At 40.9% G+C, this 135,178-nt stretch overlaps 4 protein-coding genes across 8 annotated transcripts in view; 3 read left to right on the top strand and 1 right to left on the bottom strand.

The window, feature by feature from the left end:
* Positions 1-21,356: 21,356 nt before the first annotated feature.
* ARMC3 (armadillo repeat containing 3) lies at positions 21,357-86,082 on the top strand. 2 transcript variants are annotated; one of them, XM_033511532.1, is made up of 20 exons: positions 21,357-21,572; positions 28,102-28,145; positions 33,245-33,293; positions 40,597-40,714; positions 42,690-42,815; positions 43,884-43,952; positions 44,281-44,456; positions 45,783-45,977; positions 46,614-46,797; positions 51,983-52,135; positions 52,261-52,366; positions 64,805-65,054; positions 66,208-66,344; positions 69,670-69,838; positions 70,709-70,809; positions 74,884-74,952; positions 80,237-80,440; positions 82,843-83,005; positions 84,492-84,617; positions 85,945-86,082. In XM_033511532.1, the coding sequence occupies exons 3-20, from the start codon at positions 33,246-33,248 to the stop codon at positions 86,053-86,055; spliced, it is 2,505 nt and encodes an 834-aa protein (XP_033367423.1). In that variant the 5' UTR covers positions 21,357-21,572; positions 28,102-28,145; position 33,245; the 3' UTR covers positions 86,056-86,082. The 2 variants fall into 2 exon arrangements, with proteins under 2 accessions (XP_033367423.1, XP_015474849.1); XM_015619363.2 differs by lacking the exon at positions 85,945-86,082 and having other exon boundaries at positions 84,492-84,736.
* Positions 86,083-96,425: 10,343 nt separating this feature from the next.
* On the top strand, positions 96,426-108,038 carry MSRB2 (methionine sulfoxide reductase B2). 4 transcript variants are annotated; one of them, XM_015619367.2, is made up of 6 exons: positions 96,426-97,109; positions 97,240-97,403; positions 98,388-98,494; positions 99,453-99,529; positions 103,442-103,589; positions 105,730-106,058. In XM_015619367.2, the coding sequence occupies exons 1-6, from the start codon at positions 97,060-97,062 to the stop codon at positions 105,886-105,888; spliced, it is 705 nt and encodes a 234-aa protein (XP_015474853.1). In that variant the 5' UTR covers positions 96,426-97,059; the 3' UTR covers positions 105,889-106,058. The 4 variants fall into 4 exon arrangements, with proteins under 4 accessions (XP_015474853.1, XP_015474855.1, XP_015474854.1 ...); XM_015619369.2 differs by lacking the exon at positions 105,730-106,058 and adding an exon at positions 107,419-108,038 and having other exon boundaries at positions 96,430-97,109; XM_015619368.2 differs by lacking the exon at positions 105,730-106,058 and adding an exon at positions 106,065-106,968 and having other exon boundaries at positions 96,438-97,109.
* Positions 108,039-129,552: 21,514 nt separating this feature from the next.
* PTF1A (pancreas associated transcription factor 1a) lies at positions 129,553-130,925 on the top strand. The gene is made up of 2 exons (XM_015615550.3): positions 129,553-130,249; positions 130,365-130,925. Exons 1-2 carry the CDS (start codon positions 129,625-129,627, stop codon positions 130,565-130,567), a joined length of 828 nt encoding a protein of 275 aa, XP_015471036.1. The 5' UTR covers positions 129,553-129,624; the 3' UTR covers positions 130,568-130,925.
* A 27-nt stretch (positions 130,926-130,952) lies between these two features.
* The window catches only part of LOC107215534 (collagen alpha-1(I) chain-like), a 6,041-nt gene continuing 1,815 nt past the window's right edge, over positions 130,953-135,178 (bottom strand). The window contains exons 3-4 of the mRNA XM_015651759.1: positions 132,688-133,194; positions 130,953-131,876 (exon numbers count right to left, since the gene is read on the bottom strand). Coding sequence (XP_015507245.1) covers positions 130,953-131,876; positions 132,688-133,194 — 1,431 coding nt within the window. The remainder of the gene's footprint in view (positions 131,877-132,687; positions 133,195-135,178) is intronic.

Genomic DNA, 135,178 nt, shown 5'->3' with positions numbered 1-135,178 from the left:
TCTCCTCTCCTCTCCTCTCCTCTCCTCTCCGGCTATGAACAAGGATCAGTTTGCTTAAAAAAACCAAACCACACCAAAAAACACATGGGGAAAGATTTGTTTCTGATGAGGCAACCTAGAAAGAGCGAAAGAGCAACACTATTAGGCATCTGGCATTTAGCTCCTATTACAGGCAACAGTAAGGACAGGTCAGTGATACAAACAAGAGAAATTAATTTCCTCACAGGAAGTGTACTGGCTGTCTTTTTAATTACTTCTGTTCCAAATGCATTCCATAAATTCCATTTTATGACTTTGAAAATGTGCACTTTATTTTTATACTTCAGTGGGTGATCATGCGCCTCTCTAGATGGGTAACTAGAGTGTTATTGAGAGTGTTCTTTTCAAGGGTGAAAAAATCCCCAAAACCTCACAACATTTTGGAAAACTTATAATTTAATAGGCATTTTGGATCATATAAGCATTGTATGGAATAATCTATATTGTACAGAACTTCTAGGGCATCACCCCAACCCTATTTGCATCATTATATTGGAATGCAGCTGCTTTTATGTAGCCACCATCACTCTTCTTGTATCTAAGTCTGTCTCAAAGGTGCAGTAGATGCCTCAGCTAACCAGATATAACCTGAGAGAAAGAAGTCCTTGAGTAGAGAGAAGAGGCTCAAAAGTCATCCTGACTTTGAATGTTAATTGTAGGACTGAGTGAAGATTTTCTGAATATACTATTTTGTTGTGAAATACTTATTTTATTAAAGAAAAAATATTTTCAGGCATATTTGCACTACATTTGTAATGGTTTAGACTCCACCAGCCTCCCACTTGCCTCTTGGTTATTCCGTTGGATTTTTTTTGTTCATACTTTCCTATTCCACCGTGCTTTTCTGGCTCATTATCTTTGTCCACAGATGGGATTCATGCCTGGGAAATCATACTAGCACAGGGCAAGCTTGCAGTCACTCTACAAGTTCCCTAGTAAAATGCTCTCAGCTCTCAGTACTTCTTAACCCAGAACTACATGTGTTTCGTTATTTATTGTGGGTATCAATGGATTTCACATGGGAAAGCATCAGCTTCAAGTTCAGCTTCACTTCTTCCGAAGTATATCTCAATATAAAGAAAGTTCAGCCTTGTCTCTGAGTTCTCAGGTTGTAAAGATGTTCTTGTGAAGTCTTGGCAATCCTAGGAGCTATCAGACATGTGATTACCCTAAGGAAAGTGGAAACTGCACATTTTTCAAAGTGCAAATTTCTCTACTGAACATGAGCAATCTGTTTGTAAGAATTTACAAATCTTATAAGAAGGGAGAATTGACTGGCTGAGTCTTTTTAAGAAGGGAGAATTGACTGGCTGAGTCTTTTTTTTTTCTATGCAAGATGGACCTTTTTAGCCAAAATTGCTGGGGATGTGCAAAGCTACTAGTAATAGGGGAGAAAAAATCTATGACAGAAAAAAAATATCTGTAACAGAAAGTATCAGCTGACCATGACAACTGTGCTGCTCTGCCCTGCCTCACAGTCATCTGCTGACCTATAGGGCACAACAGTCATAGCACAATGAATTAGGTATTTGAAATGTTTTTTACACATTTGCTATAGACAAAACCAACATTGTACCACCATACTAGAAACACATATTACCCTACTTCCTTCTCTTAACACTGAGTGTTGGATATATGCAACAGCTTGACTTTCCCTGCCCTCCCCTGTGATCTCTGCTCTTTCTGCCCTAGTCACTTAAAGCTCAGGAATGATGTAAGTCTCATTCACTGGAGACTTCAAGCTCTTGCCCTGAGCTCATCCTTCAGCCTGAAATGTGGGAGGCATGCTCGAGTCTTAGATCTGGTCATAGCAGATTTTGTATCTTGGCCACTTTGGTTGATGTTTCATGCATGAGAGGCTGCATCTCACTCTGCATTCCTACAAAGTACCATTTGCTGAGCCTGGGGCTAATATGAAATCAGCCTTGAAAGCAAGGAGGAGCAGATCCAGCAATCTTCATCTCCATCAGGAGACACTTCATGTACTGCCAGTGTAGACCAGAAAAGTAGACAGGGGCAGAGTTCTGTATTGATGCTGATGCCATGAAGCAGCATAATATCTGGGAAAAGTATCACAGATTAAAAATTTTAATTTTAATAATACATTTTTGGTGAGGGGGGAGTTTCAATAATGGTTTTCATTACAGATTTTGCAATCTGTTCTTCTGGCATTTTGAAGAGCTTTTTTTGGGCACCACAGTGTAAAGCTATTAGAGAGTATTCAAAGGAGAGCCATGGTGAAGGGTCTGTAGGGAAGCTTTATGAGGAATGGCTGAGATCCCTTGGTCTGTTCAGCCTGGAGATGAGGAGACTGATGGGAGACATTGTGGTCTTCAACTTCCTCACAAGGAGAAGAGGAGGGCCAGACACTCATCTCTTCACTCTTTTGACCAGTGACAAAACGTGAGGGAGTGGCCTGAAGCTGAGTCAGGAGAGGTTTAGGTTGGATACCAGGAAATGTTCTTCACCCAGAGGGTGGCTGAGCACCGGAACAGCTCCCCAGGGAAGTGGTCACAGCACCAGCCTGACAGAGTTGCAGAAGTCTTTGGACATCGCTCTCAGGCCCATGGTGTGATACTTAGAGTGCCCTATGCAGGGCCAGAAGTTGGACTCAATAATTCTAATAGCTCTCGTCCAACCCAGCATATTCTATTATTCTGTGATTCTATGTTCTCATCTCTCACATCCCTGCAATATCTTAACCTTTTTGTAAGGCCTTGTCATTTCAACAAGGTCTACTTCCATGAGTATACCCCTTATTGCTCTTTATTGCAACATGCATATCAAAGCCAGGCAGCTAACAGAAAGAACACTGTACTTGCTTTTAGCCTTCCTCCTATACACACAATTGCATGGAGAGAAAAAATCATCTAAGGTGTCTACTTCTATAGAAGCATGTACAGCCAGCAAGTACACAGAAAGCTTTAAGCTATGTTAATGTCTCTGACAGTCTTCAGGATATGGTTATTACAATGGAAAATCAAAATATACTAAATTAATACCAGAGTGAAATACTGTTTTTCGTCCATGGTCTGATAATATTTTATTTCACTAAAAAAAAATAAAATAATAAAACCACACCAAAGATTAAGCCAAATTCACCCAGTAGCTCAGTGGATCTCAACTTCAAACTTACAATCACTGGTGTTCTACTGAGGTAGCATATGGCCCATAGCTTTAATCTTGTTTGGTATTAGCAGTTAGCTAATACAATTCTCCATATGAAAATATTTTTCTTACATTAATACAAATATGTTAAGTAAAGAGAAAGACAAATGGTGATGCAAGTAAGTTAGCAGAATTTGGTAAAAATATTAAGCAGAATATTTGTTCCTCAGATTTGGACAGTGATAACTTACCACATTTATGAATAACTCTTTACATTTTTTATCATTTTCTGCCCCAGCAGCTAAATTAGTTTTACAACTATTAATTGAATTGTCTAACTTCACTATGCACTGGGTGATAGAAAGGATTATTAGCTCTACTTTACAGATAAGGAAACTGAGACAGGGAGAGGAAACAATTAACTGGAGATCACACAGGGAATCAGTCAGATAAATCCCAGATCTCTCCATCCAATGCATTAAGCACCAAACATTGCTACTTCTCTGCACAAACAGCCATCAGAAATGAGACACATTTCAAAGAGAAACAATTAAAGCAACATTTCATCAAAGATAAAAGCTTCTGAGATTCATCCTATGCTGGTGATCCCAAATGTTGTTCTCTTTTGTCTCTGTCACATTGTTTTAAGTGCAGCTTATCCCCTCCTTCCTAGCTTTCTGCACCATCAGGCCAGGATGTGCAGCACATGCACTCCCATCTCTCCTGTAGCCCCCCTGCAAGTATCTGCCCTACCTACATACTGCACACTGCTGTGTATGCACATAAACACTATTTCTGCTGTACAAAAGCTGTTTCCAAGTACAAAAGCTGATAATTCCTTAGCACTCTGGTACATGAAACGCATCCACATCCCCAAAAAGACAGTCTCTATACAGACAGGACATTTTTTTTATTAAGATATTAATGGGCAAGTTTAAAAGCAAGTTGTGCCAGTTTAAATTCTCTGAGAGGCTGAGGAGTGAGGGGTAACAAACAAACAAACAAATAAATAAATATATACCTTATATGTCAGAGATTTGCTTGGCCTGACCTCACTCACACTCTGGGTGTCCAGGAGGGCTCTGGCATTGTGTAGCACTTGACAATTTCAGCTATCACTACTCTGAATAAGGTACTTGATTAAATTAATTAAAGTGGTGTTTATTAGCTGACAGACATTAATAAGCAAGCTGGTTAAACACTTGCCACAAAGTATCAATCAACAGATTAGAATTTTCTTTGTTTACTGTAAGACTACATGTCTTTGTTATAATTACCTTAGTACTTAGGTCTAATCCTGAAATTCCATAAATCAACAGATATGTTGTCATTAATTTACACAGGAAAAACACCTGGACCTCTATAAAAACTATTTATAAAGCACTGTATGTAAGCAAATCAGGTGTCTATATGGTTATGCTTTTGAAGAGCTTTAGTTTCTGGCTTTAGCATTTCTATGCATACTCTTGTCCCAAATTAATACTTTTGTACAAAAATTCTTTGCTCCATTTCCAACAGAGTGAATGCAGTATAATGACTTTCTTTTAATGGGTCAGGTCTACGCCACTAAAGAAGAAAACAGAATTATTACATAGCAAACATTAGGGCAGGTATGTAGATTTATATCAAACAAAACAAAATACTTCAAGAGATAGAATTAAGTATTCAAAAAATCTTGTTTGAGCTACAGCATTTTTGAAAACCATACTTAAGTTTTGTTGTGCAAGGTTGTAAAATAAAGCTTCCAAATAGCAGCACTGATCAAAAATCATTGTTTTTAAAACAGTTCTTAATGACTGCTAATTTAGTGTGGAAATAGCCTTCTAAAATGTTCAAAATTAAATAAAAGTATGTTTGTCTGGATTGGTTTCAGTGGAATCACTGTGAATATGATCTGATGAACAACTTTCTTAGTACTTGAAGATTAAGCTTCAAAAAACTATCTGGAAATAAAGAAAATGCAATTAGATAAAATTGGAATGATTTACTAATCCTTACTGACACTACAGCAGTTGTCTTTGCCTGTTGCTTCCCATAATTATAAATAGTTTTCTACTGGATTGTTCTAATGTCTCATACAAGGCCCAGAACATGAACACATTCTATTTTACCTTTGACATTACTTAGCTAAAAAGTATAATGAAAACATTTTAATATTTGGTCTAGATACATAAAAAAGTCTTTATTTTGCTTGTGAGGTGAGTATTACACTTATTGACTCATAATTATTCTTGGAACTGGTCATATTTTGTTGGAACAAACAATATGATGTGTAAAGAATGTGAGATGAATACTTAAAGCCAAAGTGAGTGTGGTTTATAAGACTTTTTCAGTCTATCTAGGAAAAAGAATTTGTACTTAAAGACTTTAAAGACCTTTGTCTTCTTCATAACAGCTATAATAGTTCTTATACTCAAAGCCACCTGTTTAGATTTCAGCTGTAGGCCATTACAGACCTGTGACCTTCTCTCACCAGGAGGTACTGACCCTGATCTTTCAGGGTAGAAGGGGCTCAGAAACCCAGGAAGTTCTTCTACTTCCATTTATTGTACAGAGGGAAAAATTCATGGTGTATGATCGCATTAAATGCCATGGGCATTTAGTGTCAAGGCACTGGCTTGTCATGTCTGGACACAGATTAATTTTCAAACCCATCTTCAAAAATCCTTCTCATACTTGCCTCCCAAGTCCCAGTACAGAGGCTTCATCTGCTTCAGTTCCATTTTAGATGCCAAGAAGAATTGAATGTTCTGCCACAAAATCCAGGCTACAGCTGCATCTCTATTAGTGCTGTGTTTTGAGGCATTTCAATTACTGCACACTGGTGTAGTTGACAGAACAGTGTTTACACTACCTCGGTTTCCTTTCTGGGATGTCTAACCTGATGGTGGTGCCCCATATGGCCACCAGCTTCACTTCAGCCCTGATGGGGATACTTGTAACAGTTCTTACTGCTCTAGAGCACGATGACATTGCAGTGAGTCAGTTCCATCACAAGTGTGTGTTTGAAGCAGATCTTCTGGCTGCCCCACTCTTTGACTGCACTACAGAGGAGTCTCAGAGAGACTAAATTGGATTCCTTGTAGGTGAAACTAAACTAGAGAATGTACCTCCGTTTCACCTAGGGCACTGCAGCTATTAATGGGCATTCAGTATATAAGATCAGATGAGATCGAATTTGAAATACACTCTCTGAAACATACAGACTGTGGTCCTCAGCACCAGCTACCTCCCTCTGCAGGCTTACTCTTCTTGCAGCACACAATCTGCTAACCTAAACACAGCCTCAGAGTTTCAAATCATCATGTGTGGTCATGATGATCGTGGGGGTTTGGCAGTCCAACTTCAAACTGCTGCACAGTAAAACCCCTGGTCTGCACATCATGTAGATGCACAGGCCTCAGAACTGTTGAACTCTTCCTTTTATTGCACCAAATTACTCGATGTGGACATCATAGAGAGCTCTTTGCCATTAGGCAGTAGCCTCTGTCATGCCAACCAGAGGACAGGTATTTTAGACCTGTGAAAAAAATATATGCAGTTTTATCACAATTTTTACACCTGAAAACTTACGCTTATCTCTCTGTTGCTTTAACTGTATGGCAGTACTGACAGTAAGGTTGCAAATAGGGAGAGGTGGGAGACCTGCCATCATAGAGACCTGAAACGGGTTGACGAGATTGGTTTTCATATCTCTGCTTAGTTAAGACTAAAATTCCATCATGCAGCTTTTACTGATGGTTTATTTAAATCCTGCAAATGTAGTTTTATTTTATTAATGTACTGTATATCAGATTAAATTTTGCATTTTTTTTTTTAGCTTTGTATAGAAAAGAATTAAGTATTTAAGAATTAAAAATAGGAGTCATTGAAATATAAATAAATACATAAGTGAAGTCAAATCCACCATAATTCTGCTGGTCTGATTCTGACTTTATGTTAGCATTAATCAGAACTAAAACAACTGAAAAAAAATTCAGAGTGATGTACTTCCAGAGCTGGTACTAGTGCACAGAATCACAGAATCAGAAGGTTGTCATCTAGCAATACAGCAACTTCTGCTGTTGCAGATTGCAAATACTAAACTAAGAAGGAAATCATGATGAAGCCTAAAATTAATCTGATGCAAAGCCCAAGAGAGATGCTCCATGATATTTGTCAAAAGGGAACATGAAAGATTCAACCAAGTATTATTGGTCAGTATTTAAAAAGTGGAAATGAAGGTTTCCACCTACCTCTGACTTCTGCCTTGTGATTTCATTCTCCAATAGAAACAATGTACAATAGAAAATAAATTCTGACAGAACTACAGATCAGACCAAGACCAAGGCTGCTTTTGATTAAGTTACATCAGGGACCTGCACCATCTGTTTTGTATTGAAAAAGAATAATATTTTAAGGCACATTTATTTCAATATACTAAGCATCTTAAGAGCTCACATAGTCCTTTAAAATATATATTGAAAATAAAGTCCAACAGTGGAAACTGAGTGTCCTCAGCACCTTTCAAGAGACATTCAACAATATCAGAATAGCACTGTAAATGGAAAACAAGCCTAATATATATGATTATTTCCTGAATCCTTTAAAAATAAACACCATTAGGTATACTGTGCTACTTACATATTTTACATTCATATCCTTTAAGTTACAAAGAATAATCTTCAGTCATAATATTTACAGATAAAGTTGTTATACCATTATATGGAGAACTTTATAAAACAAAATGGAACTACTGAATTTTCATACACTAAACTTCAGATAAACTGGATTTAAAATACATATGGATTCTTATTTTTTCACTGGATATGAAATTCACTGTTTTTGGTTTGTATAACTTCGCTCTTATTATTCCGATTTCACAATGTCCCTGCATTGTATGCCTTGGTGAATTCCCTAACTTCAGATTTTGCTAGCAAAAAAAATAAATTTATGAACCACCACATATTATCCTTGACCACTGCAGTTACAGATTCCTTTATACAATTTAGGCAACTCACCCATGCTAGGACAACTCTCTGCTGTCTTTTTAAATGAGTTATCCAACATCATGATAAATATCAAAAGGTCCTAATGGGATCTGGGGTATTTTTAATGGTTCTCAGAAACTGGAGTTACAAAGACCACTTCTCTGAAGCTTCCCTGTTTCCAGGCTCTGGCTGTCAGCGCAGCAGCAGTGCTGATGCCGTAGGGGCTGCATGAGCAGCAGCACGGCCACCTGGCTCACAGAATGGAGTGGGTTCCTCTGTTTGACATTTGTGTCCAGTTTTGGCAACCGCAGTACAAGAACAGCACAAGCATACTGGACCAAGTCCTGCAGACAGACACCATGATGTTTAAGGGACCAGAAACACAACATGCAAGAAGATGCTGAGGTATCTGCATTTTTTTCAGTCTTGAGGAGAGATGACTAAGTGGGAGTCCTGTTTCTGCTTTCAACTGCCTAACTGGGTTTACAGGAAAGATGAAACCAGACTCTTCTCAGAGCTGAGCAAGGAAAAGGCGTCATTCAGGTTGCAATAAAGGGAATTCTGAGTTTATACAGAAGAAAATTCCTCTGGGAGTGTGCTAAAGGACAGGAACAGGTTGCACAGAAAGAGCAGGAGTCCATCCTTGAAGATACCCAGACTTCAGCAGGACTATCCACTGCAGCTTGAAAGCCGATTCTTCTTTGAGCAAGGGGCTGTATGTGGTGACCTCCAGTAGTCCTCTCCAACTAAATTCTAAGCCTATGTGCATGGTTTGCTACTCCTACCACAGTAATACATCTCATATCTAGCTTCTATATCTGCATCTATACACTAAATCTGTCATCTAGATCCTCATAATCCTGCATCCTGATTAATTCAAAACTGCTGCTTTCAGACCATCTGTTATACATATTCCTTCCTTCCCCCCCTCCACTGAGTATAGACAAGATACAGTGGTTATGATATTCCCTAACCACAACTCTGACATTACTGTATTTTTGTGTCTCATCACAGCATTGCTTATCTCCCCCCACAGCACAGGAGATTTGCTTGCCCATTTGTCAGATTCTGCCACTGGGTTCTGCCTGTGCTGGCAGATCTGCATGGCAAATCGTAGGCTGTGACCAGTCCACTGAACTGGTGCATGAATGCCTTCCAGCCTTCCACATTCTTCTGCACAGAGTTCAATTACTGTGATTTTTTTGAGAAGCTGCCAGATGATGCATAACTAGAAGGGTCGCAGCATTTGCTAGTATCTTTCTTTAAAATGATGTGATACAGACCAGAAGATTAGGGAATATGCAGAATGTGCTATGTTAGAAATTAAATTCAATTAAATAATTACATGGTTCTAGATAATAATATAAATAATCACAGCAGTTTTTCAAAATATATGAGTTCCCACAGATATGGGTCCTGTTTGGCAAGAGTCTAGGTAACAACAATAAAAATACTGCAAAGGCTCTTAATTAATCTAACTTCATTTTCAGTCCAGTATTATTTAGGCATTTTGATGGCTGTGTTTTTAGAGAAGACTGTAGGATGTTGTGCTCTATATAAATACATAGTTCTGGAAAATAAAGTCCATCACAAAGGTCTGATCCACATACTTGTACATAGGCTCCTGGTGATCTCTGAGATGTCTTAGTGTCTTGCAAACCCACCATAGCCTCTGTCTGGGTACTATAGAGAGAGAACTAATCATACACTACATTTGGCAGCTACCTGAGGATTTCTGAGATCCTCTGGGATGTCTGAAAAGATATGGAGTACCTTCAAGTAAAGGTAACTAAATTGGAGGCCCTAGTCCCCAGTTTGTATGTAACTTGTAAAATAATAGAATAACAAAGGAAACAATTCTACAAAATACACTGAAATGATTAAAAAAAAATTGTAAGAACTCCAATGGAAAAAAAAAATCACCGTCAGGTATTCAGTTTCAAATGTATCAGCACTTAGCATGCTGGAATGGAAAGTACTTCCAGTGCTGGTGAGTCTGGTCCCTGCCGTCATTGACACAACCCATAATCCTCTCTAGACCTACAAGTTTTGTCCTTGAGCACGTATCACCTGCTCTGCCAACTAACAGCCAAAGCTGGTAATCAGTTATAAACCCTAGATATATGTGATACAAATAAGGCTTATATTTTCCTGGAAAGATCTACATTTTGATTGTTTCTCACACTCTTTCCATTCTTTTGGAGTGTGTTTAGACCATGATTATAAAGAACTGCCAAGATGGTTACCAAGCTGCAAGTTATAGAATACTTGTCTCCAACTATCTGGCTACAATGTTCTTAGAGAAAGTGGAAGTACTTGCTAGAAAACAGCCCTGCATTTTTCATGTCTTTAGGATAAAAACTACAAATAATAGTATCTCCTTTTGTACTGCCTTTGTCCATTTTGGACAGACAATCAGCTGTCTAAAAACGATGTTTGGTTTATATTATTCCATATAAAAAGAGAAGAAATAAATTCAGGACAGATCAACACAGAAAAACAAAATCCTCATTTTCAAAATGGTCTGACAAACAAGCTTCAGTAAGTAAAGATTAATAATGCAACTAATAAATTAGGATTTTACCAAACTCTCCGCCTAATGGGAAGTTAGAAATGTTTGTGGCTGTACCTCAAACTACACAATCAACAGAGCTCAAACTGGACTGGACAGTCCAGACTGAAGAGAGCACTGACTAGAACTGAGATGTGGATTTGATACTCTTCACTAAGGAAGGGAGCACTGCTAACTTCCCATATTTTTGGTCATGTTTTTTCTTGAAACTCTTCACTGGAAAGTTCAAAATAACATAGAGGAGGAGGACTACAAACAGCATTTCAAAAAATTAAAGGTAGTGTTCATCAAAACTATAGAAAGCCTTGTCCACTATGAGGTCCTAGACCATAAATTACTGCATGACTCTGTGAATATAACTACGGGAAAAATCTTTAATAGTACTATCTACACTGGTCAAAATATTTGCATAATAAATTCACCAAAGTACTCCTGAATGCATCCACATAATCATTTTTCAGCACAATATATTAATTACAGATTGAACTTTACAGCTATGACCAGTAACATAAGAGCATTCTGACATGAAGTGTAACCCCTCATTTTACTTATAGTAAAGGATTCTTTTCTGGATATAGGTAATTTGTTATAACAGTCTCTATCTTTTTTGGGGATATTATTAACATATTCTCTCCTTCCTTAGCAGAGAAATTGAAAATATCTGACGGTGGTAATTTTCTTGCTGTATGTTTCTTCTGGTATAATAAGCACAATGTGGCTACAGCCTTCTATCTCTTATCTAAAAGATATGAGTGAATGTACAAGATGCTAGACTGTGGTAATCACATCCATTACATAACTGAACTTAGACTTTAGACCTGCCAAGTATTTCACACTGCTTCCAGGGCTCCTGCAGTTGGCTCTTGCCTGGTCTTCTCTTGCAGCTGGGGATCCAACACACACATGTATTCAGCACTTACACAGATCCTTTGATTGGCTACATGAGATCATGGAGCAAGAATGAAGCTGTCGCAAGCCCATGCCATCTCAATGGAGACCTATTCACAGAGGTCCTGCTAGGGGATGTGCTCTCTGGGTGCATCCCACTTTTCCAGCTGCATGTTAGCCCATCACTCAGTGCTCCCTCTGTCCCCTGACCTCACACAGCATTCTCACAGGTACTGAAATAAGTAGGACTGAAAGCACCGATATCTGATACCATGCAGTGCACAGAACTTGCAGTTTATTATGAAGCAGACAGTGCAATAAATCCCTCTGTATTATATTTAGTAATGGTATCATTTGTGTCATTCAGGAAAGTGATCTGGATAGTTTTGTAAAACCCCATGGCTTTGAATAAATCACTTCCTGAGTGAAGTATTTGACTGATGAGACACTAACTGTCCTACAGCGAGAGAATTATTCAGGCTGGGAAGATGACAGGTTCAGAGCCCGAAAAACAATAAGCCACAGAGAGGCTGGAAAGAACAACATGTACAAAAGACCAAAGGGCAATTGTCACTATCCCTGAGTAATGACCATAACAACAGGTGCTAAAACATACAATACAACTATGTAGTACTAGCCAATTTCTAAACTGGCAGAGAGCTCAATAGCCAAGTGAAACCCTTTTATAAGCAAGAGAGTCTCATTACCACAATGAAAAGGACAAATAAAAATGACTATGTTTTGTCTGCAATATGCATTACCGTTGCCTGCAATGTGAAAGAGCTTCCTGTTTTCTGCTTATATTTGATCTCCCTAAGCCATAGCTAATATAATGGTTGCCAAATGGAGAACAAGTAGAATTTGTTGTTAAAATTGTCTATGACCTTAAAATGGTTATATTTTCCCCCCATCTTTCTTTCCAATGAGATCTCTGTCTTACCAAATACAATATATAACTATTCCAATTTTCCTTCTCAAAGATGTTTATTCTTTCTTATCTAGCCTGCCTGTCATATCTTATTATAATTTACAGAAATCTGAAATACACTGTTCTGATAAACCTGTCAGAATAATAACGGGAACACATATAGTTAATCATTGTAATAGGGTCTCCATATTATTTTGGGAAAGATAGAACTGAATATTATGAATAATGCTAAATGTAATTTATATGAATATATAAACGCTTACCAGTGGTTTCAATTTTCTAATAAGCTTGAAATTTATCATATAGTAATTGCTAATAAGCATGATTCATTATGATTTACTATCACAGATTTGCTATTTGTGACAGTGAAGTAAGACAACAGACATAGAGTATTCTTGAAAACTTAAAAAAAGTTGTAACTATCTATAAGTCTGCCTTATATAATAAAAAATACTTGTTCTAAAGGATGTCAGTATGTCTGTGTTGGCCGTCAGTAAATATGTTACTCTCAGCCTTTTTTTTAATATAGCATGCAACCAGGCTGAGGTAGCTGGAGATAAGGATTGGCATCAAGCTGTCATTTGGGGAAATATTGCATCTAGATTCTTCAGGTCCAGTCAGGGAGACCTGAAGGGAGATTTATCTTCTCCCGTAAATTGCTAATGACTTCAACATTGAATTCACGAGTTCTGGGAACAGAAAATATAAACCCCAGAGAATGACTTTTTTTGTTTGAAAGGCACATTAGCTGTAATCCTAAGCATATGACCCTGCCCCCTGCACAAATATAGGAAAATCCAACAGAACAAGCAAAACCATTCTTTGATTTATTTCTCTGACTGCTCATGCTCTAGCTTTGTCATCAAGCAATCCATTTCAGCCTCCTCTGTGCACCTCACATCTCTTCTCATTTTGCTGTTTTTCACTACAGCTCTTCTTGCTGCTACTCTATCCTAAGTCACACACAAATAGATTTAGTCATGAACATTTAATGGCAAAGGCCTTTGAAAATGATAGAACTAAATTCTTTTTGTCTAGTTGATAGCTTGCAGCACCAAACGAAACAGAATCATTAAATGGTTCAATGGACTAAGATCAAAGGGAAACACCTGTAAGCAAAATCCTCCATTATCCTTTCACTGTCAAAAGTAATTGTTGCTAATTGAACAAGTTTGTTTAATTGTAATATAGCTCAAGAGACCATATCCTGAGCTGCTGGAAACAGATCTGGTTCTGCTGAAGTCAGCTCTGCTGATCTATAGCAACAGAGGAACTGTCACAAGGAAACAGTTAACCCATTGCTTAACTGCATGGGCTGCATTTGCAACCAAAAATATCTCAAAAGTTGGGCTGAACAAAAAAAAAAATTACCACATTAATCTTTGCCTAATTTGATGTGAGAAGCTATTTAATACACACTGGTATCAGTAGAATAAAAAATGTCCAATAGAATTTTATGCAGGCCAAATTTAAGATATGCCAGCAGGTCTGCAAGCAGACATCAGCCATCATTTGGTAAATGCTTTTAAAATCTGATTTCTCTTTGCAAGCAAGCAAGCTTCTCTCCTACCTGCTCAGTTTAACACACTGCCACAATAAACCAGGAAGCAATGAAAAGCAGTGCTAGTGTACAGATTTAGAAGTTAAGAAAGCAAATATTCGTAAATCCAGCACATCTTCAAATCAGTTGTCTTTATAAAAAGAGCTCAAAAAAAAAATTAAAAAGGGGAATGCTTCTGAGTACCCTGGTTTGAGTGTGCTAGCTTCATGTGTCTTGTGTCAGGAACTAAAACCCACGAACTCTCTGACTTGCATCACTTCACTTCATCCCTTCTCCTGCTTTAATTCTGCAAGACAGTTCCTGAATGTGAATGGTGTAAAGAACAAGATTCTGGTACCACAAAGACAGACCTTGTTCCATCTGGGTACACTAATCATAAGGAAGTCAACAAAACACAATTAAATATCCAAAAGCCTTTTCCAATACCATTACTCTCTGCATTGGAAACCATATCTTCAAGACTGAACTTCCCAAGCTCTTCAGATAGTTTCTGCTCTGCTCTATAAATGAGCCACGTAAGGCAACTAACTTTGAATTATTGCTGTTCTGGACAACAGTGATTTTGCAAAACCACACAGCATTTAGCCCTAGTCCGATTTATGCATAGAAAAAGGTGCATTAATACGTATTTACTCAGAAATTAGGAATGGGGGAGTACAAAAACTGTAATTCCTCTTGAGTCAAAGGGAGTGTAAGATCCAATGACACCTAACTGAACACAGGAAAAGCAGAAGACAAAGGAGGGCTGTGTTGCACGAAATGTTACTTAGTATATTATTCAATATCCTAAACTAAATGCAGCTCTGAAACAATTCTAGAAATCCTACCAAAACTCCTAAATGCACCCTCTAACAAACACCTAAAATGACTGGGCTGATGACCAGTTCTTTAACATCCAGAAATATGGAGCATTTTGGTAGTCTGACAATATGCCAAGGTAATTTTCAACACAAATAATGCCAAACCAAGAACTGGATAGTAACCGACATGGGAAATGTGTGAAATTCAAATTAATTTTAAGTAGAAATAAAAGTCTCATTTATTTCTGCATGCAGTTCAAGGTCTCTGACTAAAGCACAGTTTATTTTGGTTTTTGTGCTCCACTTAGTCTAGCATTTTTAGGAGCAAAAATATAAGAAGATTGTGGCTGATAGATCTAAATGTATAACTAGATCTAACTGAAAATGTGAACGACTCTTTTCTGACAGTAAGGCCTGGCACTGCAACCAGGCCTCAGAAACAGCAGTGCTGGCTCCTTCCAAATTACCATGGGTTCGTTAAGCAGTTGGCTGGCGAGATGCTGGATTCTCATGTCTGGTGTGAGTGTGGCAAAAGCAATCCAAAACAAGCGTTTGTAGGGTGTGGAAACAAATAGGTGTGCTGAATCTTATGAAAGTTCCCCTAACTGACTGTGATGAGAAAAGGGAAGAAACAAGCTTGAAGATATTAAGATATCCCTAAATACATGTATCTGACTTTTTGCAATAATAACAGGCTATTGATGTACTCTCACAATTTAACATCAGAAAGGACAACAGAGAGACATATCCTAGCTAAAAGTAAAGAATGTAATAAATAATAATTAAAAGTAATATATACACTGACAACTTAAAATATTTTAAATAATATTGGGTTCATTTCTGAACCCATTTTCTAGACATAAAGGGAATTTCCAGTTAAAAAAACCAAAACAACACAACAGGACTTTCATCCAAACTAGGGTTTTTCTCAGGAAAATTTATTTTTATGACTCATGTGCATAAGCTCAAGCTTTAAAAAGTTTATTTCTTTTCTGTTTTGTCAAACTAAAAAAGCAAACCCTATACAGGGAATTTTCTCCCTCTCAGCTGCAGCAATATTTTGCCTTAAGATTTTAAAAGTTGCACAGTAAGGAAAAGTGAAGTGCAGCTGTAATTGTGTACTTTGTGCTGTTTTTTGAGTTTGAGAGAGTTATGTAAATTACAGAGTACATTAATAAGAGGAACTGAAGAAAAGTAAAAAAATTGCTCAATTTCCCCTATGAATCTGAAAGAAACAGGGAGAAAAAGAAAAGAGCCAAACTCTGAAATTCTGATATTCTATATCAATAATTATAAGAACAGACTTTGATAAAAAAAAAATTATTTTGAATGCTGCAGTATTGAATCAACTTAAAAATATTCATTAAACTATCTTCTATATTTTGTGACTCTAGCCTTCAAATGCAAGATAAGAACAGAGTCATCATTCCTTGCTGAAACATAGCCTTTGGCAAGGCTTCAGAGGATTGGTGCTGCTACAATAATGGAAACAATGCAGCACAATTTGTCCTGAGGACACCACAGAATATTTCTTCGTTGAAGAATGAAGCTGTACATTGGAATTTGGGCAAGAAAAGTCTTGGGTTTTTTAAGCACAGTCTGTATATTTCTTCATTGGCACAGGAGATTGTGGTCTCTGAGAACAGCTGATATCAAACAATCTGTCCAGGATGACACTTAACAGTATCCCTGAGAAATGATTCAGTTTAGCCTTTAAAAGGACCTGTGTCTTGGGAAAACAAGTGTAAAATATATTTGCTAAGAGATGTGAAAATATTTAGGCAGAATTATCTGATCTATGTTAGATATGAGGTCAAAATTTTCTTCAGTTTCTTCCCTTCCTTCAGTCATTCCTTGCAGTCATCCTGCAACATCTCTGATAATATCTACAGTTTTCAAATACCACTTTAGATAAAAACCATACTTATATATGTTCATTTATTTTAGCTGACAGTGGTCTCTGCTGTCCTACATTTTTTAAAAAAACAAAAAAAATGTGACAGTTATGGTGATATAAAACACAATCTCATTTTCTTGGGATACATATGCCCACAGAAACAAGTGTGCCACATATTGATTTCCCAGGTACTACTCAAGCATCCCCTTTCTGATTTTGTAATGTTTACATGCTGCAGCAACAATTTTTGAGGACCTTAATGAATTTAATCTCAAAACACTGTGTATGATGAGAACTTGAGAAGTCCCCAGTCTCATGGGCAGAAATTCACCCATAGAAATACTAAAGTATTTGGTAATTTCTGTTAAATAACTAAATTGGTTAGATTTTCTGCAGTTTATTCAGGATTACACAGAATGTGTCTGTATTGAGACTGCGATCTCAACTCCTGCAGTGAAGAGAAAGCTTAAAGCTTTCACTGCTGAACCACCTGTCCCCTTCTGAGAGTCTCAAGCTATTAAGTACACACATTCACAGGCACTGACATGATGTACCATGACCAGCACTAGGTACAAGCTGTGGCTGCAGGTCATCAGTTTCTAAATGATAGTGCTACTGTCCTTAGCTGATTGCTAAAAATGATAATTCATTAATTGCATTTTATTGTTTTATTGAAAAGAATACAAGTACATTGGGGGAACATTTTTCAATACCCCTATACCATACACTTGTTCTGGCAGAGTGCCTATGAAAATTGAAGACTTACAAATCTCACTTGCAAATCAAAAGAAGGAAAGGCTTGTTCTCCATTGTGATTTTTTTTTCCCTCTAGAGAAAGAGGTCCATTTACATTGAGTATTTTAATGTGTGAAATAATACAGAAAACTGAAATGCCAAGATGATGTGTTGTAAATTCATCACTCCTTAAGCCAGCTGCTTCTTGTCAGAAAAGAAAAGTTCCTTTTAAGTGTCTTTTGAGACTGATATAAAACAAGTTATATGACAACACTGTTTGTACTGTATGTCATCAGGTATTTCTTACAGCATAAATTACAAATTATATTTTTTTTAAAAAAAGAATTATTTCATACAAGCAATCCAGCAAATAGTAATTCTGCTTCTGATGTTTCAGGAAATGAGAAATTACTCCCCCAGTGGCACTTCCAGTAAAAGCAGAAAGATAATTTCCAACACTTCAACATGCAAATTTCCAACACTTAAATTCAACAAGTGCTTTGATTTGGCAGTAGCTTATTCATTTAAATCCCTTTTGAAATGAAATATTTAAAATGTTTTAAGATGTTGTTCCCCAAAATTCTTTCAAATATGTTTCTAATTCCTACTTGATTTTTTTTTAAAAAAAGCTTTAAATTAATAAAACTGATTGGTCTCTTCATAGGACAGCATACAAATTCTACAGTGGCTTTATCAACAGTTTAGTCACAAAATTTCATTAAATGGTGTAGTTAATTAGTTCTTGTAGTTATAAGTCCTTTTTCACTTTATTAGGTATTGAGTCTCTAGGAAGTTATTTTATTTCATAACCTCCTATCTTTAATACAATATGTATTATTTTGGTTTGTATATTTTTTAGTGTTAGAATAAATTATATTTCAATTAAACATTGAGTTCAAGAAGTTTTTGGACAATGCTCTTAGGCCCATGTTGTTTTTCTTGGGGCTGTCTTGTGCAGGGTCAAGAGTTGAACTTAATGATCCTTGTGAATCCCTTCCAACTCAGAATATTCCGTTATTCTGTGGATTCTGTCATTTCTGACCATTTGTCTGTTGTGAGTTTTCATGACATTTTGTAGCTGTTCTCATTTATTCTCTCCCTTTACTTCCTTATTGGTAAGCTGTCACTGACACTTCAGAATATTTTCACAAAATTAAATTAAAAAATATTTTTCTTGATATATTTGTATAATTTTGCCAAAATACAGGTAAAAACGCTGCAATTCTGTGTCTGTATTTGATTGCCAGTTCTTATGGCAAATACAGATGAAAGTAAAGAGTCTTCATTCTGTCTCTGCAGGCTCGACTTTCTCCTGGTCATCTGCTGTAGTCCATCTTCCTTTCTGTTTCACAAAACAGACTCACACCTTCACAAAATTTGTGAAAAGTCCTGGCTACAAGTCTGAGACTATCTATGTGTTTCCTACCTGTAGAAGACACTTTAGTCTTCAAGGACAACCGGGCCCATTGTTCCATATGAGTGTATTGAAATACAGGGTGAACACGTCCCTCTTCTTTTACATGGACTCTGCATCGTGTATCTTTTATGTGATCATTCATATGAAATAAGGAGAATATCTAACCAACTAGCAGTTGGCCAGAATTATGTTTGAAATAGCAGTAAGAACTACCATTATTGATGACAAAAATACAAGCTTTCCCATTAATGGATATTGTTGTGTTTGGGGTAAGGAGATTCCAAGCAGCAACTAAATGGGGTGCTTGATCACCGTATCTCGACACCCTCAGCAGGATGCAGGACAGAATTAGAAAAAGAGAAGTGAGAAAACAACAAATAGCTCAAGATAAAGACTGCTTAATAATAAAGAAAAAGTTTTAAAAAATCCCAATGATCTGCAAAGACTTAGCACCTCCCACCAGCAGGTAAGTGCCCAGCCAGTTCCCAAGCAACAACTACCTTGAGAAGACCACCCTCCAGCTTTACTGCTGAGCCTAATGTGATCAGGCATAAAATCATCCTTCGGTCAGTCGGGGTCAGCTCTCCCAGCTGTGTTCCTGTCCCAAACTCCTGTCCACCCCCTGCCTACCCCTGGCAGGGCAGCGTGAGAAACAGAGGTAGCCTTGACAAGCGCTGCCTAGCAAGAGTGTTATTAACACAGTTCTGGTTACAAACCTACAACATGGCAACATACAAGCTGCTATGAAGAAAAGTATCTGCAGCCCAGCCACACCCAGCACAGAGTTAAACCCAGATTTTTGACTTTATATTTACATTAATCTCTTACATTTATAGCACCTACCCGTCACTGTGGTGTCTGACTGTTTAAAGTCCATGAAGAAGTTAGGGAAGCTGGTGACTTTACCAAAAGTTTTGTCCTTCCTTTCCTGCCAAGGTGAGACTCTACTAACCATTGTAAACTTGAGAAATCCACTGGTCAGGCTTTATGGAAAGTCAGTCAGTCAGTCAGTCAGTCAGTCACAGAGTTTGTGAAAACAAACTGTGATTTCTTCTGTCTCCAGAGGTACCAATCAATATAAACTGTTCTTGACCTGTCATCGCAGTTGCTTTCCAGGGAAGATGATTATAAATCACCATGAATTTTCTATAGGAGTTGTGATGTTAAAAATGGAGGAAGATGCCTTCACATGTGTCTTACCTGTGGCTGAAAATGACGCACTGGCTCTTCTGTTACGATGGTATTCATTTGTTATAGTGTGAGGCCAGGACATGTTTCTGTCATGATCTCAACAGAATAATATGGCTTATAAAAATAGAATTAAATTCATACATGCAATGTAACATTGTGAGAAATCTGAGGAGATAGCAATGATATTTGTGATTAAAAGGAATCACAGAAGAGAGAAGATAGAAGCTGTTATTTCTTTACCTATTACTGCCTGACGTTGAGGCCCCAAAATGATTATATTTGCCTGTTTTCTGTTACTCCTGCATCTACTGATAGCAATTATGCTGCATTTCAAGTAGAAAATGTTATTTGATTTCAGAATTCACTTTAGGGTTCCTTCCAAAACAGCCCTGGCTGGCAAAAGAGAACATTGGAATGAATTATTATTCAGATGCTAATACAATTCTCCACACGGCACCTCTTCCTCCATCACCAGCCCAGAGCTGAGAAGAGAGGAGGTCTCTCCTTGGGCCCTGGTGTGCCTCTGTGCTGATGTTCTGTGCACAGGGCTCTGACAGAGGTTTGCCTGCACTGTGGAGAGGCATGGGAGAGGTTGTATCCATTTTACCCATTTCTCCTGAAAACTGTTGGCTTCCACTTTTTCGTTGTTGTTTTGTTTGGGTTTTTTGTTTTGTTGGGTTGTTTTTGTTTGTTTTTTTTCCCCATTAATGCTCTGAAAATAGTGAAACAGGATTGAGAAAAATCACAAAAGGAAGGTGTGAACATAGCAAGTTGCAATTTTCAGACAGACTGTACGCTTTTGTTAATTTTCAGAAATTGTGTCTTTGGGTGAGGAAGTAGCCTTTTCCTTTAGTCTGCAGAGGTAACTGATTCCTTTTCCCGTCATTATTACCCAGGGCCCATCAACATTAACCACTTGAAGTTTCCCTCAAAGCAGCGTCACCAGCACTTCGGGAGTCGGGATGCACTGAGAAGAAATGGATTATACGCATGTGTCACGGCGAAACGCTTCCCCGAAGACTTCTGGGAATTCACATGAAACGCTCGAAGCCGTTGCCCAGGGACAACTGGGAGAGGGGAGGGAAGGAGGCGCGGGGGCGGCGGGCGCGGCCTCCCTCAGGCGCGGCCTCCCTCAGGCGCGGCCGCCGTCGTCTCCCGGCAACGGCGAAACAGCGGCGCGGGCGGCGCTGCGCGATCGCCCCCGGGCGGCGCGGGGGCTGCGCTCCGCCTGCTGCGCGGCAAGGGCGGGGGGCGACGGCGGATCTGAGGGAAACTGGGCCCGGGGCACTGAGCACAAATCGCCGGGTACGGCCCCCGGGTCGCGGCGGTGCCGGGGCGGCATCGGCGGTATCGGGCGGGTGGTGCGTTAGCGGCCGGAGCCCTCAGGCCGTGCCCCGGCTCCCGGTGGGTCTGGCTCCTCGGCGCTTGTCAGCGAACTGAGGGCCACGTGTCTGTAGACTTTCAAAGTAAGTTAAAGTTTTAAAAGAATGGTTTTTTAAGCTGTATCGTCCTTCCACATACCAGAAGAGAACTTACAGAAAGCATGGAGCAAGACTATTTACGATGGCATATAGTGACAGGAGCAGGGGGAATGGGTTTCAATTGAAAGAGAGTAGGTTTAGATTAGATATTGGGGAAAAAAAATATACTGTGAGGGTGGTGAGGCACTGGCACAAGTTGCCCAAGGAAGTTGTGGATGCCCCATCCCTGGAGGTGTTCAAGGCCAGTTTGGATGGAGCTCTGAGAAACCTCGTCTAGTTGTATGGCAGCGGGGTTGGAGCTAGATGATCTTCAGGATCACCTTCCAACCATCATTCTAAGCTTCTATAATTTTCAAAGGCATACCTTGAAGATTCCTCCAACCACAACCAAAATGTCCACTAAAAAACTACTGTCTGTGTGGTATGGGTAGCTACCCCTTTAAGAAGAGCAGTGACAATCTCAAGATTTATATTAAAATTGTGTGTTAGTAACAGCTGAAGTGTATCACTATGAACTTAAATAAAATTTAAACGCAGACAGAGAATATCCTGCACTGAAGGGCTCCTCACACTATTTCATACTATAAACTGAGAGTTTAGGAATTGGTGTCAGCAATGGGTGAACATATTCAGCAGATAACTGTAACAGTATTTTTAGATGTAAACTGGGAAACAAGAAACTGCGGTAAGGAAAGACCTGCCATAAGGAAACTTAGATGGTAGAGAAAAAAGAATTTTATTTAAAAATCTAGATAGATAATATGGAAAAAGAAAAAAAGTTCACTTTGTTGAGATGTGGAATTTTTGTGTGACAGTAACATGAAAGGTATGAAATCTAAAATTCTATGGATTGGAGATAAGAATAAGAAGAAATCCAACTGGGAACAGAAGTTTTTTTTCTGACAGAACATTAACTAGTGATTAGGCTTTTAGGGGGAAAACCTTACCTTATTTTTTAATATTTCAAGGATTCTGAAACTTTTGTAGACAGGAATTTCAAAGCAAAATATAGATCAGCTGTTAGAGAAGCACTCTCTGTAGTACAGAACTCTTAAAATCTTTTTGGTTATCTGAAATTATCATCTATAAGAGCTAGTCTGATACTTATGCAAAGTAAAGCCTTCTGCTTTCTATTGTTCATTGACAGCAAGATCACTTTCACATTTATTGATGGAAGCAACATTTCTTTTTTTTAACTTCCTTTTACTTTTGTGATTTTTATCATGTTTCCATTTTCTGATTTTCTAATATTCCTCTAACACAATGAATGCCAACCTGGGCTTATTTGTCCACTGGTGTCCTTACGTTTGCAAATCTGCTACCTGCATATTTGTCTTAAACAGCAACAAATGTATTTTTTTTTTTACTTTTTTTTTTTACTGTTAGCATAATAAAACCTGGTAAATGAGTAGTTAAAATTAAACAATAGGCTACCCTTGCAGACATAATCATCAAAATCATGAACGTGATAGTAACACATCTGAGATATTTCCCGTGTTGACAAAGAAGAATGAATATAACTTTGTACAATACAGGAGAGGTTTCATCTGGGATGTTCAGCAGAGGTCATCCATGTTTTCAAAAGGATTTAAAAAACGCTTATGAGGATAATCTTTCTGAGGCAAAAATTCCGAAAAGGAAACAGCCAATACATTTCTTTGAAGAGAAAATTATTAATAGAAGCAGTTTTCATATTCTTATGTTCTTACCGGGTCTTGGAAAAGTAAGGGCTAAACTTAGAGTTTATCTCATTTCCTGGGATTCTACTTATGTTGTGGTGTTCTTTACTTATAATTCATGTGTGTGTGTGTGTTTTGTGGTTGCTGTCTTTTTTTGAAATTGAGTCCCCTTTACAGCCCGCAGAAACTCTTTTGTTGCCTTTGCTATGTTGCATCACAGCTGTTTTTCAGAACCTATTTATACTGTTCAAAATAACTTCATTTTCTGAAAAATACTTCATACTTTTCAACTATACTTTAGTTAGCCAGACGGTGACATATGGCCATGTCTTCTTGCTCTTTTGCTTGTATATGCATAAACTACATATTTGCAGTGGTAAACTTTTTTACCAAGAAAGGAAAGAACAAAGGATTTCAGTATGTGCAGTGTGAGAAATTCTTTGATTGAGGTTGCAGTTTTGCATCCTTACAATAGACAGAGACTATTATATATGTAATATAAATATATATGAAAAACATATTATTACAGATAATGTATTATATATATATATATATATCATGAATTGAAATAGATATGAGGCTAAACATCCATTTTGTGTTCCATTTAAGATTTTTATTTTCTTAAAAGCCTGACTATTCTATAAAATTTTACTATAAGATATAACAATTATAATGTTTTACAGTTTTTATTGAAACATTGTTCAATGAATAACATGCCTCTTTCTAAAGCAATATGAACACTTCAGTCAACAGCATGTGTCTTCAGAAAGTTTGCAAGTCCCCTTTTTTGAACATCTTTTTATGTAGATAAGTCTTTAAACATTCTGGTTGCATTTAGATACATATTTCTGTAGTTATTTAAATTAAAAAAGGCCCTGCAGAAAGATTGTGACTACTTAGAGGACTGGGTAATTAGCAGACATGTGAAATTTAACAAGGTCATGTGTCAGGGGTGGGACAACCCTGGATGTATGCACAGGAAGGGACCTGGGGGTCCTGCTCCTTGGCAAGTTGCACATGAGCCAGCAGTGCCCTGGCAGCCAGGAAGGCCAGCCCTGTCCTGGGGGTCATCAGGCACAGCATGGCCAGCCAGGCAAGGGAGGGGATTGTCCTGCTCTGCTCTGAGCTGGGATGGCCTCACCTCGAGTGCTGGGAGCCATTCTGGGTGCTACAATATAAAAAAGACATTAAACTGTTAGAGTGTCCAAAGGAGGGCCCTGAGGATGGTGAAGGGTCTGGAGTGGAAGCCATGTGAGAAGCAGCTGAGGTCACTGCTCTAGTTCAGCCTGAAGGAGACCAAGAGAAACACCACCCCAACCACCCCTGCCACGGAGAAGTGGAGGGTCAGACACTGATCTCTTCTCTGTGCTGACCAGTGACAGGACCTGAGGAAATGGCATCAAGGTGTGTCAAGGAAGACTTAGACTGGATATTAGGAAAAGTTTTGTCACCCAGAGGGTGGTTGGGCACTGGAACAGCTCCCCAGGGAAGTGGTCACAGCACCAAGCCTGATAGAGTTCAAGAAGCATTTGGACAACACTCTCAGGCACAGGATGCAACTTTTGGGGATGGTCCTGTGCAGGGCCAGGAGTTGGACTGAATGATCCTGATGGGTCCCTTCCAACTCAGAATATTCTGTGAGTCTATGTGGGAAATAAGGAATCATTTTCTGGAGGAAAGTAGAATTCTTTAGGCTGACAAATTGAAAACTGAGAGGGATATGTTTGTTTACCTTCAGATAGAGGAAGGGCATGATCAGAGGGCTGGAACACCTGTCCTATGCAATTAGGCTGAGAGAGTTGGTGGTTTTCAGCCTGGAGAAGAGAAGGCTCTGGGGAGACCTTAGAGAACTTTCCTGTACCTAAAATGGGCCCACAAGAGAGCTGGAGAGGGACTTTTTATGAGGGCATGGGGGGAATGGCTTTAAACTAGAAAAGGATTTATGTTTGACAGTCACTCAGAGAGTGGTGAGGCATTGGAAGAAGTTGTGGATCCATCACTGGAAGTGTTCAAGGCCTGGTTGGATGGGGGTTTGAGCAGCTTTGTGTAGTGGAAGGTGTCCTTGCCCATGGCAGTGGGGTTGGAATTAGATGATCTTTAAGGGCCCTTCCAACCAAACCATTCTAGGATTCTAAACGTACTCTGATTCTATATGTGTAAATATATGTGTATATATATATGTATATATATTCCATAAATATATGGAATTTATGTACTATACAGCATGTATAAAATATAGTAAATATATGTTGTATAGTATAAATATGTGCTATAAAGAGTGTTTTCATACATGCCAGCAAAGAAAGTAATTTAACTAATTGAACAACTTTTTTTTAAACAACTTTTTAATGAGAGAGGTGAAAAAAAAAGTCTGTGGTTTTTAAGATACATGTGATAGGTGGGATTAACATGATGCAGTGGCTGTGATGGGGAGGGGGATAAATCCCCTCATTCAGAATGTCCCTTTCCCCCTATGTCCCTGTGAAACTGACAGGAGGAAGCATTCATTTTAATTCATGTAGATTTTCACAGCTGGCTGCAATCTTAGGAGTGTCTTTAATTTTTTACTAGTACTTCTTCCTAAGTCAGACCATCTTTGCCTTCTGAATGGGAAGTGTCCTGCTATTATAGCTCAGATAATGGTTATGTAATTACTATCTCTCATTTGGTTTAGATTAAGTCAATTTTTCTTTAGTCTGTTTGTCATGGGAGAAGGGATTTCACTATGCATCTCAGACATTTAGAATCATACATGAAAACCTCCTCGATTCAGCTTGTCACAGTTTGGATTCTCCAAGGATAGATCTGGTCTCCAAGGTCTGATGTTATTTAATATGTTCATTATAATTTAGAAATTAGCAATAACGTAGAGAAATAAAATATTCTGGTGAGATCAAAATAATTTTGTTACAACCAAATAAAACGTGTAGAAATTTCTGAGAGCTCTTCTGGAGTTGGGTGAACAGGTAACACCATGACAAGTAAAATTCATTGTTGATGAAAGCATTATAATTTATACTGTCAGGGATACTTGGAACATTATACTCCTCAGTAGTAAATCTAAATTAATTGTGATCGACTGAGAAAATGAACTGTTTACCATATGTGGATAATTTAGCAAAAATCTTCACTGAGGAAACCGGGTAAAAATGAATACCCTGAAAGTTACAATGTCACTCGAGTAAGTCAGTGGTCTTCTAGAATTGATTACGGTATTTCTCGTTAGGTACGTTGTATCTGAGATGGGTTTAACAGTCACAGAGGGACTCTGAGACAGGAAACATACATGTCTGGAAAAGCTATATGGAAAAAGATAATTAAGATGGCTTAGAAAGGAGGTAAATCAGAATGTACAGTCACTTATAAAAGAAGGTGAAAAAGATCACATCAAGGCATCTGTTAACTAAAGTTGTAATATAAGAAAGAAGGATTATTGCATTGAATTGAATAACATATTTAAACTATTCACATATTTTTAAATCTAAAGAGTAATTCTTTATATAGTACACTTGACAATTGGACCTGTGCTGTAGCAGCCTGACTACAAATGAAGAGTAAAAGGATTAGGTGTTTACATGGACAGTAAAAATAGCTACTATTGTTAGGAAGAACATAAAAACTTTAGGAGATCTAAACCTTGGTACTTTAGGGAAATAGGGACCCTGTAACAGATGGAAGAAATCTGACTTTTGGGATTAGTTTCATGCATTTATCAGAAACATTTGTCTGTTGTCATTCTGGAGGCTGGACACTGATCAGCCACGTGGAAGACTGTTCTTATTCACAGAATCACAGAGTGGAACAGGTTGGAAGAGACCACAGTGGTCATCTGGTCCAACCTCCCTGCTCAAGCAGTGCCATCCCAGAGCACATGGTACAGGATTACATCCAGATGGTTCTTGAATCTCTCCAATGAGGGAGTCTCCTCCACACCCTCTCTGGACAATCTGTCCCAGTACTTGATCAGCTGCAGAGTAAAGAAGTTATTCAGGTGGAACTTCCTCATCATTTTTTTGACAAATATACACATGCACACAGATAAAACAGTGAGCAAATTCAAAGGCCTTGACTTAATTGGTCTCTCATATAATGTATTATTTTCATATGGCACATTTATCTGCATCTGTAGGAACTGAATATTAAATTGGACCTGCTATCTCATTTTAACTCTCTTATTATATGAAGCCAAGTTTTTTAATAGTGTAGTAAATAGTCACTGTCATGACAACACAGGGAAAGAGGAGTCTGTTGGTCCATATTTAAGGAGTTGAGCAGAAAAAAAGATGAAAGAAGAATTTAGGAGAATGAAAGGAGTTTCAAGACTCTTCCACATTGTTCTCTTAATTAAGATGAAGCTATCTGAGAATGATGAGGATATTTAAGCTGGTATACAGAGGACATATTGGTTTATGGACTCAAGAAAGGAGTGAGATTGTATGCTGATAATATGATTATCTTTTGATTCCATTGGAAGGCAGCAGTACTAGAATGTCCATACAAAAATCAATTGAAATAATCAATGATAATGACTGATTTATAGGCAATTTTCACTGTTATCACAAGAAAAAAATAGTTTCTCTGAGACAAAAATAAACAGCTAGACTTCACTTAAACTTGCTCAGCAAAATTGACATATGTAATTATCGCCTGTAAGGCAAAAAGAATCTCACTTGTGCATCATTTTTAGTAAGAACCTGAAAATCATGGCTAGGTTTAGTAACACGGATTGAGACTGTCTTAAAGCATTGGACTGTTAATTTGAAAAGTGGATCATGTAATAAAAAACTGGTTAGAAGCTATTTCTAAATCCTTCTCTTTGCACTGCTTTTCCACAGGGGTAATTGATCTCAGAAGAGACCTTTGATTCCTTGACTAAGAGGTAAGTTCCACAGCTGGCTGTGCCTTTGACTTAGTCCTGTTCTTCAGAGAGTCTCAGCTCTCGCAGTATGTGCAGGGTCCTAGCTTATTGCATCTTTTATTTAAGGATTTAGAAAACAGAAGATGCAAATGGAACAGGTAGTGTTTTCTAAATGCATTGTCTGATTTAAACCCAGGAAATACTATATTTTTTAAATGTATGCAATAGGACTCTAATAGGTTAAAGGAAGTATTTGTAAGACTTCACTGTTCCAAATAGAAGAACAATCAGAAAACTTTCCTCATATTTCAAAGTACGATTTACAGATTGTTTCTTTGTTAAAGCTCACTTGCTAGCCATCATCTCATTTTTTTTAAAAAAAGTGTAGTGACTAGAAATAAGTGGGTATCTCAGATTTGCAATCTAAGAAACTATTCACACTGAGGAAAGCAACTATTCACATTAAAGCATGACAGTAAAAAGAAATAAGTACAGGGATCAGGGCCATCATTATCTTATGATCTAGTACTTAGAGTCTGCTCCTCTGAGCAGGCATCTGCAGCAACTCTTTCAAAAACTAAATAAATTTCCCGTATTTTATTTGACATGGCAGAGATGGCAGTTCCTGATAAAATAGTTAAGAAGTTTGAGGCTTCCACTTTGAACCAAAAAATCCACATTTGTGACCTTGTGCAAAATAGTTTTCCACTCACAGGCAGAATGTTCTGGTCATAGAGATATTTATTACTGGAGATGTGCCTGTTCCTGCAACCATTGCAAAAAAGACAAAGTGGCTGTGTTTTTTTGTATGCTTGGTTCTCCTAGTTCAGTCTGCTATGACAGTGTCTGCCAGACCTATCCTGGCACATGGATTCATGTGGAGAAATGGGGTAATAAACTCAGCTCACAAAATTTGATATCAATGTAAATACATGAGCTAACAACTCCAGATTCTGGTCTTGGTCCAAGGAAAAAGTAGTTATTTTTAAGGTGCTCTTCCATCTAAGATACCTCCTTGTCCTGGGTTGATTATAATGTTAAATTGTATCCCCATTCGTCCACCTAACCCAGACACAGGTTTTGTATTCTTAAAATTCCATCTAAGAGTAAAAGTGAGTGGAAAAGAAGCACCGAGTTTGTTATCAGAGACTTTACTTGCTCCCCCCGCATCGTTTTGACTACAGCACAGACAGACAACAAGACACAGATCGCCTTGGCTTTCCAACTAGTCGGAGCAGAGAGGTCTTCCTGGACTGTTTTCTTTCCCCTTTTCTGAAACGAATTGAACCTGCTCTGGGCTGGGGACTCGGGGGAGCACCGGGAGCTTGCACCCGTGGGCTACCGGGAGCCCAGCCTGGGCAGCGGCATTTTCCAGCACCAGAGGGACTGATAACAGAGCGAACACCCACAGGAAAGAGACCCTCTGAAGTTTGTCATCTTTTCTGAACAGGGAGAGGTTTTGTAATTTGATATAGTTCATTTTTGTGCTGGGTAGTGCTGTGCCTGTGAAATAAACAGGTTTTTTCCACTTCTCTCAGAGAAATCTCTTCCTGAACCGGTTGAGGGGTGGGAGAAAAGGGCCACGTGGGTTTGCTTCCTGGGGGGAGCCCCACTGGAGGTTTTCTCCCAAATTTGCCCTAAACCAGGACACTCCTTTAGGATGAATCTGCCTTAAGAGCTATTGAATATGCTGACTAGATCTCCATCAATTATCAAGCAGAGTGATTAACTTTAGTGCTGATACTTACTTTAGTTTAATGGACACTACTCATAGATTCCGGATGTGGGTTTAATTTAGGATGCTCACACTAGAGTGGTTCTGGTCCTGTGGGAAAGCTGGAGGTCCTAATGAATTTCAGAGTGAAACAGGGAAGTGCCTACTGAGCTAAGGCACTAAGAATAGCCAGAGCAGAGGGAGAGCTTTGAGGATTGTGGTTTTGGAATGAGGATTTAGTTAGACATAATGACCGTCCTGCTGCTTGAGAGACAACACCTGATTGCACCACTGCACTAAAACTGGGTTGGAGGAAAGTAAAGCAGGCTAGTTTGTCTACCACTGAGGCAATAAATTCCAGATGAAGGACAGGAAGTAGCAAAGAATGATAACTTCATGGATTGCTTGGCTATGTATTGGCTACATCTGTTAGGTCAAAGTACTTTATTACCTCTACCTCTACATGATTTAAAACAATCAACCCTTTAATCTCAAAAAAACACATGTAGGAAAGGCATGCTCCTATGATTCTAGAAATGTGCAGGACTTGAAGTGGAGGATATTACTCAAATGAGAATATTATTTTGTCTTTAAGATTTAGAAACATAGAAGCATTTAGTTTGGAAAAGATCTTTAAGATCAACAAGTCCAACTGTTAACCTAACACTGCCCAGCCCACTACTAAGCCATGTCCCTAAGCACCAAATGTCTTAAATATCTCCAGGACTAGTGGCTTAAGCAGTTCCCTGGGAAGCCTATTCCAATGCTTGACAACCCTTTTGATGAAGAAATATTTCCTAATATCCAATCTAAACCTCCCCTGGCACAACTTGAGGCCATTTCCTCTTGCTGTATTGCTTGTTATGTGGAAGAAGAGACCAGACTCCACCTCGGTACACCCTCCTTTCAGGCAGTTGCAGAGAGCATTAAGGTCTCCCTGAGTCTCCTCCAGTCAAAGTGTTAACCCATCCATGCCATGAGCAGCCAGTTTGTCCAGGAATTAATTAATCTAATTATGTGTAATTACTGGTGAATAATTTTCATTTTTAATATAAGTTTTTCAGTTTGACATTAAGCCAGTATTTGATAGATACAAAAATCTAAGCCCTGCTACAATTGTTTTCCAAATTCTAAATATTTAGATTGGTGAACTAAGAATCAGAAAGGGGCATACTGTAAGCCTACTGAGAGAAAGACAGCATGCAGTTATCTGGGAGAGAAAGGGATTTGAATAAAGAAGCTCTTTTATGGGTCAGCAGCTTTTCAATACCTGTACACATTGATTATCTGTGATAATTACAGTTCAATGCAGAAGACGCATTTTTAATTATCTGTAAGCCAAAGAATTCCATGTTCATCGTTCCCTCAAGTCAGAGAATGACCACTGAATACAGAGAGCTTTATGGAAACAAAGGTTACACCAACATTTGATGGCAGAATGTTTTGAAATCTAGATTAGTAAGTGCAACAAAGAAATAAACTGAGGGGCATAATCCACGGTAAAGTAATTGACCTGATCTCTCTGCTTGTTGCTACAAGTCACGCTGCTTTTTTAATGAAATTTTTTAAGGAACCAAATATTTCTGAACAATTAGAAATATGTAAAAGTTTCTTAAAAATATGCTCAGAAGTTGGATGTATTTGTACCAAGTGAAGAAATATTTGCCATTAAAAAAAAGCCTTAGTTATTCTTGGTGATGAAATATATATAATTTGAATCTGAGAACATTAATTATATAACATTATAAATAATTTTACATTAATTAACTTTTAAAATTAGTTGGTTTAAACCTAATTAAACTCACTCAGAATTAAAATTGCCTTTTATGACTGCAGCTTAATTTATATCTGAAATGAATTGAGCTGAACTGAATGATTCTGAGTAAGTGTCTGTATCTCTGTACCAGGATTTAGCACAATTTAAATAATCCAGATTTCCTGAATGTCCGTCTAAATCTGATTCTTGCATGTGTGCATGATTCTTACTTTGTACAATGACTGAATAAATCAGAAGGTAGTATGTCCATCACACTTGTTGAATATACTGTCAGTAATTTGTCCTTATGCTTTTTCCTATATAAATTAATTTGTCTCTGGCCAAAGCTGTGCTTTCTGAAACACTGAATTTGTGTGTGTGAGATTCATATCTGTGTGTGTACAGATGCACAAGGGTAAAGCAGGTTGGAGCTGAAAAATCTTTGGCTGTATGGATCTTCCTCTCAAATCTGTAATTAGTGACCTGCCTATGAAGTTTTAAATTTCAAATCGGTTTTTGGGATGTGCTTATCAACTGCTTTCATTAGTGCTGTGTTACAATTTATTTGTAGAGATTGGTAGAGGAGCAGTACCTAGAAAATTCAAGAAAAGCTCCAAATTTTTGTGGAACACAACGAGCAAGAGCCTTGACTTTTGTAACCAGCCATGCTACAGCCCATGTTGCACTAGAAAATAATCTCTTAGACCAGAGGTAGGCTCTCAGTAAACTCTGGTTGAGGGTGAATGTGAGGTCTCCTTTTGAGAACTAACCAAGGAATTAACAAGAGGTCCTAAAAGTGCACATTTCAGTTTTACACAGTGTTAAAACAAACATAAGCTTGGCATAACTTGGGTTATGTTCTGTGCATAGCTACTGCTAGTGGCTCATGTTGCCCTTTACTTTTGTCTGTACCTTAACTGGAAGACTCTGCTGAAGTTTTGCAAGCCACATGAAATTAGGTCCACGTGAGGTATTATATCCATATGCTTCAGAAGCTGCTCTTAGATGCAGCTGAAGAGGTCTTCTTGGTTATGTGCATGTGTGCTAATATAAAAAAGAAAAAGTAGTAAGGCATGCTGGACTTTGTGTAAATGAATGTAACTTTTTCAAATCAATGGAATTTATACTGTGCAGAACTATTTCTTAATACTTGCAGACCTGAATTTGTCTCCTGTGAAATATGAACAGAGAATTCAAATTGTATTTGAACAATGTTTTCAAGGTAGAACTCATTTGTACATTCTGCAGTTGTATGGAATGTTTGCCAACATAGAACGTATAGGCAAACATAGGGAAATACCCTGAAAGGACTTTCAAGTTCATATATGATTTATAGATGCAGACAAAACTAATTTACAGAAAGATATGTATTTGTACCACATTACAATCTGAGCCTGTGATGTCTCAGACCATTTAGCTGTGTATGTTGTTGACATATGTATTTTACCAAATGTGTACAAATGTTAGAAAGAGGGACTACTTTCTGTATAGAATTCCCACATCAAAAGAAATTTTCAGACTGATTAGGTGGGTCAAATGAATAAGAAACTCTGCCTTACAAGCTTTGCTAAATCACTAGTAAACTGGTTCCTGAAAGAGAAGGGAGTTTGTTTGCCTGCTTTTATTTTTTGTTTGTTTGTTTGTTTTTAGAATGGGTAAAAAAGTAAAGAAGGAACCAGAGCCTCCACCCAAGGATGTGGTAAGTTTATAAACTGCTATGTGCTATAAAATAAACATTACACAATTGCAGGCCCAGCTCTACCGTCCTTACATAGTTCCTCATTCTCCTGGTTTACCCACATTATTCTAAAAATGGCTTTTAAAGATGACTCTGTTTCTGCTTTTCTTGGACAGCATACAAACCAGAGTGACTGGGCATGTGTAGTTCTTTGTGGAGATTGTTGTCTTTGGCAAGCATTGCAAACATTTATGTATGAAACAATCCAGGCTTCTTTTTATTTGAAGAACGGTGTTAGCTTTCTCTTCATAAAAATCAAAGGAGAAAGGAGAAGAACAACCTGAAATCTGCCTGTCTTTTCAACTATGAAGACATTCTCTTTCCTTGAAGAGTCAAAAGCCTAGATGGATCTGCAGTTTTTTACTGAATTCAAAATTTGACAAATATTTTGGATAGTACTACATACTCTGTCTCTTTTGCAAATATATACAGTCTTAAGAGGCAGTTTTGGTGTTTCTGTTGTCATTTGGAACTACAGTGAAAAGTACAAGAGCTGAAGCCAAATATAGAATAATGGTAATAGTGAGATTTTTTTTTTTCAAAAGTTGGAGGCTAAAGGTCTGACCCTAGCACACTTTTGAAGAATTTCTATAAATTCTCAAGATATGAAGAGGCCCCCCAAAAGATAATTGTTCAAAACTTCTTTAAAGTTTGTTTTCTTCAGAAAGAAGTAGAGGAAATACAGGAACATTGAAAAGAGTACAGTATAAATTCTGTGTCAAATAATAACCACGTTAATGAAAATGAAGACCTCAATGAGTCCCACAGAGGAACTCCCACTCCCTCAATGAGTCCCACTAAATTCAAAGTTCAGTACACTGTTTTAAATTGTGTGTAAAGAGTTGCAGTACTGCAAGAGCTTTTTCAAAGGTCACAGAAAAGTTATAAGCAAAAACTACATTGCAATTTCAATATTAAATAAGCATAAATAGTTTTGATTAAGACAGTAATATCCAATAGCCATGATGTCACTGAGACATAGCCGTTAATATCAGCTTTACCCAACTGTTCTGTGGAAAGATGAATATTACAAATATAATTCATAACCTTCAATCAATAATAAATTCTTATGAAAGGAAATTACAGAAACCCTCATCTTCTATCTGTATTAAATAACCTAGAAAACCAGGAGTCACAAAGAAGGTGTATGTGGATAAACCTAATTAAAACAGGCCTGAAGAATTAAAACTAAGTGTATTTGCAGCCTAAGGAAAAGTTTGAAAGGCATGACATCACATTTTAGTCATACAGATGAGCTTGAAGCAATAAAAGTTGACTTCTTCAGTAACTAGCTAGACAATCAGTTGATGCAGCACCACAATTTCAATTTCCAAAATATACAGTTAAACTTTCTAGAGAAAATGGTGGTACAGCGTACTAGGTACTACAGTAACCTGTGAATACACAGAAAATGTTAGTAAAACTATAAAAAAGAAAGAATTAGAAAGAGTGAATTCCAGATGGCATCTACAGCTTTTGGCTTAGTTTTTACCCTTATTGTGCTTCAGGCTAGCATTTCTATTCTGACAGTCATAGCAGGAGAAATGTTACATATCAAGACAGTATTAAACATGAAAATAGATCATTGTAACTATTAATGAAGAAAATCTTGCCATAATGAGAATTTTGTTAATAATGATTGTGTAAAGTCAAATCTGAAAACTTCACATTTCACCTGGGTATTTCAGATGGCAGGAAATGAGATGCAGACAAAATAAAAGATATATTAGCTATTATCTTGTGATTGATAATCTGTTTATGAAAATGTCAAGTCCAAGAAAAGAAGCCTTGAGATAATGTAGGCAGGGGTTATAAAAGAAGGCCTTTGTGCATGTGGAATGCTCTGAGAATATATGGTACTGCAGATGACCACTAATTTTTTATAGATTTCTAGGAACAGGTGGGAAACACATCTCTTAGCCTAGCAACTGCTTTTATGTTTCAGAAAGTATTCCTGAGGACTCTGTTTTCACTGCCTTTCATAATTTGTCTTTTACTATTCTCTATTCAGAGAACTAGTCTCCAAGAGGAAAAACCTTGCTTTGAGCTTCTATCTCTATATGAATGACCTAAGACAGTAATTCAGGCAGATAAAATATGCTAGCTTTGACATAGATTGATAGGAACTTTTCACATGATATCTACATTAAGTTTGGTCTAGACAATATTAGTATTTGATTATCAGCTAGGTCATGGACAATGAAAGGGGAGCCTAAGATTATCCCTAGAGAAAATACTGAAGTGTTATCACTTAAAGAAAGCTGTGGATACCTCAGTATTTTTGAAAATGGCTTCATTCACAAGTCTGATGTTAAAAAAAAAGTGTCATGTATGAATCGACACTGTCAGCTCCTGAAATCGTCTCCACATAAATACCTTCTTTTGATTAATGCCTATATATTAGTTTGACTTGACTTTAGTGAGGCTTTTAAAACTGCCTCTTGGAACATCCTCATAGGTAAACTGGTTAAGTACAGACAAGATAAACAGACAATGTAAATGAACCAAAAGGTAGCTGAACTGACAGGCTGAGAGGGTTGTGATCAGCAGCAGGAGATCCTGTTAGAGGTCAGACACTGGTGTTGTGTGTGCTCCAGGGGTTGATCCTGGAGCAGATACTGTTCAACCTCTTCCTCAGTGACCTGAATGATGGGACAGACTGTACCCCCAGCAAGTTTCCAGAAGATATGAAATTAAGAGGAGTGAATGACAGTCCAGATGGTTGTGCAGCCATTGAGGGGATCTCAACAATTTCCTTGAGAAATAGGAAATTGGGAATTTAATTAAGTTCAATAAAGGGAAATGGTGAAGTCCTGCACCTGGGGGAAGAATATCCGGTACAGACTAGGTGATGGCCAGCTGGAAAGCAGCTTTACAGGAAAGAACCTGGTGATTCTGGTGGATATGTACCAGCAATGTGAACTTGGGACACAGAAAGCTAACAAAATCCTGGGCATTAGGCAGAGTGTTGCCAGCAGCTTGAGAGAGGGGACTCTTTCTTTTCACACGGTGTTGGTGAGTGAGACCACACCTGGAGTGCAGTGTTCTGTTCTACGTTCTCTGGTGCAAGAGAGACAAGGCCTTACTGGAACAAAGTCTTGGGGCATTTGTCATTGGAGGAGAGACTGACAGTTGGGACTGCTCAGTCTTGAGAGAAGGCTTGGAGGGGTCTTAGCAGTGCAAAAATTGCTGATGGGAAGAAGTAAAGAAATCAGGCCAGGCTCTTCTCAGTGGTACTCCGTGAAAAAATGAGAGGCAGTTGGCACAAATGGAAGTGCGGGAGATTTCCATTTAAGCATAAGAAAAAGAAATCCTCTTTTACTGTAACAATGATGGAGCATGGCGTAGGTTGTCCAGGGAGCTTGTGGAGTCTCCATGCTTGGGGATACTCAAAATCAGACTGTGCTGTAGCCCTGAGCTCTAGATCACTCTGCTCTGAACAGAGAAGTTGGACTAGATCGTCTTTGGAGGTGCCTTCTAGTATCAACTATTTGTGATTCAGTGGAATATCTTGGGTTTTATTGTTAATAGAGGAGATCAGACGCTCACAGAACTGAAATAATTAGCATTTCCAGTTATCTACTAAATCTATTTTTCTAGCTAAAGTAAAAGGGATTAAGAATAGAAAAGATTAGGAAAAGCAAAGATATCTGTAGTCCTTCTGAAGATTCTATGAGAGATGAAAGATTAAAACTGACCTTAAATAAAATTTAAAGGATTAAAAAACCCCAGCATGATTAAACAATGGAATAATAGCAGATAAATGCATCCTTCAAAATGTGGGATTTTCATCCAAATGGGAAAAAAAAAAATGGTTCCACTCCTAAATGAGACTTAAAAGCACCATGCCACCTTGCATCAAAATATTTTGGGAGAGAACTAGCAAAAATAAAAAAACTACCAGTAAAGCTTTGTCAAATTGACTAGGTGCAAGAAGCTTCTTACGGGGGACAATATTAGGTGATTGCAAGCATGAAAGAAAAATAAAATTACTTATTTTTATGTCAAAAAACAAAGCAATGTGATAATCACTAAAATAAATGTGATAAAATTGCCCAAGTAGGAACAATGTTTGCCCAGGTCTTGTGCTAAATGGAAAATAGCTAACATCTGAAAATATGGTACTGGAAGAATAGATAGCAGAAAATTTCATTTTTGAAAGGAAATACAGCAATAATTACATGAAATTTATCTTCTGTGCTGTGTTAATTGATAGAAATAGTTCTTGAAAAAAACTGAATCAATCCCGTGGATAAATATGATAGTAATGGGGAAGAATCAATAGTGCCTGTATAGAGGGAAGTTTGGGCTATGAAACCTACTTAAGTTCTTTGGAGGAGTCAGTGAGCAAGTGGGTAGTGGTGTTCTGATTGATACAGTTACTTAGCTTTTTCAAAAGTTTTCAGAACAGGCTTTTCACTCATGTAAACATGAACAGGCAAAAAGAAATTCTTCTCCTAGCAATAATGTCTGGTTATAAAATAGGAAGCAAAGGTGAGAAAACAAGTTAGTGTTCAGATTTCATAATGGAGAGAAGTTGCCAGTCATGGGGTTTTTTTTCTGCATCCAGTGTATCAGAATTAATGTGGATATTTTAATAAAATGGCATCCAGTTCCTAAGCAGGAGAAAGTGAGTAAGTGAAAAATTTCAAATTCCAAAAATAAAAGACAAAACATCGTGTTACTAGCAAACGCTTTATACATGCATATGAATGCCATTAACAGTTCTGGTGTTTCCATCTCAAAAAGGTACAACTGAGCTATAGAAAGACAACAGAATGAACGAAGAATGAACTAAGAAAGACAGGAAGAACAGACAGGATGGCCTCTATTTTAGGAAAGATCAAAGGGAATAGATTCTTCATTCCCAGAAGGAATCACTGTGAAGAGGAATAGCATAGAAACTTACAAAATTATGAATATACAGGGAAGGCAAATGAGTGTAATTTATTTCACTTTTTCTTATAGTGGATGAACTGTGGAGGATAAATAAAATTATCAGGTGGTGTTCTTAAAACAAAGAAAAAGCACAGTTATTTTATGATTCTTTAACAGTGAGACTTGTGTCTCAGATTATTATGGGTGTTAAAATACAGATGGCTTCAAAAATTATGTAACAAATTTTTCTTGGACTTTTTGAACACAGAGATAAAATCACTAGTCTCTCCAGTTCTCTAGGTTGCAGAGCTGATATCTGAGAGCATAAGTAAAATTTTATGGGGTAAATACAATTACTTGCAAACATGAGAAATGCTGAAAATGGAGCAATGCAATTGTGACTTTGGTATTGCAACAATATATAAATAACTGAGATTTAAAACTCTTATTTTGTCTTTCATTTCTTATTGAACTTCATCTGTGATCAGTATTGGTGTTTATTTTTCTCTGAAGAACTACCAGCCTTTTCTAAAACTTGGAGATTTATCTCGTCACCAAGTGGATCAAACTCAGGAGCTATGTCTGTGTTTAAATAATAGCACTTACCTGAGGATCATGTTCTGTCCATGCAAAGACCCAAATGTGCAGAAGTAGAGAAGTGTGAAAAAGTTGAAGGGACTTTAAGTCACCTCTAAATTCTCCCATAGGTAAAATGAGCTGCAATGACCTGAATTGTTTTGCCTCATTACAATCCAAAAAGAAAATACCCATAAATAATTCCATAATTTTAGGCCCATCCTTAAGATGTAACTTGCACCTCTATACTATTATTTGATTTAATTCTTGTTGCGGAGTCATTGTTAGGCAAAATTACTTATGGTACAGTTACGTGATTGTATTTTTTTAGAAAGGGGCTTTGTTCCATAACTTGGCGCATGCCTCTGGTTTGTCACAGCAAGCATGAAATTGGACAGTTTCTTCAGATTTTAGACTTGATAGAAGCTAGGTACACCAGTTAAGCACATTAAGTTGGCTACTTCTTAATGGAACTTGTATGTTGGACTTGTTGCCTGCTAAATTGTGTGATCTCTCTCATGGAAGGTCACTTAGATTTAAAAACCTATAAAAAACATGAGTTTAAAAGTGTTATTACTAGTATCATATTTAGCCTTATTTTTGAGCAAGTCAGAGAAGGGAGAAGAAAAAAATCCTTCTCTGTGTTCATTTTTCTTCTAGCACACTCAATGTTTTTTAAGATTTGCTCCCCATAATTTTTTTGCTTGACAACTGATTTGTATGTATCTTCATACCTTGATAGTTACATGTCCCTGTGATGTAGCTATTAGAAGTTTCTTCAATGAAGTAAAACAAATAATTGACATTTGTAATTATGTATGTATATACATTGTAACAATTTTTCAATTAATTTGTATTGTTATCTTATAATTTGCTATATTTTAAAGATTAATATGTTTTTGAGAAACTGCATAACTCCAGTATGCAGTAGTTTCTGTATGTAACACAGATACTGTATAGGCCTGAAATGTGAGGATTTGAGACAGTTTTTCCATACTAACCAATTGCTTTAAATCCAAGGAAGCTTAAACCTTTTTAATGAGTAGAATTTTCAGAATACCTTGAGTCTTCTTAAGAAACAAAAGGCTATTTTAGAATATTCCCATGCTCAAGTGGTGTTAGTCCTAAGGAGTCTATTAAGAGGGTGAAAACTGTCTGATTTGTTGGAAGATTTCTTTCCACATGAAAGAGCTCAGAAATGGAAATGAAACCTTTGTATCATTTCTAGCTGGGTGAGCAAGAATTATATCTTGGAAATACTTCATCCAGTACAGGATCATGGTGAGCTGGTGACCTGAGTTGACAAAGACACAGAAAATGTTCTTTTATTTTTAAAGCAGCCACAAAGTGATATTGCCACAGAATAACCAAATCCTCTTCCTTGTGCACCCCCTGAGTCCATGGATTCTGTGTGCAACTGCTCAAAAGAAACTTCTCATGTCTGGTTCTGAAGTCTCAGAATGCTCTTACATGTATAACAACTACATAGTTTGTTACCTTCAAAAGTTTCTAGATTTGCAGGGAAGCATGAAGATTTTCTCAAAATCTTCGTATGTGATGAAATCATGGTTATATTTATTTGGAAGTCAATTATTCTTTCTAATTTTTAAACAAAGTCTCTAATTGTTATTAAAAAATTGGACTTTTACAAGGAAACAGCAATTCATTAATATTTCTAATTCAGTGTAGATATCAAACAAGATTTTATTTTATTTTTAATGAAATGTGGGAGTCTACTGTAGCTCACAGGAAGAGTCAGTATAAGTTAAACTTTTCTTTCCCTTTTTTTTTTTTTTTGTTATGTTTTTAGTTTGATCCTTTATTGATTGAAAGCAAAACACCAGCAACAGTTGTGCTAATGCTTAGTTCTCCTGAAAATGAAGTTTTGGCCAAAGCATGTGATGCTCTATATAAATTTGCATCAAAAGGTTAGTCCTTCTACAATGTTATATATAATATATATAATGTTTTGTATTGCTTAGATTTTGATGTTAGTCCACAATTCTTTAGTTTCCAAGCATTGAAATTTTATTTTCTCCTCAAAGGTGTCTGCTGAAGTTTTGGGGGATTTTCTGAAATATATGTCTAACCTGTACATGTAGTAATAAAGAAGTCTTGTAATTTGCATGAAGGAAACTTCTTCATTTTGTTGGAATTTTATATTCACTGTTTAATAGAGCTTGTTTTAATATAACATAGATAGGGTTTTTTATGAGCAACAGATCTACCATTGGGAAGGAATTCTTTTTTATGTCACAGTTTGAAACTTCTGTACCAGTGTAGTTACTTAAAGCTTCAGTTTTCGATGAAAAGAACTTCTTAGCTTTTTTCTGTTATTTTTATACAAAGTAGTTGTGTCGGTATTTCTGTGCAGGTGATTCATTGGAGACTGCTCAGCCTCCTTTATCAAGCTTATTTCTGTATGAGTCGGGAATCTAACAAGTCTCCAAGATTCCAAATCTTCCAAAAGTCTCTGTGTAATCTATAGCTAAACATCACGTTCAAGGTACTCAGGAGACAAGCAACTATGTAACAAAGGCTTGAATTTATGTAGCACATAATTTCCTAAGTTGTCTCCTACTTATTCCATGTTATTTGATATTAGTCACTCAAATTGGTATACACTTGTAGTATACTTGCTCTGATTAATCTAGTTTAATTTTAATTTCCATTTAATTTATGTTTTCTTTAAAAATGATGTATTTATATGCTGATTATTTTGCTGATGTAAATTACCACACTGCTGAAGTTGTGAGAGAAGAGCTGAAGTCTTTGATGGTTGGCTAGGGGTCACTGGGTTCTGAAAGATGTTTAGGTTCTGCTTAATATGGCAAGCTTGGCTGAGGGCATGGGATCAAACTCTGAATTTGTGAAGAGAGACTGTGGACTGTTGGGAGACAGCTATGAACCATAAACTGTTGCTGGCTCTTTCCCTCATGTCCACAGTAAAATAAAATAGAAAAATCCTCCACACTGTAGGAAGATAGATGTTTATGTCTTTTATGTTTATACTTAAAGAATAATCTTTTAAATTATTGCAGGTAGGTATTCCTGTAATCTTCCAGAAGACTAGACTGTAACTTTGCAGTATGGCATAAGAGGAGTTGTTTTCAGTTAATTAGTTGCAGTTAATCTATTTTTTTGAAGTGTTGCTAGTAAATTAAGTCCCATCCCTCAATAAAAAATACTTCCTCCATTTTAATAATGTCCTGGCCTGAAAATTAGCATAGATCTCCAGTTTCCTCTCACATAGCTCATTTTTAGCTGGGACGGGCAGGCATGGTTCATTAGAAAAAGAATTATAAAGCTGTTGTGGGAATGGGAGTAGGACTGGGGTTTTGTTGCTTGGGGTTTGTATTTGTTTTGTGTGGGCAGGAACAGAAGGCTGTAGTCACACTAAACTCCTCTGTTCTTTGCATGCCCAGCACCTATTCAGGAATCTCAGGTAGGAATTAATGATACAAATCCTGGTAGTTGCTCCCCTTGAGGGATAGTAAAGATCCACAGAATTAGTGGACTGTTAATTCTGAGGAAAATTAAATTGGGAGGCAAAAAAAGAGGAAAATAAAATCATTCACCTGATACTGTTCACCTATAATTTGCTAAGGAGAAAACATTCCTTTTTACCTCCACTGCAGTCTCCAACAAATGAGTGGAGTGTCCAACAGACAGATGTGTCCTTTGCTTTAAAAATGTAAATTAATCTGAGATACTATTAATCCTTGAAACTATTTGACACATATTTATTCAGGGTGTAAATTAGATGATCTCCTAAGGACCTGTCAGGCCTCTGCTCTTTGATTCTACTGTCCAATGAAAGATTGGTAGTGGTTTTACCTTGATTCATTAGAACTGTGATGTTGCTGGCCTTTTTCTTGGGCTTTTAACCCAGTTCCTTTCCAGGTGATGAAAACAAAGTGACACTTCTCGGTCTTGGAGCACTGGAACAGCTGTATAAACTCCTCTCACACGAAGATCCACTTGTACGCAGAAATGCTGTCATGGTATTTGGCATCATGGCTTCTAATCGTAAGAGTCTCAAGGTTTTACTATTTTTCAGTGTGTGGTCATCAAAACAAGAGGTTGATCATGTGAAAAAATCCTATATTAATGGCCCAGAATACAGAGTAAGTGATGTAAGGTTGAGTTTCAGTGGCTGTTATTTTATAGTGCTTTATAGACCTATACCTGATTAATGTAATTAAACTGGCCTTAATTTGGTGAATGCTTTACCCAGTTGTCTTCCATGAGGATATCCAAACCACACTAAGTCTTTTCATCAACTCCTACCTTCTTGTCATGCTGCACTGGACCTTACCCTCTTAGATTACTTTTAATTTGGCATTAGCATATCATCAGTGGTGCTGAACAAACATGGATTTGAATGAACAAATATCTCCCATTTATATTCATATTTAATTGGTTTTTTGTTTAAAAGTAAATTAAACTCATACCTTTTTTTCTTACATTTCAACATGTTGAATATGTTGACAGTAACAACGCAGCCCTGTAGGATTGCGTGAAGTCTGCCCAAAAGAATATTACTTGATTTTTCTATCCAAGGGTTGAGGTTTAGCTGGTTTGCCATTGACAACGTTAAAAATGCAATCTGAAGGTCTTTACTGTGATTTTAGTAAGACCTGTGTAATTCATGTTTTCCATTTGCTGTGTGGGCTGGCATTAGCATAAAATTGCAAAGCGATGGCTTGAAAACTAAATAACAGAAGGATTGCTTCTAATTTGATAATTTTAAACACAAATACTTTTAACTATTGGGGTATGACTTCTTTGGCAACTAAAATAGTGCAATATTTAATCAGAACCTGCTAAATGCAAGTATTTTTAATAAAGTTTCAATGAAATATAGAGAAACTTCTTATGTATCAAATGTCAAAGTCATCTGCTACTTGAAAGTCTCTGCTTTTTTTCTGGGCCCATTACGATCTTGGTCTAACTTTAGTTGTGTGTCTTTTCCAGTCATCTTTTTGTCACTCAGGGAGAAACCATAAGTACATTTTGCTTGGAGCAGATTCTGTTTCTTTACCAAACCAATAATGCCAAACAAAAGACTTCATATTTGTGTTTACTTCATTGTAGATGATGTCAAGAAATTACTGAGGGAGCTGGATGTCACAAATTCACTTATATCACATCTAGTGCCAGAAGGTACCTTACAGTATTCATTCCTTGTGCAAAAGTACAGTCAGAACTAATTTATAATTGCCATTTTATCAGACAATTTAATAAAATCTACCCTGTAATGTGTGATTTTTTCCTTGTGCATTTAAATAGGTAAATGATTTTATAGGTAGCTCTGTAGCTCATTGAGTAGTGTTTTATATTATACAGATGGAACAAGATGTTTATGGGCACATCCAGTATGGTTAACAGCTATTTTTTATTGACTTCAAATAATGCTTTAAACTACTGGATTAGTGAAAATATTCTGTGCTGAATAAAACTTATTCAAAATGTTTCTTCTTTTTCCCCACAGAAGATGTAGTTATCCATGAGTTTGCTACTCTTTGTCTAGCATATATGGCTGTTGAATATACTACTAAAGTAAAAATATTTGAGCAAGGTGGGTTAGAACCACTTATCAGACTGCTAGGTAGCCTTGATCCTGATGTTAAGAAGAATTCACTTGAGTGTATCTACCTTTTGGTACAGGTAAAGTTTGCTCTTGTTTGCTGTCTTAAATTACAGAGGCAGATAAGCATTTGCACCTCCACCCCTGACATTTTGTGTGGGGTTAGTAATTTTCAAATATTTGTTTAATTTACTCCACAGTGTTCATCTATGTTCTAGAAACATTGAGTCCTTGCATCTGAGTCCCTGAATGTTAAATTAGTTATGAATGTAGCTGTTTTTTAATTCTGTTGAACTTAATGCAGTGGTTTGTGCTGTACTGCAGTAAAAGTAAAATCAGTATGAGCTTCAGATTTCCAAAACTAAATAGTAATTTGCCTTCTTAGTTGAAAAATGTTAATCTTAGTAATGAGAGTTGTAATCTGTCTATCCAAAAGGTTGGAATTATCCTGTAAATTAAAGAACTAGCAATTGCATTGTTTCTTGTTTTGACCAGCAAGTCCATAGCACAATTTTGAACATCTTTTTAATGATAGGTGAATGCTGTCAACAGCTACTTTCCATACTGGGAGGAATAGATTTGTTGTTGGCTACTCTCACTAATGTCATCCATATGCTGCTTAGCAAAAGAATGGTGCATTTGTATGGCAGTTCTCTCCCATGGCTTAAGCGAATCAATTCAGTAATGAATTTAGTTTATAACTCTATCTCTTTTGGGGCATCAGAGCATGTCTATTCAGAATCACATTTTACTCTTTCTCCTTTTTTACTATCTCGCTGTCTTTGTTGCAGGGTATATCTGGATAACTGCACCTGGTGCTTGCTTATATTGATAAGGATAATTGCATGCTGCACATGTGCAATAGGCTATTTAAAAGCAAATTGTAATTTATTTATTTATTTTCTTTTTTAATATAATCAACTACTGTCTTTTTATTAAGCTTCACATTCACTGTTTAAAGTTGAAATTTTAAATTGTCATTTAATAATTACTAAAACAAAAGAAGATATAACCAGGCAACCAGAGCAGAGTGCAAAAAACTTGTTTTCCTCCCACTGATATAAATAAAAATGGTGAAACTAAATTTAAAGAACTTTCTCAAAGAAACACTTATGTTGAGGCAAACATGGTAAAATCAAGAGTGAATAGGCTTCTTTATACAGATTTTGTAGTGTGTACTTCAGTCATGCAAAAAATCCCTAGAATTTAAGGTTCCTGGGGCTTGATTATATTCAGTTAAATCCTTAGTTTAAAAGAAAGAAATCTGCAGAACTGGAAGCTCTGGAGTATTGACTAATTTTTTAATGTCTGAAATCTGTTTTTTGATGTTCTTTCACTGAAGTGAGAAATTGATATATTGTTATATTTTCTACCACTAGCATCTTTCTTCGAATATTTTACTGCAGGATTTTCAAAACCGTGCTGCAGTTTGTGAACTGAATATCATTCCACCCTTGCTGGGACTACTGGAATCTGAATATCCGGTCATTCAGTTGTTGGCCCTTCAAACCTTAGAAGTAATTAGCAAAGAGAGAGAAATCAGGATATTACTGGGAGAAAATAAGGGATTAGATTGCCTTCTGAAGATACTGGAAAACAATGTACGGTTTACTTGCCTTAAATTTTTTTTTGTTCTTGGTGCTGATATTTGTATGACTAATAAAAAATATTATTTATTTTATGGAAGAGACATGTAAGAACAAAGAGTTACTTGGAGGGAACTATGATAGAAATAGGATAAGCTAGGTTATCTAGCTTACTAAGGAAAGAAGCAAAGACATTTCCCAAAGTGTTTATTATTCAATTTTTGAATTGAGTTTACTTTATATAATGGCTTTAGACACAATTTCCTATTATTGTTTATGTTACTATGAGACTCAGTTTAGTGCTTCTTGAGTTCAAGTATCACAATGAGAAGTAGAATGCATAGAGATATCAGTGAAGTTTTTAAGTTTTAAGATCACAGGCCCTTTCTGAGTACCCGCCTAACCCACTTTGATGTAAATGAAAGACTTCTGGGGGTTTTACTATTTTTAATAAATTTTGTTGAATCTTAAGCCATCATCAAATAAATTATATGAAAATGTGAATTTGTAAATATGTACTTTGCAGTACAAATAAACTGTCCAAAAGAAAGTTACAACAATTATCCTACACACATAAAAGCCTAAGATTTATTAGTCCTGATTTCAAGATTGTTTTGGTTTTTTTGGCTTTTTTTTTTTAATTTTTATTAGGAACTCAGTGATCTACATGTTGAAACTCTTGCTGTGTTGGGAAATTGCCTCGAAGATGTGCATATTCTGCAACAGATTCAGCTGACAGGAGCCCTTAAAAAACTACTTTCATTTTTAGAAGTCTCTACTGTTCCTGATATTCAGAAGAATGCAGCAAAGGCAATTACCAAGGCAGCTTATGACTGTATGTGACTTTTCAATAATCCATGGCCATGTGTGATGGTTTTACCATGAAATTGTTTATGAAGTAAATTTTTATCCAGAATGAGGTCATCTCGGGTTGATGGTAGTACTTGTGCTGAGGAAAGCACTGGCAAGAATTAATTACAGTGATGAGTCTTGCCAATCAGAGCAGCAATTGGAGATTATATCTATATATTTGAAAATGTTACAGTTTTGCTTCAGTTTATTTTTAATTTATTTTTATTGTTTGAATATATTCTTGAAAAATGCTGTCCTCAAAGGAAAATGGACCTTTGAAAATATTATCCTTGTCTTTTGTTTAGTGATGCCAGCTGACTGCCATCTTAAGCCACCTTTGCTGGCACTGTTTCTGCCTCTATCTGTTAAGACTTCATTGCAAGCTGACTTCCTTTTGCATTCAACTGCTTGTCTAAATGTCAGGCAATTTCAAATACAAATTCCTTTAACAGAAGCATGAAAGGAAACCTTTCAAATGGCTTGCAGATTAATATTCCCAGGGGAGTTAAATAGTTTCATTGTAATCTTTTTATAATTATTCATCCTATAGTTCTTTTTTATATACTTCTTTTTTAATTCACCGAGGAATTCTGAATTAGGCAGAACATGCTCATCATTTATGCCCACAAGGATCCTCTTTTAATCAAACTACATTTGAAATTCCTTCCATATATTGGCTACTGAGTTGCAACATGTGCCAAGTAGTGTTGTGTAGCAAAATGCAATGTAACTAATAATGTACTTCTGACTATATATTTTTGTTCTGTCAAGGGATTTTTATGACAGTAGAATTTAAATATTTCATTCATAATTCTGGCACCTTGTGATTGAATTATGTGGTTGTGGCTTTATGTGTATTTTAAAAATATGTCATTTAATTTAATCCATGGGTAAAATAATCTCTCCTTTCTGTCATATTTCAGACATCCTTTCATCTCTCCCTGTGCTATCTTTCTGATTCTTTTCTCACCTAGTTTGATATTCTGAATATTTGTAATTATTTGGATTGAAAATGGTACACAGTGTCCGAGTATTCTGTGGGTTTTTCTGTGCTTTTGTCATTATTTGTTGGAAGCCTGGCAAGTCACTGAAAATTGTTTTCATTAATGTTCAGGTATCAAAGATAGGAAGGGACCTTCTTATGTCAGTATTTTCTTTCTGTATTTTCCTGTGTTGTTATTTTATTATGCTACTTAGGACTGTCAGTATCATTTTTATAGTCCTGTGACAGGCTTGTAAGTTGTATGCTAAGCAGATTTATATTTGCTCCTACTGCTTTCTACTGCATCTTACTCCTTTATCATATTTATTTTCAAATAAGCATAGCCTTCTTTTCCTCTTTCACACTTTTTTTCAGTTTTTGTGGCCTAATATTTTAGCAGCTGTTAGTAGAAGCATGTCTGATCACATTTTTAAAGCACGGTTGCAAGAACCGCACATAATATATTACAGTGCTGCTATGATCTTATATCATGGGATGTTACCGTCAGTGAAGATGCATCTTCTTGTCATGCTTCTTTACAAATGGAGTCAATGAGGTTTCATTATAAAGGTTTGCTCTCTTCTTCAGTCTATGACAGTTCGTATGGATGCAGCAAGCTGGGAAAATACATCAAAAGAAGATTTAAAATATTTGCTTTCAAGCTGTACAATTTTGGTGACACCCAGTTAGACAAAAGGAAACTTGTCCTGGTGCAGTAGAGAACACAGTCCAGTAAACTTGCTGCTCAATGTACCCCCAAAAGTACTGAATTTTTCAGCTACATAGAGATACTGGAATAAAGTCATCCTTGCAGTGTAAAGAAAAGGCCATTATAAGAAATAGCCCAAGTGCAAAAATAAAACAGAAATATTTTCAGTTTTTGTTTGTTTGATTAGATTTTGGTTGTAAGCATACTAAACAGCCTATCCAAAATGCAACACTAATGTATACTATACTAGTATTTGCCTTTATGTGAATCCAGTATAATACAATACAGCTCTTAGTTCTGTAGTGGCTTTTCATTAAATTTGCAATAGCTAATTCTTCAGGTTTGATAATCATGGTTGCAATTTACCAACATTTCCTGTATACTTGGGGAAAAAAATACTGCTTTTCATTGGAATGGAAAACCTACTTCTGCTATGACAGAGCATGTATCTCGCTGTTTTTTTAATCCTGGCACCTGAGTATACAGCAGTATCTGGTTTTGAAATTATTATTTTTGACAGATGGAATTTGGTTTTGGATTGGTTTTTTTTTCCTGATAGATGTGATCATAGTAAGCAGTTTTGTTTTATGTCCCTTTCAAACCTTTGGAAAGGGACTCCTGTAACTTGGTGTTGTTGTTACAAGATATATTTATCCCTTAAAAGTTATTCTCAGTATCAGAATAAATTACATGGTATAAACATGATATTGAACTTTAAATAGCATCTCTAGAATGCTTCTCTGCTTAAGTGCATTAAAATGGATCATATTTCTATACATTATCATTATGCCTTTGTCCCTGAATTTATTTTTTTTTGTTCTGTAACATAATTTAAAATTTAACATATTTATTAATGATTTTGTTTTGTATGCTCAGAATTGCAGTGGTGAATTATACTGTGATTCCTGCCTTGTCCACCCAATAATGCAGTCATTTCAGAATGCTAAATATAATCTCATGATATAAATTATTGAATGTCTATGAGTGGATTATCTGGACTGTTGATTAAGGAGAGCCTGATTTTCCCCTGACAATGTCAGAAACAGCAGCAACAACAAAATGCTGTGGGGTTTATGTGGAGAAAGTGATGATCACACTTGCTCTGCCAAACTTCTGGTTTGAAGCTCTCCACATTCTTTCTGTGTATCCCAATGCATCTCATGCTCAAAGGGAAGCACACTAAACATGCTCTGTAGCCTGATTAACAAATGCACTTAGTAATACAGATCTTTGTTTATCTGCATTATCTCAAGATCAGTGGGAGATCGTGATACTATTTAACATTAACTTTTTTCATTTGAAATTGGTATAAATAATTCCATAAGGTGCTGATAGTGCAAATAATAGTCAGTAGAATTCAGATTATGATTTTGGGATAAGAAGGGAAAATAGGAAAATACATTGAAAACTAAAGGTTGTCTCACCATGAGGTCAGTGCATGAAAATCTGGACAGAATGGTTGATACTCCAAGCTCTTTTAGTCATGTGTGCTTGATTTTCCTTCATGTTAAATCAATGTATTCAAATTACTTAGGGGTCAAGAAATTAATCACTGTAAAAATGGTGTTGGCACTGACATATGAAGTACTTCATTATAAATTATGCTTTTCAGTTGTGCAGTCTTTCTAGTCTGTAGTAAAGCACATAAAGGAAACAACTCATGCACATTAGAGAGAGGATCAGCAGAACATGTTCATCCCTTAAATACAACTGGCACCTGGATATTGAAATATTAATAATTTTCATTGATCTGGCTACCTAAATATACATGCATACTCTTTATCATAAGTTCAAATTCAAGTTTTTTTCCCCATTATTATAAAATTATTTTTCTGTTTAAAGTATTTTTAATTACTATTTTCAGTCATTAAAATTATTTATTTATATTATTATTTCATATAGGCATACATTATTTTTAAAATAAGTGATTACCCATCATTATAGCTGCTTTTAAAAGCAAAAATAATTTTTTAAGAACATCTGTAAACAAAGAACTTGCTGTACAATAAACAAGTTACTGAGGCATGAAGAACCTCTAGAGGTCATTATTAGGGATTATGGGCTACCTTGACAAGCAACAGGCCAGCAAAATACTTGATAACTTGTCAAAATAGTCTCTCATTCCATTTGATGCCTTCTCTTGAGAGCTGGCTGATTGCATTAAGGTTGTGGCCAAAGTTCTGCTGATACTTAAAATCTTCTCTGTTTTATTTATTGCATCTTTGTTTTGTGATTTTGTTTGCATATCTGAGGATTCTAAAAAAGTTTAAAACTGAGCTGAAGAGGAGAAATTGACTGCACTTGTCTCACCTCCGTGCTTTGAGTCATTTCTGCTTTTTTACATTTTTGATCAAACGTGCTTTTCATTGACTTTGCAGACTTGTATTTTTTTCCTTTCATTCACTATGGATTCAGATTTATCTAAAAGAATACTTGAAATATTTTTTCCCTTTATTTTTTTTTATTTTATTTGAGGGACAACAATCCAAACAAGGGAATGATCCCTTAGAACAGTAGCAAACACTGGTAAAATTTCTAAATATTTTGAACTCCTACTGACTCCTCAGTTCCTAAAATTCTTTAATACATTTCAAAATTCTACTATATAGATGTAACTTCCAGCTTTAATTAGTCTGGTTTAAATTATGCATATGGTTAAATGTTTATTGACTCTCATCATTATAGAGCTTCTGTGCTGTCCAGTGCCCTTCTGCATTTCTGATCTCATCAGTTTCGGGCTGAGAGGGTTTGTCAGTTTATTGGTATCTACAAACAGATGTCTGTAGATACTTTGTGGGTGCTGTGTGTTACCTGTGCAGAGGAAGGAGCATCTCTGTCCTTCCACAGCTGCTGCCAGTGCAGTGTAGGCCAGCAGTGAACACTGTGCTAGACAACAAAATTCAAATTCCCTGCAAAGTGGGCGTTAATGAAGAACTGCAAGCTGTGCAGAATTTAAAACTTTATTTAAGTAATGCTCCTTGACTTTTTTTGGCTATTTTAATATATTGGGTGGTATTTCACCAAGTTCAATTGTACATTTATTCAATTTTATGCATTTGGACTTCGTTAGCATAAACTGAAGTTCAGAATGATCCTCACTAAGTATGATCTGTTCCATTAGAAAAGCTGTTTCCATCAAGCCTATAAGCATTCTGTGGTTTTAAAATCTTGCAGAGAGCAAACTTTGCATTCTGTTGGGCTATGTATGTTTATACTGTGTTTAATAGTAGTTATTTGGGCTTGATTCGGAGTTCAATGAAGTCTAATCCAGGAGTTGGATTTGGATGATCTTTGTGGGTCCCTTCCAACTCAGGATGTTCTATAACGGGATTTGGCTCAGGTCCTTTGTGCACATTTCTTAATGGCTGGTGCTTGGTACCAAAATATTTCCAACAACTAAATGAAATCAAATTCATGTCCTTTCACTGATTTGGAAAACAAATGCAGATTAATGCTATTGTTATTTCTCATTTAAAGCTGAAATACGAAAAATCTTACATTGGGAAGAGGTTGAGAAATTTCTCCTAAGCCTTTTGGATATTAACAATGATGAAGTTAAAGTTGCTGCTTCCCAAGCCATTTCTGCCATGTGTGATAATATAGACAGTAAATGTGTCCTTGGATTCCAGGGTAAGTAAGATGGGAAGGGATGAAATGTGAATTTGTGTTTTTTTTGCTTATAGCAAGAATGTTACAATTTTGCAGACTGCCATGGTTTATTTAAATGTTCATATATACAATTATTTCTTTCAAAGGGATTCCCCAGCTAGTACAGTTGCTAAGCAGTGATAATGAAGAGGTAAAAGAAGCTGCAGTGACAGCATTAACTAATTTGACAACAGCCAGTCCTAGAAATGCAAGGTGAGTCTGCAATAATGAAATTATTATTTAAAATTCTAATCTGAAGTGATAATATTTTGATTTTTAAAGAATGCCTCATCTTTTCCTTATCCTACAAGTGAGGTCTGTTTCAATTTGACTATAAGGCACTTTTTGGTGCTTATGAGTCACCTGGAATAGCTTAGCTCTCATCAGTGTTACAAGAGTTGTGCTGTCTCTAGTAACGTTAGCTTCATCAAGGAAAGCTATGAAGCAGATGTAATGAAAGCAGAGGTATAAATCATGTTTTGAAGAGAACATATGAACAAAATATGCCTTATAATCTAAAGCATTTGATGGGGAATTCTTTTTTTAAATCCAAAATCATTGATATATTTTAAAACTTGATGGTTCATAAAACCTTTTTGACTGATCTAAATTCATTCTTTGAGGGAGATCGATCTCCTGAATATTGGCATTTTTTTGCTCTTCCTTTTTTTTCTGTTATTTCCCAAGCAATAGAGAATGCTTACAGTGCATTCTCTGAAAGAAGTGTACCTTCAGAATCCAAAATTTTTAACAAAGGTAGCAATGATTAGCTCGTTATATGTTCCAGAAGAATTGTATCAACTAAATTCTACTGTCAGCTGCAGCATTCTTTTATGTTGACTCTATTAGATGGTCCTGTTCAGGGACAAGTAACAGAACATGTGACGTATACAAGCAATCACATGTAACTTACAAACAAACAAATAAAAAAATCCTTAAAAGTTTCCTGGAATATACTTAAAGAAGTTGTAATCAAGTCACAGGCATTCTTTGAAGTGAAAAAGTAAAATAATTCACAAAATAAATTGTTTCAATTTCTTGATTCAGCTCTAATAGTCACTAGTATTCACTTAATGTTACCAGATGGAGCAATAATTTGACACAAGAGAATAATACTCTGTTCATAGATTCACATAGTACATTTTTTTTGTCTGATATTCTGCTCTCCTCATGTGCTGGACTCTTCAGTTAGTGTCAGTGGGATTCACACACACATAAAACGAGCACAGTGCTGGAGTCCAGAGGTCAAACTTTCAGCTCCACTACAGCTGGTTTTCGTAGTGCAAGCCCTTTGAGGTTTCACATTGTGAATAGGAGATCTCTGGAGAGTTTTGAGTTGGTATAGCAGCTTATGCCAACTCGTTCCATTTCTTTTGCTAAGGAGATAGTCAGGACATTGTTTAACTCAACTGCTGGAACAATTCTCTGAGACCTCAGGCAGGGAAATAGCTGTCTCTGTTCCTCTGCGTTATAATGAAGTCCGTATTTGTTTCTTGCTGGGTAGAGTCAGGAAATTGTAAAGGTGGCTTACATACACTTCTCTCTCCTCACAATCCAGCTTCAAGTACAATGTGGGAGCACCAGATAATCTAATCAGAGGTCTTCTGTGAAAATCAGGAAGCAATAATTTACATTAAATATGTATATTGGATGAATTCCATGTGACTATATAATTACTTCAAAGCTTCATTTCTAAATCAAAACCATTAATAAGTCATAGAAGGGTCTGAGTGTGACTAGGATCTATAAATGAATATATAGTGTTGAACCCTTAGCTGATACAAATTGGTATAGTTCCAGCTCGCTGACTGACTATCAGGCCCATATTTATTTTGCATTCACATAATAGGAAAAAAAATAGTTTGGAGAAAATTCATTCCAGATTGAGTTACCATAATCATATTTCATACTAGAATGTTTCATTTGTATGTCCTGTAGACCACTAAAAATAAGTGTATAAATAATGAAGATGCTGATGCACTTCTATAATAATGTAACTTGGCTGTGTGATTATGTTGACAATATTCTGATCTCAAATGAAACTGATGAGACTAGTGCCTTTTTATCAGTTATGTATTAGATTCTTGTTAAAAACCCTCCAGGAATATAAAATCAGAAAGGTAGTGGCAGCAGGTGGACCTTATGTGGCAATAACAAAATGGGTCCAGTGAAGGGGAAGACTATTTGCTCAAAGTGCTTTCACTTTTTACTGGCCAGTCAAATATTCAACTTTGTTGTACTCATATGCATGTGTTCTGCTGTATTTCATTTCATGAGCATTTTTCTATGTTGTATTGATTGAAAGATGTGTACCTTGCCCTTTTATTTGGTACAGTATATATTTGAGGATATAAAATGAATACAAGCCATTCCTATTTTTTCTGGAGATTTGATGTTCTTGTTAGGAATATCAAAGTGCTGCCAGCTTTTCATATAATACAGAAAAAAATACAATTTAAAGCAATTGTGTAATTAAAACTCCCGCCATAGGTAGCTCAGAAAGATAAAGTCTTCCATTGATTAATAGCACAAGAACAGCATAGGCAATGGGCAATACTACCCCCCACTAATGTATATTAACCTTGACCTTTAGGTGCTTCCCCACAGCAATGAAAGGCTAGTTCTATACCCCTACCCAATCAATCCTTTGTTTCTCAACTGAGACAGCTAATAAAGGTGTCAAATATGGTGGAGGTTTGGTAATTAGAACACCTGTTCACGATAAACAGGACAGAGACCAGCTTGTCACAAGTCCTTAAATGACCATGATTTGGGAAAAATAAATAAATTAATGAATGACTCTGCTTCCCACAGTATTTTAACCAAAAATCTAGAGCAGAAGAGGACTGTGTATAAGTGATTTGAGTTTTCAGGTTTACTGCAGAACGTGGATTTTCAATAGGATCTCTACCAGAACACAGAGCAAATTATATAAATAACTTCTAAAATATTTCAATATTTAAGTTTTTGCTGCAGAGCTGATTTGTGTCCCACTTCATTAGCACATAGGAAAAAATACAGTGGTCAAATACCTCATTAGTTTAAAGACTGACACCTTCACCCTGCTTTTATAAGAATTTTGCCATAAGGACAGAGTTTTAATGCTGATCAATATGAATGATAAATCCTTGTAAACTTGTAAATAACTAGACTCAGTAAAAATAAAATTACAAAGTACACTGCAGTTTAAAATCCTATGTGCTTTTTCTAACATGTTATGTTACTATGTGCACATAGCTCCAAGGTCATCCTTGATGTATATGTCAGAATTTGTTTCTGTGGTCTGCTTCTGGAAAAAAAAGAGAATTTTGTTCAGCTGGGTATTTGCATCCATCTTTTCTATCACACTTTTTTTTAAATACAGAGCAATAACTTGCTTTATTTGAAACTGTATACAGTTATTTGGACAGTAGAATGCCATTTAAAGGATCTCTGAAGCTCTCTGGTTTTGCTGTGTCCAGGCATCAGGCAGCGTGGGCGCAGTCACCTCAGTAATGGATGTGAGGCACAAATGGAACAATTGCACACGAACAAAGAATCAGCAGCGTCATCTGTTGGGCAGGAAAATAAGTGATTCTGTGCCATGCATCTAATCCTGGAACAAATGACTTACCTCAGCCTCTGCCTATTTTTTCTCATTTAAAGTGTAATCAATTATTTTCACTTTTCATGTATTTAGGATGAGGTAATCATGTTAAATATAAGTGCAATATTAGAAGTAGCACATAGAAATAAGCTCTCACGTATACCAGTTAGTCAGCCATTAATTTGACCAGGTCTTTTCTTCAGTATTGTCGTAGCACAAATGCCATTTCTAATAGCTGCCTTCATAAATCTGGCAGTGTCTGAATTCTGGGCATCTAATGGATTGGCCACTAAAGGAAAACATATGCTCTGGAATTTAGAACTTTGGACTTGATGTGAAAACTAATTAATAGCCTCGATAATATTTGTCCTAAATTGTTTAAGTGCAAAATTTATAGCATTCAGTTAGAATTTGGTCTGGGGGAAGAAGGAAAAGGATGTTTTTTCTTCCTCTGTACCAAGGGCTGCAGGAAGTTGTGGTATGTGACAGACTTATGACAGAATATTTCTCCTGGGGTTTATAATGAGTATCATGTGACAGAATACTGTTTTATATCTGGATTCAAGATACTAAAGTATCATCCCAAAATTTACAAAGTCAGCAAGATTTCTATTATTTAATTTTCCAGTTCTTAAATCCTTCACAAGAACAGAGAACCTATCTGAATTTGCAAAGGTTATATCCATATAGGCAGTTCTAGGCATTAGTGCAGAATCTGAACGTATGGTTTCTCTAATGTTTCAAGATTGTCAAGATTTGAGATTAGTTTGGGATAGGAGGAGAGGTTGGGAACTCATTGGTTATGGACAGTGCCCAGTGAGGAGAAAGTGAGTTGTTCCCTTGACTTTAGTGGGTGTTATAGCTATTATTCCAAACTGAAATTCATACACTGATGAAATGACTCAAAATACATCTTCAGTCTGTTTCACCTGTAGTGAGAGTGTCTTACCTTTTTTAACTGAAATTTTCAGTACAAAACATATTTTTTTTTAAAAAAATTGGTTATAAAACAAGTATGGCTGCCAGGGAATAAATTTGAAGAATATCCAGTTTTTCTTATATTCCAAATATTGTTATTATTAGGTAGTGATTACTACCATTAGGTATTAAAATCACTAGGTAGTAATCTTCTCTATTAGAAAATGGGAAACTTAGTAATAGGTTTTTCTCCTTCAAGACTGTAGACAGAACCTAATTCACATAAATATTAAAGTGCCAATATTATGTATGGTAATACATTTGCGTGAATATATGTGTTAATTTATGGGAGCAGGAGCACAAATTTCTAGAGCAAGAACTACATTTAATAGCATAAAAATGTGACGATCCACTGTAGGTTCTGTCTTTTTTTGTGGCTTAATATTTATTTATGACATAAGTTAGTTTTTCTGAAGGAGGAAATCAACAATAGAATGCTGGTTATATTGTGTAGATGTAATATGTTTTAATACTGACCCCTAGTGACAGAATTATGTTTTTTGAGCTAATGTGCTGCAAGGTAAAGGGATGTTTTTTGAGTTTTGTGGGTCATGCTGTTACTTTTTCACATTAACATCTACATGTCTACACCCTGTAAAATACAGTTATCTCATGCCACTAACAGGTTCTTCTTTTTCCTTTCTCTTACTGTATATCCATATTGTGGGAGGTACTGTATTATAAAAAAAGGAAAAAAAACCAAAAACAACAAAGTCATTACCCACTACCTAAGAGCTCACAAGCTTTTCCTTGCAAGTTAAACCTTGACTTCCATTGGAAACTGCAAAATGTTTTATGACAAATTTCTCCCTTGGCAGAAAAGCTGAGATAAGTTCTGTGTCTGGGATGTCACTCAGAAATGGACTCCCACTAAGACTTTAACATCACATCAGATGACTGGTACACAACCATCAGACACGTGCCCTGCTGGCAGTCAAAAATATTTCATACAGCCAGCTGTTGTATTTTTCTCTTAGATTGGGAAGGTGTGGCTGTATGGGAAAGTCCTTCTGTAACTGTTTTCTTCCCAGTACAGTTCTTCTTTCAAAAAAAAAAAAACAGTTATGCATTCTCGTGCATTTTTTTTTATTTTTGTTTTTTAACTTTGGTGTTATATTCAAGACAAAGACAAATACAGAGCATTTATGTAACACAGATCTCATGTCACCACATCTTAAAGTACATGGAAACCTAAGTAGGTCCAAAATAGTTTCAGACAGAACACTTCTGATCTGGGATGATGATAACTGCATAGAAATTTTACTCCTTGTAGATACAGCAGAATCTTTTGGCCTGTTTGCACACCCCTACTTTCAAAGCCTTGCAGTATGATCACTGTTTATCTTAGCTGTGGATGGCTGGAATTTCACTCAAGAGCATGTTTGTTGTCACCTGTAACTTCCCATGATAGATTTCTGTGGGATCAGGTGAAAACTTTTTCTTCCTGGATGGAAGCTCCTAAGCCTGGGAAAGAAAACTTTCTTTTGTGTAGTAGCACAAGTACCATGATTACTCTTGAGTGTGTATCCTTGCGATGTCATTCAGTGATATGAACTGAGATAAATTATGCTTTTTATGAATTAAAAGTGCCAAGGGTTATTTTACATATGAGTAATATTTCAGACAAATTATCAGTGCTTTTGCATGCACATTTTCTTTGTTGTAGGTTTCTAACCTAAATTATTTATGTTTTAACTTAATTGAGTATAGTATGAAGTTGTTTCTTTTAAGTGTCTTTAAGGAAATTTCAGTATTATGACTGACCATGCAAACTTAATTCTGCCCTGCTGTGAATTTAACCTGTGCAATATGTCACATTGTCCACTTTGACTGTCATCTGGTAAAAATAAGCTTTCACAAGTAACCTTAACATTTGGACATACGACGTTAGTAATTTTATCATAACATAGTAGTACGTGTGTATTTTCTCAGAGATGTAATTTAAAGAAAGAAAGCTAAAAGCATGATTTTCTGTACTCTAAATCATTGTAAGAGCTTGAGCTTGTAGCAAGGCAAAACAGACTGCTGACATTTGAGATATGTGCGCAATTGTCCAGAAAAGAGTTATCCAGAAGTGAAAGCTCAAGTTCACAATCCAAAGTACTGTGTGTAGAGACTGACTTGGCACAGCTCTTTTATCCTTCCTCAGCTGCTGCTTCCAAAGATGAAGAACAACCATGGTCTCTCTCCTCCCTGTGTTCAGAGGAATTGTGAGGACCCTGATTCTTTCCTTCCACCTCCATGAAGGCTTCTCTGACAGCATATGCATGTTCCCTCTTACTTTGCTTTTGTAGCAGTTTGGATTCCAGACTCTGAATATTTATGCCTAGTTGCTGATTTGCACATGCACTACTTCTTGGGTCAGAAAAAAGAGAGAGGGACATTGTATTGTTTTCATGAGCTCAGCCTGGCTGAGGGTACGTGGAATCTTTTAGGAGCAAAAAAGAGTTTCTGTTGTTGAATTTCAAGCCTTCCACATAATATTGGAAATATCAGAAATTCTTTACAAAAGGTTGGAAATAGTATTATAACTGAAAGTCTCAGGCATCATGAACAGATAATTCATTACCAATGCTCCTTTAATATTTTAAATTAGGTATACTTCAGTTTTAGAACTGAGATCTCTAACTTTGTCAGATAATTTCAATGATAGACATTAGATCTCTGTGAATTGCTGAATGAAGGTCAGGTATTACAGTCTCTGCTAACCCAGACAGTTTAAGGTTTTATTACGTCAAGACTGTGGGGTTTATTGATTTTTGGTTTTGTTGCGGTTTTAACAAGATACTCGTCATTAGAAAATAGGAATAGAGGGTTCAGTTCCTGAATTGAAAAATTAATATGGTTTGTTGATATCAATATTTTTATTGGAGCACAAAGGGCTCCCAGATTGTTGATCAGAGTCTCTTGTGCTAGATTCCCTTACTCAGAATAAACATACTGACATTAATTTCCCTTGTATAGTGAAGAAAACAGAAGTAATATTAGTCTTTAAATGAAATACGAGTGATTATTTACAACAGGCAATTGCTTTTGAAAATAATTAAATCACAAAGTGAAATTTTTCGTAAGTGCAGAAGACATTTATTGGATATGATTATTCTGATGGCATAACAAGGCTAATGAAGAATACTAATACATTTAAGGATTAAAAAGAGGATATATCTTGAGGCTTTCTCAAACTTCTGGTTATGATATTTTTTCTCAGACAGAAATTGCATAAGAGAGCTGGATCAAAATGCCTTGTGTGAAAAAGAAGTCATGCGATTTAACACAGATAGAGTTGATTTTAAAAAATGTGTGTAATTAGATGCATAATTCTTATGCATAATTTACATGTAATTATGTATGAAAATGAGCTATGCACAGGCATAAATGGCTAGCTAAGCACCTCACACACAATCACAGTAATTTTGAACAGAAATTAAACATGCAGTTGCAAACACATTTGAAGAAAATGAAGTCCAGTGAGGAGGAAAAATTTGAATTTTTTCTGAGCAGAAATTGTGTTAAGTCCTCAGTCAGGAGCGGGGGAGTAAACAGCATAGAAGTGAATAAAAATATAATTGAATATAAGCCAGTTTATGTTCAGTCATGGTAGAAGAAACAAAACCAAACATACTTTACCATTTTTATGAAGTGTCAGTCTCACTAGTGTAAATTTAGTACAATCCTGAGTAAACAGTGGTGTCAAGCTGTACCACTGCTCTTCTCCTCTATCTCCCCTCCCCCGGAGGTTGTTTAGGTTGGGGGTTTGAGGAGCAATCTCAGTGTTTTCTGGCAGCTCTTTGAACATTCTTAGTTGCTTTCTCCCTTAGGCTACACTTTCTCTTCAGGAGGAAAAGATAGCTGGACCATTCATGATGCTCTAAGTAAATAATCCGATATTTTTCTTGCTGTGGCTAGAAGGTTTGGTCACAGACCAGAGCTTTTATGCTCCTGTGATGCCAACAAAGAGGTGGTTCTTGCTGCAGAGTGCTTATAATACTAAAAATAAAATAAAGTATAGAACCACCACAGGATTTTTATCAGATTTTTACTGCTGATTGTTTTCACAACACACTCCCAATATCTGAGCTTTCCTGTTGCACTCCAGACAACTAAAGCAACAAAATACTCACTTCAGTGACATTCATACACATCTCCAAAATGTCTGTTAAAAAAAAGTTTGTATTGTGAAGTTTTTGGTAATGATTTTATTGTCAGCTTTTAATTTATTTTTGCAGTAAAAGCAGTAAAGAAAATGTTTGTTTTTCCCCAGTCTCTCAGCATTATTCTTTGAGGCTTGAATTATCTTTTAGAGAATTTTCAAGAAAATGTCTTAACATTACAATGTATATTTAAAATTAATAAATTAAATATTTATTATACAACTTTTTAATACTTGTCTTCCTAATGATAGTTGAAAAAATATTTTAGCTATTCTTGAATACAGTAATTTGAATCCAATTGTAATCAGAATTTTACTGTTTCACTAAAGAGCATACTTGGGGTCCTTATTGTACCTGAATTGTGTGTACCTTAATTAAGGTAAATGGCTAAAGGTTAGCCATTCTAAGGATCATGATATATGCTTATAATTAATAACATTTTAATTATTTAACTTTAATTTAAGCTCTGCAATTGCTTCACCTGTCTTGTCTCTTTTTTCCTTCCTGTTTGTAGTTCAGATAAGTAGCTTCCACTTTTGAGGAAAAAACGGTGACATGGCAAATGCAAGGTCCTTTTTTTCTTCTTCTCTTGTTGTTTTCTTTCCCTTTCCCTACCTTTTTTCTTCTTGTTTAGGAAAGTATGTATTTTGAATATATACAAAACATAATGGAAAACAACTGTGAATTTATTTAATTTATTAATTTTCTACATGTTTTCAGCTAAACCAAGGCTCACTTCTTCCTTGAGGATAAAGTTCTGTAGTGGAAGCACTGATAAATTGCACAGTCTCAGTAGGATATGTCTGAAGGAGAGTGTTCTGGAGGCAGGGAGAGTCTAGTGCTCCTCTGCATTAAGCAAACACAGAGCTGGTAAAAGCATTCTCTGACTTTCGTTGCCCCATAATGAAAAAAAATTGCACAGTGCATGTCTCTGCCCAAGATAAAAGGGAGCAAGGACCTCCATAGTTAGTGTTGGTAGTATTTCAGCACCTTAAACTTAACCATATTCATTCTCTCAGCTTTCTTCTGAGGTCAGGTTGTGTGGCCCAGGGTGACAGTGCTATTTCTGTGTACTCAGAGGCTTGTGGAGTAGGATTGATGTGAACTATGGATTCCCCATTCCTCCTTCCATGTGCATCTCTGTAACCAGGACACAGAACAGGCCTCAGGTGTTCATACCCTCTTAAAAACTTATTCTCAAAGGTATTGGTTACCTTCAACTCCTGTTACCAGCAATTGTCACTTCAAACAAATTCTTCTTGTCTTGTGCTCAATTGTGCTACTTGATTAAACTATATGCATGAAACTGGGATTCAAAACGAGTCTGCGCAGAAGTAGAACACTGGATAGAAATAAATATGTATGATCTTCTAAATCAGTGGTTCTCAACCCTTTTGAAGTTGAGTGGCACTTGAGAAAATTGGCTGTGCTCTGTACCTTGCTGAGGTCAGCTCTGAACACATAAGGAGCCATCACCTTGCTCTTTTGTTAAGTGCTTGTGTACTTGCTGGTTTTATGGAAATTATAGTAAATCTGCTTATGATGTGATTGGCTACGTCATTCAGTGCTGTGTATCATTCTGCAGCCAATCTGTTAGGGACTATATGTTTACTAGGAGCTCCTGTGGGAGAACATGTGTATTCTTGGGTGTAGTGTAGGAATAGTAAGTCCTGTACTTAGTGCAGAAATATTGGATATACTACACCTGTAAGATGCAGTGATGCATTTTATGAGTAGTGAATCTGTCCCATAAATCCTGGAATTTCTGTGTGTCCATTGCGAAGGAGAAACTGCTTGATTTTGGTTTTGGTTTTTTTCTTTCCTGGGTAAAGTGTGTGTGTGTATGCACTGCATGATGCAGTAAATCTGATAGCTCATAGACACACCTCACTGTGTGCAGCTGTGTATGGTGAGTCTCACCTCAGCTGTGCCAGCAGGTACCTCATGGCATTGTTACACGTGTTGTTAATGTGATGTTTTCCAGCAAGCTTGTGATACATGTGGTGTACAGCTCATTCTTATATGTGCAATCAGCATGTCCAGAATTTCTTCACATACAGCAGCATGGATAGTTACAACAGTCCTGAAGCTGAAAATTTGGATAAAATTTTCATGAGCAAGATAAGACAATATTAACCAAAGAAGTATACTGGATTTACCTAATTAAAAAACCCAAAACAACCACAAGAAAAAAAGCCACCCAAAAAATAAAATATTTTCAGCTCTTCTTCATCTGGTCAAGGAGGAAAAGGAAAGGAGGACACACAAAGGGAAATCCAGCTACTTCAAGGAAGACAGAGGAGTGCAGTATGCGACATGTGAAAATTCTGAATATAGACCAAAGTGTTTGCACTAAAGCTACTGGTCTCCAGGAGGGATAATTAGGCAATACCAAACTGACCCTGTATCTTAATGCTGCACCTTCAGTCCCTGGATTGCTGCTTTTTCCCTGGTTTTCCAAATAAGTAACTGTTGTCTGCCTGCCAGATACTGTTAGATCCATGCTCCAGCACTGCTTGTGAGCAGCCACTGCCTTGCACGTGAGGTAGAGATGAGAGTAACAAACGCCATTACGCTCTGCTCATTCATTCCAGCTATGTTCACGAGCTTCTTCTTCTTCTTCTTCTTCTCTCTGACTGTGCAGAGATACTTGCACTAAGATGAATTCACAGTAAGACCTATATCATGTTGCCCATGTATTGGGATTATTTTAATGATTTTTTTTATTATTGGTTGGCATATATTCTACTTTTTGTTCTCTTTGCATAAAGGTGTGACTGTCAGCGTTCATCATGGTTTTTTTGTTTGTTATCAATGCCAACAGTCTTTAGTGGTATAGTGATTTATATGTGATACTTCTTAGCTTGGTTTATTTTGTAGCTGTGAAAGTTATCCAAATATTAGTAATATTTTGGTAAGGTACTGTTATGGTAAAAAAATTTTCACATAAAGATCTCTTTTATTACTGTTTTCAGAGAAATTTAGCAAAACTTATAAAAAATATTAAACTCTTTTTTTGAAGAGTTTTTTTGTGGTTTTGATCTGGACAAGATATTAATAGAGGGTATAAAAAGCAGTTGCAATGAGAATTCAACTTGCCGTATGTGCATTCCCATTGCTAACAATATTGCAAACTTTTATTTAATAAACAGATGAGCCTTAAGTAAAATTATACATCCTCTAGTAGTGCAGCTCCTTACACCTTTTGCTGTCCTGTGCTCAAAGTTTCATTAATAATGCTTCCTCAGCTGTTTTTTTTTCCCTTGACTGTTCTCCAACATAAATCTATGAGATTCTCCTTAGAAAAAAATCCCAACCATCTTCCAATGTTATTTGAAATAACATTAATATATATTGAAATAACAACAAAATAAGATTATTTTCTATGTCTATCTTAGGACTTGGTCACACAACCATTTGTTCCAGCACTGCTGAGGGGCAGCACCCTTCAGCCATGGATGCAATGTCATCTGGTAACAGAAGGAATATGTAAACTGGATCTGCTGTTCATAGATTAGTTGATCTGGATAGTCTGTTCACTATAATCCTCATTAAAAGTGCTAGAATGTTTATGGGGAGAGGTGGTAATAGGCTGCAGAAGCATTTGCCTGGAACTAAAGATACAGAAATTCTGCATCTTTGAAAATATGCAGGATTTAATTGACTTGATCAATACCTCAGAGACAATCCATGTCTTTTAAAATTAAAGAATCCAGAAGTTTGTGGCTTGGTTTGTCTGCTGAGGTTGTGCCTCTTGAACCTTCTCACTGTGAGTCACATAGAAATCACACACACACACATTTATATGTACAGGTACCTGTCTTTGTGTAAATGTAAACCTTGAATTGTAATACTCGTTTAGTTGGTAAAAACATCATACTGAGAAGAAAAAATGGTCCTAAAATAACAATTTTTTCCCTTTTTTCATCTTGCTAGTATTGTTGCCGAGGCTGAAGGAATTGAGCCATTAATGAACACCTTGAACGCCCAGAGCGATGGAGCCATTTCCAATGCCATTGCAGTGCTAACAAATCTGTCCCTGCAAGAGCCATCCCGTGTCAATATCCAGAGCCAGGGTATCATGAATGCCCTTGTGGGGCCTCTGCACTCAACCAACAGCCAAGTGCAGAGCAAAGCAGCGTTTGCTGTGGCTGCCTTTGGTTGTGATGCTGATGCACGAACTGAGGTAAAACTACTCTTTGAGGCTGTGCTTATTGATAATGTTTCTAGATCTGAGGTGGGGGTTATATTAACTAGGAATCTGTTGTGTCTGACCTAGAAGTCCTGAGCTTTCTAGGTAGTTACTTATTTTTGTGATACTTGTTCTGCTGAATTTAGCTCAGTATTTTAGGAGACTTTGGAAAGGGTTTTCTTTACCCTGAATTTTCACTTCTGTGTTTGCTTGCACCAAATTAATGCTTTGGAGCTTTTTGGTGACTTCAATGAGCTTTTACCAGCACTATATCTTGGTCTGTATATTTAGGTGCATTAAACATCAAGGTTTCTTTCAGCTGCAACTGTCAGCTGAACTTTGAAGATGAGAAGTTCAGTCCTCTTTACTCTCCCTCAGTGTTCTGTTGCCCATTTTCAAGGCCTGAACGGCAATGTCTGACCTTGATTAATGAGATACTGGATGTGCATGGAGTAAATATATTTCAGACAAAACTCAAAATATAATTAATCCTTTGATCAGTGACATCCAGCAAGTTGAACTCTTTGCTGTTTATGAATTGGTCATAGTATTTTCTTCTCATAAATAAGAATGATGCTATGTGCATTCATGTATCATAAACTGGGGTTTTCTCATGGGTCAAGGCTATTAATTAGGACATGAATAAGGGGCATAGATAATTAATCTACCTCTTTCAGTGTCCTTAAAATGTCTTTCTCTTCGAAAATCCAAATGAGCAATATTTCCTCCAGCATGTATAGGAAAGATACTGTAACACACAAGAGAATAGGATGTTAATAAGATTGTCATACATACAATACCAATTCAAATGTATTGTGATGTAAATTAGTTGCTAGGAGGCACCAGAACACAGAAAAAACTGTGTAACTCTCTGTGGCAGTCTTGGGTTGCATAGTCTCTTTGGGTTCCACACCGCAGCCTAATAACTGAAAAGCAGGGCAGAGCCAGAAGGGATGTCTGCCTCGTACCACTCTAAAGCTCCAGCCTATGCAGAGTTCACAGAAACACAGAATCCCCATAAATGACCTTTTTTTCAGCCCTGTGTATCTTTTCTACAAAGCCTGGATGTTTTGGGGGAATTTCACAGGCTGTTCTTGCTGGGATAGATGAAATATGTAAGTGGCAATGTTTTCACTTTTTTTGATAGTTAAGAAATGCAGGCGGGCTGGGACCACTCGTTGAATTGCTGCATTCTAAGGATGAAGAAGTCAGAAGAAATGCCTGTTGGGCTGTTATGGTCTGTGGAAGTGATGAACTAACTGCTGTTGAACTATGCAGGCTAGGGTGAGTAGAAGTAGTATCAAAAGACAAAAGAAATTTTTTGATGACAGAAGTCAATTTAAGTCAATCTTTACATATTTATAGCAGAATTACAAAGCTTTCTGATACTACTTTCTTAAACTACTTTTGCACCACAGATGTTACAGATGAAATGGTATTGATTTTAAGGAACAGGATCTTCTGACAAAATGTAAGCCTGTAGAGAGTACTGTCTAGAATTATAAAATATTTATTGTTTCTGTGACTGAATTAGGCTTTATATTGAAGATAACTTACATCAGTCAATATTAGGGACTACGGTGCCCCATACATTTGAAACTGAAGTAAAGGTTTCAGACTAAGTTTAATATACAGTAAATTGTACTTGCTACATACAGACTAGATTAGATTTATATGCTCTGGTTTACTGCAGGTATGATGAAGTGTCACAGAAAAGTGGCTCTGTTTTATTCTTTCTTAGGAACTCCAGTTCCATGTATTAATAGCTGAATTACAAAAGCTGGTTTAGGTTATAAGAATTATGACACGGGACTCCTAAGACAAGGCAACTCGTTTAGCTACTGTTAAATTAAAATAAATGTAATTGCCCTGCTCCCTCTGCTGGGCACTTCTCTGGTGACTGTGCAGATACTTTAAATCCATCTATGAGGGAATTTCTGAGATTCTCCGAAATTCAGATCAGGAGGAGACCTCAAGGTGATATTATTCATCTATCCTAGCATATGACTGAATAAGGTACACTGACACATTTTTGCTTGGGAAATTACTGATCCTGAGAGGGTTTCACAACTTTCTGAGGTAACCTGTTTCAGTGCTGGAATATCCTTACACTTAGAACGGGTTTCTCAGTTTTAAATAGCCCTTAAAAGAAATCATGTTGTCCTGCATTCAGTGCAATAAAACAACCACTTTTTATAGAAATTTAACTCACTGAATTTTCTCATTTTTCATGTCCCTCTCTGTTTCTTTTTCATGACAAAGTAAAAATGTTAGACAAGTTTTGTTTGTATCATTTCATCACACATCTCTGAATTTCTCTAATTTTTCATGCCATTTTGAAGTACCATCTCCCAGCCTGGATTAAGTTCTTCAGGTGAGGTCATAGCACCATCAAATAAAGCTCAGTAATTATTTTCTCTATCTTGCATATGGCACTGTTCTAATCTAATCCTTTTTTGTGACATTATCAAAGCAGGACTCTAATTTATGTGTGCTTCAAGTTTGACAGCATATTATTGATAATAATACATTAAGCATAGTTTTTCAAGTAGTCAGGCACTACTTCATGTTATTTTCATGGAGATCATATTTTCCTGACTTGCTCATAAGTGTCCAAGTAGGAATAAATGAAAAGACTTACAAAAGTCAAAATATATCTCAAATTCAGCTCATATCTCACATCTACTTCTTCTGCCTATATGTTAAGTCAATTAGCCTCTTCAGCAAGGACTAGACTGACTTTTCATGATTGATTCTTGACAAATACATAATGGCTATTTCTCATCTCCTGTTGCTTGCCAGCTGATGGTTTAATAATTTGATAGGGTGTTCTTCAGACACTGAAATTTGGCTGAATGATCTCTATTATAATTTCCTTGTTCATAGTTTTTCAAAACTAGATAGTATCTTTGCCTTTCTCCACTCTTCAGCCATCTAGCCTAGAATTTTCCAATACAATTATAAATAGTTCCAAATGTTGCTTTTGCAAATTCATAGAGTGTATGAGTTAAGTGTCCTTAGGGACTGCTAACCTTTGTCTCCTCAAACTTATCCTATACATTTTAAGACTACAGTTTTTACTTCCTTGTTAATATTATTGCCAGGCATCTCCTTGAAACCTTTCTATGAAAACTGAAGCAAAAAAAGGCACCAGAGACTTCAGTCTTTTCTGTGCCATCTGTTGTGAGCTTTCCTTCCACACTGAGTAAGAGACCTACATTTTCCTCTCTGACTTGTAGCATATGAAACATTTCTTTTTGTTTCGGTCCCTGATTAGTTGTGTCTTACTTGGCCTGTCATTTTTCAGGTTTGTCCCTTACTTTTTCTATTCTGTTGGAAGTGTCAGTGTTTCCAATTCTGTTTGATTCCTGGCTTTTTTTTTTTTTTGTTTTCATCTCTTCATGGGATTTTTGGTGCAGCTGTTTTATTTGTCTGGTTTTGGCTTATTTTTCCTCCATATGAGGGCAATGTGCCATTGTGCCTGTAATGTCATTTGATTTAGACCCTGCTGTACACATTAGCCTTTATTCATTTTCCCCTTTCAAATTGTTTCCTGTGTTACTTGCTGCTTATCTGCAATATGCTGTAGACATACAGCCTGAACTGCTCTTCCTGAACTATCTTCTCCCACTGCTCTCTTCCGTAAGAAATGGATGTCATTTGCCTTGCCTGAAAAGCTTGTTCTCTGGAATTCATCTGAATTCATCTATTCAGAAGTCTACAATTTAGATGTCCAGAGCTTAGGTTCCCTGTGTATTTCACAGAAATATATATATATTGTGTATATATAAAATTGATTCCTTGGGATGTGAAGAATATCTGCATAGTCACACATACACAGATAGGAATTTGAATATATACTCTTACACACACAGCATGCGATATTCTCCTGATACAGCTTTCTGTATTTTCTTAGTGAGGTTTTCCCAAGGTTTTTCAGATCAAAAGTTGTCAATTTGTGGGTTTCAGCACCAGAAAAAGCTTAGGGAAATTAATGCCTGTCCCCCCATGTCCCTGCATTACTATTTGTTCCTATCTCCATGATGCAAAAATCCTGCTATTCTGGTGGTGTTGATACAAGTCCTTGTTTTTCCACACTTGTTCATGTTTAGCAAATATCTGCCAGCTGTGCTCCCCCAAACACAGTAACAGTCCTAGACCAGAAGGATTCACACATTGCATAATGCACAACTGGATCTGCAAATTGCCTTGCAGCTGAAAAGAGAGAGAAAGAGAAGGAGAGAGGTTGCCTGGACTGTATCATATGGTCTGCTCTGATCATTATTCCTTTTACATCTTTTTTTCTCCAAAGTTCTCTATGGTGCATAACATCCTTCTAGATAAAAGGTCGTGGCATCCTGTCTGCATTTCTTTAGGTAGCATTTAATACCTAAAGGAATTGCTTTTGCTTTTGAGCACTGCACGATGTTTTCCTTCCCTAGAGAAGGAATTCTGTGCAGCACAGCCACTCCTTGCTGGCCCAGAGGGCACAGGATCAGCACTTGGAAGTTAATCTTGGCCTTGGTAATGCTGAAAACTAACTCTGAGATGTATAATAACATTTAATTAGTATTTAATGATGAATTAGCTTTTGTATTTTATTTATCAGGGCTTTAGACATCCTAGAAGAAATTAATCAGTCAACAAAGCGTAAAAATAAGTTTAGTGAAGCTGCTCTGGAAAAGCTACTTGATAACAATCTTTCCCAAAAGTACAGCCGGATGGGATATTTATCATCAAGTAATATCATTACTAATGGATTCTATGATTGTGGTCAGGTAAGCTATTCTAAACAAATTACTCTATTTAGAAAGAGTAAAATTTTCCTCTTAATTTAGAAAGAGTACTGTAGAAACAGACAAAATCTAGCTACAGCAAATACTTTGTTTTCTTGTCCTGAAATTTCACAGCTGTTATACAGATTTCTTTTGGTTGTCTTTCTTAATGGATGAAATCATTGTAATAATATTCCCTAGTTGTGATCTTCCCAATCCTATCTGAACTTCAGACCTTTCCAGATTCTTTATCAAACTTTAGTTTTTCTGGTCTCTTTCCCTGCACTATACTTAATGCTAACTTGACTATGACCTTTGGATATTTTGTTTGTTTATTTTTACATAAAGAAGCAAAGAATTCATATTTTCACCCTGGTCATAACCCTTTCTCTCACAAAAGAAGTGTTTGTATATAAGGACTGACTCCAGTATCACTTATTAGTGCTGTGGTCAATTTAAATACAAGGAGAACTTTTCAAAATACCCAGATGAATTAGAAATACCAGTCTTACTGACAATCAGTGAAATACCTGCTCTTAAAGCACTTGGTTGCTTTTGAAAATTCCATCCTGTGTTGTAAAGCCTTCAGAGGCAGGAACATTTCCTTATTCTGGAACTATTTGGAATGCTTCAAACCAATAATTACGAACTAAAATATTTATAAACAATCTTTTCTAAGAAAATTTGATGAAGAAAATGTAAACTAGTAAGAAAATAATTTCAGGTATTTTGACTGGCTTTATAAGCTGTTACACAGTCTTTGGTTTAAGATTAGGAATTTTAAATTACTGTTTAGGTACCTTTAAAATATATTTTTTCTCTGCATCTTTAACTGAACAGAACACCTTACATTTTATGCTAATTTTCTTGCAGATAAAACATGGAGAGAAATTTTTGTCTTTGGAAGAACTAAGCAAGCAAGAGCTTACTGACCGTCGGGCAATAATCTTCATTAATGCTAAACCCCAAGAAAGGTGAGTCATATTAGATCTACCAGCATTTGTTGTAATAGCTCATCTTTTTAATGGTTTTCACTGTTTCCAGTACAAACTTCATTCTATTTATCTATCTCTCTGTCTGACTGTCTGTCTGTCTATCTACACACACATAGACATCTATTTTCTTCCCAGCAAAGTGCTTTTATGCCCTAGGAAGCAAAACATTTGTATTTTATAAAATAATAATTTGGAAAATAGATTATTCAATTGAGTTGCTTTATTTATTTTAGCCTTGAAGATTCATTCATTTAACACTCTGATTCATGATGATGGGACAATCAATGTTTTATTAGTTACAACAAAGCTTGTCAACTGCTGTAATAATTATGTCATCTGAGCTGAACGTCAACATTTGACCAAAAAAACCTATGATTTGATGGTCCTCTTATACAGCCAAATGCACGGAATTGTAAGCACATCATTCCAAGGGGTGGGACAAAGCCAAGCATTAAGCTTTTAGGCTTGATAAAGAACCTGTGTCCATTTCTTCTCAGTTTAAGTTGAAGCCAGCCTAACAAATCTTCTTAGATTTGAACGCAGGAAGTTGGTATTTGGCTTGTTTAACTGGGAGCCATTTCCTATAAACAGTCTCACAGATCAAAGATCATTTTACCAATACTTTGCAAGTCCAAAAATTTCTTCTCTGCCAACACATCACATATTTGGGTTACAGTATCATTAGCTTCCCTTTTAAGCTTGTATATGATAACATAAAGATGTCTGGGAATATCTATGACAAATAGACTTCCATGCTCTTTGTTGATCCCTAGAGCTGTCCTTAACTATCAGGTCTTCATTCTTTGACTTTCATACAGATTCTTGCTTTTGCACATTGGCAGCAGCCTTACTCCCCAGTTACTTTTGCATTCACCATTGGGCATTCACTGATCTCAGAAGGAAAAAAGCTGTGGCACAGGAACTGGCAGGGTTCATTGGCAGAGCTTTAAACCAGCCTGGAAGGGGAAAAGGGACAAAGCCAGGCTGACCAGTGACGAGTGATGGGATGGGATGTCAAAACCTGAGGAAAGGAGCGCTAATGGGATCCCTCAATCTGCCTCAGGAGGTGCTGGCTACAGTGTACCACACCTGAAATGTTTCTACACTAATGCACCCTCATGAGGGACAAACAATGGGAATCCAGGCTTTGGCCCAGTCCCAGAGATTTGACATTGCTGGCATAAGTGAAACCTGGTGGGATGGATCCTGTGACAGGAGTGCCCTGTGGGATGGTTCCAGGCTCTTCAGGAGGGACAGGCAGGGCAGGAGAGGTGGAGGGGTGGCACTCTATGGAACAGAAGGGGTAGAATGTGTGGAGCTCACAGCTGGCAATGGCACAGTTGAGAGCCTCTGGGTAAGAATCAAGGGACAAACAAATAATGCAGATGCCATCATGGGAGTCCCCTATAGACCTCCTGGCCAGGACAATGCTAAAAGGAAAGAAAAAATAATTCTTTGAGGAACTAAGGGACTCTTTCAAGTCAACTGCCCTTGTCCTTATGGTAGACTTCAACTTGTCAGAAATTAACTGGGAGCATCACACACCTAGTAGAACCCAGGCCAGAATATTCCTAAAAACCTGAATGACAACTTTATGGAATAGGCTTGGAAAAATGCCCACCTTGATCTACTCCTTGTCAACAGGGTGGATCTTGTGAGCAAGTGGAGATTGGTGGCCATCTTGGCCACAGTGAAGCAATCAAGTTTAAAATCTCTGTTAACAGAAGGAAAAACCTCAGCTCTGGACCTGAGGAAAGCAGACCTCAGACTCCTCAAGGAATAGTGAGTAAGATCCTCTGGGAACATGTTTTTGCAGGTGCTGGCATCTGTCAGTGTTGGTCACTCTTTAAACATCACCTCCTAAGGGCACAGGAGCAGGCAGTTCCCAAATATGAGAAGTGAAGCAGGTGAGGCAGATGGCCACCGTGGCAGAACAGGAATCTTCTCTTAGAAATAAGGCAAAAAAGGAAAGTATATGCCCAGTGGAAGCAAGATCAGGTGACATGAGAAAAACACAGAGCCACTGCTGGCCACTGTAGGGAGAAAATTTGTGTGGCCAAAGCTCAGCTGGAGTTGAAGCCAGCCAGAGCTGTGGGGAACAATATAAAGAGTTTTTTCAATTATACCAATGGCAACTGGCAATGTAAAAACAGCGTTGTCCCATCACAGGATGAAGATGGTCTCCTCACAAACAGGGACAGAGACAAGGCAGAGGTGTTTAACACATTCTTTGCCTCTGTCTTCAACATGAGGATGGGTCAAGGGTACCCTGAGCTGGAGGACCATGACTGTGAGAATGATCAGTTCCCAGACAAACTTGAAACTGTGCAGGATCTGCTGCTCCAGCTGGATCCTTACAAATCTATAGGGCCTGGTGGGATTCATTCGGGAATCTCAAAGAGCTGGATGATGTCATTGCAGAACCTCTCTAGATGATATTTAAGCAGTCTTGGGAATACAGAGAAGTCCCAGCTGAGTGGAAGCTGGTGAATGTCCTGATTTTCAAGCAGTGCATGAAGGAGGATCTCAGAAACTACAGGCCTGTTAATTTCACTTCACCAGTACCTAGTAAACTTAAGGAGGAGGTTATTGTAGGAGGTATTGAAAAACATCTGAAAGACATTGCAGTCATTGGTCACAGTCAGCATGGCTTCATGAGAGGAAAGTCCTGCTCATCAAACCTGAATTCCTTTTGTAACAAAGTAACCCATGGGGTTTATCAAGGGGAGCCAGCTGATACAATGAGATTTTTGTGTTTCAGTAAATGTGTTTCATGTCTCTCATGGTGTCCTTCTGCACAAAATGTCCAGCTCACAGCTGGATAAACACATCATGTGATGGGTGAGCAGCTGGCTCACGGCTTGGGCACAAAGGGTGACAGTGAATGGGGTGACCTCAGACTGGGGACCTGTCACTAGTGGGGTTCCATAGGGCTCCATCCTTGGCCCTTCAACATCTTCATAAATGACTTGGACCCCCTTGGAAGGGACACTCAGCAATTTTGCAGATGATACAAAATTGGCAGGAGCTGTTCACTCCCTCAAAAGCAGAAAGGCCCTGCAGAGACACCTCAACAAGTCAGAGGGCTGGGCAATCACTAACTGCATGAAACTCAATAAGAGAAAGTGTCAGATTCTGTGCCTGGGATGGGGCAACCCTGGATGTACAGACAGACTGGAGAATAAGAAGCTGTAGAGCAGTGCCATGGAAAGGGACCTGGTCAGTGGCAAGTTGCACATGAGCCAGCAATGCCCTGGCAGCCAAGAGGGCCAAGCCTGTCCTGGGGGGCATCAGGCACAGCTGGGCAAGGGAGGGAATGGTCCTGCTCTGCTCTGCTGTGGGACAGCCTCACCTCGAGTGCTGGGGGTTGTTCTGGGTACCACAATGTAAGAAAATATTAAACTATTAGACAGCATTTAACAGGGGCCATGAGGATAGTGAAGGGCCTTTAGGGGAAGCCATGTGAGGAGTGGCTGAGGTCAGTTCATCTGTTCAGCCTGAAAAAAACAGACTGAGGGGAGACCTCATGGCAATCTACAACTTCCTCATGAGAGGAATAAGAGGGTAAAACACTGATCTCTTCACTCTTGTGACCAGAGTTGGGACTCGAGGGAATGGCCTGAGGCTGTGTCAGAGGAGGTTTAGGTTGGATATTTGGAAAACATTCTTCCCCCTGAGGGTGGCTGAGCACTGGAACAGCTTCTCAGGGAAGTGCTCAAGCACCAAGCGTGACAGAGTTCAAGAAGGATTTGGACAGTGCTCTCAGGCATATGACATGACTCTTGGGGATGGTGCTGTGCAAAGCCAGGATCTGGATATGACGATCTTGATGGGTCCCTTTCAGCTCAGCATATTCTGTTATTCTGTGATTCCATACTTCATTTTTGATCCCTGAATTAATGTCTGGCTTATTAGTAGTTATGTTATTTCTTTCAATTAAATACCACATATGAGTATATTTATTGTCTTTTAAAATCCAAATTCCATTTTCATAGCTTCACATGCACTACTAACTCTGCAAATAACATGCAAAAATATCTTATTCTATTTCAGTGTTGTAGTAGAGAATGTACAAGATGAATCATCGTCTGCTTCAGGAGCAAGCAGCAAAGAAAAAGCAAGGTATGGTTCCCAGATTTATTAGTTGTCAATGTTCTGTTATTGCTCTAACACTAGAAATAGAAGTCTGACTGAAAACAGCGACAGTTTCTGAATGGAGTACAAATACCTAAACAGAATGTTAAATATATTTTTGGAGTCTTTCTTTCACCTCCTATTTGCAGTAATATTCCTTTGTCTTTCTTAGTAATCATTTGTTCTCTCTTCTCATGCTCTATTTGAACAGTTCACACTTATTTGCTCTTTTTTTCCTTCATTATCCCTTGGAAGCAGTGAAATACTGTTATTTTACAACTTGACAACCAAGACACAGGAAAATTACAGTAGAAATTCTTTCTCAGTTTAGAACCTAAACCCATGAAATGTTCCTACACTGCCTACATGCCTCCTTATTTCTGATTAAATCTCTTCCAGTGCGGTTGACAGATAACTAAAAGCTGAGAAGGGTGTGCTCAGAGCTGTCCTGATTTTTAGACAACTAGCCTAAAAATGCTTCACTCTTACAGTGCATGTCCTGATCCATATGATACACTAGCTACAGTGCTGCAGTCTGCCTCTTCATACCAAATAGATCCTCTACTCTTGTAGTGGAAAATTAATTTCCTTCTTTTACAGAAAGAGGATTTGTATTGTGAAGTTTTTGGTAATGATTTTATTGTCAGCTTTTAATTTATTTTTGCAGTAAAAGCAGTAAAGAAAATGTTTGTTTTTCCCCAGGTTTATTGACACCTGCAGATAGCTGATCACAAGATATTTGGGGGTTAGCAGTCTCTTTGTAGTTTGTTGTAGCTGATTACTAATGGGGTGTAATGAACAAGGCTTTTAACTTGAGCTGTTAATTCTCCTTACTCTTGCCAAGACCAGGCTTCTAGTCTTTGTCTAAAATAAAATACTTAACCTGTCATTTGTTCCTGTGGAAGGAAACTGGGCCATGGTCTCCCAGCTGTCCTTCCTGTAAAACAGCAGCCTAATCATGACCACAGCAGTACCTTCTGGAGAAGGCAGATGTACATGCCTGATTCCAGGGGAATCCAAAAGCAGTTCAAATAGTCTCCTTGCCACCAATGGAATGGTCTCTAAACCTTGATAGGAATGTGATACAACCTGCAACTCTCCTTGGCTTTTCTCTTAGCCACCTCAGTGAGCTGACCATTTATCATACTGGTTTCTGTGGGTCCCAGTCCTGGGTCCCTAATTTTCCTTCCTTTATGGTAAAAGAACCTTTGGCAATGGCTAAGGGCTGTGAGTTCTAGTCAGTGACAAACATTACAAAATGCAGGCTTGGGGAAAAAAGAGGAATGGTATGTCTGTTGTAGGAGCTGATGTACTGTGTTTCCAATTTTTATGCTGGAGCTCAGTCATGAACCGTGATGCCCTACTGTCTGTACAGGTGTTTTATTGACAGACATAATGGCTGATTTCTGACACTGCTTCTATATTTCTGTGTATGTTTTTTATCTGAACTTGAGAAATGAAATGTGCAGTAAGAAAATCAAGACAAAAATGAAACCTGCTTTTGATCTCAATAGTTCAGTGGTATCTCCGATAGAGGAAAAACAGAAGTTACCTGGACAACGGTGTTCACTTAGCAAAAGCAGCACTAGGGGAAAAGGCTTGAAGTATTATACTTTGAGTTATATTTGAATATGTTTGAATTATATTAACTTATTTAGAACAGACATGCAAATTATTGACAGATAATAGCTACTGACTGTGAATGTTTGAGGTTTTGACTTAAATCAGGACCCTGAAACTGTCAGACTAGTCTGTCCAAAAGTTACTGACTTACAAGGCAGACATTCCCATTTGACTAGTTATTTGGACTGCAAACACTTCTGAAATTCAGTTTAAATTATTTTATAGTAGATACCTGAAATGGATAGTATGAATTGCATTGTGGAAGGTTCCTGTTTCAGGATGCACCAGAGTAGATACAGCAGCCTGAGTGCCTTAGGAGGCCTGTCCCAGCTTCTGCTCCCTTGCAGGTCCTCCTGCTGCCCTGCATGTCCTGCTCATGACCCACTGTGCCCATGCCAGTTTACTCAAAGAGAGCAGAGGCAAGGGAGATACTGAGCGCCAGTTATGTTTTCTCTGCACCAGTGGAGAGTTCCTTCACCTTGGAAGATGCCCTAGTCATAGGCCATTTTGTATAGTCTCAGGAGCTGGGAGACCTGTTCTTACAAGATAATATATTTGTTTATTACAGTGTGTGATGAGGATACACTTGGATAGTTGCTTTTTAATGTAATTTATGTCAATTACAGTGTAAATAACTGCTCTGTTTGCAATAACTCTTTTGAAAAGCAAAAAAAATTTCTTTAGGAAAAAACAAATACCCTGCCTCAATTTCCTATAGTAAACCTTGCAGGGGTACAAGGACTCCTTTCTTCAAGTGTGAAATAATTGCTTTTGAATGTCATGATCGAGTTGTATGATTTATAACCCCATTGTCATTCATTTTGAATCCATAATTCATACATCATTATTATTATTAATTTGTGAGATATATGGGAGTTACTTGAAGGTCAGTAGCTGATTCCAAGTCTCAAACATGCTTAGACTTTTTCCTACATATTTTTTTCCTTTGATCATATGTTTCTGTTCATCATTATTTTGCAAAGTACTACTGAACACTGTTTAAAGCCATTGTTTTGAAAAAGTTTATACTTTGTATAAACCATAGTTGAAAGGCAAGAGAAAGGGCAGCTGTAATTGTCTGCTGGAAATGTTTGAATTAGATGTGAGGAAGTGCCTGGTTGGTAGTTTGACATATATTTTCATTGACAGCAACATTTTTAATCAGGCAGTTTCATATCTGATATACACATTGACTAGGCTAAAATATTGTATTCAATGTAGACTAATAAATGTGTAGTTATTCCATCCCATGTTTCAGTACTGCATTTAAGGAAATACTTCCCAATGCTCAGTTGTTCCTTTTCAGAAGAGAACCAGGGCATTTAAACTATGCAAAATGGGAAAGAAAACAGGCATCATGGATGCTTTTTGATGGTAGAATATTGTATTGGCTGCCTTCTTCCTCTGGCTGATGCTCTGGTGACCCGTTGGACTTATACTAAAGTTGCAAAGAATCAGAAACAGCTTGGAGACTATTAAAGTGCCATGAGCTCTCCTTTGCAATATTCCTCTGCTTTCACAGCAAGTAGTCTCACTACTCGAAGACAGCTCTGAGAAATGAGAGTGATTTTTTTTCTGATGTCACAATTCCCACTGGCAAGAAAATGGGGATTAAAAAAAGAGGGCAGGAAAAAAGACAGTAGAAGTCTCCCGTAGTGGTTACCAGTTATTTTATAGCACTGAGCTGTAAGACAGCAGCTCTACAGTTCCTTATGAGAGAAGGATTGGACAGATATGATGAAGAGTTGAGGAGTAAGGTAGAGACAAAAGACAACTTTAAATCAGCTATTCCACCAAGGAACAGAACATAGTCATACCAGAGAGAAATAAGCAGCAGCAAAAAACCCAAACAAATCACGGTTCAAACCCATCTCTCTCAGGTGTTTTGTTCCTGAAAATTGGAAAGGAGGATAGTAAGTGTGATTCTAGAGTAATATGAATAGATAGGAATAGGAAACAAATTCTCCTATAGCACCGTAATTTAATGGTGCACATCTCATGGAGAAAAGAAAGTACTGAGAGTACAGAAAGGAAGAAGGGGAAAAAAGGCAAATGGTGAAGAAACAAGAATTATAACATTTATAGATGTTGTTCTTTTGAAAACCTTCTAAACTGGACACCAGAGAGTTAGGAATAATTCAGGATATTTTTAAACATGGTATTTTTAACCATAACGTATAAATGGATAAATGGATGAGTAGATAGCCATTTAATCTAGCATTATAAGGTTCTCTGACTATAGTTAGATAAGTCAAACTAGATAAAGAAAACTGTTTGTCTGCTTTTTTTCGAAGTGTAAGTGTAATTAATAACCAGAACAGTTTATTTAAGAGGTTGGTGAATTTTCTATAATTTTAAGATTAAATCTTAATTGGTTATCCTTCTAAAATAATGTGCTTTGTGACACCTATGAAAAGGGCTTTTTGTGAATATGGTAAATCTCAATAGGTTAAAGAAAAGTTTGCAAAGTATTCTGAAGACAAATTGCTTGAATTGAACGACTGATAATGGTGTATGCCCTTTTGCTTTGTTCAGTGCCTTCCATCTTAAGAGTGCTATTCATAGTATAAATTTTAAGAATAATTTGAAGAGCATGCAATAATGATAGTGTGTCCTGGAGCCGTGTACTCTAGTGGTCCTTTATTTCTTTTTTTCTTTTTCCTTCCAAGATCATCAGAAGTATTACAGATTTTAAAAAATAAGCCAGAACTGTTAAATGAAGGAAAGAAATTTTGTTGTATTTCACAGTAAAAATATTCAGGATCTATGCTGAAAAAAAGCCATAATGCTTACAAAACACCAGTTTCATGTGTTCCCACAAATGAAAGGTCCTAAATTGTCTGAATGTATAGCCCTTAATAATACTTCTGGTAAGATACTGATTTTATAGTTGCTGCATAACTTGGGAGATGCACAGTATTTAATTTGAGCAGAGAAGTAATTTAATTTATACTTCTGCTGGGTGCTTAAGATGCCTGTTTAGGATCATAGTCATTTTTCAGATCCTGAGCATTAGTAAAATATGAAGCATGTGCAATGAAAAAGAGTCAGAAAAAACACAGACTTGTTGCAAAATCTTTCTCTGACAAGCCATGCTGTAGTTTGCAAAATGCTTGAAGTACCTGAACTTGCAAGTGCAGAGGCTGTCTTTTGGAATGTCCTGCCAAGATTTCAGCTGTGCTTTTGATACCATTTTTTCCCTTTATTTGAAGACCAGGTTTTAATCAAGTAAAAACTCACTGAAGTTTGTGAGTTTTAGTTCATATCCATACAGAACTAAACCATAACTAAAAATATGTCCTTTATGTATATAGTAGGTAATTAAGTGTCTTCTTGTCTATATAATCCATACGTGGGAAAGGTATATCAGAGCCATAAACTAAAAATAAAATGAGAATTGACAACGATGTTAATATGGAGCTAGTGGCATTTGTTCCTTACCACCTCCTGAGGACATGTTCCACAAGTGTTCTCTACAGCTTTGTAGACTTTGGATATTTGTTATCAAGAAAAAAGATGTCTTCTACCTTCCACCTCTCCCTAGTCAATTTGTCAAATGTCCTGTTGGAGAACTAATGTATTTGAATTTGAACTTTAGAGATTATAGTATTCTAGATAAGTGTATCATTTTTTTTTTTTTCTGTGTAAGAAAAGGGAAGGGGAAAAAAGAGGAGGAAAAACCAAAAGAAGTTACTGAAGTTGCAGTTACACATACAGTCCAGGAGGAAATAAATCCAGAAAATTCCCATTGGCTACCTCCACCTGACTTCATTTTAATGGATTACATTAATGATGCTTCCAAAACAATTCTACCACTAACTACTACTCGGGAACAGGTTGTGGCTCTTGCACAGTGAGTACCAAATCTTGTTTCCATAAGGTGAATCGTTAAAATAACTGTTTTCTTACCCAAGGTCAACTATTTCAAAATAGTTATTTTCCCATGTTTAAGTAGAATCCAGATCAGCTTTGACCCAGAATGTTGACATATTTAGATTTTAAGCTTATTGTTTCTAATTTTGCTTCAATTAATTTAATGTATTTTAAAATAAAGTATCACTTGCAACAAAAGAGTATCAATTTCTCATTTAAAAAATATTCTTATAGACAATTTCAGGTTCTTTTTCACATTTATACATCTGTACTGATTCTTTCCAGTGAACACATCAGCATCTACATCATGAAGGAGCCCCAGAGACCCAGGTTTTGCAAAGCCTAAAAGCATCGTTAGAACCCAAATCTAATAGTCTAGATGGCTGCAAGATGTATCATGTCTGTTCTTTCTCCTACCATCTTTCCTGCCTATTTGGTTTTGGAACCCCTTGGGACAGAAACTCTGTGTTTTGTATTCTATAGAGCTAAAAGCGTAAGACAAGTCTTCTAACATAGCTTTTAAGTGCTCTTGCAATTAATATCCTGATGATTTGATAGTGCTAGAATATTTTAATAGTGCATGTACAGACTGTTGGTATCAACGTGTGATTCATTAGTTACACTGACTACTCAGCCTGGGCACCAATCAAGCAGCGTTTCTGTTTTCATCTTCTCCATAGTTTAACCTTTGTATCTTAGCAGTTTCCAGGCTGCCTCCTGTATCTGGAGAGTTTGGTGTCAGATCCCACTTACTCTCACAAAAAATTTGTTACTTTTACTAACTCTCATTTTTAATGAAGTCATCTAATGTGATATGAGGAATGAATTTTCCATTGATTGCAGAATTTGACAGGACAGATATTCATGCTTAACTATCCAACTGTGTATAAATCATGATGCCTTCCTCAAGGTGGAATGCATAAAATTCTCTTTTAAACCTGCTCTTCTAACACACAGTGAAATAATTGCAGACACACAACCCAGTGAAATCATGGGAAATTTAAGTAGAATGTTTTCTGTGGGGATTTTTCTGTCTGTGTTCCATTTCAGGCAGCTGCCTGAATAGCATGTGTTGAATAGGGACTGGGGGAGAAGGCAGCTGCAGCATCCCTCAGCAGCTTGGCAGCCTGGCTGGAGTTCCTCTTGTGCTCATTGGGGTGGGGGTCAGGCTGGATGAGGGGACATCAGTAATGCTGGATGTCTCCTGTGGAACAAACACAGCACCTTTGTGTGGTGGTGAGCAAGCTGGCTGAGACAGCACTGCTCTCTTTAATGAGGGCTGGCCATGGGCACACACAGCACAAGGGACTGCCTTAAGCCCCACTTTGTCATTACCAGCTTCAAGATACCCTGTCTGACAGACTTGGTGATAGCTCCCTGTGCCTATGCCCATGCTATTGCAACCTCAACTCTAAATTTTGAAAAATGAGGCCTTGGAGGTTGCCTTGCTTATGCTGGGCAGAGGAACACATTCACTGCTTCTGCAGAGGAGGGGATGCAGGTTTTAGCTCCCTGTCTGAAGCAATGCCTTGTGATTTTCCTGTCAGCTCTGCAACATCTTGTCCAGAGTGAGAGATCTCAATAACATTTGTGCTTGTGGCTGACACACTAAGGGGAACAAAGGTCTTTGCACAGAGTGATCCTGCACAGGAGAGATGAAGGGGTGTGTGTGTGTGTGTGTGTGTACTGGGAGACTTACAAACCACAGCTTGGTCCTGTGTGTGTGCACGGTCCCCCAGAAGAAATGCTTTTTGCAGAGCTTACACTGACAGCAAATTCTGATTTGTTGCTGTTTCTGAGCCATGTGTTCTAATGGACAAATACAGCTCACCCCCAAAATACTGGCTTCAGTATAAGAAAGCACATGTAGAAGATAAGTACCTTTAATGAATTCAGCTACTTTACTATGTTGGGATCATTACCTATGGCTTTATTTTTGTCATACATCTTCTCATGCCTTTATTGCTATTTCAAACAAATGATAGATCTGGGGACTATAATATGTAACTCAACTAATCTGTCACCTGTAAACATGAACATCAGCTTCTGTAATTACTTCCTCAGTAATTACACTGCTATTGATGACTTTTTCTGAGGACTTTGTGCCTATACTACACCTCTCCAGAATCTTTGCTTTTGCACCTTGGTTTAGGTTTATGACAAATATGATTGACCTGAGTTAAGGTTATCTGTATTTATCAGTAAGCATATTTAAAATACCAGTTACTGAATTAAAAAAATTAATTAGGCAGACATAGAAAAAGTATTGCAGTCTTAAAGGTCATTCACTTCTTGCTTCTATACATTTCATTGTGCTGCATTTTTGCAATAAACACAGAAGGAATTATAGATGTAATTGATCCTGGTATGCATTTGGAACAGGTTTGTTGCAGACAAGATGGGTGGCTCTGTTGGAAGAGAGCAACTACATAACTTCTTCTGGGAACTCGACATGAGTAAAATAGAATTTGAACTGAAAAGCAACGTTGTGCCTATCGGGAAAATCAAAAGAGGGACGTTCTATCACAGAGCCTTACTTTTCAAGGTACGTTATAATTTATTTTGCAGCATAACATTCTTAAATGTTCCTAAATGGATAATAGAAAGTATATTTGCATCAGTATAATACAGTATTTATATCCATGTAAAATTTCTTGTATACAGTTTCATAATTTTTCAACAGCAAAGTTGATTTCCCAGTGAATGAAAGCCAGCATCGCTTCCTTCTGTAAACATTCTTGTTGTCATTAAATTGTCTTAAGTGATATCAGCAGAATATTTGATAAATGGCAAAAAGCCAAACTATTTGATTTGGAGTCAAAACATTTTACATTTTCTGTAAACTGTAAAATATTGAATTATGCAGCTTCCTTCTTTTTCCATGCTGCAAATGTAAACTTGTTGGGACAATTTTTATTTGGTATCTATCCAGTATTCTGTCATAGTATATAACAGCTTCTATGTTCTAACTTCTTAGAAATAAACTGGGTTTCTTTCTGTTCTAAAAGAAACTTGGAAGTTCTATTTCTTCCTTCTACATATGAAGATATATGGTGCATCCTCTCCTGTCCTTTTTCCTTGGCTGGATTTTTTTTCTTTCTTGAATGGAAAGAAATGGAGAAACAAGGACCTAGCACATTAAGCAGGAAGGAAAGAGTACACAGCAGAAAAAGTATGACCCAAAATTTATGGTATCCATAGGGAGAGAAAGTTTCCAACTTATTTTATGACATTCTGAGGGCATGAATTAATTATGCTCCACTGTCCTATGAAACTTTTGTAGGGACAGGTCATCTCTCTTAAAGCCACTCTAAGCAATGGATATCCATGTCCATTTGTAACAAGTTAAAAATCTTCCAGGATTTTATTCCTTCGCAGCAGATGTGTGTTGAAAAAGCAGTTTGGTAGCTGGAAACCATTATAGGTCTGTCTGTGATAGTGCAGCCCAGAGGAGAGGCAGGTGTTTCATCTAGCAGACACTTGCCTCGCATTTCATTGCTTCCCACATTTCCAGGGCTGAAAAGCAAGGAGTGTGCTTTGGAGTGAAGCAACAGTTCTAAACTTACACTGATAAAAATGTTACATTTTTACACTTAATATTTCATACTAGCTACATGTGTGCAGTGTGCCTATACCTCATTGCTTGAATAGACTTCAAAATATTATTCAGAAGTTAAGTCTTCCAAGTAGGAAAAAACCCTTTTCTGAGTACTGTGGGTGTTGCACTTAATTTGAGATCTGAAGGACTGGCTGATAAACAAATCTATCAGTATTTTAAAAGAGTTCAAATGAATGTTTTTCATGCTGTGAATAGAATATGCAAGAAATAATGTTTTAAAGCCTATACTTTTTATGCAAAACCAACAATAAATGTTCGAAGTTTGGAACACTTGAGAAATTTATGAAGTCTGCTTCAAGAAAGCTCTAGGCCTTGTAGGTTTTTGTTTTGTTTTTAAGCATCACTGGGCCTTGCTGTATATTACAGAAGCTGCATGAATGAACTGTGATTAATTTTTTTCTTTATTTTTTAGGTGATAGCAGACAGAATTGGCATTGGCTGTAGTTTAGTTCGTGGCAAGTATAACAGAGCCTGGAATGAAGTTAAATTGGTTGAACACTCTCCTAAAGGGCTGCTTCTTCCTCCTCAAGACTATATTGTAGATCTAATGTTTGAACCAGGCTGTTTGCTAAAACAAGGAAGTGCAAAGGCTGATCAATACAAACGTATTTAATCATCTTGATGACTTTCACCAAAATAAATATTTTCAGTATGTTTGCAGTGCTGTATTTATGAAACATGAGGGGGTTCATATCCAGCTATGAAAAAGAAGTGTATCTGGTTTGTTGTCTTAAAAGTTTAATTAAATGTAGTTTTGGTATCTAGCTTCAGTGCTTAGAAACTTTGTTAATTTTTTTGTACTATTTTAAGACTATATTGCAAAAATACAGATTAAAATTTGGTAATCAGTAATATCTGGTGTGTGCTAACATTACAATGGTTATTAAATAGGTTAAATTCCAATACAACATATTCTTTTTTTTTTTCTATAATTTTCCTTCAAATCCCATGCACATTTATAGGAATTCGATGTCCATAAAGCAAGAAAATGTGACATCTGATGAAATGACACCTAAAAGCAACTGGACAATTTTTGTGTGAAATAACCCAAGAACTGAGAACTAGAACTACAAGAACAGTATACTTTCAGCCTCTGTAGAAAAAAAAATCCCATTTATATTTCTTAGAACTTGGCAGAGTTAATATTTACATATATTAGGATACTCTGGATTAAAGTAAATACTGTTTGTCCAGGCACAGGAAATACAGATGATTGACAAATTAGTGCTTGTGATGTGTTTAAGTTCTTTATTTTTGACTTGAAGATAAAATGGACTCCAAGAAGGCAGCGGATTTAGACAGGGAATTTGTATTTCTTGCAGCCTTGGGTAACGTGCCGTTGCTGAAGAGTGGCAGTGCTTTTAAGAGAGGTAAAATACTCGCTAGAACACTCTGGTAAACACTTCCTGGTGAAACTGTCAGGAATGTACTGGAGTATTTCAAAAAGCACCACTATCAATTGAGTTTACTGTGGAAAACAGAGAGAATGTACTGTGCAGCAGTTAGGCCAGTGCAGGCAACGTTGTACAGAAGTGAATTTCAGAAGACCAGAACACCTACAATACAGCATTTACTTCCTGCCTACCAAAAATGTGATTAAAAAATTTGGGGTCTGTGTTCTTTTAGTTTTAATGTTTGTATAAGCACAGTCACTTGCCTTGACTGCTTTGGGTTGAGGAAGAGGTTTGTATCTGTTGTATTCATTACTGCTCATGAGCATGATCCCACCACTCCCTCTCTTTCCTCCTCTGACATGCAGCATGATTTCCTGGTAGCCCTTAGGGGAACATTTTATCTTTGTGTTGCAAATTTCTTATATGGCTTCATGTTCATATTTATTTTTTTTTTTGTCTTATGTTCAACAGTCCTCTAGACATCAGAATGAAAAAGAAATCTGGAAACAAAATGCAGGATGTGCTGGCAGAACTGAGAGAAGGGTGAGGATGTGTTTCTTATCATTGCTATGTAGCAGGTAGGAGACTGATGGAAAGTCATATGCTCTCACTGGCAGGTATGATTGGGTATAGAAACCCACAACTTTGAAAGTCCAGTAAATTGAAGTAAAATAGGAATTAATTTCCTGCTAGCTATCATTTTGTATAGTTTTATTACATTGGAATTTCATTATTTTGTATTGGAACCATAATGTTAAAGTATGACTTACTGTGTTTGAGGAGGTCTTGAAAAGAAAGCAATTTCTGTTGTTTCTATATGAATCTATAAATCTATATGAAAAAAAAATAGACAAAATGCAGTTTTTCAAAATAAAAACTGTGAAATTTGTAGACATAAAAGTTTACATAAACCTATCCAAAATTATCTGAACAAATAAAACTAAATACTATACCCTGCATTGTAGAATTCAGAATTTTCTGATCCAGAAATGTAGGATCCAAAAATGTTTTATGTCTTTCACAGTTTTGAACTTTTTACTCTCTCGAGTTCTCTCACTTCAAAATTGTAATGCACTTTGATGTCAGAATTAAGATCTAGGTAGAATATAAACACTTCAATCTAAAATTGTTACTTTGAAAACTACACTTTATTTGTCAACTAAGTCAAGAGATGCCACACTTTTTTATTTGATGTTAATCGGGGACCTGTAGTTGTGTCCATGGCCAGGTGAAGAATTCCCCCACCCTTGATAAGAGCAGCTCAGCTCACGCTCATTCCAGAACTGAATCAGAAAACAAAATGTTTAAACATTTCTACAGGGCTCAGCTGGGTGAATATTCCCAGGATGTGCCCAGCACACACCATTTGGCTTGGGCTGTGCCTGAGGGAATTGATTGCCTACCATCATTTAAGGAGCAGATGGGGAAGGGCTCATATTTCCTTTTACATAATAGTTCACTGGGCAGATCAGTCACACAGAAGGAGTCAGGCTTGATGCCTTCCTAGGCACGAACAAAACAGTCTGCAGCTACCTCATTTCAGGATCTGTTCTGGCCACTAAGCAATCTGCATCCCTTTTTGAAGATCTGCTGTCATGTAGAAAAGAATGCAGGATTAATAGACTACAGAAACAGAAAAGTCGAGCAACCTCTTCAGCTTAATATTTGGGAGTAGCAATCAGGCCTTTCCTTTGGGAAAAAGTAGTGTGGGTCTCCAGTACCTACTTCCAGAAACATTCTTGTATTTTACTGCCTAGACATGTAAACTTCTATTGTAAAATGTAGAAACTGTGCCCTACCTAGGACAAGATCCTCATAATTAGGTGTTCTCCTGCAAGGTGAAAAGCTGTCTTAAGCAAAGGTAAGAACTGAGACAAGGTTCATTCCTCCACAGCTGTAATCACCAGGTAATGACACAAAAATGGGCCTCGTGGCCAGCAGCTCTGCAGAATGAAAACCAAATGAGAAGTGCTCAGCTTCTTAAAAGAGGGGGTATGTAGATGGTTATCCCAGGACAGTGATGGGGACTGAAGATCCTGATTTGAATGAGGCACCTCCAAGTCATCCTCACTGTGGTGTCTGTGCTTCTGAGAGAAGCTGGCGTGAAGACTCTTTCCTCCTGTTCATGGGAACTGCCCAACTTAGACTCTGCAGAAATGATTAAGTGCCCTGCTCAGCTTCCTGCATGGTCTCTTCCAAGGCATCTGCAAGTGAGACACCACACATGCACACCCTGCTGCCCCCACTACTCATTGAAAAGAATTTTGGTTTTGATTTGGCATTGAAAAGCACAATGCTTAATACATAGCATATATTAATATATATAATATTAACATTATTATATAGAACAATATATAATATAACATCTACGTATCAAGAAATACAAATCTGAACTGTGTTGATAAAAGGTCAGGTATGGTTCCTACCTGTCTGATGAATGTGAGTCAGTAAAGCAGCAGATCAAACTGATGGTGGTATCAATAGGATTTCAAGTTTCAGTGGAAGTTTTGGTATGAGAGAGTCTAATGCTTTGGCCCTGCAAACCTCTGCTTTTGCTTGTTCTGTGTATCTGGGACCAATATGACTAAGGGAATAATTCCAGGCTCTGCAGATGAGTTTTTGGCTGACACCTGTTTCTGAGGGGTGCTTCTGGTAAACACCTTGCTGCAGAAGTGGACTCTTTTCCCCCAGCAGGTGCAGAGGCAGTACAGATTGCAGGCAGCAACAGCAACTTCTCTTCTATTGCCCTTGATCCCTGAGCAGTAGGAGCACAGAGGTTAACTTGCACTTGTTTTATCTTAATGCTAGCAGGGAACAACTACAGTGTAATTTATAGATTTGGGACATTCCAAATAGTTCCTTCTAAACTAAAGCATTGGCAGGACATCACTCCCTCAAACCATGCACTCATATGCACATGAAATCGAAATGAACTTTTCCTTCAGGAAATTTCTAGTGCTGATTAAGTGTGGATCCTGAGAAGAATCCAGAGCTCTAGGAACAAATACTTATTTATGTTCAGATCCAAGTGGAACTTTTTTTCTGTTACTTTTCTCACTAAACTTGTCTCCAGGGAAAAACAAGTCTTTTATTACTAAACATGGGCTTTGAATGGTTACATATTATTTCATCTACAGCTTCTTTGCATGGATCTGCACCTCTTCTACTACATGTTTCATTTCTCTGTAAATCCAGCTCATTATCGACACAGAGTGTCAGAATGGTAACTGCAGAAGCAGTAGATGTTTGCTGGCCAGCGTGTCAACTTAGTTGATAGAAAAGTACACTAAAACATTTATCATATTCTTAGCCCCCTTGCTGGTTTATGCAAGGGTCTTCCAACAGTTCTTTAGCACTACCTATTTTCTTTCAGAAGACTGAAAAAGAAGGAGAAAAAAAATTTCCCCGTATAATTAAAAGCCCAAACACATTGCAACAAAGTAGAAGAAAGCGTAAGAATGGACAGACAAGCTCAAGCCAGTCTATACAAGAAATTTACTCTGACAATGGTCAGTATAGAAAATGTAAAGAGCATGGCTCAAATACATTTTTGCATTTCCAGAGTACTCTGCTAAGTTCAGCACTTCACAGCTGAGGGGATTTCTGTGTGTCTAGGCATTTAATAACACATTTACACAGAGATGAAAACACATAGCACAGATATGCCTGTACAACCACCCACTGGCACATCCAATACACAAACCCTCTAACTCTACAGCTGTGTCACTGTTCCTCCTCTCCACCCAGGCATCTGTACCTCTTCCCAAGTGGCACAGGGGGTAACAACCAAAGGACTGTGCTCTAGCAGTGGCTGTGGCCTTTGCAATATAACTGTGTATATGGGACATGATATTTCAGTTCACCAGAACTGCTACCACAGCAGATCTTTGTAGATGAATTAACAGATTTTTAGCCCTCTTAATAAGCTTATTATTTTTCTGTTATACAAACACCGTCTCTGACACTGAAAGATATCAGAAATAGTGGAATAACTTTTTCTGGCCCTCCTTGTCCACTGTCACCCAGGCAGAATTTAGAATTCATGTACAGGTAGAGTATGCACAGGAATGAGCAAAACACAGCGGGGGAGAGACATACACATATATGCACACATAAATGCCTTTGACCTATAAAAATATTATTTGTAGGACATGGAAGAAATTAGAGTATTGGAGACACAAGGAGCTAGTAAAAGCTTTTCTTTCATGAAGGGTGAACTTACTTGCATGGTAATGAACTAGCTAGTTCTTCCAGCTCATTGATTCACTGATATGCTAAGATGCTATCTATGGAAACCTTGTACAAAGCATAATTGAAGCCAGTTCCTACTTGAAGTTGGATAGATGTTGGGGGAAATAACAGCAAGATGAGAAGAACAATCATATCAAAGTAAGCAGCAGATCCTGTTTCTCATGCAGCCCTTTGCCCAGGCTATACCCACCTCCTCAAATGCAGTCCACATCCAGCTCTCCTTATACTGATCCTATTTGCAAGTGAGCACAGCAGACCAAATGCTCGGGGTCCACAGGATCTCTTGGTTTATTTTAGAATAGGAGACAAAAAAAGCTCTTCAGCAAGAGCTGTTCACTGCTGGTTTTCACTCCCTCACCCATCCTGCATGAAGGTAACAAAACCTTCCCTGGGCTCCATAGCATGTAATATCTTTCCTTTTTGTGGTGCCAGTGTTGTGCAAATTTGCTGTAAAACACGGTGCCAAGTCCTTGTGGAGCAGAAACTGCTCCAAAGTTACTTTGTTCTTTTGTTGCAGGAGAGGTCGAGCTAACCATCCAACCAGAGACCTCAGTGCCTGCTGGTCCCACAGCTTACAGTCTTGCTGTTCCCCATTTCTTTGTTGCTTTCTCTTGCTGTTTCCAGGAGACACCCCTAGATTGTCTTACTGTGTCTGATACTCATCTCTTGTATTTTCTCATCTACATCCTGTTGTGGTTTAACATCAGCCATCAGCCCCACACAGCCTCTCATGCACTCCTCCTCCCATAAGTGGGGTGAGACAATCAGAAAATTCAGTTTAATAGGTAAAACAAAAGCTGTACATGCAAACAAAGCAATGCTAGGAATTCATTCACCACTTCCCATGGCCAGGAAGGTATTCAGCCATCCCCAGGAGAACAGGGCTCTATCACGTGTTAACAGTGACTCGGTAAGACAAACAGAATGACAGAATCACAGAACCAATTGAGTTAGAAAATACCTCTGAGATCACTGGTCCACTTTGACCAGACACTGCCAAGTCAGCTAGACCATGGTTCTAAGTACCATGTCTGGTCTTTTCCAAATACCTACAAGGAATGGACCTCCACCAACACCATAAAAGACATCATTCTGAATAATGTCTTCCCCAAATTTTATATGTAGAGCATGATGCTATATGCTCTGGAATATCCCTCTGGTCACTTGGGGTCAGTGTCCTGAACCCTCACAGGTTCTTGTGCACCCCCAGCCCACTCACAGGTAGTGTAAGGAGCTGAAAAGGCCTTAATGCTATGTAAGAGCTCCTCAGCAGTAACAAACACATCCCCATGTTATCAACAATGTTTCCATCACAAAATCAAAACACAGCCCCATACCAGCTATTGTGAAGTAAATTAACTATCTCATTCAAAATCAGCACACCTTTTTCTATAGATCAGCAGTGCTTCCTAGTTATAAGAAGGATTTGAACAAAAACCCCCACACCATAGCATGTTTTTAATTCCTTTTTTAGTATGATCTTCTCTGAAGAAGGTGCTTTTAGTGACACAGTCTGAAAGAAGATTCCTTAAAGGCCAGATGTCAAAAAGATATTAAAGAGTCAAAAGGCTTTTCAAAATGTCAAGTCATTAGTTTTAATTGGCATTAGGGAACATATTATGAAAGACTGGAGGTCTGCTCAGTGTCCTAAGATATAACAGATGTTGGTAATGATATCTAATTTCCAAAGTTGGAGAATTCTCTGACAAATGGGCACTCATAAGACACAGTTTATCTGTGGTAGATCATACAGAAGAATCACGTGCTGTGAGTGCCAGTTTCTTTTCATTACATTATGTTTTCTGCAGACTTCTAATGTAAGTGAATTTAATCCTAGATCCACCTGCTATTAATGGGTGCTGCATTACCAAAGAGAGAACTAGGTGACTAAATGCTGGCTCCTAGGTATAAATATGTGCAAAAATGTCAGGGACTGTAAGCCCAAATATTGGGCTGTTCAGGTACTGAATTTCTTCAGGAACTCCCAATGACAAGACAATATCAGGGGCTTGGACTTTGCAGCACTGGGCCAGATTTAATGTTGGGTCTAAGTAGCTCACTGTAGTTTCCACAAGCCAAGAGCTGTATGGCATGTGGTACATGTCTAAAACACAAATAACATGAAATGCAGGGTGAGCTCAGGATGTGTCCTGTGTGCCGAGGATCATGCTGGTCCAATGCTCAGGGTGCCTTCTTCTGAGCAAAACCTCTGATCAGAAACCTGGAGTTATTTACACAGATATTAGTCTAGCATTTGTTACCATGGGATATAGGAGGGATGGGAAGTCACAGAATCACAGACTGGTTTGAGTTGGGAGGGGTCCTAAAGATCATCTCATTCCAACCCCCACAGTGGGCAAGGACACCTTCCAGTAGAACAAGTTATCCCAAGCCCCATCCAGCCTGACCTTGAACACTTCCAGGCATGGGACATCCAGAGCTTCTCAGGGGAGCCTGTTCCAGTGCTGCATCCAGGGACTGCTACTGATTCAGTGCATTGTGTATTCACTTGCTGTGTATTTGTTGACCACAGAAATTCAGTAGTAAAGAGTAGCCAAGTTTTCGTACTGAAACACTGCTGAACATCAGGTATGGTGGGAAGGTATCTTTGCTTGGCACTCAGAAATTAAAGCAATTCACTAACAAATAGGCTAGCAATACCTGGCCTACCAGTATTTTTTCTTGCCAGATGAATGGCAGTATGGTGTAGAAATAAGAAGTCTGCTTAGATAGATAGATAGATAGATAGACAGATAGATAGAGCCTGCTCTGATCCTTTCTACCCTCATCCTGCATAGTAAATATGGAAAAAAACATTTACCACAGCAGCACTGACTCAGTACACTCTGCCTTTTAAAAAGCTCCTCACCTAAGATTCCCACATAATTAGGTTATCCCTGTAAATCTGGAGAAGTTTTTGCTCAGCTCAGAGTTGCTCAGATAGATCCTGGAAAAGAAACCAATGTTCCAATGGGAGCAGGGTGTGCTGGGCCAGACTGCCACCAGGCACTTCATTTTCATGAAATGGAAAACCAGCTCATGCCATGAGAACAGAATGCTAGTTTTTCTAACAAAAGTAAATCTTTGGTGGCTCACCTAAGAGAGAAGGAAAGACGATTCATATCTTCACTTACATGAATCGCAAATTTAAAAACATACCTAAGATGAATGAGTGGGAATAAAACTTGTTCTAGTGAGCCCTATTCCTCAGTAATTCCTATTTGCTAGGAAAAAGGCAAACTCTCTTATCAGGGGAGTCACTCTACGGAAGAGAGCCATTTTCCCAATCAGAGTGTGAAGCATGCCCTACTCAAATAATTTGTATTTTACCTTTTTAAAATGCAATAATGAATTAGCTTTTTCTGTATTTGTAATGAGAGAATAGAACAGATAGTCAGGGTTAGTTCAGGGTGATAAATCCATTAAGATAACCTACAGAAAGTTGCTGCTACGGCAGTTGCTGCCAAATAAGTGTTCATTCAATTTTCTGTTCAGGCTTTGGGTACTGTGTGGAAGAACCATCAAAGTTCTTCACTACTTTGGGATAAAAGGGATAAGAAATCACACACAAATTTGTGGAATGTATTGTTACTGTCTGTATCACTCAAGGAACTTGGATGGTATGTTATGGGGAATTCATAGGGCAATGCAGGGAAATAACCGTGATTTGTTGCTTCCCAATAGGTGCCCCTGAAGATACACATACTCCATTTCAGACTGCATGTCTACTTTTAGTTGAACCAATGGCTCACTTGCAGAGTTGAGTTTTCTATCAAGGAGTGACTGCAAACTATCTATTTAAATTAGAATTCATGCCTTCACTTGTTATGCAAGAAAATTCTCAAAGCATTTAGAATTCTAGAATAATTTATACTGGACAGGACCTGTGGAGAGCATTTTCTCTAATCCAGCTCAAAGCATTTGTCACAGTGGACCAAACCTGTAGGTCTCTTCCAACTGGAGCTATTTTATTCAGTCCTGTTCTGTTCAAATTCCACCCTTAGAATCCAAGGGAAGGCTTCCACTTAAGCTAGTCCCCAAATAAGACCTATTACTTTCCAAAAACAAAGGTTAGAATAATCAGGTATCCTATAGCTAATAATTAGCAAAAAGAGATATTAAACCCTAAAGCAAACACAGCGAGAAGTAGTGTGTTCATTATTTCTAATGATGTCTGACCTGAATCACATCAGGCTGCTCCATGAATGAATCTAAATGGAACCCATAGATCAGCTTCAGGGAGATCTGCATTCAGTCTGTGTGTCTCTGGAAACCAGCAGTACCCTTTTCCATGGTACTTTGACAGTTCTGCTTCTAATAAATTTTGCCAAAATCGCTTTCTGTCTCTGGAATTCAGCATCAGAGCACTACCACATATCTTTAGATAGTGCTTCCATTCCATTTCCACTTTCAAGTGGAAACAGTACCTCCATATAACAAGAGCTCATTGTTTCATCATACCTGAGTGTCAAGAGGCTGGCTGTGGAGCTGTTTCAAGTCTATGAAAGAAGAGAGAAGACTCTGCTAAGGAAGGATGTGAGGTTCCTGCAGTGTCTCTTACAAAAGTATTGAGGGTTTCCATGGAAAAAACAGAGCCCCCCACGGATACAATCCACCACTGAAGGGCTTATGCCAAACCCCTGTTCTTCACTCCCCAGGCACCTGAGAACACAGCACCCCTAGATACAACAGGTCCAAGACAAATTTTGGCATGGTGAGCTCCCACATGTTTCAGTGGAACTTCCCCATAGCAGGGGACATAGCTTAGGTCTGACAAATTGAGCAGAGGAAAACCAATTACATGCAAATGCTTACAAAATAAAACCACCACCATTTCAGTGTTTTCTGCCATACATGATAATGTCAAGGGGCTTTATTAATAGAAGCTGCGTAAGCAGAGGTTTGAAATTGAACAGGGTTTTTTTCACTTCTGCACCTCATTGCTTCCTGGCTGACTGCTCAGTATATGCCAGCATAGGCATTACGTGATGCTCTGCTTGTCCCCACAGCCATCAGTCAAGACAGAGCCTGAGCTGGAGCCCAAAGAAATACCAGCAGGATAGTCTGGACTGTGACTGCTTCTCTCCTGCTCTCGCCTACACACGTGATGCTGCTGCTGCCTCGGCACAGAGCCACACTACAGGAGGAGCTGAGGAGCCTCTCCCCATCTACTCGTGTCTAAGGGGACACTGTGCCTTGGATGAGTGACCCTTCCCTGGGTGCAGCTTGTGTACATGCTGGAGACAGGTGACGTTTTTAACAATAAATCTGCTGAATTACAAGTCAGGGAGAATTTACTTGAAAATTTACATAATGCAGCTAGGGGAGATTTTTAAATGCTTCCCCTTGTGCATAAAGGAGGGAAAAAAATAGGAGGAAAATTAGGTAACAGCTTAATTGGCTTTCAGAACAGTCTATGGGGAGAAAGGCAGGCCGGATGTCTGCCTAGCTACACGGCTTGGTGTGTGCTGTAACCATGGGAGGCAACATTACAGGCATGACAGGACAATGATTTGGTTTTTCAGCACTGAAGATCTGAAAAATGAATTACCTCCAGCTGGGGGGGTTGTTTTCCACTTGAGGAAAACCTGTCATGCTGGTTTGGATGACTGCAGGTCAGGCTTCTGTTGCAAGGGAAAATGGAGGATTTTCTTCTGCTCTGCCATGCAGCACCTGAAATGTGCATCACAGCTGTTGGGATGAATGGGATCTGCCTCTTCCACCACCAACGTGGTGCTCTTCCACCACCCCCCTCATTTAAATCAAGGAGTGGCTTGTAGTGAGCTGGGTAACTGAGAGGATGATAAGGCTTGGGCTGATGAGCCTGATGCCTTGTGCTCCTTCTGCTCCCACTGCCCCCCAGGCACCCACTTCCCTTCTTCAGAACCTGAGGAAAGCGGTGCGGCAGCAGACCTGTGTTGGTTGAGTTCCCACTGCCTCAAGACTGCTGTATTTTGGGATGGTACCAGTAACAGAGACCTGCAAGAAAGATACTGACAGTTCATTTTTATTTAATTTTGTCTTTTAAAAAAGCACCAGTTAAATCAATGTCAATGAAAACATGCAAGTTTCAGGACTAACCACTTTCTCTCACCCCCCCTTCATTTCTCAGATAATTCAGGGAGAATTCTATTGATTACCTGTCCTCCTCAGGAGCAAACACCATCTGAACAAGGTTAAGACCAAGAATGTAAGAGAAATGCCTCTTTTCTACAGCTGAACTGGTGACAGAAGCCAGGAGTGACACCATCACCTGCTATAACTTTCTAGTCTTAAACCACTTGCCAGAACTGGGGAAGTGTCAGATTGGGTCTCTCTTCACCAAAGGCTCCCTAACATGTTCCAACTCCCTCTTGAACCATGACTAATATAAGATGCCATAGGGGTAAGCTAGAAAGTGTTAGGAAACATCACAGGATCATCACTTCCCAAAATGGCTGAACATGGAAAAATGTTGAACCTCTGCCTATAGCATGGATGCTGCCTTCTGCCAGCACCAAAGTGGTGTGGCAAAGCCCTCTCCTCCCTGCCAGCAGTACTTCTCTCCTGATGGGTCACAGTCCTGAGGATTCACAGGCATCACACCCCAGGATTTTTATCTAGGTAGTCTGGCTTCACTCCACTGAGTCTTATTACACAGGACAAAGCCATAAATCAGCTGTGTGCCCTGCTCCCCCTGCCACTGCAGACAATGTTTGAACCACACAGGAGCCTTGCTGATATCCATCCTTTGGTGCAATACTCCGTGGATCTGAGCAGAGGCAGTGATTACAGCCATGGTACTGATCAGATGGTCTTCAGCTACCATGGAACTCACTGTCTTAGGCATAAGGATGGTTCAATACAAATGTATATATACAGGCTGATCACTCAAGACTATTTTTTGGTTTAATTTTAGAACTGGGCTAGAAGAATTAGATTAAAGGAAAGTAAATTTGAATTAAACATCATTATTAGCTTTGTTATCCAATGTAATCAAAAAATTTCCTTCCACATCCTTCTGAAATGATGAACTAATTCCAAATCAGAATTGGAAGAAAAGCAAACAGTAGCATTAATGCTTACCCTGGGAAAGTAACTCGTGTTTAGGTCTACCTTTTAAGGGTGGGCTGCCAAACTAACACACGTGTCCTATTACAGGTATATTTATAGGCCAAGCCAAGGCAGCTGTGACTGCACATCACCCCACGAAAACAGGAAACCCTCAGATGGCACGGCCCCTTCTCCATTCGTCTATCAACAGCGCTGAGAGCAATGCCTGTAATGCGCATCTAGGACAGCAAGAGCGCTTTTGCATGCAAGTACCAGCCCCGTTCTCCTTAAAAATAGCCTGGAATGGCTGCAAGCAAATATCTCAACAGGACTTTGTTATATTTACGGCTGCAGTGAGTGCTCATTTTTAAGCTAGTCTCTTTGCCTCTCGATAAGAAGTGATTGAAACCTTTACCTGCAAATGCTGCATCGGCATTTGAGCGGGTGCTTTACTCATTGCCTTTATGAGGTCTGATTCTTTAGGTGGAACGCAGGGATTACACCCGGCAGGCGTCTTTCTCGGGCCCGCCCCGCAGCTATGGCGGCTCGTCCGCTCGGGAGGATGCTCGGGAGCTGCCGCCTGCTCCTCCTGCTCCGCTCCCCGCTGCCGAGCGCCGGCTGCGCCCGCGCTGCGCACAGAGGCACAGGTACCTGCCGCAGGGGGAGGGGGCATCCCCGTGCTCGCCGTCTTCTGGCCAGTTCGGAAGGGCTGCATTAGCATGCTGTAGGTTTTTGTCTTAAACTGGCAGGTTAAGCTCTAGATATTTTTGGTTAAACTATAATTTTCAAATTCATTTCCCCCTTCTCCTCCCCCACCCCCCACCCGGTCTCACTTCTACCTTGCAAGAGATGAATGCAGGCAAACATTCATTCCTCAGGAGCTGATTGTTTTTCAAGGATCCTGTGCTGATAGGAGACAGATTAGGAGGTATCTCCCCATCTCAGACTTTTTGATTTGGAACATACTAAACTATTTTACTTGCTATTTTTCAGCTGGTCTATTAATTCTTTGCCAATCCCATACCACCATAAGTGGTTTTGGTGTGTACAGACTCACAGGATATGTTGCTGGAGGTTTGTTGGTTGCACCACAATGGGCGACTTCTGCTCTGCTCTTGTGTGTCCTTCACTTAACTATATCCCCATTTCTCTTGGGTTGTAGGTGTTGCTTTCTTCCAGTCCTCCTTCTTAACATCACTTGTCACTGGGGCCTGTGGAAGTTGCCAGTGTTCTACAGCCCACAGATGAACATTACTTCTAGTTTCTGAGGGTTTCCAAGACGTTTACTAAGCCTTTTAGTGATCCCCAGGGAAGAAGGAGCCCTGGCAGACCAGCAGTTATCCTGTGCCAAGGCAGAGGGCTGCGCTGGGAGAGTGGGTGGTACCTTGGGTCATAGGTGCTCATTTCCTTTAAAAGCCTTCCCAAGTGGTTTGAGGGAGCTGCTCTCTGGATGTAGCACATCAGATGGAAAGCAGATGCAAAGTCCTGCACTTGCTCCTGCTCATGTTCCTGAACTGCCCTCTGTGCTTCGTCTGTACCCATAGAAACTTTGGGAGGACTGAGATCATGATGGAAAGTATCAATGAAATCTAAGCTATCTTACTAAATTATCTTTCTATATCTAATTGAAGACACAGGCCCCCTCACTAAACAAGCTGAAGCAGCTGCTGCTACAGACTGGAAAAAAAAATTGACTCCGGAGCAATTCTATGTTACACGAGAAAAAGGAACTGAACCGGTGAGCAAAAGTGCTAATGCTATGCAAGGGTGAGCCATCTCCTCTGACTGCTGGGCACAGGAAAAACCTACCTTGGGGAGCTGTCACCACTCAGTTTCTTCACAGGATTTCCCCTGCCTTCCTGTGGATGAAAGTTAGACTCAGCATACGGAACAGGATGGATTTTGTTCTGACCCACACTGTTTTTGCAGATGAAAAAACATTCTGCATTCTTTTCATATTTTATTGGGTTTTTTCCTGGGATACATTGCTGCCAGATCAACTGTTTGTGTGGTGGGAGTAGAGGCCCCTCCAGAGGACAGAGAGATCATATTTTTATCCTTTTTATGACCATATATAGATTATCCATGTAAATCTTGAACATAGCAGTTCCTTCAGGAGATGGGCTCTCCCTCAGGTACCAGATCACCCACCCACATGTCCCCATGTTTCCTCCTTCTGTGAAGGAAGCCAGGTAGTGTTGTGGGTGGAGTGTTGGTTGTCCCTAGCCCAGAGCCAGGACTTCTGCACATGGAGAGCATGTACCATGTGAACTGTGCCCAAATTCATGCCAGTAAAATAAGGATCCCATACCAGACCATGCAGGAAGGAGGAGAGCCTCTTTGTAAAGCCATTTTAAAGTTGTGGCAGTCTATAGCAGAGCCCTGGCCTTTGGGATCCTTCACGTTTCACCAGTTTCTTGGAGGTCACGACTCCATTCCTGATACCTGGATGATTTATGCATCTGGCTGGTCTCAAAGTCTGTGGGAGTAGGGGGTAGTCTTCACTACTAATCCAAAGGCAAACTCCCCTTCATTACTTCGGGCTGCTAATGTTTGTTCTTCAAAGCCCCCCTGCAAAGCCTCCTTTTTATGGTTTTTCTCCTGTTTTGAATCTGGTTCCTACATGCTTCTTCCAGATGGTGAGCTTTTAAAGACCTGCATTATTAACTTCTCTTTTTTCCTTCCTATTTTAAAAGCCTTTCAGTGGGATCTATCTGAATAACACAGACTCAGGAATATACTGCTGTGTGTGCTGCAATGCCCCCCTCTTCAGGTAACATCCTCTGGATTTTGCAGCATCTTTAACATGCACTGATTGTGGCAGGAAGGGCAATGTCTTTTCATGAATAGCATGGAAAATGTTGGTCAGAAGAACCATCCCCTGGTGCCCAGGTGCTGTGTGCAAGTCTTCCAGGGTGCCTGTGGTGACACAGATACATGGTATCCCTTTTCCTTGAGTTGATGAGGATTGCCAGTGGCCAGCACACAGCTGTTACACTGCAGTCTGCCTGTTTCTCCTGAGTCTTCTTTCTGGTTGATAATAATTCTCTGTTTAAAAGGTCCTTAAGCCACAATCTGCTGCAAAATACATGTATTTATGCATGAGTATCATTGTTTTTGCTCTGTTCTTGTGCTCTTCCATACTTGTCTTCTGCCACTCATGCTGCTGGGCTGGAGAGACCTTGGTCTGCCTTTGTCTACAGTTGTGATGTTTTTATTGCTGGGTCCCTCACACTACAGCTGAGACCTTCTCTTCACCCCCACCCCTTCCTTGTTCCCTAAATTAAATTCCACTATTCTTGCCTTTTTGGCTGCATCTACTTTTTAAAGCTTGGCTGCAAATGATTGCACAGTTAACCTCTGTGCTCTTTACAATACTATATATTTTGCAACTTCATTAACGTCTAAGTAAAAGGAAATAGAGTGCCTTGGAGTAGGATGTGCAGAGGGTGTTCTGTTCTCTGTAACTGAACCAGGAAGGACAGTTTCTCATATTTTTGGTCTAGAAAATAGCCCTTATTTATTCCCAGCTGAGAATGAAATGTAGCTGATTTAAAGGATGAATCACAGATCAGAACTTCACATGGGATGCTACAGATCAAGAGATCTGGATAGTAAGAAAGGAGGGGAAAATGCAATGGATCTATTGAAAATAAACCTAAACCAGGCAATTAAATTATAATTGTGTAAATTACAATTAGTTTTTCTTTGGTCAAGTTCAGAAAACTAGTGTTATGCAAACATGGATTTGCTTAAATGTATAATTTCCTGTAGAGGTTTGCTATGAACAGTTCTAAATAAATTCATTTGTGATGTTAGCTCAGCACTACAAAATATCCTGAAGATAAATATAAAACCTAAAAACACCTCTGGAAAATTCAGGTAAATTAGAGAAATTGTAAATTAATAAACTGTGGAAGAGTTCCTTCCATTCCTTCAGATTTTCCTTCAATTTCAGCATCATTGATATTGACAGGCCAACATGAAGAGAGACAAACACTAGAGGGAATTGCTTCTGTTGTTAAACTAGTAACAAAATAGCAATATAACCAGTCAGGCTGCCCTTTGCACTGTTCAGATCCCAGAGAATATAAGCACTTTTCTTTGCAGCACAAGATAATGCTAAGCTTCACAGGCCAAAAAAGCCAAGCTTTCAGTAAAAAAAAAAATAAAAAATAAAAAAAAGCCTTGTAAGAAAATTGGGAACTATTAAATGTGAGAAATCATCTGAAAATATATTTTCCATGCAGGTATTATGCTGTTGAGAACACAAGCAATGAGGGGAGAAATGGTATTGGGTGAGAGGAGAGATTCATCCATCATATTTATTTCCTAGTGCATTAATTATTTTTTTTTTCCAAATGCATTAGCTCATTAGCTACAGGTAAACATGAGCTATTTCTTCCCTTCTTTGAAACATATGTGTATACATTTATACCAGAATTTATTACCTTCTGCTACCAAATATACATTTGAAAGAGTTGGAAATACATGGAACAAACCCCTAACCTTTATAGATAGCAAATTGTAGTGCTTTAATGAAATCTCAAACCTTCATCAAACCATAAACCTACAGCTGAGATTCATACAGCAAAAAGCACTTTTTAGAATTATCTGGATTCCATCCAGGATGACTGAAATAGGGATCAAAGTAAATGGCATGTGCTGGAGGAATGGTGTGTCGAGGTCTAATCTAATGCATATGTTTAGGGAAAGTCCATTTATCCATAAATTAAGTGGTGAAATACTTCAAAGGACAAATATGAACTTGAACAGCAATATTTTTGGGTACTAAAATGTTTCTATTAGAGAATCTAAGTGACATTACTGTTAATAAAACCACACAGAGACCATTTCTGTTGAGAGCTAGTTTAACAGCTCAAAAGACTGTTCCTTTAGCAGTGGAAAACATCTAAAATAAGTATTGTGAGCAGTATGGAAGAGACAGTCTTTCAGGGTCAGATTCAATACCACCACAGTGTTAAAGACCTTCCTTGACTATGGGTTTTCAAAGAGTATATTTGTATCAATGTGTGAATAAACGATTCTTGTATAAAAAAAATTTTTAAAAAAGAGTTTTGATAGAAAAGAAACAGAACAGATGTATGTCAGGGAAGCTCAGGACTCAGGTATGACCCCCCCCCCCCAAGGTCATTCTTGGGGACTCTGTGGCTGATAGGGACAGTGTTCATGTGGTTTTGTGGCAGGAAAACAGGGAGCCTTTGGCTGGAAAGAAACAGGAGCCCTAAGTACCTTGATGTACAAACACAGAGTCTGCAAACTGCATTTGCTTCAGAGCAGGCTACTCCTCTGCTGTGTCCTATTTTTCTCCAGCTTTATGGAGAGGAGGGGAAGGAGAGAATTTCTCATGGCTATTTGTGCATTGATGTAAATGACTAAGCAACAGCCCACATGAGAACTAGCCTTTGGTCATAATGTGCTAGCAAATCCTCTTTTACTTCCACTGCTGCGTTACTCAGTGACAGCCCCATACAGATGATTATAAAAATGATGTCTTTATGCACTGTTCTTTGGGTTGGATTTTTTAACCTTTTTGTCCAGTTTATCTTTCTAAACAGCACTGCAATTAAGATTTTCAGATTTTTCTTCACCGTGTGAATAACCCACCAATATATACATGATATGTATTACATACTTTGTTTTAAATTCTGTCCTAACTAACGTTTCAATTTGTATGAAGATCAAGAGCTGCTAGTGGTGCTGATGTCTCCATCCACCACTAGATGCCAGTAAGAGCATTGGGTTTGTGAAACTGTGAAAAAAAACATGAGAAATTGTGAGGAAATGGTTGTGGTGAGTCTCCAGACCACTTATCTGAGAAGTATGTGAACCTATAAATCATATAATTTCTTGTTCTAACTCATGCTAAGTTCCTCTTTTATAAGAGAAGGTTCATACTGTTGTCAAAACTTGCACAATTTTAAACAGGAGGGATTATCTTGTTTTTGTACCAAATCCCTAAAACATCTTTTGGTCATATTTACCAGTACACTCCAGGTTTTAATACGTAACTGAACAGTGTTGGTCACCCTGGATGTTAACAGGAGGCACCCACAAGCTGACATTATGTTGTGCTGTTTCTTATGGCTGGAATTTTCTCTCAGGAAAGGTAGATCTTTGTGCTGTGAGGATTTGTCATTGGTTGATTGATGGTTTGAGCAAGGCTCTGTTTGATTTTCCAAACCAGCTTGATGGCTGACTGCGAGACAAAGCCTCTATCATCATCAGGCACGAGCCTGGTCTGGTGGGCCAGCCCAGCCTTTGTCCATTCTTTATTTCTTCTTGTAAACTCTTTTCAGTGAGATTGCTGGATTGGGCCAGGCTTCAAACTGCAGCTCTGTAGGTGTAATTCAGCTAAACTCTATAGCATAATGTTAGTATAACATAATTGTCAGAAAAATACCTCAAACTTTTCTAAGCTTTATAAAACACTAGACTGTCATTGAAATAGAAACAGTGAAGCAAATTTTCCTGTTATGAGCTGATTGAGAATTCCCTTTGGAAAAGAGTTTCCAGCAGTTTGATGACAATGAGAAAACTTCTACTGTTCCAAATATTTTTAATATTGGTACAACACAGGACTGAGCCAATATTCTTAACAGAAGGAGACTCTTTTGTAACATCTCTGTTACTAATTAACAAGAAGATCTGGTTTCCACTATAGCTCAGAGAAGAAGTACAATTCTGGGACTGGATGGCCATCTTTTTCTGAGGCTTATGGTACTTGTGGCGGAGATGAAAGTAATAGCAATATCCTGAGACGACCAGATAACTCACTGGGGTCAACTAGAACTGAAGTCATCTGCAAACAGGTATGTTTATTTTGTAGATGATACACAAAGACACAAAGCAGATAAGTTCTCTTTGTGCTCATGAATGAATCTGCCTAAATGCAGCAGTAAGAATTACAGTATTACTGGAGCCATTCTTTCTCAGTCTGGATGAACAAAAGTATGTGACTGGGGAAAGCAATGTGTATGTATAGCCAAAGGCTGGATTTCAGACAGAAAATTTACTCAAGGTATGCTGCAAGGTGTGACAAGAGATGGTAGAAGAAACTCTGGAATAGGGTCCATACATTTGGCCCATCACAGGGACAGTTCTTCCTCATTCAGTCTTGCTAAATATTTGCTGTAGATGTTAAAATATGCAGAGGTTGAGACACCAGCCATTAAAGCCATTTGCAGCCATTACTATTTGCCCTGCTGGGTGGTGGCTGTGCCCTGCATCTCCACAGCTATTTACTGTGGATTCCTTTGGCTTTACAGAAGCCACTCTTCTATTTTTTCTTGCTATTTTGACTCCCTCAGTCATCTCTTCTAGACTAGAAACGTCCAGTTCCTTTTTATGCAGCGCTTTTTAGTGTGCTCATCATTCTGTTGCTTTGTTTTGCATTCTTCCCAGTTGACCCTTTTCCTTCTTGAAGTAGATTGCAAGGTTGGACATAGCACTGAAGCTGGCCTAGCCTACAGCAGGGGTTAGAGGCTGTTCAGGTGTGTTAAAAATGGTGTTCCTGTTCTTACAGCTTTACCTTTACACAGACCATATTACACAGACACACATTTATTTACTTGCTGTAATACCCAGGTTCTTTTTCTAAAGAACTGCCACCCTTAACCATTTCTTCCCAACTCTGTTTCTTACTTTTGTTAAGGTATAAAAGTATGTGATTGAGTTTAATGAATTGTATCTTGGATTTGGGTTTTTTTAATGTATGTGTGTGTCTGTTTTTGTAAACTGTTAAGATTGTTAATGCTGTCCTTCAGTGTGCTTGCAACAGGTTTAGGCACATCTGCAAACGTAACAAGAATTTGCTGCATTATCTTGGAAGAGTTCACATTTGCAGCCATATGCAGCAAACACCTTCAAGAACCCCAGTTGAAGACCTTCCAATTTTATAATATCACTGATAGCTATACTGTGTCTAATTTTTCCACCTTAGTAATTTGAGAGGGGAATACTCAGTTGATCTGTGAGAATGACCTACAGTGACTTATTAATTATTTTGAAATTTTCATGATATATTGAGGTGTCTAACACTCTCATTTATTTCCTATACTTGCTGGCACCTTTGTAGTTTCCCTTCTGGGATCTGCTTGTTTGGGGGCAGATACTTGCCCACTGACAAGATCTGATTCCTTGTCACTCCCAAGGACACTCACTCACACAACTCAACAGTGATTTAATCATGAAAGTTTCTTAATTCAGGATAACACAGTAGGCACCAGCATAATGTTGGTCCATAATCTCAGTGGTAATAATGCAATGACAATGGTTTCTGGTCACCAGCAGTGCTCCCCAGTGCTCAGGGCTGGCACCAGTTCTGTTTAATATCTTCAGCAATGATCCACATGAGGGGATCCAGGGCACCCTCAGTCAGTCTGCAGACACACTGAGTTGGGTGGGAGTGTTGATCTGCTGGAGGGCAGGAAGGCTCTGCAGGGGATCTGGACAGGCTGCATTGATGGGCAGAGGCCAGAGGTCTGAGGTTCAACAAGGCCAAGTCCCCGTGCCTGGTCCTGCCCTTGGCTCACAACAACCCCTGCAGTGCTACAGGCTGGGGCAGAGTGGCTGCAAAGATGCAAGTTGGAAAAGGACTTGGGGGTGCTGCTCAACAGCAGCTGAACATCAGCCAGCAGTGCCCAGGTGGCCAAGAGGCCAATGGCACCCTGGCCTGGATCAGCAACAGTGTGGCCAGCAGGACCAGGGCAGTGACCATCCCCCTGTACTCAGCACTGGTGAGGCCACACCTCAAGTTCTGTGTTCAGTTCTGGGCCCCTCAGTTCCAAAAGGACATTGAGGTACTGGAGAGAGTCCAGAGAAGGGCAGTGGAGCTGGGCAAGGGCCTGAAGCACAAGTCTGAGGAGGAGCAGCTGAGGGAGCTGGGGATGTTTAGCCTGGAGAAAAGGAGGCTCAGAGGTGACCTTATCACTCTCTATAACTGCCTGACAGGAGGGTGCAGCCAGCTGGGGGTTGTCCTCCCAGGCAGCTGGAGACTGGACGAGAGGACAGGACAGGACGAGAGGACAGGACATCAGGCTGTACCAGGGAGGTTCATCAGCAGGAATTTCTATACGAAAAGGGTTGTTAAGCATTGGAATGGACTGCTGAGGGAGGTGGTGAAGTCACCTTCCCTGGAAGCGTCCAAGAAACAACTGCATATGGCAGTTAGTGCCATGGTGGTGGTCAGTCAAAGATGGGCTCTATGAATGAGAGGTCTTTTGCAGCCTAAATGATTGTTATACTCTAGCAGTACAATAATAAAATGGTAATAATTTCTGTTGCAGTGTGATGCCCATCTAGGCCATGTGTTTGATGATGGACCCAAACCTTCTGGGCAGAGGTTCTGTATCAACAGCATTTCATTAAACTTCAAATCAGGCTCTGGGCAGTGAGAAGTGTCTCTCTCTGGCTTGCAGAACATTCTTTCTCTGCTCATACAGCATGCTTGTGAAAAACTCAAATTTTAGTAATTATGCTGTAGTAGCTTTGTTTTCCAGCTGTTATCATTGTTGATAAAATACGTATTTTTGTTGTAACTCTTTAGCAGTCTGCCTTTTCATGGTTACCGTGGCATGTTGATCTGCTTATTGTATTTTTTTAATTAAAAAAATATAAATCTCTGCAATAATTCACATTCATAGGTATCATCATTAACTGTAGGAGGCTGCTGAAATGAGGTGCTCTCCTGAACCTGACTGCCTATTCTGAACAGTAGTTGTGGCACTCAGGAACACAGATGTACATGGCTGATCATGGCAAAGCTTATACTTCTGTAAAATCATATCCTTCTAAAGAGAAGCAAAAATAACATGAATCTTCAAATAAGGTCTGAGGGGTTTTTTTCCCCCTGATGTGAGAGACCTTTAGCTGAGCCAAGTGACTTTTCTGTGAACCCATAAAAGCAAAGTCCTGAAGGAGGACCTAATTAAAACTATTTCAGGCAATGGAACCAGTGGAGACATGGAGTCTTTCTTCTTTTAAATCAATTATTTTGATTCTGTGTCCAATAGCAAAGTTGAAATAGGGGTTGCTCCAGAAATGTCTCTTACAGCAATTATATGATAATAATGTAATGATTTGTGTAATATTTTCAGACTTCTGTTATCACTTGTGCATTTCAGAATCAAAAAATAAAAATGACTATGGAAATTCCTGTATATGGGGAAAATAAATCAGCATCAAAAACCAGGCTTGGTAAAGCGTTGCTTTTGATGCCTTGTCTGTTCTTCCTTGTACAAGTTTGTAAATACTTCTGCATTCACTCAAGAGCTGTCATTATGGTTTGCCCTAACAGCAAAATATATCCTAGGTCTGTTAAATTGAGCTTTCCTTCCTTCAGAATTTTTTCCAGAGAAAATAATCTCTGACTCAGAACATCAGCCTTACTAAACTGGCTGGGTTTAAATGCTTCCCTGCTGAGAGTTACTAGGCAACATCTCATTTGGCTTTACCTATAACAGCCTGTTTCCACTCTCCTCACTTTAGTTGCCTCAGTGATAAAAAGGGTGTGTTCATTTACTAGTGTAGTCTTAAAGCTGTTTAAAGTCTTCAGAAAATGGATCTCTACTGCACTGAATTTACTTCTGCTCCTTCTGTCTTGGAGCTCTGTGGTTTTTCATTCTCTTCTGCTTTCTACAGGGGAACTCTACAATTCCCTAACATCATAACTCTACAAGTCCAAAAACATCATAGAAACAATGATCGCTACAGCCAACCTAAACCAGAATGGCACAAAACCCACCAGAGGTGTGAAGCAGCACAAGTGGAGCCAACACCTGGTGCCTCTGTTTTTATGTAGTGTCACAGCAAGTGACAGTCCCATTGCCATCAGAGGTGTCTGTTAACAGCACTAACAGGCTGCATGTGCTGCATGATGCTCTGCCTCTCAGGGTTACCCTTGCAACCTATATCACCTGCTGTATTTTCTGTCTGCTCCGACCAGGTTGTGCATGCCCAACCTACTCAGGTGTCTGCTGGCAAGAGTCTTCACAGGTTGTACAGAAATCACTGCCTTTGCAGTATCTGAATTCATGTGCCCCCTTATCCTGATATACTTTCATCCACTGTTTGTTTGTATGTTTGTTTGTCTTAAAATCTATTGCACAGCTACTGAAAAGGTTATTTGACCTTTAAAGGCATTCTTTAATCAGGCAGCCTTCTCTCCTTGTGTTTCCTAACAGGAGAGGATTCTCTCAGAAAGGGGGAAGGTGTTGCTGTGAGGACTCTTGTCCTGGTTTAGGGCAAATTTGGGAGGAAAACTCCAAATGGGGGTTTCCCCAGGGAAATGACCCCCCACCCCAACTGGTCTGGGAAAGGAAAAAAAATTCCTTGGGGAGAAGTAGAAAAAGCTGTTTATTTAACAGAAATTGAATAATATTTAATAATAAAACCTCTCTCTGTTCGATGGGATGGCAAATCTAGGAAGAAAAGTCCTTTTCATGTGGTGTAGCTCGGCTCGCTCAGGTTCTTATCAGTCCCTCTGGTGCCAGAAAGTGCCAAGGCCCAGGCCCCGGTGGGCCACAGGCCTGAGCTCCCGGGGTTTAGCTGGGTGTTCAGTCCAGAGTAGGTTTGCACAGATCCAGGAAAAAAGGGAAAAAACAAAGGTCCAAGGAACTCCTCTGCCCCAGCTAGCTAAAACTAAAAGCCAGGGAGAAGCTCTGTCCCACTGTCTGTCCGTGCTGCAGACACCACAGTCCAGGAGCGGGATGTGGGGGAGTGATGTTTTCCTTTAACACAAACTGTGGCTTCTTCTTCCCCCCACTCTCGCTCTCAGAGCCAGTCCTAAAGGTGCAGAACTTAATATATAACATAAACCAGACAACTGGGGATACCAGTATCATAAAGTCACCCCAGGACAACTCTGGTATTCAGCCAAGTGCTGGTGAGAGAAGCCAGCACCTGCCTTAAGAAGAGTGACTTTTGGCTGGGATACCAATGGAAGTGCTCCTCACTTCTGCAAGTTGCCTAAAGTAGAGCAAAACTGGCTGTTTTATTTGAAAATATCTGGTTTTTTTCCTGTCCCTAGAGATTCCAGGTCTCACTGACACCTTTTATGAATGAAAGTGCCATACAAACAAAACAGACCATGAGGCTGACAGAACAAGTATCCACACAGACCTCTGTGCAAAGCACACTCAGTTTAGTAGCTTGGATGGATGGACATGGTTGGTGGAGATCCGGCCTTAGTAAACTGGCAAGTTAGTCCCTACTACTGACAGAAGGAGCTTGCCAGAGCAGAGAGCACGTTTATTTCACACCTCCAAAGATCATTGTATGTAACTTGATGCTTGGGGTAAGCAGCAGATTGTGCCTCCTCACTCATAGAGCAGGATGACCTGAGGAAAGAGTCCTGGAAGGCCCAGTTCAGCTTGTGCAGTGTTACTGATACATAATCACATGAGCAGATCCATAGCGCCGAGAACAGCACCCGACCTGCGCTACACTGGTATGTCACCAAGCAAACACTGAGGAGGGAACCAGACACTGAGATAAGCTGCCTTGTTTGCTTTGTATGTAACGGGGGGAAAAGGGGAAAATTTGACCACGTGTGTAAAATCATAGTGGCACATCACCTTTCATTGTGATGTAAACTGTTGGACATTTGGGATCTCTGACCAAAAGCCCTTTAGGGCACTGCACTTCATTATCTTCTGTGTCTGTGGTACCAACCACACCAGGACAGATCCCAGCTAAAGGCCCAAGGTATTATCATGAAAAATAAAGATCAATAATAATGGGAGGCAGTATCCAGGAGTATCATAGTCTACAAGAATTTCCTCATGTATCTGCAATTACCTTGTTCCACCATAGTGAATAAAGAGAAGTTGCTTTTCTGAGTGGAATATACTCTGCCAGGCAACTGCAGATTTATGTTCCGTTCTTCATATTTGAGAAGTTTTCTACCATGATTATTTAATTAACTAGTTTCAATGGTGCTACTTTTTATCCCATTGTTTTTAAATAGCCTTTTTGTAAATCCTAATTGAGGTTTCTACATACTTCTTAGGAGATTTTTTACATCTTGAATAAACGATTTAATGATTTTCTTAGTCTTTACAGCATCTCTTCAAGGCAAGTAACTATTCCCGCTTCTGCTAAGGGAAGACTTGATGAGAAAAATTTAACTGGCTTGCTCAAGACTTCAAACTAAATTTGCAGCCAAGCCAAAATTTGACTGCATGACTCATGATATCATCCATTATCTTCAGACCCTACTTTTTCAAAACTTGTCTTGGTTATTGTTTATGGGGGAGAGGGTATAAATTGCCAAAAAAAAGGAGGTAAACTTAGCATATGTTTTTCAACTATGGTATTAAGACCAAATCTAAGCCAACACAGGCAACTTGGCTCATAAAGAGCAATACTTGACCTCTTTCTCAGAGCAAATGTGGTAGTGGTTTGGTTAGAAATTATAGAAAAGGAAAGAGACAAAATAGGAAAGAAGGAGCAGGTTACTCTTATATTACTAGAAACCTCATTCAGAAGAAAATCAGGATGGGCAGAAATGGGCAGAAATCATAATGCTCATTTTTTTAGCCATGTATCCACAGAATTGTAGTGATGCTCTTTTCTGTTGCACCATGCTGCAAATCACTTGGACTCTCTTTTATGCTTGTGGACAGCCTAGTCTGAGTTTGGTCAGAACAGGAAAAGAAGAGAGACTATTGTCTGTGAAAACACAAGATTTTTGCCACCCCTAAACACCTCCAGCATGAGGTGGCTCAGGAGATGGCCTGCTTGAGAAGGAACTGGAAAAGTCTCAGCATGAGTTTTTCTTCTTTTCTGAGCATTTAGCTACTACTCCTAAGCATGTTCGTGTTTTCTGGTCGTAAACCATGGCCCAAATGTGTAGAAGAAATAAGTCCTGTCACCACATGACTCTACTCTTTCACTTCATGATGCTTTGCACTGGGCAGCGAAGTGTTTTAAAGTATACTCGGGTGCCTGCCCCACCTCCTGCCATACCCGAGTGATGAGCTGATGGTAACACTTTGCTCACAGCATGTCATGTACTGCTCAGCACCCGTCACCCTCATGGATTTCACAGCTCTTCACACACAAATGAAGCCTCGCCCCAGCCCTTTGAGGCAGTGGTGAGCCACACGTCACAGAGCTGGAAGCTGAGGGACAGCTGTGGGAAGTGACTCGCCCACAGTCCCCTGGGGCAGGGCAGGGAAATCTGATTACAGAAAGGGTTCTCAAAAGCTCTGCAAGTGTGAGCTGCTGCCAAAATTCACAAAGGCAAAGCAGTTTAAAAGCAAAGCGCTTTATTGAAGAAGTGCCCGGATTTTTTAAAGACTAAAAGAATTTGTCTCAAGGCAGGTGTGTCCATGGGGACTGGTTTTAGTAGCACTGAGGAATTTGTGTGGAAGAGATTGGCAGCTTGCCACAGGGCAGAAGAAAGAGAAATGCATGCCCATTATTGCTCTCCCTTTTACTCTCTTCTCTTTTGTTGTGGTGGGTTGTTTTTTTGTTTTTTTGGTTTTTTTACTGCTCTGTAGTATCCTTCCTCGCTCCTCCTCCCTGGACTTTGGCTCTGACTATTCTCACCCTTACCTTGTGCCCGAACCCTCCTAGCTCCATACTCAGTTCTCTCCTCTTGGTGGAGAGAAGTGCAAGCACACGGTCCTGCAGCCACCTCCGGGTCAGAGCTCCCTGCCTGTGCCGGGGGAGACTGCGGGATCCGGCCGGCAGCTCCGGGGCTGGATCCCCTGCGGCCTCCGGGGCTGGATCCCCTGCGGCCTCCGGGGCTGGATCCCCTGCGGGCTCCGGGGTTTTATTCCCTGCGGGCTCCGGGGTTTGATTCCCTGCGGGCTCCAGGGCTGGATCCCCTGCGGGCTCCGGGGTTTTATTCCCTGCGGGCTCCGGAGTTTGATTCCCTGCGGGCTCCAGGGCTGGATCCCCTGCCAGAGCAAACGTCATCTGTGCTCATTCTGCTCGCCTGCTTTGCATACACAGTTTGACAACACTTACGAAGCGACTTCCAGAAAAACTCCCCAGGGGAAGAGGAGCTGCCACAGAAATCAGGAAAAAGATGGTAAAAAAGTCATAAGGAATTCCTGCACAGCCTGCTTAACTCAGGAAACAAAGGCTGTGCTGCCCTGTTGTAGTACTGATGCATGAGATGTAGCAATGTGGACCACAGCCAGATCACCTTTGTTCAGGTGTCATTTGTGGAAGATCAAAAGATGGATCCAGACATCTTGCAATAGCAGGAAAAGGAACTGGCAAGAACAGCAGCTGTTGCCCAACTTCTAAGAGGCAAAGGCAACACAGAGGAAAGGTGCTGGAGTCAGGGACAGCAAGAATTCATGTTTTCCTTTTCAGAGGAGTCAGCACTGAAGGATGATGACAGAGCTGGTGGATATCAGCTGAATAACTGTTTGTGAGCTCTCAAAAAAGGGAAGGCTGACATCAATCCTCCCTGGTGTGAAATTCTCTTGGGGATAGTTCTGACAGAGACAACAATAAAATTCAACAGCAGAATGTCAACAGACATGGGATGCCTATGTATTTTCTGGAATTACTGAAAGAGAAAGCCTTGTGAAGGGCCAGGATATAAGCAGTGATAGAAGCAGGTGTTCATGCTTGGGAAATTCAGGAGACTGACCTCACTGTTAATCAGAATACCAGGTGCAAAATGAACCCGCATACGTTCACTGCCCCAAGAATGACCTTATCTCAATCCAGAAAATGTTCCCTCCCTATTTCAGGCTTTACATTTTACCTCTTAGTCCTGGGCCTCTCCTGAATGCACTTGGGTATTCACGCTTGGATCCATTATGAACAAAGATCGTTAAACCTTGTCATGTACAATATGTCTAGCTGAAGTTTCCTTAGGCCCCCAGAGAAGGAAAAAAGGGGCCTCCATGACACTTCTCCTTGGCAATAGCTCAAATAGCCTCTGCCTCTGGGCTTAGTCTGTAAGAAGGGCATTTTCCAAAACTGGATCACATGTAACTTTCTATGACCTTGTAGCCCTCACTTAAGTTTTATGAATGAATCTCTATTAAAAGCGGGGGGTAAATGTTTTTTCTTTGTCTCTCTTACAGTTTACAAATTTGTCTTCTCCTATAGCCAGCTGTTAAAAGATTGGTTCTGCCCCTGCTTTCACCTTTCCTGTTTTATCAGCTGAGACGTCAAACTGAGGGCCTGACCACTTGGTGGTTAAAGATCCATGGCTTTTTTTTGTAAGGCAGTGGCCTGCCCAACTCTAAATGCTTCCTTGTCTTGCATTTAAGTTACCCTCTCATACCCTAAATCATGAGGCATCGTTGCCTTGAGCAGTGAGCAGCTTCTCTCTCCTAATTCAGGGATGACAGCAGTTAAGCAATAGGTGAAAGAAATTGTGTATTTCTAGCGTGTAAGCACTGCTGAGAGGCTTGATTCTTTTAGGTCTTGGAAATTGTTTGACGTGCACAGATGAAAAGGGCTGTAGAAATACTTATGGTGGCTTAGTATTTTGATCCTGTTGCTATTTTTACTTCAATTACCCTTGTTCCAATTTATCTTTTCTGCAAAATTTCACCTTCTTGCTCTACACCTGTCTCGAGAATAGCGAGAAATTGCCAATTGATAAACGTTGCCTAAGTGGAGGAAGCAGATGAACTTCTCCAGAGGCAATAAAGCTTCTCCACTCCACCCATACGATAGTATGTAACAAAGTTCCTTAAGCACCTCTCCACAGATAACTACAGATGATCAGAAGTGCACAGCTGAGCTCTTCTGTGGCAGCTTCCCAGCCTGTGGCAACCACTGCAAGGACCTGTCCCTGTCTGCCATCAGAACCACTCTTCTGGATGGAGAAAGGCAAACAAAGCTATTTGATGGAACCATGGCAGGGTGAGGGGGGCAGCCTGTGTGTGCTGTGGAGATGTGGCACAGACAGGATGATGAGATTGGGATGATGAGATTGGATGATGAGATCCTTCCACAGCAGGAAGACCTCACGGGGTGAGGTGTGGTAGAGGGAGTAGGTGGGAGTATGAGGTGGAGGGTGTAGTATGAGGGAGGTGATATTCTGCCTGAGAAAGGTAACAGATTGGAGTTTTGGGATCCTGCTCTGTGGAAGTATGGCTTATCCTTGGGTGGTTTTGGAGAGAGATGGACAATGACTACTCAGAGTCAGCTCAAATAAATCTAATATTCCAATGTGTTTTGCCTATTTTCCCTCGAAACACATTGCGACTCAAATGACTGCTCTGCAGTGACCTCTAGGGTACGTTGGCTTTCAAACCTGCTGCAACATTCAATCACCTCGAAAAAACAGCTTCCCCCAAATATATTCTATGGACCTACTTTCTCTTCTAAGAGCGGCTTGTGCCACTGCCAGGCTCAAAGTCCTTCTTCACAAAAAGCCCTACACAGGGTGTGTAGAGAAGAGAGGCTTGTTATCTCCAGTTTGCTGGTGCATCAAAGGAAGTTGCAGATGGTCTGCATGAATCTGATCCAATACTCTTTGAAGTCAATGAAACCCCTTCCCTCGACCTCTCATTCAGTTCTCTCTCAGCTCCTTATGCAAATCATAGTCTATTTTGTGTCTCTCCAACAAAACCAACGTGTTCCTCCCAAGCATATCCCTTTGTGGAACCTGATAGCAAACCTTTCAAAATTCTTGGTGTTCTCTTTTTCTGATGAAGCGTGACTTGAAAGTAGATTGGTGCTATCCAAAGCAGGGGGGAAGAGGTAAGCCCCAGCCCTACAGATCTGTTTAAGTACTGCTTACTGACAGCTATTATCACTGACTGCAGCAGGACTGCTCACCTGGGTAACAGCCAGGAGGAATAGGCTTCAGAGAGGAACCTGATGAAAATCAGACACAATGCCAATGAATGCAGGCCACTTGATGAAGAAGGTTGTCAGGAAGCCAAACTGGAAAGTGCTGTCCAAGCCTAAAATGAAATTGTCTGCATTTGCTACAAACAAACAAAAAAGCAAACCGATGGATGGAAGGAAGGAGTGCGTAAGTCCTAGAAAACTCAGAAGGAAAACGTTGAAAAATTAGGCCAAAATTCACAGTGGAGGCTAAAACCAAAAATCATGCAGCCCTAATTATGATGCCTGGGATACAATCCTAATGCTTTGTGCCTTACAAGATAGTCCTCATATATTCATGTGCCAACTGCCCCCGCCCCCCCTTAACAATTAAAAATCCGGGATACGGATTAAAGCGATAGCAGGTGGCAATCTAATTACTATCAATCTTACATCTGAATCTCTCATTTGTCATATAAGCCCAGCAACAGCTGGCTCTCAACTCTAGTTATCCTCGTGGCTGTTACAACAGGTTCAAAGAAGGTACGGAGGGATGGTCCCTCATCTGCACGCTGCCGTGGAGCAAGGGGAGCAGGGGGTGTCCAGGTGCTGTGACGAGACGGAGGGAGCACCAGTTAAGCCCTTTTCTCTTCACTGGAGTGGCTGGCAGCCCCACTGAATGTGAGTGCGGGCCTCTGAATGTGAAAGCATCGCCGGGCAGCTCACGGGGCAGCAGTACAGCAAATGAAAGGTCATTCTTAGCGAGAGCTGAGGAGAAAGCAAACTGGTGTTTTTCAGGGCTTTTTCAGTCGTATCGCGGTGTTCCAGGCGGTGGAGCCATCCCAGCGCCGCTCCCGGCCGGCTCCGAGCGGCGTCACGAGGTGGCGGCAGAGCCCCGAGGCTCCCGCTCCCGGCCGGCTTTTCCCGTGGGGAATCTGGAGAGCTGGCCTGGAAAAAAGTGGAATAAAGTATTGCGCTGTGAGTTTTGGGGATGTCTATGTTCACACTTAACGGAAGCTTGGTCTGTTTTTGCAGTCAGGTACATCATAGTTTCCTTCTGAACAGGTCACACTTCCATCCTGGAGCGCAATCCAGGCACAAACTTATTTATAGTCTTGGGAACTCTGTGTGGCATTTGCCTCTGGAATTAAAAAGTAGAGGCTGGTAGTGCCATCAGCATCTTTTCTGCTGGCATTTGGTGAGAGGCGGTAACATTTTAAATGTAGAGGGGCAAATCTTGGGTAGGAAAGAGAAGAAGGAGCAAAAGATTCCAGGCACAGGGCAGAGGAGAAAGGGAATGAGGTACCCACTGAAGTGATGTGGCATGGACAGGGGTTTCAGCAGGTAGCTGGAATGAGTGAAGGAAGAGACTGGGGTTGTATAATTGTAGAATGGTTTGGGTTGGAAAGGACCTAAAGGATCCAACCCTCCTGTCATGGGCAGGAATACCTTTTACTACACCAGGTAGCTCTGAGCTCCATTCAGCCTTGTACACATCAAGAGATGGGGCATCCACAACTTCTCTGGGAAACCTTTTCCAGTGCCTTACTATCTTTACAGTAAATAATTTCTTCATAAAGTCTAAACTAAACCTACTGTCAACTTAAAGCCATTCTCTCTTGTCCTAACACTACATGCCACTGTAAATAGTCTCCCTCCATTTTTCTTGTAGTCTCCTTCAGGTACTGGAAAGTCACAATAAAGTCAACCTTCTCTTTTCCAGCCTGAACAGTCCAAATTTTCTTAGCCTTTCCTCATAAGAGAAGTGTTCCATCCCTCTAAAAATCTTCATGGCCTCCTCTGGACTTGGTCCAACAGGTCCATGTCCTACCTGTGCTATGGACTCCAGAACTGGAAGTAGCACTGCAGGTGGGGTCTCACAGAATGGGATAGAGGGCCAGAATAACCTCCCTTGACCAGCTGCCCACGCTGCTTTTGATGCAGCCCAGGACACATTTGGATTTCTGGGCTGGGAGTGCACGTCTCTGGGTCATGTCCAGCATCTCACCCAGCAGCACCCCCAAACCCTCTGGGCAGGGCTGCCCTCGCTCTATCCATCCCCAGCCTGTGTTGACACTGTGCATAACAACATCTCTGAGGATTCCTTAGAGTGTCTCACCTGGATGCGTCTTGTAGCTCAAGCTATTGTTACTAACGCGACCCTTCAAAGAAATCACCAGGTAAACTCCATTTGCATCTGATAACAGTAAAGAACTGGCAATGTTATAATCTAAAGTACACCTTAAAATGTGTTATTGTCTCTTGGCTGCTTTTCCTAAACAATTGCAATCCCCAGGGATCCAAAATAAAGGGAAGCAGCATCTCTGCCCTCTGAAGAGAGGACAATCTGGTGTGTGAAACACCAGGCAGAAGCCCTGGGAATGCAGCTGAGCCGTGAAGACCTATGGAGGATTTGCAACGAATGCTGGCATGGCAGAAAGAGGGCACTGAATTCACACGCATTGCCCTAAGCCTTTGTGTGCCAGTGCTCAGGGCCAGCTCTCACTGCCCAGTCCCACAGCCATAATTAAGGGATTCCCACTCGCCATGAACAGGTGCAGCCCCACCCAAACAACGAGGCTGCAGACAAAAGACTACAAATAAGACCTAAATCCCTCTACTGTACATTGCAGTGGTGAGGGGGGACAGGTGGCCTAGGGTAATTCAGGTTCAGTCCCCATGCTGTGGTGGGAAATTGCAGCAGCTCATTTGGATCTGATAAGTCCTTGCTGGCTCTGTTTATTGGGAAGCCGATGCAGGCATGGATTAAATCAAACAGCCTGTAAGATACTGTCAGTGGAACTTTTCCTACAGGTTTCTGACAGCTTGCAAATAAAGGCACAGATGATGGAGAAGCTGCTTTCTCAAGCTATGCTTTTCTCACACATATTCCATGTCATTTATTCATTCATTCATTCATTAAGCTATAATTGATCATAAAGACTTTGTATATCAGATGAGCCTGACTGTATGCATGCAGGGCATTTGCAGTGCTCACACAACTTTGGGACTAGCTATGTCCAGAAGAGGTCTTGAGAGTTTTGGTAACAAAAAAACTTTAAAAAAATAAATAAATTTGTCCTCTGATGTGATACTGTTTTCCAAATTTATTGCATATGTGGATTGCATATTGTTATGTTAGGCATGTCTTGCCACCTCTGTCCTGTCTGTAGATTTGGAAGGAGGTATTACCCCAGCTCATGCAAATTTCCAGCTTCACAGTCTGTACTACTGAATGCATCTGCCTTGGGTGCATGTGGCTCTGTTACCACAGATCAAAGTGCCCTGCAAGTTTTCCTCTGGTTATCCTCACCTGATAGTGAGTGAAAGGCTGTTTTCTGCATTTAATAGGTAGGGCTGAGCTGTAAAACCCTGGATTCCTCCGAATCAACAAAAACACCCAAGCTAAAGTTTAAACAGTGCAGGTTCTCTTCATAGTTGTTAGAGACCTATAAGCGTGTAAAGATGGTCTAGAGGTAATTTGAAGTAATTAGCTTCCTACATGGCGTATCTTCAGTAGTGCTGTAAAATCAGCCAGACTAATTATGAATCAGACTGAATGAGAGGTGCTTGAGTGCTTCAAAACTCTTGCTAGGCTTTTGAATTGTTTAAATAGCATCATGCCTTGAGAAACCTGTAGCTGCCTAAATATTAGTCCTTTAACTTGCAAGTAAATTCCTTCTGTTGTAAGTTCCAATTCCTTCTGTTGCCAGTGAACCAAGAGTGACATCTTCAATGGCCACCAGACTCCACCTTCCCTCCTGAGGGTGGTTTGTTGCATCCATTTTTCCCTTTGACTATTAATGAACACCTTAACTTAGGAGGAAAGTAACTTGAACATAGATGCAGATGTCCTATCCCGTTCTGAATGTTCTGGGGTATCCCACATTCATAGCCTGCATGAAAGTTGCAGCTGAGCCCCCAGAAAGGTACAGGTCTCCTGTTCATTCTGTGTCATATCTGCAAGCCCCAAGTTTTGGACACTATGTAGTACTTAACACAGTACTAGCCCATGTATGTCATTGCTCTGTGTGAGGGACTGAACCCTTCTCCTAATTAGTGTCCATCTCTTGACTGGATGAAGTTAATGAGGATTCACACCCTAAGTGACTTGCTTGAGCACATTGATGCCCGAGGCATGTTTACAAGCCTAAAAAAGAGCAAAGAGGGTCCTGGGAAGTATAAATCCATCAGCGTAACCACGATAATGAGAGTCAATTATTAATCAATTTGTAAGCACATAAGTGATAAGAAGGCAGTAAAACATATCGGCATGGGTTAATCAACATATCACTTCAAATTAATTCACTGTCCTTATTTGAAGAACTAATTAGCCCAGTGTGTAAAACATAGATGTAATATATGTCAACTTTGTTAGTGTCCAAAGCCTTTACTTTTCTTATAAACAAAACCATTTAATGAGACGTAAATAAAATAGGGATTGGAATGAGCTGATAATATTTAAATCATACAAAAGTGCTCATCCACAGTTCACTGTCAAAGCTGGATGTGCCAAGTGGAGTGCTGCAGGTGTCTGTTGCAGCTTCAATGTTTTCAACAATAAATAGGCTACAGGGAAAGAGAGTGCTGAGAGCACTGGCTGAGAGAGGTTGATTTGGAGAACAGGATTGGGATTCACATTGATCTTCACAGATTGGAGAGCTTGCCTGAAATCAATAAACTGCACTGTAATAAGACAAGTACAAAATGCAATCTTGGGAGAAAAGATGGATCAAATGCATGATTCGTGAAATGAAGAATAACTGCAAAACCAGCACAAACTGATAAGGCAGCAGCGGTGCAGGAATGGATCAGCTGGCTGTTGTGAACTATGCACTAGGCAAAATGCAGATGTAGAAAAACAAATGTCATTTTGAGGGTACACTAACAGCAGTGTTTTGGGTAAAACACTGAGGTAATTACTCTGCTCTACTTGGCACTGGTGAGGCTTAGCCTAAGTACAGTATCCACTGGACACTACACTTGAAGAACTGCTACAGGGAAATTAGCAGCAAACACCATAAAAATATTAATATGTTTAAAAAGTGCACACTTGAAGGGATATGAATTTGCTTAGTCTCAGGAAAAGATAATTCACAGGAGACATGAAAACAAAACAATCCTTGTTGTGAGAAAGTTTTTCACAGGCTGTAATGAGCAATGTTCTCCCATGCCTCCTGGAAGCGAGCACAGGAGAAGAGCTACCAGGCTAAGTAAAACAGTACTTTCAATGTGTGGACAACTTCCAAAGGAAATGCATCTCCTTGTGTAGATGTTTTTCATGTCCCTGACTTGGTTAATAATTTGCCACAAAGATAAAAGCTTCAGGGCTAATGGATGCAGAGATGTGGTTTTGCAATGCCTAAATTGTAGGTGCTGGGCACACAGCCCCAAGGCTCCTGGTCTAGTGAGAGGCAGGAGATCAACAAACAACAAAGAATGTAGGAGAGGACCAGTAGGCCCAGTAGGGAGCCAAAAAATATCTAATTCTGGGCTGGACAAAACCATAACTGCATTTAGAAGTGGAGGTTGAGGGATCTGCAGCAGAAATCGTTTCCTGCAGCTGAACAACTATGACAGGCCAGACATTCTTGTCAAAAGTCATCAAGGTAGTTTTAACATCATATTACAACCAAGACTACTCAACAAAACATCAACCATGTAGAGTATTTCCTTGTGAAGTACTTGTGAGGCTAGATGGTAGCTGATGGGAGATTCCCGAGGAACGTGGACTCTTGAGGTGCTTTTAAGCCTTTGGTTTTGCCTGAATCTCTAAGCCTTATCTCTTTCCAAGACAGGGATCATCAATTTAAAACTCAGCTCTACTAAATAGTACCTAATACTTACTAATAAAATTATTTAGTTTTAAAAGCCATTAGACAAGTTCATGGAAGGGAGAGAGAGGGAAATGCATCAAGAGCTCTTAGACACATGGATCTATGCCATGGCCCAGGATAGTAATCTCATTGCTCTTATGAACAAAACATAAAATTTTTCAGGAAGAAATGTAGAACAAAAAAAAATACTGAAAACAGTATTTGTTAGTCATGGAGCAGGAAAGGCAACACAGCATGGAAGGGGCTTGAAAAATCATCATCAGAAGCCTAGGACAGTGAGTATCAAAGAGACAAAGAAGGAAAGAAATCCAGTGTTAAGAGGTCACACTTTAGGGACATGTGTTAAGAACATGTGCTATAGCTGTGTCTTGATAGTCCTTGCCAGGAAGAGGAGGAAAAAGACCTTGGGTCACTAGTTAATGACAAAGTGGTCATGAGTTGCTGAAGGAACATGGCCATGAAAAAGGTAAATACAACCCTTGCAGTACAAAGTGAGGGATTTTGGCAGAAAGGCAAATGCTGACATCAGTCTCCAAGGAGCTGTGAGAATTCTCCTGGACAGCTGTATACCATTACAGTTCTGGTTATTCCAGATTAATTTATATGGAGAAAAGGGCAGGGAAAATTGATAAAGAAAGGGGGAGCCCAATCCTGAGCTTGCTTTTCTTGCCCTGGCAAAGTGAGAGCTGAAAAGGAGTGTGTGTATATAGACCTAAGGGAAAGCCCCATGGAGATTTAGATCTTTGATGGGAACCAACACTCACACCAGAACAGATGGGCACCAGGGAGGAAGAATTCAAGGGTGGAAGATAGAAAATTAACAGAGTCTCTAACCAACAAAAAGGATCAATGACTGGAAAGCTTTGATTCTGTTTAATCTAGAGCTGGTTTTATTTTTGGAAGAGATGATGTAACACAGCTGCTTAACAGAATGAAGAAATGCCCTGTTATCCATTGGGATAGGACTCTTAGTTGTTGGAAATTGTCAGGAACAAAAAATCGAAGCCAAGCCACAGCGCCTCCTGCCAGCTGGTGCTGGGGAGCCTTACTGCCCTTGTTACACCGCGAGGCAAATCGTTAGCGCTCGTTCCATCAGCTGTGGAACGAACTGTTTTCGCTGTGTTTCAGCGAACCCTTCCGCACTTGTGGGGACACTCTTGGGTAGTGTTTTAAATCAGCGATCCTGCGTCAGAGCGCTGCTGTCAGGACCGGATCTCAAGGAACCATTTCCCCTTCTCTTGAGTGGTTTTGTGTCTCGGAAGACAAGAGACTCCTTATCAAACGTGCGTCTTACATACTGCTTTCCTCCAGTGGCCCTGTTTATACATTCCCTGCGGGGAACGGGAGGGACCCCACACACCCGCACGGCAGGGCGCGGGCGGAGGGCACCGGGGACTGTTCTCTGGGCAGCCCAGGGAGCCAGCCCCTGCTCCCAGCCTGCCCACGCCTTCTGAGGCGGCCACGGCCCCTGAGAGGAGCCCGTTCCCTGCGGGGACCGATTGGGTTTGTTGCGGTCTCATTCCGCTGCGCTGCACTGAAGGAGTCACTGCGTCCCCGTCCTGCAAAACCAGCACTCGCCCGACATCCCCCACCCTGCACCGTGGCTGACTTTTCCTCCGGCTTCCCGGTGCCTGGCAGGGCAGCCCCGGCTGGCCCCGCAGGCTGGGCACGGCCGCCCCGCTCGCACCTGAGCAGCTCCCGCAGGAAGCGCCGGGCAGCAGCCGCGGCCCTGCCGCCTCCTCGAGCCCGGCCATCTCCGTTTATGTAAATGATATTAACTTTTAGCCCTTCTATTGACAGGTCAATTTAGAAGCTGATGAAACAGTAAATTGTGGGGGGAAACGTAGGCAGCTTTGTGCTTTGCCAAGCAGGTGCCTGGCGGTTTTAGTCAAGGATTGGTAAATTTACAAGAGCGCAGTGAACGTGCCCTTCCCGGGCTATTGTGAAATTCAGGGGCGAACAAAGGAGAACGTGAATATTCACACAGCCTCCTTTCAGCGTGTGGCATTGCTTCGCAATTTTAAAGCGCCGCGCTTTTTTGTTGTTGTTTTGTCTAAGAAAAAAACTACCAACACTCCTCCCCCCCGAATCAGAAAGTACCTGTTTGCGTTTTAAAGAACATGGAAATCATCCGTGAGCAACCATATAATTTGATTTGCTAAGCAATCTGCGAGGCGATTGCACATCATTTATAATGTTCATTGAGCATTTTGCTTAATTGTGTCTCTTTTTGTAAAGGAAGCACAGCCCCCTCCCGGCTGCGGCCGGCACAAGTGGCCAGATTCCCATGGACCCGCAGACAACCGCCGGCCCCGCGCGGGGTTTTTCCCAAGAGGAGCCGTCCCCCTACGCACGTCTGGGGGGCGAGAAAGGGGCTCAGGTACGAGCTCGCTGTCTGAAACCCCTCTGCTCACAGCCCGCGGCTCCGGCAGGTGCTGCCCGTCCAGGCTGGCGGGTGCCAGCTCGCTTCTGGCCGGGGCGGTGCGTCCCGCGGGCGGCGAGCCCCGGGATCCACAGGTGCGGAACGGGCCCGGCGGCAGCGGTGCCGGGAAGGGCTGATTCCCCTTGCCAGAGAGACCTGAAACCGGCATCAGAAGGGAAGGGAAGACCTTTCATGCACGACCTCGCTGCGGTCCGCCCCGTCCCGTTCCCCTACGTGTTTTGCCCCAGTCGGTCCTGCCTCCGCACTCCGGGGAACTTGCGCGCAGGCCGGCAGCGCGGCCAGAGGCCGTCGGTCCCCTCGGGGCAGGGAGGTACCGACCGGGGAACGGCGTTCAGCGGGACTGGGACGAGCCCCTCGCAGCCGGCGACCCCCCGCCTTTCAGGCCCCTGCAGGGAGCGGCAGGAGAAGCCGAGCACGTCTCGGTGGGAGCGCGGCTGGGGCTGGCAGCCCCTCTGCTCTCCGGCGGAGGGAAGACGGGAGCGGCCCCGCCGCTCGCCCGCACCTTTTCCCTGCCGCGGCCGCCCAGCCGCACCATATAATTTGATTTTCCCCCGTGCCCGCAGATCGATTGCAGCTCATTTGATACATTCAGCGGTTCCTCGGGACGTGGAGGGGGGAGAAGGGCGGGCCGGGGGAGCCGGCGGCACAAGTGTTGGGATTCCCATGGGCTGTGCCTGCTCTCCAGCTTGCCGCACTGGCACCCCGGCCCGAGCGGCCGAAGAAGGGGGGTTTGCAGACACGGTGACCTCCGCGATCTCGGTTTGAAAGAGCCTGAAAGGCGGCCCGCTATGGTGCATTACGAGCCCAGCGCCCAGGTAGCGGCCCGGAGGGGAGGGCGCGCAGCCGGGCCGACCCCGGCTGCAGGTGCCGCCTCCTCCGCCGGGCGGGCGAGGGCCCCGGGCCGCCCCGCCGCCTTTGTAGGGCCGCCGTCCCGCCGCGCCGCGCTCGCCCCGGTAGCGCCGCCGAGGGGGGAGAGCTTTTCCTCGCCTTATTTATGGGCTTCACGTGCTGGGGGAGGGGGCTCTCCGCGGCCTGGTCTGCTTCCTCCGCACCCCCCGGGCCAGTCCCCGCTCCAGGAAAGCCGCCCGGGTCCCGGGCACCTGCCTCCAGGGATGCTTGGGCTACAAAGCCCGGCGGAGCTGTGGGGTGGTGAGGTTCTGCTGGCCCGCGGGAAGCAAATGAGCTCCCGCAGACGCCTCTGCAAAGTGGTTTTGGGTCTCCAGCACCTGGCAGCTCAGACCTGCCTGGTGCCTGCTGGCATGCGGGACTCCGAGCCTCATCTTCAGATCAGGAAAGTTGTGGAAAAGTTTATTGCCATGAAAAACACAATGCCCCAAGGTGGAACTCTCCTGACTGGTCTTCCCATACCTGTGGTATGAACCCCTTGAAGGGTATTGGATCAACAACAGAAGTCAGGAAAATTGTGCGGGTAATATAGGAATAAGAGTTGGATGGGAAAGCAAACACACCTGGGCACTTCTGGGGATCTGGGGGTTTGCCTCAGTTTTAGCAAACAGGATTCGTTATTCTGGAATATCACATGAGCTTGGAGCTACTTCACACGACTCTGGACAAAAAGGCGGTGCGGATCTCGCCCCTCACCTGTCTCTCCCTTTCACCTCGGACTGCTGCCCCTTTAAGGCCACCTGTTATCCATTTTCCGTTTCCCAGCTGTTGGGTGAAACGTGGCAGAAAGTGGAAGTGGGCACTTATGGGTTGGGGCGACCCGAAGGCAGCGGGGTCCGGCAGCTTCTTCCCCCACGGCCCGCGGGGGTTCCGGCTGCGCGGAAAGGACGAGCGCTGCCGCTTCTCGCCTTGCGGCTCGTCCCGCGGCGGAGGGGCTGAGGAACAACGCGTGGTGCCGTGTTCCTGCGTGGAACAGGAGCCAGGGGAGACGCTACCGCCGCTGAGACGGCCAGGATACGGCTGTGCCAAGGTGTTCGCGGGGATAGGGGCAGAGCCCTGGGAGGTGCAAAGCCCGCCAGGACCCTAACCCTCGGGCTCTGCCGAGGAGCCGAGGAGCACTCAGTGAGCCGGGACTGGCATCCTGTCACACAAAGTGCAGAGCATAGCAGGAGGCCGTGCGCTTTGCAGCCCGTCCGGGGCGAGTTACTGTCCCCGCTTCCCGTCCCAGTTCCGGGTCCAGGACACCTCGAGGGGAAACCTCGCTACCAGCGGGAAGTGATTGGTGGCGGCGAACCAGGCGCATTTCTTGCCGTAGAGAAGAGCCTCTGTGGACTCTCAGTGGCGCTGGGGGCCCCGCCCACGGATGAGATCTGTGCCGTCTTCTCGAGCCAGGGTCGGGCCCCATCTCTTGATAAGGGCTTGCTTTGCGGGGCCGGGGCGTGCACAGAGCCAGGCAGAGCCAGGGCAGAGTGCGCTCCGGGTCCCTTCAGCGCAAGGTTTGTGCCCTCTCCTTATTGTCCCTGCGGCTTTGCGTGGTCCCGCGGAGGGTCGGGAGTGAGTTCTGGTGGACCAGACTCCTCAGGCAGTCCTGCATGGCTCCATGTCCCGCCTCATCCCTGCACCTTTGGCGAGTCCTGGTTCCCGTAAAGGTGGCTGCCAGCTAGGCTTCTCGTGTGGTCATTGACTCTAAGGGCAAGGCGACGCGCCTTTGGCGTGTGGTTCACTGCCACCCACCCCCTTCCCCCTCCCCTTAACACTTGTTACTGCCCTCGGTGAATAGAAGTGACGAAGTGTCAAGCGCTGTTCATACATTTTCATTGCTGGAGAGTGGTGCAAGGTGTCCTTCCCGAGAGCAGAACGGGGCCAGGTGAGACATTCGTGCTGGACAAATATGGAAGCAAGGCAGTTTGCGACACAGGCGGCAGTGGCCCAAGTGCGGTGCCACGGACCAGGCTCCGTTTGTACATGTTTCTGGTTTTTGCACATTTCCCTCTGTAATATCTTAAGCAACCCGAGAGGAACCTTTCTGCACTTCAGGCGGTTCTTTCGGGGACGGTACTCATCTCCCAAAGGCAAATGTACAAAATTGGAATTACTCAACTTTAAAGCCACCGCTGACGCAGGGGCGAGGGCTGAGTTTGGCATAGCGAGGAAATCGCTTCTGTCGGGTGTCGCATCGAGCGCTGAGGAGCCGGGGAGCGATGTGCCATTGCCTGCGCACCCCAGAGCACAGGTAGAGAGCTAGCCGTGCCTGTCGTGGGGTTCTCCTTGTATCCCTTTCCTCCCTGGAGCAGTGCTCCCAAATTTTCCAACCATATGCTAGGTCTGACCGGTTTCACGGCAAGCTCTGAGCCCCCAACAGTTTGGAAACAGTGAGTTCTCAAAATATCCCTCCGCTTCCCTTTGCAACATGCTCCCTTCGCCATCGGTCCTGACGGAGCTGCCTCTCAAGGACAGACAGACCTCACAGACTGACTTCCCAGACTACCTGCCTGAGTTTCGTGGCCCTGTGATGTCGTGCCACCTTCTACAGTATGACACTCACATCCGAATGCTGCAGGGCTCTCCCCGGCTATGCGGTACTACCGTGCGCCAGAGCTGAAGCGGCGCCGGCGGCCCTGCGAAAGGGGTAAAGACTGGCATGGTAAATGAACTGGGCTATCCAGAACTGGGAACATCTTGCGCTTGGGTAAACAAGAGAGATCCTCTTCTTCTCTTTCTTACCCCTTAAGACTTCAGTTAAGGCTGTCAGGAAGATGCTTTACCACTGTATTAACGAGAGGTACTCTGGCGCCTTGTCACGCTCTCGAGGACAGGGACACACCGTGGCCAAAATGCTGCTCTGGGAGAAAGCTGGTGGCAGAGGTTTTGGGGAAAACAGCCTATTTGGGGATGTTACTCCCCTACAGCATTTGAAGGCACTAAGCCTGCCTGACCTAGGGAAACATTGCAAGGTGGGCTATGAATGTGTGCGTGTGAGTCTGCGTGTCTCGAGCGGGAGCAGTGGTGTCACGGGCTGCTCGACATGGTTTGCTCATCGGCTTTCAAGTGTCCGACTCCAGCCAGAATGTGGCAGGAGCAAAGACTCACCACGCCATGGGTGATGACTCTTTGGGCATGCAAGGGAGGGAACAGATCCAGCTCTGTGGCCAGGAAATTCCCCCGAAATCACCTCAGTGTTGCTAGGGGTTTGCTTTCTTCAATTTCCGTGTGTTTTGCGGTGTGAGATGGATTTGAGAGGGATGCACGGTATGTGTTAGATTTATACTTGTGCTTCTGGCTATGGTGCTCCACCCGTAGCAATCGTTCCCTAGCTGCACTCAAGTCCATTTGCTTTTGAAAAAGGAGATTCTTCTGCGTTGCACGGGGCCAAAGTGGGGAAAGACCAGGCTCTCATTCAAGTGTGTCCCAGCGGAACAAGAGGGACCGCGAGCTGAGCCCCTGTTCCCCGGATCTGCACAGACTTGGAGCCCGGGCTGCTGGACGTGACACGAAACTCGGGGACCGCCCCTCAGCAGAGCAGTGCAGCTGTGGGACCGGCTGTGGATGAGCTGGCGGCTCCTGGGGGGCCGTGGGGCAGCCGGGGTGGCCGTGGGCTCTCCCGGACTCTCCAGCCCCCACAGCAGCCTCAAGGGCTGAGCACGACAGGTCCCTGCCCTCCCACCAGCGCCTCACACCCAGCTGCCGTGGGGTGCCCAAGTATTTAACCCAGCCAGCGTTGAGGAGGGCAAGGGAGGGACAGGGATGCCCGCAGTGAAAGGGGGCAGCGCGACCCCCAGGGCGGGGGAGGGAAAACATCTCTGTTCGTGCGGTGCCGAATCTGTGCTTGTTCTCCCAGGTGGGTCTTTCGGCTCAACGGGACAGCTTTGCTCGGGAAGAATGATCCGAGGGCGATCGAAGCCTCTGCCAAGCTGAGGCTGGGAATGCCGAGGGGCCTCCCGGCCGCCGTGCTCAGTGCCCCTCGGAGCGGTCCCCACCAGGCGCCGGTGGGCAGCTAGCTGGGCAGAAGCCAGCCGTGTGCCCTGGCCGCACGGAATGCCAGCAGCAGCAGCTCTGAGCGGTACGAACACGATCACAGTCCAGGGAACCGAGGGAAGGGATTATTGCCTGCACTCGACACTCGTGAGACAGCATCTAAGACTTGCGGGAGGTTTTGGGACAGCCGGTGCAGAGAACAATCGCGAGGGGCGAAGGGCTGACGAGGCAGAGGAAGCTGGAGCAGCTGCCTGGGGCAGGAACGCTTCCCTGGAGCGGGGCTGGCTCAGCCTGGGGTAGAGGCAGTGTCGGGGACAGCCCGCAGCTCTGCGGAGATGGGCATCCAGAAGCCTGGCTCTTGACAGTTGTGCGTGGTGAGAGATTGAGGGATGGCGGGCGTGAATGGAAACAGGAGTCCGGACGCACTCATTCCTGTCTCCTCCGAGGTCCCCGGTTCCGCATCGCGGGTGGACGTGAGCAGGGAACGGCATTGCCATTACATCGTCCCTCTAACGGGACACTCCCTTAGCTTCCCCTTTCCGGGACGGTGGGGGCAGTCCCACGGCCACGCGTGGACGCGTTCCTGACCTCGCTCAGAGGTCTCTGCCCTCCCTTCTCGTTTTTTTCGCGTGGTCCATCTGCAGACGGGACTTTCCAATAAGTGGTTCTTGCAAAGCTCTTTGTTCCCTCCCGTGACTCACGCGTTTCCCTGCCGTTATCACGGCGATGTCAGCGGCTTTGAAGTCGAGTCATTTATTACCTTCCCGGAGCTGGCCCTGTCTTGCTCTGCTGATAGACCCGGGTACGTTTCCACGCGGAGTTTGATCTCTGCCAGCGCTGGTGGCACGCTGGAAAGTCACTTTCGATAAACCTCGACAGACTCTGCCGGACTAACTATTGCAGCGCTAATGACAGAGATAATCCTCTCCTAATCTGGCGGGTAATCCATTTCACTCCAGTGAGAATTTTTAAGGCTTTAATCAGTGAGAGTCTGTTAGGGAATTATTAACAGAGCCTCCGCCGAGCGAGATCGTCCAGAGAGGGGCAGTGGGAGTGGGAAAAAGGAGAACGCGACGGGGCCCGATGAGGTCAAAATCGATGCACGGCCGAGCGCAAGAGCTGACGTGATGTATTTTGATGTTGCGATAGAATTGTCCTCAGTTCGAACGCCAAGAAAAAACCCGCGCCATCGATTCCTCCTATGCCCGCTCTGACAGCGGCTCTGCTGGCGGCGTGGACTGGCGGTCCCGGGAGAACGGCAAAAACGCTGGGGGTAAGATGCGCAGGGGTGACTCTTCCCGGTGCCGAGAGGGAGGTTACGTGAAAGCCAAGGGGCGCGTTTCGGTAGCGGTTCGAGGGGAGAGTTGCCGAGGCGGTGCGGGGCCCCTCGCCCGACGTGCGGGCCCCGTCGGTGCGAGCGGCTGTGGCGGTGTCGGGCGATGCGGGGCGGTGCCTAGGGGTGCCGGGCTGTGCCGGGCTGTGCCGGGCTGTGCCGGGCGGTGCCGGGCGGTGCCGGGCTGTGCCGCGGGGGCTCCGTCGGGTCCGTGCCTCTCCCCCCGCCCCGGTGCGGGGCGCCGCCCCCGGCCGCGCGCGGTGTCCCCCGGCGGGCGGCCCGGCCCCCCCGGCGCGCCCTGATTGGCTGGCGGCGGCGGCCGGCGGCACGCGCCCGGGGATGTCGTTATAAGACCCCTCGCGTGCCGGCCCGCGGCGCCAGCGGCTCCGGCCCCTCCCCGGAGAGCGGCGGCGCGGCCCGGCCTCCCGCCACACAGCGGCGGGCAGGGCAGGGCAGGGCAGGGCGGGGGAGGCGGCCCCGCCGGCCCCGCCACCGCCGGGGCGGCTCGGCCAGCGGGCCGGCGACAGCGGCTGCGGGCGCGTCCCGGCGGGGCTGCCCCCCTGCCCCGTCCCGTCCGCGCCGGGACCGGGGGCAGCATGGAGACTGTGTTGCTGGAGCACTTCCCCGGGGGGCTGGACTCCTTCTCCTCGCCCCCCTACTTCGACGAGGAGGACTTTTTCTCCGAGCCGCCCCCGCGGGACGTGCTGACCGCGGACGGGCTGCTGGAGCCGGACGTGGATTTCCTCAGCCGGCAGCTGCAGGAGTACTACCGCGACGGCGGCGACCCCGAGGGCGGCTACCGCTGCCCGCCGCCGGCCGCCGCCTTCCCGCCGTCTCCCGCCTCGCCCGGCTTCGCCTACGAATGCTGCGGGGCGGCGGGCGCGGCGCTGCTGTCCCCCGGGGGGCGGCTCCAGGCGCTGGGCTCGGCCAAGCGGCGGCGGCGGGTGCGCTCCGAGGCGGAGCTGCAGCAGCTCCGGCAGGCCGCCAACGTGCGGGAGCGGCGGCGGATGCAGTCCATCAACGACGCCTTCGAGGGGCTGCGCTCTCACATCCCCACTCTGCCCTACGAGAAGCGCCTCTCCAAGGTGGACACGCTGCGCCTGGCCATCGGCTACATCAACTTCCTCAGCGAACTGGTGCAGTCCGACCTGCCGCTGCGCAGCTCCAGCAGCGAGAGCCCCAGCCAGCCCAAGAAAATCATCATCTGCCACCGCGGCACAAGTAAGTGGCGGGCCGGCCCGGCACGGTACGTCCCGGCGCGGCCCGGCACCGCGCTCCGCAGGAATGCCGGCCCCGGCAATAACCCCCTGCCTTCCTTTTCCCTCCTGCCCTCCAGGATCTCCCTCCCCGAGCGACCCCGACTACGGACTCCCCCCTCTGGCCGGTCACTCGCTGTCGTGGACTGATGAAAAGCAGCTCAAGGAACAAAACATCATCCGGACAGCCAAAGTGTGGACCCCCGAGGACCCGCGGAAGGTGAACAACAAACCCTCCGTCAACGACATAGAGAACGAGCCCCCCTTCGACTACGTGGCGTGAGGCGCCGCGCGGGTGGTCCCCGCCCCCTCCCGCTCTGTACATGCTGTATGTAGAGACCTATATTGTAAATGTAATTTAAGATTCAGACTCTAAGGGCAATCAACTTTATTTATGTATTTATTACGAAGTAGTGATAATGAGGTAGAATCGTCTGTTTTGAATATATAATTTATATAATTTATCTTGATTTTTTTAAGATATGCAATAGGTTTTTTCCACCAGCACTTTTTTTTTTTTTTTTTTTTTTTTTTTTTTTTTTTTTTAATGGGGGAAATATGCCAGAACCCATGAAAATAATTTATTGCCGCACGTGGACTCTCTTTGTGTTTTGTTAATAATAAACCCAAATTGTACGTTGTGGAGCAGTATATTTGTTGGTAGCAGCTTAGGAGAGCCCCACCACATCCCGAGGAAGCCTTGCAATGAAAGTCTGGACCAGCCTCCAGGCAGGGTGAGCCCCGAGACCCAGTGGCACCCTAGGCCCACACGCTGGCCCCACTGCCCCATCGCCGGCTCGGGCTGCTCTTATAGCGCCGGGTGGACGGGGACGGGCGGGGACACACTTTCGCCTTCTCTCCACCCCTTTTGACGTCCTCTCCTGAAGTGCTTCCAACTGATGTCTTTGTCTATCTCTAGAAGGTCCCCTCCTTTCAATGTCCCAGCGCTGCTTGTGGTTTCCAGCTGGAAGATCCGAGCCCCCAAACACAAACCTTGAGAGGGTGGGCGTGTGTCCCCCGCCTTGTGCCCCTGACCCCGCCGCCATGGGAATGGGCGCGCTATCCGGAGCTGTACAAAGCCGTTCTGAAAGTTGCCGGGGAGGGAAGGATGAGGCTGGGGACCGGGCAGGCTTGGGGCTCTGCCGGCTGCCCCTAGTCTTCCGCGGTTCTTCCCCCGGCCGCGCCTGGGAAACAGACCCCACGCTCCTCCTGGGATTGCCGCTGGGGCGGGGGGATAGGGGGATGGCAAAGCCATCGTGCAACTGGTGGTAGAACCGCTCTGGTAGCTCCAGCTCAGCGTGCCTGGCTGCGGAAGGGACGGCTGGGCTGCACCTGCCCGGGGCCGAGGGGTGGGGGCGACAGGGGCCGGTCGGGCCGGGGGCTGCAAATGCTCCCTGCGGGAGCGGGGGGGAGGCCCGGGGCTTGGGCGGGGGGCTCGGCCGGACGCCGCAGGTGCTGATTTTCCCGTGGCACCCGCGGCTCAGCCCCGACGGCTCAGCCCCCGGCAGAGTCCCAGATGCCCAGCCCGGCCCGCGGCCGTAGCAGAGCTGTCCCCGCGCGGTGCTCAGGCGGATGGGAACGGCCCGGGTGAGCTAAGTTATAATTACAACTTATCATTTACTGTACGTCGCTCCCTCTCCTTCCCCCCCCCTCCAAAAAACTACCGCGAAGTGGGAGCAATATGTTGCATACATGCTAATTGCATTAACCTAGTTAAACACATTTAGTTCCCTAGCGCGGATGGCATGGATCTATTCCAATAGCAATTAGAGGAGCTACTTACACACACAAACACGCCGAGGCTGGGCTGGGGCGGGGGTTGGGCTGGGGGGGTTATTGCTTATTTATTTGGTCAGTTTTCGTGAGATTCCGGGCTGCGGCGGGGCTGACCGGCTGCAAGCCTCGCCCCGTCCGTCGGCAGGCGGGCGGCACCGGTGTCATTGAACTTAAACGGAGTTCTTTGAGAGAAAAAGAGCCGACCTATAATTCGATCTTGTCCTGTATTAGGACCTCATTAAACACAGAAAGTCGCTTTTTCACAAATGCTTCCATCAGGCATGTAATCTCATTACACTCATTAGAAAGTCAAATGTTAGTCGGACTTCAGTTTAATTATAAGTTATGGAAGTGTTGTACCGTTTCCTTCTGTGTATAGCCTCGTTCGTCTCAATTGGCTTTGGTGATGCGATCCCCCACAATTAAAACACTACAATCATTGTTATGTGGCACCTTTTCTTTGGCGTGCCACTTTTTTGTGATTCAATGCTTCAACACATCCTTTAGTATGGTGCAGATGAAGCGGAAGAGCCGGCCTTCGCATGTAAAGCGCCAGGGTCTCTATCTTGTCACTCTCCCGTCTTGACTTGGCAAGTCCCTTTAAACGCAATCTTCAAAGAGACTGACAGCTCCTTTTGACTGACTCATCATCCATTCACCCCAGCGCCGCGCTCCTGCGACAAAATCCGCCGCACAGGGCAGGAGGGAACCGCCTGTGCAGGTCCCCCGGCCCGGCGGGACCCGGCGGCTCCCGCAACGCCGGCTCGCAGCTTTTGCGGCAGCTTTGGGGGGTTTGCTGGTGGGGAACACGGCTCGCCGCGGTACGGAGAAGCGTGGGGAAGGCGTGACTGACAGCCAAGCAAACCCGGTTCTCAACCGCCTGTCCCCTCCTCCCCGCGGCCGGGAGCTGCACCCTCTAGCGCTGCCCCCCGAGGCCCCGGGGGCGGCGGCTCTCCGCCTCCCTGCCCCGCTCCCAGAGCCCCCGCTCTGCTCCTGAAGCCCCGCGCCGGGTCCCGTGGGGCCACCCCTCCGTGCCACCACTGCCCCGACGGCGGACCGGGGAGGCGGGGGAGGCCCGCCCGGGAGCCGGGACTGTCCCGCCTCCCTCGGCCGCTGCCCGCAGCCCCGCGGGAGCTGGAAAGCAGGGGAGAAGAGAACAAAAGCAGGGGTGAAATCCTCAGCCCCGCTTGGGGTAGGAGGCACTTGCAGGCAGTTCACTTCCCGCAGTCTCACAGGAGGGAGGTGCGGGTTCTAGGTGTGCGGGCTGACGGTGTGCTTCCGGAACCAGCATCACTCGTGATGCCCCAGGTGTAAACACGACTTAATTACCGAAACCGACAATCCTCTGTAAAAAACAAAACAAAGCAAAAACCCTAAACCCCAACAACAAAAAAACCCCCAACCTGAAAAACCAAAACAACAAACAAAACCCAAAAACAACAAGCTCCCACACCCAAAGGAAGGGGAGCATCAGACCGCTCCTTTGCACAGCCAGCAAAGGGATGGGAAGGTGTGCGTGACTTCTCGGCAGAGCTGTGCGCAGGCAGGGGCTGCCGTGGGCACTGTGAACCTGTCCCGCCGCGGTTCCCAGGGCCTCTCATCTGCCGGCAGTCGGGTGAGCGCCCTGCGAGGCGCGGGGCGTGAAGCCTCCCGAGCCCGGGATCTCATCCCTCTTTCATTCACGCATCTCTCGCTGGCACCGAGTACCAGCTGCGAGGTCGAACAAACACCAGTTGAGTGTCCCCTGGTAAACCTCCCGCTTTCCAAAGCATCCCGCAGCCGGTGGGAATGGTCCTAAATAACTCCACAACAAACCGCGCTGCCGAGACCTGGAAGCGTGGGCGGGAGGCGATTCCCACGACGGGGCCGGGGTCTGGCCAACAGGTGCTCGGGTTTGGCGGAGGGCGCCGGGGGAGCCCGGGGAGGCAGAGGCTCCGCTGCCAGAAAGCAGCCTGCTCCGGCGCCTCCGGCTTTACATGGCGTGGAAGCCGCAAACAATCGCAATGATATCTTTATTGCTAGGTTCATGTCCTGGGCTATAACATATCAATCCCTGTCGTGGTTCTCTCGGATGCACCTGGTATTTCAAACTTGTTCTTTTTGTGCTTCTGGGTCCTGGACTGCAGCTGCCTAAAGCGAGCAAAGAGAGAGGCCCTTACAATGTGTCCAAGACGTGTTGGCATGGTTTGCTTGTCTTTAATGTACCATTAACTATTGTCTTTACACAATATGGGAACTGTAAAGCATGACATGTGTTATAATAAAACACATTTTCAACGATACACTTGGACTCGGCGCTGGGATGCAAGCAAACAAACAGGCCCAAATCTTGTTTTGTCTCCCTCGCTAAGCCTACTGGCAATTAAACTTAAGACCACTGCTTTCCCCTGATCAGCCAATTAAATTTTATGTCTCCTAATTTTTCACATAGAAAAAAAGTCTCGGTGCCGGCCCCTAAAGACATTGATTTTCTTGCTATCACCTGGCGCTCAGACCTTAGTTCCATTTATCAAGAAGGGAAACGTCAGGCGTTGCATAAAGTGACTCTGTTACCATAAGGCTCTCACCATCCTGCCCTATTGTTTTCCCTTGTTAATAACTCATTACCAGGATTTAACAAATCAACCATTACATATGTTTTGTGTCTCCATATTTTGATCCGTACGATTAAGCAGATGTTACGATTGAAAATTGAAAAGTCCAAGGCTACTCTCGTCTGAAAGAAAGAGGGCAGCCTCAAACAACGAGCTAACAATGAGATTCAGAAGATCTTCAGAAAAACATTTACGACCAATAAACAGACTCCAACCTGCTCCATTTCAACCATTGTGCGCCTTAGGGGAATAATTAAGTTGAATAGGAAGAGGTCCGCGGGGTTTTCAATGCCAAGCCCACAGGTGCGGGGTGGCACGATGAATGATCCGCCTGATTTTTGCCAGGCTCAAGAGCCCTTCTCCTGGCCGGGCGAGCAGATACGAAATATTGTCATTTCTTTTAATTCACAGCGTTACTCTCAGGGCGAACAAAGGGGCGGGGAATGAATGGCTCCGGCTGCAGGCAAGGCGCGCCCGGCCGCCGCTGGCCTCTCCGGAGACCGCCCGGCGGGGACGAGCGCGCC

This window comes from Parus major, chromosome 2, assembly GCF_001522545.3.
Source record: "Parus major isolate Abel chromosome 2, Parus_major1.1, whole genome shotgun sequence".
Lineage (NCBI taxonomy): Eukaryota > Metazoa > Chordata > Aves > Passeriformes > Paridae > Parus > Parus major.
This window is presented reverse-complemented; position numbering and strand designations above follow the sequence as displayed.

What these genes read in the sequence shown, in the direction of transcription:
- ARMC3 (XM_033511532.1), top strand. Translation starts at nt 33,246, where the DNA reads ATGGGTAAAAAAGTAAAGAAGGAACCAGAGCCTCCACCCAAGGATGTG. An exon ending in ATGTGTCCTTGGATTCCAGG is followed by an intron (nt 52,136 to 52,260) that starts GTAAGTAAGATG and finishes TTTCTTTCAAAG; the next exon opens with GGATTCCCCAGCTAGTACAG. An exon ending in CAGGTTGTGGCTCTTGCACA is followed by an intron (nt 80,441 to 82,842) that starts GTGAGTACCAAA and finishes CATTTGGAACAG; the next exon opens with GTTTGTTGCAGACAAGATGG.
- MSRB2 (XM_015619367.2), top strand. Translation starts at nt 97,060, where the DNA reads ATGGCTGCAAGCAAATATCTCAACAGGACTTTGTTATATTTACGGCTG. An exon ending in GAGAAAAAGGAACTGAACCG is followed by an intron (nt 98,495 to 99,452) that starts GTGAGCAAAAGT and finishes CTATTTTAAAAG; the next exon opens with CCTTTCAGTGGGATCTATCT. An exon ending in TGCAATGCCCCCCTCTTCAG is followed by an intron (nt 99,530 to 103,441) that starts GTAACATCCTCT and finishes TTTCCACTATAG; the next exon opens with CTCAGAGAAGAAGTACAATT.
- PTF1A (XM_015615550.3), top strand. Translation starts at nt 129,625, where the DNA reads ATGGAGACTGTGTTGCTGGAGCACTTCCCCGGGGGGCTGGACTCCTTC. An exon ending in CATCTGCCACCGCGGCACAA is followed by an intron (nt 130,250 to 130,364) that starts GTAAGTGGCGGG and finishes CCTGCCCTCCAG; the next exon opens with GATCTCCCTCCCCGAGCGAC.